At 42.4% G+C, this 144,179-nt stretch overlaps 2 protein-coding genes across 2 annotated transcripts; one reads left to right on the plus strand and one right to left on the minus strand.

Moving 5' to 3' along the window:
* Nucleotides 1–33,646: 33,646 nt before the first annotated feature.
* SGCG (sarcoglycan gamma) lies at nt 33,647–58,481 on the plus strand. The gene is made up of 7 exons (XM_065896018.1): nt 33,647–33,841; nt 34,457–34,558; nt 36,114–36,201; nt 43,164–43,283; nt 47,005–47,077; nt 55,877–56,000; nt 58,308–58,481. The coding sequence occupies exons 1-7, from the start codon at nt 33,647–33,649 to the stop codon at nt 58,479–58,481; spliced, it is 876 nt and encodes a 291-aa protein (XP_065752090.1).
* Nucleotides 58,482–64,665: 6,184 nt separating this feature from the next.
* SACS (sacsin molecular chaperone) lies at nt 64,666–102,282 on the minus strand. Its single transcript, XM_065896238.1, has 8 exons — nt 102,133–102,282; nt 96,272–96,359; nt 95,288–95,373; nt 92,491–92,602; nt 89,639–89,785; nt 86,090–87,581; nt 85,383–85,474; nt 64,666–76,223 (listed from the first exon to the last, which is right to left on the minus strand). Exons 1-8 carry the CDS (start codon nt 102,235–102,237, stop codon nt 64,666–64,668), a joined length of 13,680 nt encoding a protein of 4,559 aa, XP_065752310.1. The 5' UTR covers nt 102,238–102,282.
* Between the last annotated feature and the right edge of the window lie 41,897 nt (nt 102,283–144,179).

Genomic DNA, 144,179 nt, shown 5'->3' on the forward strand with positions numbered 1-144,179 from the left:
CATATCTGCTATAGTTTACGGGTCAAGGTAATTCATAAAACCAACCTTGATTTGAGGGGAGGAAAAATAGAGTCCACCTCTAAACAGACAGAGCCTCACGCACACAGAGAAGGGAGGAAGGAACTGGCCACGGCCGTCTTCAAAGGCTGCCCATTTATCAGTCGTGCTGCTTGCCTTTTTGTAATTGTTTTAGTTAATTTTATAGGAATTACATATTGCTCCCAAAGAATACCTCTTTAACCATTTAGGTTATTACAGAGTATCGAGCAGAGTTCCCTGTGCTCTACAGTAGGTCCCAAATGAAAACAGAATTTGAAAAGAATAGATAACATGCATATGTATCACTGAATCACTCTGCTGTACACCTAAACTAGCACAACTAACTAACAACTAACCACTGTTAATCAACGGTACTCCAGTGTAAAATAATAATAATAATAATTCTTTGTAATTTATGCATCACAAATGCCACTTCCCAGTGTGTGACTGGTCTTTTCACACTTTACAGAGTCTTTCGAACCATAGAAGTTTTTGGTTTTAATATAGTCAAATTTATTGCCTTTGTCTCATGAACTGTGATTTCTGTGTCTCTTTTAAGAAAATCTGTGCTCTCCGAAAGTCATATTCTGCTGTTCCTCCAAATGCTTTAAATTTTAGTATCTACATTTGGGTCATAAACCATTTGGTACTTATTTTAGTACATAGTTTGGGGTAAGAATAAAATCTATTTTAACTTTTTTTCATGTCACAAGCCAATTCCCCCAGCACAGTTTGTTAAAGAGTCTAGATTTCTTTATTTATTTGTAATGTCCTTCTGCCATATAATAAGTTTCCTTATATTTATGGGTCTATTTATGGCCTCTCCAGCTATAATACAAACACTATTTTAACAACTTAATAAATAAGTTAAGCCTGAATATTTGGTTTGATATACCTTCATTTTTCTTCTTCAACTTTTCTTGACTATTAATGGTTCTTTGCTTACTCATTCAAATTGCAGTCGTTTGTCAAGTTCCACTTATTAGTACCTTGATTACTATTACATCAAATTTTAAAACTTAATTACATTATATGCAATCCCAATAAAAATCTCACCAGGCATTTTTCATTTTTTTTTCTTAGAAATTGACAAGTTGATTCTAAAATTAATATGAAACCACCTAGTGTGTAGAAATCTGGTAGAGCCAAAGCAGTCTTTGAAAAGAATTCAGTTGAAGGACTTATACTATTTGATTTCAAGACTTATTATAAAGCTACAGGAATCAGGATTCGGTGATACTGGCCTGAAGATTGACAAATAAGTCAATGGAACAGAAAAGACCCCAGAAATAAACCCACATCTGTACTGACATCTGATTACCAGCAAAGTCAGCAAAGCAACGACAGAGAGGAGAACCTTTTCAATAGGGATGGCAGGAACAACTGAACACCGTCAGGAAAAACAGACCGTAACGCCCACCTCAAAACAAACACAAACACGACTCATCATGGATTACAGGCCTACATTTAAATGCCAGAACTACAAAGCTTCTAGAAGAAAATGTAACAGAATATCTTCATGACTTAAGAGGCAGGGAAAGGTTTATTTAACAGGGCACAGAAATTTAAAGCCGTAAAAGAAAAACTTTATCAAAATGAAAAACTCTACTCACGAATTTATAAATAGATACTATTGAAAATGAGTAAGAAAGTACATACTGAAAGGAAATATCTGTTTATCTGACAAAGACTCGCTATATAGAAGAATGCCTTCAACTCGACTATAAAAGCCAGTCTAACAAAACACGTGCAAGAGATTTGAATAGGTACTTCCCAGAGTACCGTATGTGAATGGCCAACAAGCACGTGCAAAATTTCTGAGCACGATTAGTCATCAGAGAAACGCTCATAAAACTATAATGAGATACAGCTACACACCCACTAGAATTAAAAAGACTGACAGCACTAAACGTTGGTGAGGATGAGGGGAATCCGAACTTTCGTGCATTATGCGTAGGAATGTAAAATGATAAACCTCTCTGGAAAAATGTAAGATGGTGTCTTAAAAAACTAAACACACACCTACCCCACGACAAGCAATTCTACTTCCGGGTATTCACCCGAGAGAAATAAAGTATGTGTCCACAGAATGATTTGTACAGAAACATTCGTAACTGCTTTATTCATAAGAGACAAAATTTGGAAAGAAGCCAGCGTCCATCAATAGGGGAATGGAAAAACAAATTGTTTCAATGAAAAATGTTATTCAAAAATAAAAAGGAACAAACTACTAAAACACGTAACAACATGCAGGAATCTCACATACATTATGCCGAGTGAAAGATGCCTTACTCAAAACAATAGACACTGTGTGATGACATTTATAGGAAGCTCTAGAATAGGCAGATCTAATCTAGAATAGAAAAACTCAGAACTGTGCTTGCCTATAAGGATTAAGGACACGAGGGCACTTTCTTAGGTGGTGGTCGTGCCCCACATCTGAACAGAGTTCTGAATTACCCAAGCGTACATGCTGTCAGAACCCATGGAATGTTCTGTAATGACCTAAACGGGAAAAGAATTGGAAAAAAATAGATACATCTCTATGTACAGCTGAATCACTTTGCTGTACACCTGAAACTAACACAACACTGTAAAGCAATTATGCTCCAATACAAAAACAAAATTTAAAAAGATTAAAAAAAAAAAAAAAAGCTCCTGGGATGATGGCATACATAAGACCTGCCTTCCGTTACCCAAAGCAATCGATGTATACTGAGAACGTCAGCCTCTACACTCCCTGGAAAAATCATCTTCCTGAGATAGGAGTTTCTCTTGTTGGGGAAATTGCCCCCCAGCAGGAAATGGGGGCACAGGGATCTGTGGAATGCGACAGGGGTCAACACAGACTAGGTGGAGCACAGCTCTGAAGCGAACCTGGACCCCGCCGTGTCCTAACCGGGTGACCCAAGTATTAGAAGTCACTACTCTTGCTGAGACTGCCTCCTTCAGAACTCAGGACAATAGTATTATTATAAATAAAGTCTGAGTATTTCATGTGGGAATTAGAACAAACTTATGTATTTCAGTCCCATTTTCCTAACCAGAGTCTGGTTTTAGGCAGGGGCTCAAGCCCAGCTCAAAATTTGGTGTAGAACCTATACGTTGACTTCACTCTATGTAGGAACTGAAGCCCCTGCCCCAGCCCCAGGGTCTGTTTCCAGAAGTGATAACCCAGGGGCCACGGCAGTGCAGCCCGCACTCAGAACCTAGCTCTGGGGTCCTCCTTCTTTCTGGCAACTGAGAATTTCCTATTTTTCATTTAGGGTTTTTGGGGGCTCTTTTTTTTTTTTTTTTTTTTTGGTCTTGGCCGTGTATTTGGAAAATCTTTATATTTCATGCAGCATTTCTTCGTATTTGCAGGGAAAGAATATTAAGGAAAGCCATTTCTCATCATGTTCGCACTTTAACTTTTGTAAGTCTGGTTTCTTCCTCTACAGGATGGTACTAGTGATGCTAATGACACTTAGTATCTATCACTAAGGTTGATGAGAAGATGAAGGGAGACTAAGCGTGCAAAGCCCTGGTGGTCTAGGTCTCTTCTAGAACCTAGTCCAGTGGCCAACCAACCTCAAAGAACAAAGTCAGAGGATTTACGTGGGTCCCTACCAAGAAAATGCTCAAGGAAAAGAAATAAGAGCTTATACACTGGAAAGGAAGAAGTCGGGGCTTCCCTGGTGGCGCAGTGGTTGAGAGTCCGCCTGCCGATGCAGCAGACACGGGTTCGTGCCCCGGTCTGGGAAGATCCCACATGCCGCGGAGCGGCTGCACCCGTGAGCCATGGCCGCTGAGCCTGCGCGTCCGGAGCCTGTGCTCCGCAGCAGGAGAGGCCACAACAGTGAGAGGCCCGCATACCGCAAAAAAAAAAAAAAAAAAAAAAAAGAAAGAAGTAAAGCCATCCTTATTTGAAGATCATAAGATTGTACATTTAGATAATCCAGTAAACTAAAGACAACATATTAGGTGCTGTAAGAGAATTTAGCAAGGCTTCTGGTATAAGATAAACACAAAAAAACAATTGTATGTATCTATATACCAGCAACAATTAATTATTTGATTTTTAAAACACTATAATTTATAACTGATACCTAGGAATAAGTCTAACAAAAAATAAGACCCATACACAGAAGAGCATACAACACACCGAGAGAAAGGAAAGATTTGAGTAATGGAGAGATATTCCACACTTATGAATTGGAAGACTTAATATTTAAGTTGATTTTTCCCAAAATGAAGTATAAATGTAATTCAATCCCAATCGAAATCTCATCAGGCGTGTGTGTACAAGTGCATGCGTAGAAATAGAAATGTAAAAATTAAGGGCGGGACAAGTCAATTTTGAAAAAGAGCAAAATTGGAAGGTTAGAGTTCCAGATACAAAGACTCGTGAGCAAGCAGTGGTCATTAAGGCAGACCAGTGCAAATTAACAGGAAGCCCAGGAACAGACGCTACCTTCACAGTCCCTTGATTATGACAGAGGGGACAGTGCCCCATAGTGGGGAAAGGGCGTTCTCTGCAATAGTGAAAGTGGATTAACTAGATATCTATTCTGGAAAAAAAAGTGCCCCACTATGTACTTCATACCATACATAAAAGGACAGATGGAACACAGATTTAAAGATATTAAACAATAAACCTCTAGGAGTTATCATAGGGGGAGTTCTCCATCGTGCTGGACGGGCAAAGATTTCTTCAACAGAACATGAATACATTAACCACGAAGAAAATCTAGTTCTTAAAATGAAGAACTTTTGTTCAACAAAATTCACTACTAAGAGAGTGAAAGGCAAAAAAAAAAAAACCCAAAAAATTCATTCGCAAAACATATATCTATTCAAGGGAATCATATGCAGAGTATAGTATATACGGAATTCCAAAAAATTGATGGAAAAAAAGATATCACCTAATTTATAAATGGGGAAACGCCTTAAGTAGTCACTCTACATGGAATAGTTTTCAAAATATTCAGTCATTAAGCAAAAACAAATTAAAAGCAAAATGAGATACCCAACCGCCAGAGTGGCTAAATAAATACATAACAACGAAAACTAAGTACTGGTAAAGATGTGGAATAATTTAGACCTCTATGCACTGCTGGCGAAGTGGTAAACCGGCAAAACCATTTTGGAAAGCACGCCCATACCCTATGACGTAGCAAATCCACTTCCAGATACATAGTTAACTGAAACGCATTCATCTGTGTACAAAGACATACAGAAGAATGTTCATAGCACAGGCAGCAAAAGCAAAGATAAGCAGATGGGACAGCTGCAGACTCTAGAACTTCTGTGAAGCAAAAGAAAGAATCAGACAGAGTGAAAAGCTACCTACAGAACTGGAGAAAATGTTTGCAACTCACGTATCTGATAAATATTTGCAACTCACATATCTGATGGTAAATACTTGCAACTCACGTATCTAGATTAATATCTAGAAAATATAAAGAACTCAACAACAACCACCAAAACAACCTGGTTAAAAAATGGGCTGAAGATTTTAATAGACATTTCTTCAAAGAAGATATACAAATGGCCAACAAGCATATGAAAAGATGCTCAGCATCGCTAATCATTAGAGGAATACACATTAAAACTACAACGAGATGTCACCTCTTACCTATTAGGATGGCCACTGTCAAAAACAAAACAAAACAAACAAAAAACAGTGTTGGCAAGGATGTGGAGAAATTGGAACCCCTGTGCACCTACCCTAACCTCATGATCCAATTAAATTGAGAATTCCATACCAGGCACTTTAAAATGTAAAGCAAACCCAATTTATTAAGTGTAAAGGGCAAAACTGGAAAAGAAGGGACTGGATTCTTTATGCCCCCAAGGACCCAGTAGACTGGCCTGAGTTTGAGGGACCTGCATCAGGATGGAGGTTGCCAACACTGGATGTGACAGCAACCATTCCCTCAGAGATTATGTGTTCATTGCTGCTAGTACCCCGTCGTTAATTATTAAGGAGAAAGTTATGGGATCCAAGTTAGGTCTCTGAATATCTGTACCGTTCCTTTAACTTACCTAACAAGACAGAGCTGAGTAATAACAAATTGTTTCACAGCCATGTTCCCATGAACAGCACAAAATTTTCTCTAAAACACTGTACACTCCAAAACCAACATACTCAACAACTGAATCTAATCATACTCCGTATGCTTCTTACTTTACTTTTTCTCAGTGCATAAAATCTTAACAAGATTCTTTTAAAAACTCCTTATGGGAAATCTGACACCACCTCATTTCCTTACACTCCAAAGTGAGTTGTTTAACTCACGCTTAAGAAATTTCCCATGTCTTTCTCTTTGTTTTTCCTCTCTTGGCTGGCACAATTTTTGATATGTAGTAGGTACTACTTTATTTGTTTAATTTTATTTAATTGAAGATATAAAATCAAAGTTTAAATGCTCATAAAATTTAAGAAGGAAAACTTTTTTAAAATCACTAAAGTTGAAGCCAATGAAATGACAGGAAAACTATAAAATACCTATTTTCTTCCATCCAAAAAGTCCTTATTATTCTATTACAGATTATTCCAAAGCACTTTAAATGATTATTTTTTTCAAAACCAACAAAGAGCAAAAGGGTAAAATTTTAAAACACGCTACAGGAGTTTGAGCAAATTCAGAGTTTTCTCATCATTAAAGTTAATGAACCTTTGAGACTATGGTTTTAATATGAAATGATGATGTTATTCTTGAAATCTGTTCATGACTATTCATGGTGAAGCAGTTTTAGGTTCACCGAATTTACATGTTGCATATTACAGAGCGTGACAGCTTGAAATCCCATAGCCAAGAAACCCTGTGACTTCCAATTCAAGTTAAGTTATGTCTTAAGTTTATAGATATGTGAGCGAGCACATGTAATCATGTTCTTATACCTCCTTAAAATATTTTAGGGCCTCTCATGTTTGTTCCAGTGTGATAAGCCACATGACTTTCTAAATTTCTAGCACAGTCCAGAGGCTGCAAAACTTTAATACGTTTTCTTGAAACTGTTTATTAGAACACAAAGGTATCTGAAGGAGAATCTGACACAGTGACCATGAAGTTTTCTTACTCAAGGAATCTTTTTGAGACTCATAAAGGTTACAGACACTGTCAAAACCAATGCACACTTACACAAAATTTTGCTTACAATTTTAGGAATTTCAAAGAATATTGAAGTCCAATTCTTAGATCCCTGGTTAAGAATCCTTACCGACTTCAGTCCCCTTACTGGGAACCAAAGCCCAGAATGGGCCAGGACTCAACACTTTAGTGGCCAAGCCAGCCTGACACCCAAGCCTGTGCTGTCTGAGTTCAATGCTTTTTTCCTGCACTGTACTCAAACTCAGAAGAGGTGACAAGAAAGAAAACGCAGAATTACAATTCAAAGTTCTCATTAGATATGGAATAAAGGCTAAACCAGACAGAAATGGTAGGTGTAATAACTCTAGCATAATACATTTAGTGGTAGAAAACAACCAAAACAAACCAGAACTTACGCAGGCCTCTCACTGCTGTGGCCTCTCCCGTTGCGGAGCACAGGCTCCGGACGCGCAGGCTCAGCGGCCATGGCTCACGGGACCAGCCGCTCCGCGGCACGTGGGATCTTCCCGGACCGGGGCACGAACCCGTGTCCCCTGCGTCGGCAGGTGGACTCTCAACCACTGCGCCACCAGGGAAGCCCTGAATGTGGATCTTGATGTTTGAATATGTTTTAACCTTGCACGATGTCTATACTAACAATGTATGGGTTGTTTAATAAATGAATATTTAAAATTAAGAAAAAGTGATAGCCTAGGCATACGAGTGGCCAAAGTAAACGTATAAAGTGAGGAAGATCATCAATATCACGTGATTGCTGGAAGTGGGGGAGGCGCAGAGAAGAGAGGGAGGTAAGGGAGGGGAGGGGGAGAAACGGGTTTACTGGCACAGAAATAAATATTGGTCTAAAAAGTCACGCTGCTGCTAAGGTTAACACAGCTTAATCTATCCAATTAAGTGAAAATGTGGAGATGATAGAAAAGTCTGCCACAGGACTCCCCTGGCGGTCCAGTGGTTAAGACTGCACGTTTCCAACGTAGGGGGTGCAGGCTCGATCCCTGGTCAGGGAACTAAGATCCCACATGCCACACGGCAACTAAGCCCGCGTGCTGCAACTACTGAGCCCGTGCACCACAAGTAAGAGCCTGTGCACTGCAACGAAAGATCCCAAGTGCCACAACTAAACCAAATAAATAAATATTTGGTATTTATTTACCAAACACAGCCATATAAGAAAATAAATATTTTTTAAAAAAAGAGAAGAGAAAGGGTGAGAAACCACCCCTGACAGTCGGGTGGTTAAGACTCCAAGCTTCCACTGCAGGGGCCACAGGTTCGATCCCCGGTCGGGGAACTAAGATCCCGCATGCTGCGAGGTGCGGCTAAAGAAATAAATATAAAAAATAAAAGTCTGCCATGAGGCAACTATAAAAGGAACAAACATTATCTCGGTTTTTTAACCGAGATCTTACTTGGAGTAAGATGGACCGTGCTCAGATGATGCTTTGCGCGGAGAAGGAGAGGTGCCAAGGTTTCAGAAACAAGCGGACGCCAATCTGCACAAGGAGGGACAAGTATTTGGAACCCTGAGTCGAGGGAGGACTGGGAGAGGGCAGGACAGAGGTGGGAGAAGAGGAGCAGGGCGGGGTGCGGGGCGGCAGGAGGACCACACTCTGCACACACAGGTACTGCAACAGGGAAGAACGACTCTGACTCCACGTGAGATCTGTTCCTTTCGCTTTAACCCTTGGGCTCTGTTGCCAGCGCTTAGTCAGGCTGGCTCTGCACCTTTTGTAAAAGAACGTTGCCTAGAGCCTGAAATACGAAGGACAGCCTATTCTCAAAGCTCTGGCCTTTAAGAGTCTATTCACGTAGAGGCACAGTTGCAGAATGTCTGGTTGGAGGTTCACAGGAACATCACGGCCTGACCTACCTGACAGCTGCAAGAACAAAGGATCCTACACCAAGAAGTCTGCAACAACTACCCACCTCCCTCCCTCACCTTGCCTTTAAAAATGCTTTGCTGAAACCCTTCAGAGAGTTAGAGGATTTGGGGGCACGAGCCACCCATCTCCTTGCATGGCCTTGCAATAAACCTTTCTCTGCTCCAAACTCCAACGTTTCAGTTTGTATGGGTTGTTTAATAAATGAATATTTATTCACCCTCACTGTGCGTTGGGCACATGAACTTGCGTTCGGTAACAGTATCTCTTCCTCAGAACCCCCAAATCTTGAGATCGGTCTAAAACTCACAGAACGTTTCACGTGAGTGGTCGCGTTATGGAAGACACTGAATGACCCAAACGCTTCCTCTAAGGTGACGTAGGAGCCAAAACAAACCTGTTAATTCTTAGAAAACTCTTTCTGACAATAGAACATATTTCCAAAGAAGACTGCAGAATCTTCTCTGGAAATGTTAAGGCTAAATTAGTTATACAAGAGATTAAGATGATGCAAGTATAAAACCAGTTGAAGTTATCAAAATCTGCTAAATGTCTTCTTTAGTATCTTTTAACTTGTTTCTTGTGATTCTATGATTCCCTTTCTTCAAAAGCCCACATATTTAAAAATATTAGACACCATTAGAAACAAGAATTTCAGGTACTGAATTTAAATGCATCTGTAAAGTTCACTTATGCACATGGATTTCATTAAGTTCAGTGAAGCAAATAAAACCTGTTGTTATGAAAAGGACCTTTGACAGCTCATAATTACATAAAAATAAATGCACCAGTTGAAGAGTAGAATAAAATTAAGATGTCAGCATTGATGAATCTCTTAACCAGAATTTTTAAGAAGCACTTTAAGACTCCATAACTTTTCCCTGTTTCGTGTGGTTATATTAAAATGGTAACAATTAATTTTGCAGCAACTTGACAGTAATTATTTAATTCTTAACACATCGTGGAAGGTAATTTTTAGAAATGATAGACCAAACTATATGTTTAAATCTGCTTAATTAAACCATGAAAGACTAAGATGGAAAATGCAATAAGAATTCAATTTAATTCTAAACCTGGACTAAATTTATAGATTAGAAGTAAATGATCGGTTCTGACACATGTACGTAAGGATTACTATACTAAAATGAATACTAGCTCCAGGTCAAGAAGCTAGTAAAAGGCATTCTTGGCAGTGGTAGCAGCAAGATTCCTTTTGGTAAATATTGGTAGCTGACAACAGGACAGATGTGTGCTGCAGGCTTCACTTAAAAGCTAGTCTCAGATTAAAATCCATCACACATGGTAGGTATTGCACTGAATCTGTACACTGCCTTGGGCAGTATGGTCATTTTAACAGCAGTAATTCTTCCAATCCATGGGCACAGTATATCCTCCCATCTGTTTGTGTCATCTTCCAGTTCTTTCATCAGCATCTCATAGTTTTCTGAGTACAGGTCTTTTACCTCCTTAGTTAGATTTATTCCTTGTTATTTTATTCATTTTTATATGACTGTAAGTGGGACAGTTTTCTTAATTTCTCTTTCTGGTAGTTCTTTGTTAGTGTATAGAAATGCAACCATTGAGTATAATATTAGCTTTGGGCTTATCATACATGCCCTTATTATGCTGAGGAATTTCCCTCTAGAGCCACTTTGTTGAGAGTTTTTATCATAAATGGATGTTGAATTTTGTCAAAAGCTTTTTGTGCATCTGTTGAAATGATCACATAGTTTTTATTCTTTAATTTGTTAACGTGGTGTGTCACATTGACTGATGTGTGGCTACTGAACCATCCTTGCATCCCTGGGATAAATCCCACTTGATCATGGTGTATGAGCTTTTGAAAGTATTGTTGAATTCGGTTTGCTAATATTAGGCTGAGGATTTTTGCATCTATGTTCACTAGTGATAGTGGCCTGTAATTTCCTCTTTTTATGATATCTTTGTCTGGTACCAAGGTGATCCTGGCCTCATAGAATGTGTTCCAAAACGTTCTGTCCTCTGCAACTTTTTGGAATAATTTGAGAACGATAGGTCTTAACTCTTCTCTAAATGTTTGGTGGAATTCACCTGTGAAGCCATCTGGTCTTGGACTTCTGTTTGTTGGGCTTTTTAAAATTATTGATTCCATTTCAGTAATGGTCACCAGAGCTATATGCTGTACGGCTTCCTCCTATGTGGGCTGCCCAGGCCCTTCTCTTGTAGCAGGCTGACTACTGTGGGCATGCTAGGAAGCTTGTCTGACCTTTGTTCCAGTCGGTTGCCAGGCCCTGCCTTGTGCAGAGGCTGCCAGCCAGCCGTGGATTGGCAGGTCCAAGTCCTGGCACGGCTGGATATAGGGCCAGGGGAGTCTTGGTCCCGGTGCCAACCTGCTGGCGGGTGGGGCTGAGTCACGAGGGGGTGACCTTCTGGTGGGCTGGGCCAGTCCTGTTGTGGTTGGCCGCAGGGTCCATGGTGTCCTGGAGCTGGTGATGGGGCCACGTCCTGAGGTCTCTAGCTGCAGGACCCTGAGGGTCCTGGAGTCGGTGTTAGCTCTCGGGTGGGCGGGACAAGGGCCCAGGGCATTCCAGGGTTGGTTCTCACCCCTTGGTGGGTAGGGCTGGGTTCTGGACCCACCTAGCTGCCTGGCCTGAGGCAGCCCAGGACCGGTGCTGACCGGCTGGTAGGTGGGGCTGGGCTCTGGCACTAGAGGGAGGATTTCAAAATGGCACTTACCAACACCAGCATCCTCGCGGTGGGATGAGCTCTGCACAATGGCCGCTGCAGAGTCCTCACCCCAGGATGAGCGCCGCTACCTCCTGCCTCTCTGCGAGGCTCTCCAAGATCAGCAAGTGGGTCTGACCCAGGCTCCCTCCAAGTTACTGCTCTGCCCTGGGTCCTGCAGCGTGTGAGATGTTGTATGTGCCCTTTAAGCACGGAGTCTCTATTTACCACAGCATTCTTCTCTCTTTATCCTTGGTTTTCTCTGTTAAATTTCTAGCTAGTCTACCACTGAGCTCTTTGCTGTCATGGAGCTACAAGCCTCTTCTCAATTGCATATTACCAAGCTCTCCATCATTTCTGAGAGTGCCCTTCCCCACCACCTCCTCCAAATAAAATCCATCTCCTCAGGGAGGGCTGTGGAACTCCCTGCTTAGCCTGCCTCTGCCCTGGGCAGAACCTCGCCCCACTGCTCCAGAGCTAGAGGCGGGCACAGTGGCCACCTCTCTCACCATGACCTCCCACCCTACGACTAGGGCACTGATTAGGGACTGCAGCCCCCAGTCTCCTCTCCTCTCCGAGTATGGAACCGCCCCCTACGAGGGAGCCAAGATGGGGACAGTAGTGGCCCCATATCCTTGGCCTGCCACACCTGGGGGAGAGGTTCCACCCTAGAGTGGTGGCTAGGTACGTGGGAAGTCCCAGACCTGTTGGCCACACCTGCCTGGAATAAAGCTTGTGCCTGCAGCTTGCGGGAGGGGGCTGAGGATGCTGGAGGCCTGCCCCTTCCAAGGAGAAGCCAGCAACGCAGACTGGGAACTGGAGGAGTGGAAGGCCGTCTTCTTGGCTGTACCCACACAGCGCATCACACTGAGCTGGGGTGGCGCAGATTCAGTCCTAGACCGAATACCCAGATTCTTGCTGTTCTTACGAAGATTTAGTAGATTCTCATGAACGAACGTTTCTCCATTCACTGTATACCCTCAGGACAATTTCCAGAGACTTTAAATAAATGTTTTTAAAATAATTTTCACCCCTCACTTTTGATTGTTTCCTGGAGAGAGGGTCTACAAAGAGCCTCACATCACCATTCCAATACTTCTTCCATTTATGTTCACTTCTATCATTCATTTAAAATTTTCCCTTTGTGTTTTACAATCTAAGTAATACATTAACTTTCTTCATGTAATATATTCATAAATATGTTTAAGATGCAAATAACTGTACATGTCCTGTGTTGATCAAAGTATCTCAGATAAGGTGCTCAATCAAAACCATTTGGAGAGTTCAGACCCTGTGCACACCCCTGGCTTTTTCCATATTCCACTTTGGATATATTTACCTTTTCCATCAGGGAAATCATGGCACGTGCTCTGGGTCCTTGACGCTGTCACCATCCCCAGCAGGAGACTATTGCCAGCTCTTTTTTCCTAAGCCAATGAGAGAGATGATGTTGGCTCTGGGGTCGTGTCAGTTTGGGCAAGTAGAATACATTAACAACTTTTACACTATTTGACACAAATATAAAAACAGCAACCTTTACTGGATAGTATGGACATTTTTAGAGCAACAATTCCCAATTCTTTTCACTATGCTGCCTGTGAAATATGTAGAAAATTATTAATCCACCTTTAACAGCACATCTGAATCTACAGCAATCTTACTTATCCCTGTGAGAGTAAATTTTTTTAAAGAATGGTTGTCACTATCACCTATGAGGTGGAGAATAATTAATGAAAATTTGCATTGGACTTTTCCGGGAAAATGGCTTTTGATTTCCACCTGTGAAAAGTCCGCTTTAAAAAAAAATGTAATCTAAGAGTTGTAAACATTTCTGCCTTGCAATTATCCACTTGGTTACGTGAAAAACATTTTTAAATACCCCAGCGTCTTTGTGTTTCCATTTGCTTCCAGATAAAACAGCGTTATCTCCATTTAAAAATTCACAGAATACACCAGTAGGACCCTTTCAGGAATGTGTTTGATAATTTACCTCCTCAGTACGTTCACCAAACATCTGCAGACACCCCGGCCATTCCCCAGACACAAAACTGCTGGAACCAAGTCACTCTCCGGTGCGGAGGTGTCAACAAGTAAACAGATGACAGACACAGAAGCACTACCAGGAAAACCCTATGCCTTATCATCATTTGAGCGAGCCGCTCCAGGCTTTAAAAAAGAAAACAAATCGTAGTACAGCTGCTATTCAAAGCAGCGGGTGGGCGCGCAGTCCCCTTGGTGCTGCGGACAGAGTTTCTGCAAACCCCGCGGGGGCCGCCCAGCTGCCAGGCCCCGGCCCTGCTCGGTGTCCGGAGCCGCAGAGGCTCGCGGGGGACAGGCCGGGGGACACACCGGAGCCCGCGAAGGGCCGGGTCCCCAGCAGGGCCGCCCTGGCGCGCGCGGAAAGGGCGGCGCCGGTTCTGGTACCTCGTGGGACGAGGGCCGAGGCGGGAACACCGGAGCTCCGACCCGCACTGCGTGACGCGACGCCGCTGCACCGGGAACGGCTGGAAGGCGCCCCCGCGGCGGCAGAGGAGACGGGCCGGGGCCCAGCGACCCACGGGGACGTGACGCGGGGTTGGCACGTGGACGCGCGCGCCGGGTGGGCGGGCGGGCCGGCGAGACGCCTCGGGGGCCCCGCGCGCCCAGCCGAGGTCTGCGGCCCCCGCCCGCCCGGCGCCGGGTCCCGGGCGCCCCGAGCCCGCGCGGGGATGTGGGCCCTCCCGCCCGGGAGCGCAGTCGCCGCGGCTGCCGCCGAGGACGCAAGACGGAGCCGCGGCCCGCGCTGTCCGGGGAGAAGACGGCGGCCCTTCCGCCTGGGACGACGGGACTTGCGGCGCCGCTCCGCGCCTCCGGACCGCGGAGAGCAGCGCAGGTAAGGAGCGCAGCCGCGGGCCACCGCTTCGCCGTCAGCTGCCCGGTTTCCAGCCCCTGAGCTGGCCCGCGCGTGGTCAGGCGCCCCCAGCCCGACCCCGCACCTGATCCTTCCGCCGCTGCGGCCCGCGGGTCCGGGGGGAAGCCACGCAGTGTAGTTGGGACCGTCCGCCTGCCTTTGCCCCAAAGAGTTTTGCCGGCCGAGCCGCCCTCGGACTGGACTTAACTTCGGGGGAGTGACTCGTGTTCCCTGAATTGGTTTTGCTCATCGCGTCGCCCTGACCGGCCCGCCCCCGGAGTTAGGCGCGAGCACACTTGGGGGCTGACCTGGGCTTCCCGGGGCGGGGCGGGGCGGGGGGTGGAGACAGAGAGCCCTGAAGTCACGTGTCTCACACCCGCTTCCCTGGGGTGGTCCCTCCAGCCTCAGCCACTACCCGCCGGAGTACCCATGGTTGGTAGGTACATATTTGCGTGTTATCACTTGGTTAAATCGGGATTAATTAGAAAGTTGATAGCAGCCGTCGCTGGATAGTTGACTGGGACAGTCACGTACGGTTTTTCTGGGAAACAGCTGCTCGTCCCGTGATACCTGCTGTCGTAGGAGCAGATGTTATAGAGATGGCACTCTGTGTAGATGCGTGGTACTGTTGTACTAGTGCCGTTGGGTGTCCCTTAAAGCGAGTAAATCTGTGTAAAACAAGGGAATTGTATTTTTTCAAGTAAGCCTTTTTCTATGGCTCTCTTGTGCTTTTCTTCCTTGAACATGAGCAGGTTATTTAAAAACTATGAAAAATAGATTTTACAGTATTTGTCAGATATTTACTTAAGCTGATCTCTTGGTTCTCGGTGATGGGCTATTTTACTGGAAGGTTCCGTGTGTCTGGTATTAAAACTTCCTCTGGAGAGAATGTGCTTCCAAACAAAATGATTGCAAAGTGGCCCCCAGTCCACGTGTGTAAAACATCCCCCAGTGAACTTTTGAGGTTGTAGAACAATCACGTTTTCAGTTATTCTACTTTCTCTGAATCTTATGTTCTTTCCATTTTCAGTGTTTGTTAGAGCTGAATCAGACATTAAACACAATATTTAGTAGATACTGCACATAAATCATTAACACGGATAGTACACTTACGCTTCAGGCTTAGAAGCATAAGAAGGTGCCCAGCATAACAATTGTAACCTATGAATAATGTTTCTTTAATCTCAGAAAAAAATGTAGTGGTGAATAATCCATTGAACAAATTAAATTCGTTAGAACTACATAGCAGACTATAAAGGGAATAAAACTCACATTTAACCAATAATTTGTTTGCTTTTTTAAACTATGAAAACACCTCTCTCTGAGATAATGAGGATAATGCTCATTTCATTTTTACAGAGGCATTTTATTCCTGTGGCTACATCATATTTTAAATATATTAAAAATATATATGTACTATTACATTTTAATCGGCACCATTTCATTTTCTTGGTTCTGATTTTTTTTTAATAAACCTGTAGATTACTTAGGGTTTTACTTTTAATTTTATTTGTTTGTTTTTGGCTGCATTGGGTCTTCGTTGCGGTGGCTTCTCTTGTCGCAGAACATCGGCTTTAGGTGCGTGGGCTTCAGTAGTTGCAGCATGCAGACTCTGTGGTTGTGGCTCGGGGGCTCTAGAGAGCCGACTCAGTAGTTGTGGTGCACGGGCTTAGTTGCTCCACGGCATGCGGGATCTTCCTGGACCAGGGATCGAACCCATGTCCCCTGCATCGGCAGGCAGATTCTTAACCACTGTGCCACGAGGGAAGTCCTGATTTTTTTTTTTTTTAATTTATCAGACCCGCGTTTAGTCTTTACTACTTAAGACTGTGCCCTGCAAGAGCTCCTGTCTTACTGTGGATAACATCTGCGAGTATCTACAGACATAGTTACAGTTAAGCAAAAAAAGGTAATTGTATTTCTTTCTCCAGAACTGTATTGTTAGAAAGTGATTTATGTGGGAATGATCATTGTAGTGTAACAACCCAAACATTTAATTTTCTAGACTTAGGAAATGGTGCTTTGTGATTTTTTTAAAAATGCCCATTTCATTGTCTTCTTAGTTAAACTTCTACGAAGTAAACACAACTGGCTATGTGCTCTCAGTGATATGAATACACTGTTCTCTGTATAGACAGCCCTCCTTCGAAGTATATTTGCATATAAATTTCTGAACATGACACCTTCCAAATTAGGAAACAAAATAACTACATATAACACCGTGTCTTTTTCGCATATCATTTTGTTAGATGTGAGGGAGATATTTGTACTGGAATAGGAGGCCGCAGGAAAAGGAGATAGTAAAGAGATGCTTCCTAAGTATTTTAAGGTCATGGACCCCTTTGAAAGTCTGGTGATAGTTATAGATGTGCTAGAAAATGCCTGGACATGCATACCTACTTTGGATTCAATTTCAAGAGGTTAACAGCTCTCTAAGCCCAGTCTTGGACTCCGACCAAGATCACTTAAATTAGATGTTTAGCATGTCAGTAGGCTTCGTTGCTGCACATACAAAACCCTAAGTCATTCCATTATATCAAAACATAACTGCATTAATAATTACCTTAATAATAAAACAATGAAAACTTAATTGGAAAAGTAACATGAACCAGGTATTAATTTATAAAAATGTGCTTATTATCTTTGTCTAATGTTGGTTGCTAAACCCTTTTTTTCAAAAATAAGGTCTCTGAATGAGAAAAGGAAGAATTTTTAAATTTGAAAAACTCAACTGAAATCATATTGCACTGAAGACAAAGACCTAAGGAGCAAACAGATATGAAAAAGCTAGGGCTGTTTACAAGTTATATTCTTACAAAGAATGCCTATATGAAGCGTGGAGCTATTTAGGTGCAATTCTGTGGGTTGTGTTGGAACTCAGCTTCCTGACCAATGGCCCCTCTTGGTAGACACGGTTTCCTCCTCTGTATCCTTCTCCTTTAAGATTCATGACTCAGTCTGTTTGTTTAAAATCTCTTAATTCAGAATGAATTGAGGGAAATATCCAATACGTTATTCTCCAGAGAATCTCCTTCTCAGATGTACCCCTAATAGCTTGCTCCTTTACCTCTGTCCTCTGGGATTTGCCTTAACAACAAAAGGGCTGTGTCCATGCCATCGATTGAGCTCCTGCTTTAACCCAGGCACTTGAGGAATTCCATTTCATCCCATCTTCACAGGCACCCCGTGATTAGGGCCCCCCTTTACACAGATGGAAACTGGGCCACAGAGGCTGTCATTGGCCCAGGTGGCTGCTGGGCAGAGCCGGGTAATAACAGAGACCTGCCCCCAAACCTGTGGTTCCCACTGCAGCACAGTGCCCAGGACAACCTTCCCACGAGCCCTGCATTTCACTTTTCTTATGGATGCAAAACAGCTCAAACAGCCAGTCCATGTGACTAGGGCTAGTGATTCCTTGAATCAAGGGGAAAGAAGACCAACGTTTAAGGTTAAAGTGACGTCATATAAAAATTAAGCACCACTAACCTTCACGCCCTTAAAACCTCACAGAATCTGTCTTTGGAAACTCTGTAGACACCTCCTTTAGGTCTTCCTCCTCTCGTTAAGTGTATTTCTTTGACTTTTTAGTAAGTCAGGTAAATATAGGAGATTGATAGAATAATATCTTATTAACACGGTATTCTATTAGCAAGTATCGAGGTGAGTTGAGTATAGTAGAAGGGTGGTTTAGCCCACTGTACTTCCTTTTTTTGAAAGATTTTAGTTTTATTAACATTTATCCTCATCCGCCTAGGACAGTTCTGTCGTCCTTTACACAGGATCATGTTTCACTACCCCATTTTTGCCTGTCTTCCTTTTTTCCTTTCCTGTCCTTTCTTGATGGGTCCTAGACCAGTTTTTCTGTACATTTCATGGGGGGATTTAGAGCACATATTTGTTGTAAATTTGGTCAAACTCAAACGCACACACGGTGCAGGCTCGTGGTTGGTACAGGCTCTGACTTTGCTGTCTTTCCGTCCACAGCCTTGAGGAGGGAGGAGCCTCTCCTTGTATTTCCTTCCATGGCAGGAGGTCTGGCCTTGCTCTTCCCAGAGGCCAGCTATCCCTGTTGGGCACAGAGATCCAGGCTGGGCCTCTGGGCCCGAGAGTGGGTCTCCTCACCTGCTGCCTCCGCGCCTGGGAAGCTTCACCTCCCGCTGTCTCTGGCTGTGACTTCCGTCCGTATTTCTAGCCCTTGAGAATTTTCCACTCTTTCCTATAAGTTCGACTGTATATACTTTTTAATTAATTAATTAAATCATTTTTTAAAAATTGAAGTATAGTTAATTTACAATGTTGTGTTAGTTTCAGGTATACAGCAAAATGATTCATTTATACATTTTATATATATATATATATTCTTTTTCAGAGTCTTTTTCATTATCATTTATTATGAGACATGGAGTAGAGTTCCCTGTGCTGTAACCGTAGGTCCTTGTTGGTTACCTATTCTATGTATAGTAGTGTGTGTGTGTTAATCCCAAACTCCTAATTTATCCCTCCCCCCAGCCTTTCCCCTTTGGTAACCGTAAGTTTGTTTTCTATATCTGTGGGTCTATTTCTGTTTTGTAAATAGGTTTATTTGTGTCATATTTTTAGATTCCACACATAAGTGATATCATACGACATCTGTCGTTCTCTTTCTGACTTACTTCACTTAGTATGATTGTCTCTAGGTCCATCCCTTTTGCTGCAAATGGCATTATTTCATTCTTTTTTATGACAGTACAGTTGATTTTAGTTTTTTGAAGGTGGAGGGGATGTAAGAATGTAATATAACTATCAGATTCACTTCTTGAATTGACAATGCTAATTAGACACAGGAAATTTATTTTTAAAATAGCAAAACCAAAGTAAAACGTGACCCACAATACAGTTTATTTCCAGTGGGTTGTATCAGGAAGTAGAAAACTTTTTCTGTAAGGAGGCATGTAATACATACTTTAGGCTTTGTGGGCATAAGGTCCCTGTCACAACTAAGTACTCAGCTGTGCAGCGTTGGCCGCCATGGGGATCCCTAAGAGAATAAGCGTGGCTGTGACCTGGTCTCACTCTACCTACAAGGACAGGTGGCAGGCCTTATTTGACACACAGGCCATTGTTTACCAAACCCTGACCCGTACTAATGAAAGCAGTCAATTATTAAGAAATATGTTTAGTTGTGAAATATTTTTCAACATAGACTGGAATATATGTAAACATTCTTTTTCTGAGAGATCGCCTCGTACAAAACACTGCTTAGCCACCCTCGAAAGATTTGGCAAAGAAGGAATTAGTCCCTTTTATCCTGACTTTGCTCTCTCTTCTCACCTCTTGCTTCAGAGAATGAGCTAATACACAACCCCTGTGCCCCCCTGCAAAAAAAAAAAAAACGTTGCTTTCCTCTCTGGAGCCAGGAATTCAAACTGAGTAAATTAATGTTTGTAAACTATGCCCAGGTTGTAAAAAATTAGTACAAATAAGCGTTTCTCTTTTTTTGAAAAATAATATTGTAGTAGCTGCATCACTGAGAACATACTCTACGTGTTGCGTTACATTAAGAATCATCCCTGAGTTCCGTCACTCTGCAAAACTGTTGCAACAATGCACAGCATAGAAAACTATATGAGTGACCCGTACTTTAAAGGGGAGATTGCATTGTACCCCTCAGTAAACCATGATCATAGTTTTGATTTTGTATTTTTATTACTTCATACAATAATCAAATGAGGTGAGCCAGATGAGTAATTGCTCTTTAAGAAAATAAGCAAGACATAAGAATTGGAAATAAGAAAAAAAAACCCTAAAAAATATTTTATAAAGTTTGCCTTTTTGGCATTTGTAAGATTTTATAATTTCATTAGACTAAATGTTCTTAGTTTCATACTGGAAAGGATTCCAGATTTTTCTATGTTGCTTAATTTAAAAAATATTAGCTACATATTGAAATGTGATGTTATCCTTTATTTACTGCACCTTAAACAGTTGGGAGATATTTTCCAACTTACAGATTTCGGTTATTTGTAGATTTTCTTTTCAAATAAAATAGATGCCCAGGGTGATGAAAGGGAAGGTATCTGTATGTACTTTGGTTAAGAATATTTTCCTGCAAATAAACTACTTTTTTTTTTTTTTTTTTTTTTTGCGGTACGCGGGCCTCTCACTGTTGTGGCCTCTCCCGTTGCGGAGCACAGGCTCCGGACGTGCAGGCTCAGCGGCCATGGCTCACGGGCCCAGCCGCTCCGCGGCATGTGGGATCTTCCCGGACCGGGTCACGAACCCGTGTCCCCTCTATCGGCAGGCAGACTCTCGACCACTGAGCCACCAGGGAAGCCCTACGCTACTTTTATTAGATTTAGAAGGTAAATGCAAGGCCTGCAGGTGTGCTTCACTAGGAGTAGGACAGGAGAAGACAGCAGAACCCAGAGAATCCCACAGGTATAGCCTATTTGTTCCAAAGGCAGATGACTTCAGTGTGGTGGCGCTCACGTGCTTCTGAGGGTTATTTCTATGTGTAAGTTAGAGTAGCAGGAGTGTCCCGTAAAACCTGAGCAGTGTGCTGGCGGGGGTGTGATGCAAGAGGAACTCCCATCCACTGCTGGTGGGAGTGCAGAATGGTGCGGCCACTTTGGACGACACTCTAGCAGTTTCTACAAAATTAAACACGCTCTTAGCATATGATCCAGCAATCGTGTTCCTTGGTATTTACCCAGAGGAGTTGAAAACCTATGTCTACACAAAAATCTGCACCCAGGAGCGTATAGCAGCCTTTTTCATAATTGTCAGAATTTGTTGACAACCAAGATGTCTTTCCATAAACGAATGGATAAACAAACTGGTACATCCAGACGATGGAATGTTATTCAGTGATAAAAAGAAGTGTGGTATCCAGCCACAAACAGACATGGAAGAACTTAAATGCATATTAGTAAGTGAAAGAAGAAATCTGAAAGAGCTACATACAGTATGATTAAACTAATATGACTTTCTGGAAGAGTCAAAACTATGGAGACAAAAGCGAGAGAGAGGCATGGACATATATACACTACCAAACGTAAAACAGATAGCTAGTGGGAAGCAGCCACATAGCACAGGGAGATCAGCTCGGTGCTTTGTGACCGCCTGGAGGGGTGGGATAGGGAGGGTGGGAGGGAGACACAAGAGGGAGGAGATATGGGGATATATGTATACGTATAGCTGATTCACTTTGTTATAAAGCAGAAACGAACACGCCATTGTAAAGCAATTCTACTCCAATAAAGATGTAAAAAAAAAAAACAAAACTATGGAGACAATGAAAAAAGAGCAGAGGTTGCCAGATGCAGGGAAGCGGTGTGAAAGAGATGAACAGACAGCACAGAGGATAATGGGGCAGGTAAAAAATATTCTCTATGAATCAATACAGGAGGAAAGCTGGACAATTCACAAATATGTAGAAGTTAAACAAAACGCTCCTGAACAACCAATCGGTCAAAGAAGAAATCAAAAGGGAAATGAAAAAATACCTTGAGGCAAATGAAAATGACAACACAACATAAAACCTTTGGGGTGCTGCAAAAGCCATGCTAAGAGGAAAGTGGAGAGCAAAAGTGCCTACATTAAGAAAAAAGAAAGGTCTCAAATAAAGAACTTCATTTTATAGCCCAAAGAACTAGAAAAGGAAATCGAAGTTAGCAGAAGGAAGGAAATAAGAAATGTCAGAACAGAAATAAATGAAATAGAAACTAAAAAGACCATAGAAAAGATCAATGAAATTTGGAGCTGGTTTTTTGAAAAGTAATTAAAATGTACAAACCGTTAGTTAGACTAAGAGAAAAAGAGAGGACTCACATAAACAAAATCAGAAGTTAAAAAGAAGTCATTACAGGGCTTCCCTGGTGGCGCAATGGTTGAGAGTCCGCCTGCCAATGCAGGGGACACGGGTTCGTGCCCCGGTCCAGGAAGATCCCACATGCCGCGGAGCGACTGGGCCCGTGAGCCATGGCCACTGAGCCTGCGTGTCCGGAGCCTGTGCTCCGCAACGGGAGAGGCCACAAAAATGAGAGGCCCGTGTACCACACACACAAAAAAAGTCATTACAAACAATAGAACAGAAATACAAAAGATCATAAGAGACTACTATGAACAATTACATTCCAACAAATTGGATAACCTGCAAGAAATGGATATATTCCCAGGAAAAATACAGCCTACCAGAACCAAATCAGTAAGAAACAGAAAGTCTGAAGAGCCCAATAACAAGTAGGGAGATTGAATCAAAATTTAAAAATCTCCCAACAAAGAAAAGCCAGAGACCAGCTCTGGCTTCACAGGTAAATTCTACCAAACGTTTAAAGAATTAATGCAATTTCTTCTCAGACTCTTCCAGAGGAGCAAAAAATGCGAACACTGTTTTTTTTGCATTTTTATATTTTGAATCCGTCTGGTCGAATTGTAGGAGGTACAGGAGATGATCATTTCAGAATGGAATGTGAATGTGATCCGTTTGATCATGTCAAAGTAGGCAGGGGAGATGCTGATGGCCTCGGTTGGAGAGCAGAAGGGTGGAGAGATGCTCTGTCATTAGGGACCAAGAAACAAATGCTTACGTAGACTGGAATTTCAGACGTGACCACGGGTAAAACAACAATAGAGAAAAGGAGAGGAAGGCTACTGGGTGATAACATATATGAACTCAACCCACAGGGTGAGTCTGGAGTTAGTAAATCAAGCTATAGCAATATAAAGTTATTTGAAGGTCAGAGGTAAGTATGGGGAGGAAGATGTAAGTAGTGCCCTCAGAGCAGTGGACGTGGAGATGGCAGGGAGAGGCGGGAGACGTCGGGGTTTATCACAAGCCCTTCTGATGGATTTCCTCTCCAGCGTGAGCCGGTTCTGCCTCGGTAATTACTCAGTGGGTTTCCTGTCATTCTGATGGGCACACACCACACTTCCATTCTCTGCCCAAAAACTCTGTACTTACTGGAGCTGCGAGATCTGTTCCCTATAATTATGCAAAGTTATATGTTCATGGAATAATACTTTTTAATGATTATGACTCACTTCAGACATTACCATCAGATAACTTTTGAAATGTCAGGTCATGCTCCATTTTCTCTTCTGACATCTAAAAGCTTTCTTTTCCTTTTCGTCTTTCCTTTTCTTATCTCTTATTTCTCCAGCATCCCGATGGTTTTATCCCCTCTGTCTTCCCTGAAAACACTGAATTAGCCCTTTATACTAAATATTGACTTGTAAATTCCCCCAGAGTACCATGAAAAACATAAAATACCTACATTCAGTAGTCTAGTAACCAGTTTCATTTTTTGTTGACACAGCAACGCTGAAGGGAATGTGAATTATCTTTGTTAAAATGCATACTCTTGGATCATCCCTATTTAAAAATAATCAGAGAAGCTGGGTGAGAATCGTCCAGGTAACTACATTAATCACATTCCAGATGAAAACGGAGTTTTCAGTTGTGTATGGAACCATTTGGTCACTTCATTTTGCTTACTTGAAAAGTCTGTGGCCACCTATTTTGAAGACGTATAGCTTCAGTTAAAGTGCAAATAAGTCATATGGTATTTTTTAAAGGTTTAAAGTTTATCACTTACAAAAGAATTTAATTTGATTTCCCATTTCATTTGCCCCGAAAGCCATCCCTTCTTGCTGTTATACTGACCTCTTCTGGATAATTCTTGTGATGTCATCCTGATTGTATATGTTAGCTCTATTTTTCTTTTTTAATGTTACTGTGTGCCCTATAGAATTGATATCATAAAAAACAGAGTCTGGTGTAACTACAGAGTTCAACTAATTGAGGGTTGACTCTAGGCGGGTGCTGAGCAGGGAGTTCATGGTCCAGTAGAGAGAACAGGTCGATAAACCAATGATGGCAATGTAAATACAAACAATTATAATACATTTAAAAATCCATATACAGGGCTGGCTCTGAAAACGTAAAAGATGGGAAAAAGTTGAGAGGTGACTCTAATCCGAGGTACAGCCTGGCAGCCGACAGCACTGTGACTCCTGTGGTTTCTTATGGCTCCCAGAGGAAGGGGACAGGTGAGATGGGCAGGGCTCCACCGCAAAGGTGCGTGTGCCTGTCCAGAACCTGGTACCATATCCTGACAGCTTGCTGAAGGGCTTGAAGCAGGGAGGTGATAAGGACAGAATTACCTGTCCTCAGCGTTTCTCTGGCAGCCCCAGGGTATAAGGTGAGCACAGCGGTGCCTAGAAGCAGGGAAGCCGGTCAGCTACACACAGACAAGGTCCCGCAGTCAGGGGGACACTGATGGGTGGAGAGGGAGGCAAGGCAGCAGGAACTGGGGAGCTTAGGGACTGGCAGGCTGGTTAGCGAGGGAGATTCCCAGATCTGTCGCCCCCGGTTTTTGTGGAGGATGGACGAAAGAGCGGGCCTGGGCAGATGATAAAAGTGTGGCCTGGTCTGGGGAGATTCTGCCATATAGGTGCTCACAGCTGCAGTTAGCGTACAAAGCCACAGGCACTGTTTAAAATGGGACTACTGTGTATTCATCAACTTCAGCTGGGCCCGGAACGTGGCCTAATAGGTCTCACTAGTAACTTTCCTGCCAACTCTTCAAGGCAACTACACCAGACTTCTGGGTTCTTTCCAAACCTTGAATTATCTTATCTGAAAGTCACTTCTCTCCACGCCCTTAGCAGCTCTAACCTTGAACAAACTACTTTACATCTAGTGGAGGGTTAGACTAGTTTTCTTTAAGGACCCTTATAAGCTTTAAGATGTTATGTTTCTGTTGAAAACAGATGAGACGTGTATGTGAGTTACAAACCCGAATTAGACCTACAGTGGAAACTTTGAAGATCTCGTTTCAATAATCTCAACTATGCTAAAAAATCAAAAGATTTTTCTTTTCTCGAAGTCATCCTCCAGCAGGACCAAAAGTAGAAGTCAATAGTGTGAAATGAATCTGTGAATGTGAGTGGAGATCCAACATACAACTTGACTAATGGCCTTACAAAGCAGCCCCCAATGCTGAAAAGTTCGTTGCTATAAACCGGTTAACTGATGGTTGAAAGGTTCCTCAGTAAGTAACCTTTCAGTGTGACATTTCAACCCGAATACTGAGTTAGGAGTTTCAAATTTTGACTTTTCAGACACACAGTAATACAGAAGTACATCTCATAACATCACTGTTAAATATAGTAGATATTTTTGTTGAGAATCGGTAGTTGTGCCATGGTTTTATGTCTAAACGAATTGCCATGATAAGAAGAATAGTAATGTGTGAAGAATTCATGGAAGATTTTTAAATGTCTTATAAATAAATGTACGATGAGTTGAAGCTGTATCAGCTTTTCCTTTAAGACCTGCAGCTGTTGGTATTAAGAAGCCTCAAATTTCAAAAGAAGTTACAGCGTAAATGAATAGAATAAGGGAAAAGGTCTCCTGAGAAGAAAATAAAAACGAACTCTATGGATTATCATTACATTCCTTCTCACGATCAAGGTTTAGTGCTAAAATGTGAATTTAAATGTATAATTTAGTCAGTTTTAATTCAGACTCCAAAAGTAATGCAAAATAAAAGATTAAGGTTATTTGAGATTTTGATATTTCTTCTGTGTTCTTTACACCTTATAAAAATTGAATGATCTACTTGTCGTTCTTTTTAAATAAAGGTAAGACAACATAACATCCCCTCGTTACATTCACATAATTTGTTAAACAAAATATAAATTCAGTTTACTTAGAAAATAACTGTGATAATTTTAACGTTCTTAGAGTTTACGTTCTGTTTATTATGATGATCTGATCATTATTTAAGGTTTTCTCAGATGTTAAAGTTTTTTCACTTAAAAAGAAGCCTAAGGAAAGTGGTTTTTAAAGAGTGACTGTTACGTGAGAGTCTGCAGTTTACCTGGAGGAGAACAGTATACATTTAATACCAATAAAGTTACAAGTTCTCAATGTTGCCTGTGAATTTGAAGTGATTTTTTTATGAGATTTTTGTCAACATTAGATTCTACTAGAAACTTGTCCCAGAAGTTTTTGCCGTTCATTTAAGGTAAAGTTCATTTTAGAAAGTTACAATTACGTAAGACTGTCCTGATTCGGGGTTTAACTGGTGGTTTCGTAGGAATTTTTTCCCTCTTGGCACACTTAGCGCTGTGTTCTGGAATTGGTGCCCGAACAATTTTAAGTGTGGTATATGAGCTGTTTGTGTCACTAATTAAAATTAGATGCGCCTGTTGCTCACGACCGGGGATGAAACTTGAGACAAGGCCAGGCCAGGGAGCCTTTTCTTCCAGGCTGGCTGGTGAACTTGAACTGCCCCCTCTCACTCAGCGAGTCGTGGGACAGCCTGAAACACTCTGTCGCAGAAGGATCTGGAGCGGTGCAGTTACTTCACAGTGTGCTTTTTACAACATCTAAGGTAAGTAATCGGTTTTTACTTGGATCTTATATAGTTATAATGTTCAATTTCAAAACCAAATAGGTATGAGGCTTCTTGATTATGTTTTACCTTCATAGGTATCGTAATAGAAAATGAATTTTAAATGTTGAATAAATGTAGCTCAAAATGATTATGTGTTACGTATCAACAAACTGTACTTAACGTCTCATTTCAAGTTTCTTTCAAGTTATTACGACCCCTGATATGCTACCTGTTTTAGCGTGATCATGCCCTTTCTAATAGTTTTAATTTGTATCAACAGAATACCATGATAGCATTTCTGTATTATCGGGCATTCAGTCGTTATACTGTAATTAATCTAGACAAAGGATAATCTTTAAGATCACCTGCTGCTAATTCCACTCTTAAACTTTTGTGGCAGAATTACGTTTGATCTACACGTTGTCCATAGTTTTGTTACAGACATTTAAAAACAGGGTAAAGTTCATGAGAACAGAAGTCCAGGTAGTTGGATACATTGAGAATAAGCAAAGCAAGAGTAAAATACCAAGTGTGGCTGCCTCAGCCCTCCTTGGATGAAAAGGGAAGAATGTATCTCTCCCTAAATCTGGAATAAATAACGTGTTGCTCAAACTATGGATGAAAAAGTAAAAAGAAGTAGAATCAAGGTAAACTGTGCTATGTTTCGGCTTGTTTAAAGTGTCTGTTGATTCTGGTGGATCCTAAGTTAATTAGGGGCCTTAGAAGACAAGTTTGTAAAGAAAGTGGTCAAGAAAGATAATGGGGAAAAAATAGCTCAACTGGCTGGAAGATGTGTCAGCAGGATGGAGTAACTCGCTAGGTACGAAACGAACTACAAAACATACTGTGTTTATTTTTTGCTTATTTTCTTGGAAACATTTTGGATCCACAGAGCCACTTACCGCCTCATGGTTCAAGTTGGTGTTAGTCTTAGAGGTTCTCGAATTTATCTGAGGTTTCTTTCAAAGCCAAAGGAAAAGTAGTATTTCAATATATTTCAATATCAAATTCCAAAGACTAACAAATCCAAGTTTCCCAAACATGCTGGCTAAGCTTGCAGCTAAAATGCTGCAAATGAAATTGTTCTATAATGTCCTTTAAAAAAATACACACTCTAGTCACTATACTAGATTGCTATTATATTGAAGATGAAACTCAAAGAATAATTGTAAATTATGAATGGGTGCCCATTTGGTTGAAGTTTGCACATTTTGTTGGACCCGGGTAGGGTCTTCTCCGTGGCTTCTTCTCAAGCCAGCCCAGCCCTGCTCACCCACCATGAATGTGGTTTCCCGGTGGGGAACCCTCAGGACCTGCTTCCCGCTTCCTTCTGTCCTTCCCACCTCCTTCTCCTCCCAGCCTCAAAAGCATCCGGTGTTGCTCTTCTCTGGACCCACTTCGGGACCAGATCTTTCTCTGGTGTTCTCATGAGCTTTGTAGAATTCCTCACCCACTGTCCTTGCCATTCCAGACTCCAAGCTCATCTCCTATTTCACAAGTTATTGTGCCTTGGGGAATTTTATGGGAAAATAGATGCAGGAGTGTTTAGCCGTCTGTGGATTTGCAAGGGTCGGTCTTGAGACTTCTCCCCAAGGCCCTCACAGTGCCCGAGTCCACTTCAGTTTGGTCCGGCTGGTGTGCTGTGCACGCTGGTGAAGGAGATGGGCTTCCCAAGGGCTGCATGTGCCCAAGGCATCTGTGCTTTGTCCTGAAGCCACTGGGATAGAATTAGTCTTGGGGAAGGTCACTCTGGTTGCCATGGAGACTGGATAAGGGGCGTGGAGGGAGGAGAGAAGAGCTGTAAAACATTGACAGATGGCCTCAGCTGAGGTCTGGAAAACAGACCCCGAGGGAGAACCAGCAGGAAGAAGTCGTTGCCATGGAGACCGTACCTAAAACCCAGCCTCACCTTTGTGACTATTTTAACTCTATTGTAAACATTCGCAGTGAGTTTTACATGTGAAACATCTCTGAAAAAGCACACTGTCAAGAAGCCTGATAGACCACTTGAGTTGGTCAATTGACCAACTGATTGTTGATGGGTGGACAGAATTGATCATATCACAGAGGTAAGAAGGCATGACTTTGGAACTCAGTCTGGTTTATATGGTAGCGAAAGGGAAATACCTAAGATAGTATGGTTGAAAAGCAAAGGTAGGAACAGTGCTTTTCTGATGCTAATTTCCTCCCAAATCCAACTCATCTATCAAGGTAGAACTTTACGTGATCTTGAACCTTAAAATACACTGTTGAAATACAGAGTGCTTATGGATGAACATTCCCAGTAGAAAATGAAGTAGTACGATGGTCACTGAGATGTGAAATGCAGGAACTGTCGGCCTATAAACTATGATCTATGCATCAGCCACATCATTATGGCAATAAAAGGGCCAGGAAAATAGCAATGTGTAAATCTATTATTTTCCCCTTTTGCTCTGTGGGTTCCGGTTATTTTCCTAGCAGTTTATGGAGTTTCTGTTAAAGCTGGTATGAGACATATATGAAGTGTGGTAAAGATGGAATGATTTCGGTTTTCAATCATAACATTGGACCTAGACGTGGAGACCTATTCCGCAAATACATCATAAATGAGAATATACTTCATTCTGCCTGCCTGCCTTTAACAAATACGTATAATTGAGTCCCTACTCAGTTCCAGGCAGTACTGTAGGTGCTGGTTATATTGTGGTGAACAAAACAGTGAACAAAACATCCTTATTTTGGCCTTATTCCCACCAACTTCAACTTCTGGACCTTGATATTACCCTTTAGTCAAATACTATATAAGGACATGGTAAAAGCTTCAGATTTCTGAGTTTCTTTAATAAAACCAAGAATAAAACACTAAGAAAATATATTTGAATTGCCCATCTCTATAAACTTAACACTGCTTTAAAATAAGCATCTATCTGAACTAAGCAAACATGACTTTTAAAACCACAGTTTTGGGCTTCCCTGGTGGCGCAGTGGTTGAGAGTCCGCCTGCCGATGCAGGGGATATGGGTTCGTGCCCCGGTCCGGGAAGATCCCACATGCCGCGGAGCGGCTGGGCCCGCGAGCCATGGCCGCTGAGCCTGCCTGTCCGGAGCCTGTGCTCCGCAACGGGAGAGGCCACAACAGTGAGAGGCCCGCGTACCACAAAAAAAAAATAAAAATAAAATATAACTGAGCTCATTTCTGAGGAGTCTGTTTAGTTCTTTTTCAAACCCACCTTTTTAAGAAATCCTTTTATATTAGTTCCTTTTGAGTACCAACCATGTATTTATCATTTCCGTGTCTCAAACTCCTGGCAATAGCCTATCCAGACCAGGCATTCAGTAAATGTCAGTTAAAATTAGCAATGTCATTTAATAACATTTATGTAGTGGACGTGGGTAGAGAGGGCTTTCCATAGTACTATACTATGTACTATGACAAGAATCAAAGAACGTAGAAGGCAGAATTTCTATCCTTAAGATGGTTTTACTTTAAATAATAAATAGGTAACCATGAATTCAAGAGCATATGAAAACTTATATTTTTGCAAAACATACTATAATGTTTCATGTCTGGAGCCTTATGCATTAAAATATTGATAACTATATTTAGAGAGAAGCATTTAAAGCTAATCAAAATTAAGGATACCATCAACATACTTTAAAGATGGTTAACAGGGAAAGGGGTGGGAAAATTTTTAGTTAATTAATTAATTTATTTTTGGCTGTGTTGGGTCTTCGTTGCTGCACGTGGTCTTTCTCTAGTTGCGGCGAGCGGGGGCTACTCTTCGTTGCGGTGCGCGGGCTTCTCATTGCGGTGGCTTCTCTTGTTGCGGAGCATGGGCTCTAGGCGTGCGGGCTTCGGTAGTTGTGGCACGTGGGCTTCGGTAGTTGTGGCTCGCGGGCTCTAGAGCGCAGGCTCAGTAGTTGTGGCGCATGGGCTTAGTTGCTCCGCAGCATGTGGGATCTTCCCGGACCAGGGCTCGAACCCGTGTGCCCTGCATTGGCAGGTGTATTCTTAACCACTGAGCCACCAGGGAAGTCCCCATAAATTGTTTTTGAAATAAAGGAGCCTACGAAAATAATTTTTGCTCAAGATGTAGTAAAACTCAAAATTATTTACCTTGGAGTATAGATTTTTAAGTTCTAACATAAAATGTTATCTTATTCATTTTTTGTAAAGGGTCTATAAGTAGATCATAAAGCATAATGCGTTGTTCCAGAGCAGTTTCTTGCCAGCATGAATACTAATACTTTACAGTTATCTGACCTCGAAGTGATAAAGAACTGGTGTCCTTTCCAATGCTAATTTTAACACATATCTGAAGGAAGCTAGCTGAACCTGATAGCCTCTGAAAGTCTCTAACAGAAAAAATTGAATAGACAGTGTCAAATAAAAATGGAAGCCACCGTGAGTCACCGTTAGAATATAAGCTAATAATTTATTAAAATAACAGCGTCAACTTTTTAGAAAAAAAAAACTGGAGTTGAGTGTTCTACCTCATCATTTTAAATCATGCCTGTCCTTGTTCAATGCGACACATCTAACACTGGTAAATGGCAGGTTAACCAAAAGAGTTAGGGGGGGCAATCACAAAACGTGGCTTTGTTACCGAAACTCAGGCCCAGGTGCCTGCCGCTCAAGCAGTCCTGTTCACACTTTGATTTTTAGCCCCGGAAGACCCATTTTCATACTTCTGACCTCCAGAACTATAAAATAATAAAATTACGTTGGGTTAAGCTAGGCTTGTGATAGCTTTACACCAGCAACAGGAAGCTCTAGATAGGAATAGAAATACGTAGCGAGTGGAAACCATACGTGTGCGTGCACACGTGTGCGTGTGTATACACACACACTTAGAAAACTGCTGTTTTTATCGATCTGTAGCAATACTGTAAAATAATGCACTTGCTTTAAATTCAGATTCTCTGGCCACCCTTCCCAATCCAATCGCAGACTCTTAGCCTATCTTTTATAGAAAGTGTGGTTTTGCCACCATTATTTAGATGACAAGTGCTTTGAAATAAATATAACAGAGTGCTGTGTTGGGAGTGAGTGGGTGTCTGGGGAAGACTTCTTTGAGAAGGTGTCATGTGAGCAGGTCTGAAGCTGAGGAGGGAGCTGGCAGAGGGTTTCAGGTGGAAGGGATGCCCAGGAGTGAGTCCTGACCTGAGGGTTCACCTGGGCTGATAAAGAGTGAACGGGGCACTGTGAGCAAAAGACCAACAGCTGCAGGTGAAGAGGTGAGCAAAGGCTCTCACGTAGGGTCTGGGAGGTGATGGAGGAGGTTGGATGTTCTCAGTGGGGAAAAATCACGGGAAGGTGTGAAACTGTAGAGTGACAGGCGCTGACTTACGTCTCACGTGTCTGCTTGTGGGTAGAGAGGGCTTTCCAGAGGGGAAGGAAGGGACGCAGGTTTGCAGTGGTGCAGTTGACAGCTCGCGGTGGCTGGCACCAGCGCGGTAGCCGTGGCAATGGAGAGAAGTAGACAGATTTGGGATGCAGGTTGAAGGCAGAGCTGATGTGGGGCTGTGTGGGTGGTGATGGACTTTCTAATCCAAAAAAAGACTGGAGGGGTCAAAGGTGAGTGAGTGAAGAATGCCCTCATGAAATTGTTAACCCCTTAGGTTTTGAATAATGCAGATTGTCAGTCCTGAGTGTTGGAAAATACTGAGTGATGAATAGCACCATTTTATACAATCAGCTAGAACACGGGGAAATGCCTGTCGTTTGGTTGGAAAGAAATTTATAGAATTACTTTGACCATAACATTTTAAATAAGGACAGCTCCAAATCATTCCTAAAAATAAATGCATAAAAAATCTCAGAGGAGAATATTTTATATGATTCATCATTTTGCTACATTTACAATCAGAAAAGTCATCATAATTTCTAATCTTAATTTAGACAGTTAAAACCATGTTCTTTTTTTCTTTGTGTAAAGGGGAAAATTGAGCAACTTTTAAAAATCTCTTCATAGAGTTGAAATTGTTACTAAAACTCTTAACCTAATTTACATAAAACAGTGAATGTTTGTAAACATTTGTACACGTACACATTTTGATCTTTCTTGAAGTAGGTCAGTACTTGGGAGCTTTATTATAGGCCAGAGTTGGTGTGGTAGGTATCTTGAAAAGAGCCTTTTTAATTCTGAATAATTTAGTAGCTGAAGGAAGATGTAATTTAATCATTTGGCATAAAATTGAGTAATTGGATTTTTTTCTTCGGAAGGCTCTTAGGTACCAGCTTGATTTTCCTCCCACTGAATCTTTTAAGAATGTGATAACTTGATTGTTGTGGGTCGATGCTTCAATTCCAAGTTTAATCTTGCAGAATTTTGAAAGCTGTATATGTATTGATTTTATTGATCAAAATCTGAAAATATAATCACTGGATATCAAATGAATTTGTCATATCTAAATACACTGCATGACAGATTATCACTGTGGTTGAAATACAGTGACATGTTTCAAAGTAATAGCCAATGCTCACTTTAAATGTCACTAATTTGGGAAATTTGTTATTGGGGTAAAAAGTATTTTGTGGGACTAATGGTCAATCAATACTGACAAACCAATTCTCTTTCTGGCCATGTGTCTCTCCCTCTCTCCCTCTACCCTCCTCTTCCCCCCTCCCCCCTCCCTTCACCCTCCCCCCTTGCCCCCCACCCGGTGGCAGATGGTACGTGAACAATACATCACGACCACGGAAGGCACCCACATAGAGCGGCCAGAGAACCAGTCTGTCTACAAAATCGGCATCTACGGCTGGAGAAAGCGTTGCCTCTACTTATTTGTTCTTCTTTTGCTCATCATCCTCCTTGTGAATCTTGCTCTTACAATTTGGATTCTTAAAGTGATGTGGTTTTCCCCGGTAAGTATTTTCTTTTCCCGATAAACAGGTTCTTGTTTTGTTTGTGCGGTCACTCCGTCCACATTGTGTCAACAGAAGCTTCCTTTCATGCAGTTAACGTTGGTTTCCTGTCTGGATCAGAATTTTCAGTAGCAAAAAATAATATAACATTCACTTTTCTTTTTTACCTTTTTAAAATAATTTCACTGCGAACTGTAGCGTGTTGGTTTTCATTGCAGTGCTGTATCCTGGTTGTGTTGGCGGCTGCCCGAATCTGTATGTATGTTAAAACTCATAGAGCTAGAAGCCTTAAGAGTCCATGTTATTGCATCTTAATTTTTAAAAAATTTTAAATAGTAATGGTAAGGTTTTTTTTTCTGACATGTTGGTGGGCTCTTGCATGTTTGTTATAAAGTGATTATTTAAATCTTATATGCATTTCCTAAACAATCCTTTGTATTTACACAAGACGTAATAAAATACTGAATATTGAATAAAAACAACTAAAGTTTTAAATAAAGTGTTTAAGAGAAATACAGTAAAGTGCCGATAGGAAATCTATGAAAATGCATACATGATTTAAGTTGATACTAAAAGAAGTGAAGAAGAAAGCAATAACAAATCTCTTTTGAACAGACAGGGATGGGCCACCTGCACGTTACAGAAGATGGACTTCGCCTGGAGGGGGATTCGGAGTTTTTATTCCCACTTTATGCCAAAGAAATACACTCCAGAGTGGTAAGCAAATGAGGACGCATTTAAATAATTTCTGTTTCATGAGAAATAAATAATGGTGAAACACAGAAAGTTTGCTTTTCTGATGAAAGGTGTGCATGCGTCGACACTGCATGTTTCCCTGGCCACGTGCCTTGGGTGGGCCCTAGCGAGTGACCGCCATGGTCACACCCAAAACCTTGCCTGGAAACCCCCAGCCCCGCCCCAGCGGATTTCTGCTTACATCTCATTGACCAGAATTGTATCACTTGGGTCTCCCTCCCTGCAGGACAGGCTGAGAAAGCATTTAGCCTTTGCAGCCCCTGCGGTGGAAGCCAGAAAAAGAATAGTGTTGGAGAGTATCCATTGGATCAGACGACCAGAGTGGTTCCTGGGACAACTTACTTTGTCCAGGCCCGGGAGTGGGCCTCACAGCTCTGACCTGGGCCATGTCCTCCCTTTCAGGGAAAATGATAAAAAAAAAAAAAAAAAAAAAAAAAAGAGCCTGGAAGTTGGCTCCTGAAGACGGTTCCGTCATGGAACTGTCACTTGCTAGCTGTTACTTTGGGAGAGCTGCCATTTAATCTCTTTGAGTTCAATTTCCTCATTTGTTATGTGAGGAGTAATGCTACCTCCTTCAAAATGTGGAGATAAAAGGAGAGGCTGGATGGTAAAAATCGTTGGTGAATTATTAGCTCTTATTATCGTGCTGGTTATTTCAAAACACAGCAAAAACAAGTAGTAAGGTCACGCCATTGGATAAAAGGTGAGACAATGGTAAATCCATCTGCTTCCACAAAGCAAGTTGGAGAATTTCTGACCTGCTAGAGTTTCAAAGCACTCCTAAAACTTCTTTCCTTCTGAAAAATCATATTATACCCCACAACTTTGGAAGATATTTGGTTCCCGCTGAGTGGCATAAACCCACCTGAATCCAGTAGCCAAATTACTGCATTCCTTTTGAAGAAAACTGTTATAGAAGAGCCAGCAATCTTCTGTGAGACAAAGCCTCCGCTCAGACTATGACCCCACTTACGTGCTCATAAAGCCACTGTATCTTCCAACAAATTGCTCTAAAAACGTAGGCATCCAACAGATTTTAAAAGCTCTTTTGAAATTGTGAGAAGCCTTTTGCGTTTTGAAAATAAGTAATATGGTATTTATTTATAGAAGAGCTAACCACTCTCTGATTTACCTTTTAAAAATATATCATGTCCTGGACATAAATTATGAGAAATGAAATTTTAATTCCTTGGAAAAGACAAAACACTGATTAAAACTTCACTGTTTCAGATCTTCACCTTGAGAACGAACTTGGTCCATTGTAACCAGTGCACACAGGCTCTGTAAACCCAGGAGGTTATTATATTTTGTGGGGGGGAAAAGAAATAATGCATTTACCCCCTTCACACAATATAATCCAAGTTTAAAAAATAGTTTTAGCCACAAATTTATAGGTTCACAGGATCTGTGACATTGGGGAAATTATTTTGTATAAATCCTCAATTTATATACAAATTCAAAGGTATAGTCATTCTAAATAGTCTATATTTGGCTAACATTGTAAATCTGTTTTTAGGACTCATCTCTGCTTCTGCAGTCCACACAGAATGTGACTGTAAATGCACGCAACCCAGAAGGAGAAGTTACAGGCAGGTTAAAAGTGGGTGAGTCCAGCTTCACAACAGTGCTTTGCATGTGTGTGGTCCATGAACAGTTGTGCTGAATGGATCCATTTGGTTTTTTTTTCTTCTAGAGAATTCAAAGTTATTTATGAGCAATCAAAGTATGAGCTTTCTAAACATCATGCTGTGTGGACCACGGAGACTAGTTCAGGTGGTGGGAGGACAGTCTGAAGTATTTCAAGTGAAGTTATTTTGGTTCCAAGAAATAAGAGGACCATTTAAGGTAGTACAAGAAACAATGATTGTTGGCAGGATACAAAATAATCTCACAGAGACTGAGGAAGGGAAACAAAGTAGCTGCCCTCAAGGAAAGAAAGACCAGGGCCGGAGAATCAAAGTATTCATCCTCTCTCTCCCTCTCTCCCCCTCCCTTTCTCCTTCTCTCTGCCATGTTCCCCTCCTTTCCATGAATCTCTGTCCATGATTTTCACTTGGTATCATGGTTGCACCAGTTCTAACTCTACAGGACTCTCTGGTTCTTCATCCGATTGGCTATAGTTCTCAACACCAGCCAACTTGGTCTTCAATGTCATGAATTCTCAATTCACAGCAAAGTACTCTAATTGGCCCAATTACTCTGTTCAAGCAACTGCCCTTGGCTGAGCCATGTACACCCATCCGATCAGCTAAGACCAAAGAATATGGTCACGTGGGAGAGAGGTCCTTTGGAATTGTGCGCAGAGAGCAAAAGGATTAGAAAGAAAGAGTATCGATGGAAGAAATAACAAAAGAGCAAACAGCTGGTGAAAGGAATATACCTTCTCTACACCATCAACACTTTATAGATTTGCTAAATCTAAGAAATTGGATGGCTCTCCAGATTATGGGGAAATAGATGACAAGTGTACTACCAACACAGGCAGGTAACCTTCCGTGTCCCCCTTTTTTAATGGCTGTTGTTACAGAACAATAATGTTCCATTGGAAGGTACAGCCGTATCTTAACTTCGTGATTCCTCTTTATTACAGTAATACATGAGTCCCATAGTCTGTGTTCTGATTCAATCTTTATAACTTTTTCTAAATGATAAATTGTATTTCTCTTTTGCTTAGAAGCTTGTTTCATCACCAAGTCCAGTGAAATTCTCAATAAATCTAGGGGTGAACCTGAGCTTACACAGCATACATGTTCATGATACTTGTCTAAACCAAATCATATTTCTTTATAAATTATGTTGTATTATGAATTGTGTCTACCATTTCTTAAATTTCTTAAAAATTTTTAACTGACTATAGCTTTTAAATGTTTGAGGGAGGGCTTCCCTGGTGGCGCAGTGGTTGAGAGTCCGCCTGCCGATGCAGGGGACACGGGTTCGTGCCCCGGTCCGGGAGGATCACACATGCTGCGGAGCGGCTGGGCCCGTGAGCCGTGGCCGCTAAACCTGCGTGTCCGGAGCCTGTGCTCCGCAACGGGAGAGGCCACAGCCGTGAGAGGCCTGTGTACCACAAAAAAAAAAAAAAAAAAAAATGTTTGAGGGATTTTTACCCATCTTTTGTCATTCATTCAACAAACATTTATTGAATGCCTATGTGCTACTTTCTATATGCTGTCAAGTAATTAATAACATTTAGAGTGTGTAATTATTTTTTAGGAGTTCCAAAAGTAAAAGATTCATTTTATATTCTTCTGAAAATGATTTAACACAAATACTCATTTTCACATTTAATTTTTTGCTAAGTGTGGATTTTCATATATAGAGGAGTTAAAGATAACATAAATCTGTCTCCACTTTCGTGGATGAAATAATGGAAGCACTGAAAAGCTAATTTTCTCAAAAACACACAGCTAGTTAGTAGAGAAGCCAAACCAGGAGTCACCTTAGGACTTGCTTCTCCAACAGGGGTGTTTCCACCACCCTCCCTCTCTACTCAGATTTCATTAAATCATGGCACACCGGGAACTGTCCTAGTTGCTGCAAATACGGTGTTGTTTTTGTCACCAAGGAATTCACTTTTAAAAAAAAGTTTCCCATCAGAACTACTTTAAACTGTTAACCTCAAATTTTGAGTCTTAACCTCAGTGTTTCATACCTGAGGTAGAGTTAAAATAAGTGATTTCTATTAAACCTTTGGTTGGAATCCTGAACTCGGAAATATTCAGCTCACCAAATCCAGGACGATTTTCAGTAAATGACTTCCCACAATCACACTCATTCCAGCCTCACGTTTCCTGGGAGAAGTTAAATTTAGCCAATCTGGATATTAAAGTGTGATTTATATGAACTAGACAAAGGAATCCCATTTAATTAAATGAATAATTGTTTATTACTAAGACCACTGAAAAAATCGGCAACCAGTACAATCAAAGCCAAAAGTCTTAAATTCCAAAAGGAATCAAACATAGGAAAGCAAGCATCAACAGCTAGCATTTCAAATCTTGGAACTAGCAGACAACAAATTGTGAACGACAGTGGAATCTTACTAGTTATAAATGCAGCTCTGGTTACTACAGTTAATGTTCTTTTGACTTCGACTAATAGAAACCAGTTCTGGTTAGCTTCAAAATAAGACTTTTTAGCTGAATGGGGTCAATTTTGGCAATTCCTATTTCCCTGAAATTTTCTGTTTCATCGAGGTTTTCAAATTTATTTGCATAGAAGTCTACATAGTACTCTCTTTTTGTTTTTTTAATTTCTTCCATTTCAATGGCATTATTTTAATGGCTACATAATAGTCCAAGAAATACATATATAATTGTAAATATAATTATAAAATTATATTATAAATATATTTATTGTAAATACAACATACAATAATATTGTTGCATATTATATATATATATACACACACACACAATAATTTGATTATGTAATACTCAAAAATCGGAGTTAGGTTTTTCCATTCAGTCAATGACACAGTTCTTAATTCAGGCCACTCATATATTTAGGAGGTTTTCAATAAATACTCGTTGAATGAATGAATGAAGGAATGAATAAAAGGCTGTGTAGGAAGGGATGGACTGGAAAGCCAGCTTAAGTGTGGGAGAGAGTTCTAGGAGATGGGGTGGGGGAAGATGGCCTGTCCAGGGTGCTCCAGAGTGGACAAGGGTTCAAGTATAAGTCTGAGCCACAGCTGTGAGGAACTTGGGGTCATGAGTGGGAAACAAACTCAAAATCTCTCAGGTAAAACAGAAAAGAGAAATTCAACAAAGAAAGTCAGGAGTAAAAATCAAGGGGTTAGCATCACTGTTCACAATAGTCAAAACATAGAAACAACCTGTGTCTATAGACAGATGGATGAATAAAGAAGATGTCGTGTACACACACACACACACACACACACACATTGTATATATATATACAGTGGAATACTACTCAGTCATGAAAAAGAAGGAAATAACGCCATTTGCAGCAACATGGATGGAGCTAGAGATTATCATACTAAGTGAAGTAAGCCAGACAGAGAAAGACAAATATATGATATCACTTATATGTGGGATCTAAGATATGACACAAATGAACTTATCTGTGAAACAGAAACAGACTCACAGGCATAGAGAACAGACTGCAGTTGCCGAGGGGGTGGGGGAGGGCTGGATTGGGAATTTGGGATTAGCAGATGCAAACTAGTATATATAGGATGGATGAACAAGTCCTACTATATAACGCAGGGAACTATACTCAATATCCTGTGATAAACCGTAATGGAAAAGAATATGAAAAGTATTTATTTGTAACTGAATCACTTTGCTATGCAGCAGAAGTTAACACAACATCGTGAATCAACTATACTTCAGTAAATAAATTTTTAAGAAACAGTGGGTTCATCCAAGGCAATTGCTGTGAACAGCACTGGAGCCCCTTCCTGGCTGTTATAGGTCCATGAACTCCTGTGCTTGGATGTAACAGACTAGCCTGAAGAATAGAGTCAAGCTATACAGATAAGAGTCGCTGACTCCAGGCTTATAAAGTTGAACCTAGTAATACAAGATGATACCAAAACATTAGTAGAATGAACTTAACCACAGCTTTATACTTCCAGTCCAGTATTTTCTCTGATACGATATTTGCAGCAGCAGAATAAATCTTTCCTTTTCTCAAAGGACTCTGTGACATTTGTTTTTTTTGTTGTTGTTGTTTGTTTGTTTGTTTTTGCCGTACGCGGGCCTCTCACCGCTGCAGCCCCTCCCGTCGCAGAGCACAGGCTCCGGACACGCAAGCCCAGCGGCCATGGCCCACGGGCCCAGCCGCTCCGCGGCATGTGGGATCTTCCCAGACCGGGGCACGAACCCGTGTCCCCCACATTGGCAGGCGGACTCTCAACCACTGCGCCACCAGGGAAGCCCTAATTCCTTTATTGATTTCCCTCGTTATTTGTACCAAAGCCTTTAATTAAAATTGTGATTTTACCAGATAGCTCCTTTTTTAATCACAAAGAAAGTATTTGAGTTTTATTTCTTCTTTTTTAAAATTAATTTATTTATTTTTGGCTGCATTGGGTCTTTGTTGCGGTGCACGGGCTTCTCATGGCGATGGCCTCTCTTGCTGCGGAGCGCAGGCTCTAGGCGCGCAGGCTTTAGTAGTTGTGGCTTGCGGGCTTAGTTGCTCTGCGGCATGTGGGATCCTCCCAGACCAGGGCTCGAACCCGTGTCCCCTGCACTGGCAGGCGAGTTCCCAACCACTGCGCCACCAGAGAAGCCCTGAGTTTTATTTCTTAAAGAACTCCACTGCACTCAGCTCTAATGCATGTCCAGCAAGGTTATAAAGACTAGTAGAATATTAATGAAAGTTAAAAGATCTAATTATAAACTCACTTACTTTAAGAGATGATTATTCCTGTGGTGGGCTTGTTATCACTTGGAGCACAGTTTCTTTTGAAGTGGAAAACATATTTAAACTGAACATTCTATGTCTATATTTTTTATAAAGTGAAGATGGAATTTTATCCACCTCTGTGCGTTTGTTTGAGTAGCCCCCTCTACCTGGAATCTCGCATTCTCCCTTCATCAGGGAAACGTGAACTCTTCCAGGTCAGCCCAGACATCCCCTTCCCTGAGGTGTCATCCCTGACCCCCCAGGAGGGACAGGAATTCCTTGTCAGGGTTCTCACTGGACACTGTCCATGGTTGTATCACGGCACTTATCAAATTGCCCTGGGACTAGATTTATATGCTTTTTTCTTCAGTGGACTGTGAAATCCTATAAGGTGTGAACTGCATCTCCTCTTTTATGTAGCCTCAATTCTTAGCACGAAACCTTGAACATAAAAGCATACAATAAATTTCTGCTGAATGGAGGAGACTCACTTTCCTGAATTTTCTTTGATCTGAGGATTTATGTAGCTTTGTTACTCATGAAAATTATGCAACTAAACTCATTTGTTGAATATTTCATCAATGTATATGAAACAATGGTTACAGAAAAAATGTCATTTAGTTTAACCACTTTCACTTGATAAATTCTCCTCGAATTGTTATATGAACCTCCAATGAGCTAAACAGGGAACTCCTATTGGATAAATTACTCCAGCTTTTTCCTCTTGATGCTAAACTCAAATAACTTCAAATTCATCACTTAATGCAAATCAGTGTTTGTGTGAGAAATATGTAAGACATATCAGTGACCCAGAAGAGGTAAATAGTGACACCGAATCACAGGGTATCTGAGTTTGGGTGAAAGCTCAGGAGAGCAAAAATACAGGCAACTATCACAAAGCCTTCCTTAAGAGAAAGGAGATAAAACAGAGAGAAAAAACTGTGTTCCGCTTTGTAACATGTGAACACATGCACATTTAAATGAAGAATCTTTGGAGGGTTCTGAGGTACAAATTAGTGAAAAAACATAAGAATATGTTGCTGACAAGATCCAAAACTGATTACTGTATTAGTTGAAAAGCTCCTATTTAATTTCTAGCAGGTACCAATCAACTTGAATGAGTACTGTGAGGGACACAGGGACACATACACGAAATCTACAAGTATCCACTTCACAATAAACTTACTTTTCTAGATAAGAAAATAGAACTAACAAAAGAATGAAGGAACACTTGTAGTTCCTTAAGCAAATGCTGAACGCTATGTTCTAGAGAGATGAATCCATTATGCGGCTAAGGTTAGAAGGACAGAGAAATCAGAAAACATAAAATGATGGATACTCAACTGTACCAATGAGAGACATTGAACAAGATCTCACACGCTGAAGGTACAGCGTCCCCCGTGCCTGGCACACAGAAGCACACATTAAACATCTGCTGAGCACAGTCTTAATTTAAAAGCCAGTGGGTCGGAGATTGGGATTGGCGTATATACACTAATATGTATAAGGTAGATAACTGGTAAGAACCTGCTGTACTGCAAAAACGAACAAACAAACAGAAAAAGTTCATGTGAAAGGAGTAAGCTTGGAGGAGAAAGGGATGCCCTGTCCCTGAAATAGAAAGAAGGGCTGGAGAAGACAGAAATGGCTGAGATGAAGGTGAAGGGCAGAAACTTGAGGGTGTGTTTCCATGGTGATGTCTGTTTGCTCCATGGAGTAGGAGGTGAGGATTAGGGCAGAGGCAAGAATCTGAGTGTGACTCATTCATTGTCTGCGTTAACTTCGGCCATTGAAGGAAGCCATTCATAAGATGATCTTTCACAAATCTCACATTTCAGAATATAAAATCCTCAGTTGGTTAATACTCAAAAGAATACCCATTTCAGTAATCTGCGTAGAAGAATCATATTATTTTTGGCAAGTTTTAAAAACCTGAAAAAATTAATTTTTATATAATTCATTCATATATATATTTGATATAGATCAACGTACATGTGACCTACATTAATTTTAATAATATAATAGATTTAGGACTTAAAATTTAATCACAGAATCAAAAAAATTACTGGTAACAAATCTTAACTGTTTAGTGATTTGGTACTACTGGGTGCCGTGGCATGTGTAAAAGTAGAGCTTTTAACACTGCAGAGACTACACACTTTATGATAAAATGTTTTAATTCATTCTTTAGGTCCCAAAATGGTAGAGGTCCAGAGTCAGCAGTTTCAGATCAGCTCCAAGGACAGCAAGCCCCTGTTTACTGTTGATGAAAAGGCAGTTGTGGTTGGTACAGATAAACTTCGAGTAACTGGTATGTAGTAGCTCTTTATTTTTAATTAAGGAATAATTGACAAACAACATTAGTTCCAGGTGTACAACATAAGGATTCAATATTTGTATATATTGTGAAACGATCCCCACAATAAGTCTAATTAACGTCCATCACCACACATACTTAACACTTTTTTCTTGTGACGAGAACTTTTAAGATCTACTTTCTTAGCAACTTGCAAATACACAATACGTGGTACCTGTAGTCGCCATGGTGTATATCACATCCCCGCGACTTATTTGTCTTATAACTGGAAGTTTGTACCTTTGACCACCTCCACCCATTTTGTCCACCTCCCAACACTCACTTCTTGGCAACCATCAGTCTGTCCTCTATGTCTGTGAGTTCAGTTTTTGTTTTGTTGTTGTTTGTTTTTTAGATTCTACGTATCAGTGAGATCATATAGTACTTATCTTTCTCTGACTTTTTTCACTGAGCATAATTCCCTCGAGGTCCATCCATGTTGTTGCAAAGGGCAGGATTTCCTTCTTTTTCTGGTTGAATAATATTCCATTGTGTATATACCACATCTTCTGTATCCATTCATCTGTAGTAACTCTTAAGAAAAACAGTATCACGTGGAGGGCACTTCTGCAAAAGCAAATTGCAGTTTTGGGAAGTTTACTGTGGAATATTTCAGGCCGATAAGAAAAAGTACTGTCGTTTGAATCTGTTGACTTTTCTTCATGGCATTTCTTTTGAAATTCTTTGACACTCTCTTAGAAGAATGAAATCTTCCTCACAAATCTTTACCCACTTTTTTTTCCCCACCATATTGTTTCCTTTTATCTCTTTCCAATTGGTGTAACCCAAAGGCTTTACACAGAAACAGAAAACTACCACAGCCATCATATAATTCCAACTGTGTTGGGAAAATTGCACCAAAAAACAAAACTTGATTTATTCTTTATGTCATACGACTCCCTAGTTGCTACAATGATGGTTAAGTTTCGTTAAATATATAAAATACGAGAAGAATATTTTTATAAACGTTAATTTTTCCAAGTAAATTCCCATTCAAGCTTTTCTCCACTACGTACTATAAAAGTTTGATCTCTGTGTTAAATGGATTGATTTCAAGTAGCCTTTGGAGTTTCCTGGATCAGCAAAAGCAGCAGCAGTTGACAGCCAAGGAAAGAGGAGTGAGAAGCGACAGAGAACCAGGTCACTCTGGGGGCAGAGAAAGAGAATTCAATGCTTGGCTATACACTCTTCCCTCTGGCCACTTGGCCTGAGCATGGGGTGTAAGGGGAGGGACTCAGTGGTCTTTCTTTAAGGTGGCCCCTCCAGATTCCTGAGTTGCAGTACATCCTGATCTGAACACACATCAAGAAGTGCTTTCTTGCCGTTGCCTTCGTCTCAAGAACTCAAAGAGTAACGTGAAATCCCTCGTCCATTCTTAAACAGCTGCCATATATACTCTAGTCAACGGGGAAACTGAAAAATCATTTTTAAATCAAATTCATGGAGGAGATTAAACAATTTCACCACCCCAGTTTGAAATTGATCTCGGTCTTCAGCAGTCTCATTTTTCCCCCTAAAAGTAGAATCGTCACCAAGTGACCGAAATCAGCACGTCTCTTTCACTAACCCCAGTCACAGAACATGTTATTGGAGCGGCATCAAAATGTCATCTTCAAAAGAATTATTTTATCCCGTTGCCAGAACCGGCTCCTGGAAGATGATGCACGGTTGGGTACTTCGGTTCCTTGGCAGTGATTCGCTGGGCGGGGTCCACTCCCCAACATTTAGGAAGGAAAACAGGGCCCTGTAAGAGTATCCAGTCTCATCACTAAGGGGAAAGACACAATCTAGCAATAAGGCAGTTCAATCCCTTCATCCTTCTCTGATTAGCTAAACGGGATTACATATGTCACAAGTGACGACGTAGAAATTCTGGAGTCACCCACAAAGCCACCCACAAAAGAGGACCTGGGAAGTAAGGTTTCAGCCACTGAAGAAGAAGTGAAGGTGGTGAGTCCATGTCCCTTACAGATGTGAAGACGGATCTCTAGCAGCTGCTTAGAGAGGACCACACCCTTCAAGCACACGCTCAACACATCCGGCTCTGGACCCAGTCATGCAGCTCTGTGGACAGTTGATGACCTGCTCCATCAGTTAACAGCCCTTCAGCTGAAAGGAACAAATTAAAACTGGCTTCAACTCTAAGGACATACATGATCCCACAGGAGGTCTCCAGGCTGATTCATTCGGTATTTTCCTCCAGTTCTGCTTCTCTCCTGACTTTCCCCTTTCAGTGGTGGTGAATGGTCCCATCAATTCCAAGGGTCACTTCCTTGTGCAGTGACTTCTCCAAACTTCCATACGAGGACCTTAATGGCCTCAGGGGGTCTGTGCCCCTTAAGTTGTCGTTCCAGCCTAAATTCTCCTCATATTAAATTGCTTGAGTTTCTCTTTTTTTTTTTTTTTTTTGTGGTACGCAGGCCTCTCACCGTTGTGGCCTCTCCCGTTGCGGAGCACAGGCTCCGGACGCGCAGGCTCAGTGGCCATGGCTCACGGGCCCAGCCGCTCCGCGGCATGTGGGATCTTCCCGGAGCGGGGCACGAACCCGTGTCCCCTGCATCGGCAGGCGGACTCTCAACCACTGCGCCACCAGGGAAGCCCTGGTTTGTAATTTTGAAAGTTCATTTTGTACTGACGGGTGGAGCCCAAGACAGGGGTGTGGTCTAGGCCAGGCAGAAGGACCTAGGTAAATCATGATGAGCACTTACCTGTGAATAACCCTGCTGTGCATAGGTTGAAAGTGTGGGCTTTGAGGTCAAATCACAGTCCGGCCACTTAGCTGTGTAACTCTAGGCAAGTTAATTAACCTTTCTGTTCCTCAGTTTCCTCTTCAGTAAAATGGGAAAATAATCATACCTGCCTTGTAGGGTTCTGAGTACTAACCATGTTAGGATATATCACCTTCGAATCTCTGCACTAACCCAACACCCACACCATGTCTTCGAATCTCTGCACTAACCCAACACCCACACCATGTCTTTGAATCTCTGCACTAACCCAACACCCACACCATGTCTTCGAATCTCTGCACTAACCCAACACCCACACCATGTCTTCGAATCTCTGCACTAACCCAATACCCACACCATGTCTTCGAATCTCTGCACTAACCCAACACCCACACCATGTCTTCGAATCTCTGCACTAACCCAATACCCACACCATGTCTTGCACATAATTAGGTTCTCAGACTAACCAGACAACTGGGAACATTCGTACAAATTAGAAAGTCAATTTTAAATATTCAAAATTTGGATTTTTCTATAAATTTCCTGATGTGCCTTAAGAAACAGATGACACAAGATACAATTTTTACACGTAAAATCTAGAGAATGAATCAAATTACTATTACTGAAAATATATGGACTTAATGCAATTTTCAACTGAAATTTCTTTCAATTTGAGGGCTAATATTGCTTTCTGGTTTTAAAATAAGCCTGGGTATTTGTAACTGCTTTAAAAATCATATTTTGTTTATAGACATCTAATGAAATCGTGGTATCCTTGGAAAAGCAGGAAAGCAGTTATACCTATTTTTTTCCTGCAACTCAAACATCTGTACGAATTCAGCAACGATCAGAACCTACGTGTCCTGTAATATGCAGTATAAATGCTCGATTTGTGGGCTGCTGTTTATTTTACTTTTGTAAAAGCTTCATCTTTGGTTTGTGTTTAGGGCCTGAAGGGGCTCTTTTTGAACATTCAGTGGAGACGCCCCTCATAAAACCGGACCCAATCCAGGACCTTAGGTAAGAATTTTGTTCAAATATAAACAAACTCTCTTACAGAAGATACCTGGTTATGTGCTAGAATAACATGTTAGCAGATATGACCAGGTTGTTTCTTATTCCATTAGTTGTCTTTATTCTGATGAACTTCCGCCCATAACAAGTCATTTCTTACAAAAATCCAAAGGAGGTTAGAAGTCCTACTCTATGTGCCGTCCTTTTGTCTCTGAGCTCTTTACTAGCCCTGCCCCTGCCCCAGTGCAGCCTGTACTGTTCCAATAGCTATTCCTGCCTCCAGAAAATCTGAGGGACTTGGCTAAATGCAGCTATTTTATTTATTTTTTTCGATTTTTTAAAATTGTGGTAAAATACACGTATAAAATTTATCATCTTAACCATTTTTAAGTGTACAGTTCAGAACATATTTATACTTTACGCACTTTAAAAGAATTTTTTTTCTTTTCCATTTTGGTTTATCACAGGATATTGAAAACGGTTCCCTGTGCTCTACAGTAGGACCTTATTGTCTATTCATTCTATATATAATAGTTTGCATCTGCTAATCCCAACCTCCTAATCCATCCCTCCCCCACCCTACCTGCCCCTTGGCAACCACAAGTCTGTTCTCTATGTCTGTGAGTCTGTTTCAGTTTCGTAGATAAGTTCATTTGTGTCTATTTTAGATTCCAAATATAAGTGATATTATATGGTATTTGTCTTTCTCTTTCTGACTTACTTCACTTAGTATGATAATCTCTGTGTCCATCCAAGTAGCAGCAAATGGCATTATTTCATTCTTTTTTATGGCTGAGTAATATTCCATTGTCTACAGGTACCACATCGTCTTTATCTGTTCCTCTGTTGATGGACATTTAGGTTGCTTCCATGTCTTGGCTATTGGAAATAGTGCTGCTATGAACATGGGGGTGTAAATGCAGCTAATTGAAATGTTTCATTGATTCCACATCAGCCAGAGTAAAGTCCAGAATGCTACTGGGGCACTTGGCTCGTGACCTAGACTCCTTGGGGCTCTCTAGGTTGGCACCCTGGGGCCTCCTGCCTCACCCGTCCTGAGACTGAGCCACTGCCGGGCCCGGACTCCACACTTCCACACATGCTGTCCCACCTGACTGGGGTGCCCTCCTTCCCTTGGAGACCCCACGAATATCTACTTGTCCTCACGCTTCAGGTCACATGCCACGCATGGGGCTATGGTTCATGTGGTCCACAGACCCTTCGTTTTTCCCTGAAGAGCATCAGCTGAGGCAAACACTGCACGTTTTAGTGAAAGAGGACGGTGTCTTATATGGGCTTGAAATTTGCAAAAGGCATTCTTAAAAATCTCAGTTTACATTACATTTTTTAAATATGTGCACTGTTAGTAGAGACAAGAATGTTATAAAACCGAGAGCTTGACGGATTCATATACACAAAGGAGTTGTATATCTTTTTCTCAATTGTGGCAAAATGCACATAATATAAAATTTACCATCTTAACCACTTTCAAGTGTACCGTTCAAAAGTCTAAGGTACGTTTATTGTTCTGCAGCCGTCCCCCGCCTCCATCTCCAGCATTCTTTACATTTTGCAAAACTGAAACTCTGTGCCCGTTAAACGCTAACTCCCCATTTCCCCGCAACCCCCGCAAACCACCATCCGAGTCTCTGTCTCTATGAATTTGAGGACTCTGGGTACCTCATTTAAGTGGAATCAAACAGTATTTGTCCTTCTGTGACTGGATTATTTCACTTAGCACAATACCCTCAACCTTTGGTATATCTTTACATCATAGCCGAATATATAAAATCACCCAGTTCCATATATAAGTTTATTCTTTATACAGAGTCTCTGTGTGACTGTGTGTATTTCACCTTATTACTAGGCTACTGAATGTTCTTTGCTGCTGTAACTGTTTATTCCAATAGTATATTTGTATTTTATAACAAAAACAAATAATATTTTTAAAAACAAATGTCTTAAAGTCTACAATGTCACTTAAAATCACGCTTAGAATTTGAACTTGAAAAATATTCAGGAGACAATTAACATGTTAACATATTATGTATAATAGGGAATAATGTACAGTAGGAATCCCAGCTTTACAGACAAGCCTGGTGACCTTGGCCAAACTAACCTTTTGAGGCTATTTTTTCTCATATATAAAACGTTGATAGGGACTTCGCTGGCAGTCCAGTGGTTAAGACTTCGCCTTCCAATGCTGGGAGTGTGGGTTTGATCCCTGGTCAGGGAGCTAAGATCCCCACGGATCTCTCATAGCCAAAAAACCAAAACATAAAACAGAAGCAATATTGCAACAAATTCAATAAAAGACTTTAAAAATGGTCCACATCAAAAAAAAATCTTTAAAAAAAGTTGTTAGTAATGCACATCTCAGAGTGTTCTAGGAAAGATTTAATAAGCTATTAAGTTAAAAATATTTTTCTAAACTGAAAGTGGAATACAAATAATCATTTTTATTATCAAGTAGATAGTCACACAAAATGGAATTGGGGTTAGGAAATTCAGCATTTCTCTTAATTTTAATGTCTAATTAAATATTCATCAAAAGCAAATGAGAGTTCAATTCATCTTACCCACTTAGAGAACATTGGCAGCATAAAAATACATTGTGACAATTAAATTATAACAATTTCATTGATTTTGATAAAGGACCATAAGATTAATATTACAGAACTATTATAGTTAGGGGAAAAGAACATTTTATTTTCCTAGGAGAGGAAAATGATTCAATATCTTTAAAAAATAATCCCATTAAAACCATTTTAGAATTATAAAATAATGTAAATTGTAGAGATGCCAAGCCACTCTTTGAAATAAATGTCACTATTTTAAAATTATAGGTCTCAAAATTAAACAATTCATCATACATTTTCCCATTAGGAGATAAATCTGCTGGCTTCTACAGCAGTCCCTTACTAAAAAAGAAATGGCAGAAGGGTATTATTCTCTGGCTTTCTAAAGGATGATACTAAGCGAGGATTACATAACCCAAATGTTACAACAAAAGTGATTGAGAATGTAACGAAATTGTAAGGAATTGCTTACAATAAGGAATGAGGTTTGGATGGAAGACGTGAACTAATACGTACTGAATGCCTTCCACGGTCAGGAAAGGTGCGGTCACATAATTTATCTCGTTTACTCATCAATTCGACCTGAAAAGTATCAACTCGATCCCCATCTTATAAAAGAGAACACTGAGCTCTAGATAGTAGTGTGTTCTAAGGCACAAAGGAAAAACATGTAACCAACTCATGACTTAACTTCAGCTCTGACCCCAAAGCCCATCCATATACACTCTGTTCCCTCTTTCTACCATGCAAGTGAACCCTTCACTGATTTATTCTTTGATTTACTACCAGGCTCCACTGATTGAGTACACGAGAGTCGTATTTTCTTCTGTAAGTTCTTGCCGTAAACTGTCTTTCCCTTTTTATTTCTGTCCAGTAGCATTACTGTTGCTGGCCTGAGTAAAGTAAAAAGATATTCCTGGAATATCATAACTGACCCATGAAAACTTTGAATGTGGATTTTGTTGGGTTAAGATCGTGATGCATTTATAAAAAGATCTCTGAAATATACACGTTTAAATATCACAATTCAGATTTTGGTATTTGCTCAAATTGTAGTCATGAAAGGGTAACAATTATTATGTTAGTTAAGACAAAAATATAATTAACTTGTATTTAAGCTAGATTTACATTTCTTACGGCAAAATCGTCCTCAAAAAAAGTGTGAACTCTGACATACTGTTTTAAAGCTACTTCTCATTCACACATGATATAATTCCATCTTTTTTTTTAATTTAGTGAAAATGTATTAAGTGTATTTATATGCCAGAGGCTATGATAGATGTTGGTTCTACAGCGATAAAAGGCATGGTCCCTGACCTTAGTGAGTTTAAAGTCTATTGAGAAAAGAAACATGCCAACAAGTTAAAACAACATAATTCTTTGCTATGATGAAGGTACAAATTACAGTGAGAGCATAAGAAAGAGAGCACGAATTCTTCAGGGTGATCTGAGATGAAATCACAGACAAGGAGGCACGTGAACTGAAACTTAAGCAATCAGTAGATGTGGATACGGTAGGGGAAATTGCAAAGCCTCCGCAACCCAATAGGGATGTGACGTGATTAAATATGTTATTATTTGTAAATCTGTGGAAACAATGCCTAGCACATAGTCAGTAATATATATGTGTCCTCATTAGTTAAGTAAAATGAGCAGACATGGAAATATCTGTTCCTGTTTCAAACACTTGTAAATATTGGTTTGCTTAATAAGAGTTTATAAATATTGCTCAACTAGAAACCAAGGAAAGCTAGTTCCCAGGTCCCAGTAATAAAGAGGAAATTCATGGTCAGAGCACAGTAGAAGCTAAGTCAAGGGTACTCAGGGAGAAATCAGGATCCCATAGAGATCAGGAGCTGGGACTTTAATATTTTATGGGGACTGAGATTCTAAGGTATAGCCTAGTGTATATGAAATGCCCAAACTGAGATATCTCATAAATCTCGGCCTCTGTGAAACAGGTATTTCAATTTACCTACTAGCCCAAGGATGCTGCAAGAAAGTTGCTATCTTGGGCTATGGGTTGAAAAAGTTACCCAGGAGAAATCACGGGTTGCAAGCATTAGGAGGACTAAATCCACACTACCTCATTGTGCAGGAGCTCTAAGCTGGAAAATTAACATTAAAAACTGCACCAAGGGCTTCGCTGGTGGCGCAGTGGTTGAGAGTGTGCCTGCCGATGCAGGGGACACGGGTTCGTGCCCCGGTCTGGGAAGATCCCACGTGCCGTAGAGCGGTTGGGCCCGTGAGCCATGGCCGCTGAGCCTGCGCGTCCAGAGCCTGTGCTCCGCAACGGGAGAGGCCACAGCAGTGAGAGGCCCGCGTACCGCAAAAAAAAAAAAAAAAATTGCACCAAGTCTATAAACCAATAGTGATAAAAAAAAAAAAAGAGAGAGAGAGAGAGAGAGAAACTACATTGAAGATATTAATGGCATAAAAACACTCATGGAAAAAAAAAATCTTGCTGAAGATGAGCTTACTAAAAGAAGAAGAAAAAGGCAAATGAATAAGGAATTGAACTACCGTGGGGAAGAATTAGCAGCCACTTCAGGTTACCCCTGAAACTCCAAGTAGTAGAGCAAAACAAAGAGATTTTAAAACAGGTATGAATAAAAGGCTCAAAGAGAAAGAAAAAAAAAACTTGAATACAAAGGTAAGGCAAAGACAAGATGAAAACAGAATATTTGGAAAATAACAAAAAGAAGTTCTAGGAATGAGAGATTGAGTAATTAAAATCAGTGGCAGCCAGAACTTGGTTTCTCATACCATTCTCCAACAAAAGGAATCAGGATTCTTTGGAGAAATCCTTGGCTAATTCTAGGACTGGGAATGTAGATGAATTTAGAGCATCTTCTAGCCAATAAGTAAGAAGTGCTCAAAAACCCAAACAATGAGGGTATGTCAGAAGGAACACAGGAGTCAACTGAAGGTTGGCAGGTATCAAATCTCCATGATTTTTAGATTCATTTAAAAAAAAACAATGTTTATAATATGGAAGAAATTACATCTTTTGCAGATACTTAAGTGTATGATAAAGCATTTAGATGTTATCTTAAAATATGTAATGGGTGCCTCGTTTTTCAAAATTCTTTTAGGACAGCCATGACGCGCACTGCTTGGCTTTCTGTTCTACCAAGCTTTGGAATGTGTGGGTTTCGGGGATGAACACACTCAGTTTTACCAAACTTGGCCAACGTACACCTCAGAGTGCTTGCAATGATGTCTAATTCAGGAGCAGTAAGAGTTGGTCTTTCCTCACCTTTTTACCAATATTCGGCACTGTCAGAGTTTATGATAGTTTTCATCTGATGTGTGTTATATTGTGTTATTTTACTGTTTGTTTCCCTGATGACTAGTGTGGTTAAGCATCTTTCATATTTTTATTTTGTTATTAAGGTTGCTTCTTCTGTGAATTGACTCTTCATCTCTTTGCTTCTTTAATTACTTTTCAAAATGGATTTGTAGGGATTAAAATATATACATATTCAGAATATGAGCCTTTTTCCTATTATATTTCTATTAATTTTTAATGTTTATATACTGAAATTTATTAATCATTTCTTTTATTACTTCTGGATTTTAAGCCACAATTAAAAGACTTTCCCTACAGGAAGAGAAACTCGCCAGCCACATTTCTTGTATGGCTTTCTCTCTTACATTTGGATCGCTGATCCACTTGGAGTTTATTCTTGTATGAGGTACAGATACAAGAATCTGGGTCTAATTTTCTCTCTTCCAGCTGGCCAACCAGGTGCCAGCAATTGCATTATTATGTAACTGCCACCACAATTTGAAATGTAACCTTTATCATATATAAGATTTCCCTGTGCATCTGGGTCTGTTTCTACAGTTTCTACTCTATCCTGCTCAGCTGTCTATTCAGGTCCAAGTACGAACTTTGTTACTTAAATAAACTTTAAAAGATATTTCAGTGTCTGGTAGGGCTAGCCACACAAAGACACACATACGCACACACACGTACACATACACAATACATATATATACACACATGTACACATACGTACACATATACATATACACACATACACATACATACACACAGATGTACACATACACAATACAAACACACAACACACACACACAACACACACATACACACACTCTTGCAGCTTTTCCCTTTCACCCTTTCTGTCTGCTGTTGCTTATTTTCCCACATGAACGTGAGGTCTTTGATATCCGGCCACTGTTGAATGCGTTCACAGAGAGGTGCACTTCAGAGCATTCTAATCTCAGCCGTTTGGGTAAAATGTGTCTACACCTGTGCGCCACTGAAACGTTTCATCTTCAAGGATAGAAATGACGCAAGGGGGACGAAGGTTGCTCTCCCAGGAGGATCGCAGTATAATGCCATTAACAGCTCTCCCAGGAGTATCGCAGTATAATGCCGTTAACAGCTAGTCACAGGGCCTGTTGAGGTCGTTTGCGGTTTGAGAACTGGTCTTTGAAGCAGACTCACCCTCACCACGGTCCCTGGAACAGGCCCGACCTGTGCAGTTGCTCACCCATCCACCTCCCTCCCCTGCCTTCCCTCCCCTCCCCTTCCTTTCTCTCTGGCTGGAGAAATGCAGGCAGTTAGCAAAGTCAGAAGGGGCCCGCGATCAGCAGACCAGGCTCATGGAGATACAGCGTGTTTCCCCAACACCTAAACCCAACAGAATTTGACTGATAAATTCTAGGAATGTCTCTGTATCCTCGCACTCAAAGTAATATTTTAAAATGTGTAACAGATCAGGTCTTACATACTGAGATGTACATAAGGAAGCTTTGTTTTCCATAACAAATAGTGGTAGACAAGAAACTTGCTGATCAAAGGGAACAATCCACCTGATTTAGAAGTCGATCAATAGTACTCAGCCATAAAAAAGGAATGAAATGATGCCATTTGCAGCAACATGGATGCAACTAGAGATTATCATACTAAGTGAAGGAAGTCAGACAAAGAAAGACAAAAACCATATGATAGCACTTGTATGTGGAATCTAAACTATGACACAAATGAACTTATCTACAAAACAGAAACAGCCTCACAGACATAGAGAAGAGACTGGCGGTTGCCAAGGGGGATGGGGGGTGGGGGAGGGGGGATTGGGAGTTTGAGATTAGCAGGTGCAAACTTATAAAAATAGAATGGATAAAAACAAGGCCCTACTGTATAGCACAGGGAACTATATTCAATATCCTATGATAAACCATAATGGAAAGGAATATTAAAAATAATATATGTGTGTATAACTGAGTCACTTTGCTGTACAGCAGAAATAACACGGCATTGTACATCAACTCGACTTCAATTTTAAAGAACTGTAAAAGTCGATCACTCAGTCAGTTCAGCAAATTCATTACCAGGCCCTTCTCTCCTCTTAAACGTCACCCTTTCTGTCTCCTGCCCCCCTCCACCTTGTGTTCTCCTTCTTGTGGATCTTTGCACATTTCAAGGAAGTCGCCCTTTCAGCTTTTGCTTGAGTCAGGTTGGCACAGCTGAAAGACCTGCCCAGTGATCACGTTGTGCCATCTGGTGGAAACTCAGTCTTTTCCAGGCGGAGGCAGATAAGAGAATTTTTGTGCTCCTGTGTTCCTGGTTCTGTATCTGTGTTTGACTACATCACAAGGAGATGCTGATACGTTTTACAAAAACAACGCCAGCGGAGGCCAGTCTCCACCCTGTCAACTCCATTAATTCAGTATTTTTCCAAAAGAAATCTTTGCATCTGCCCTGTAATCTTCCTAAATGAAAAAAAAAAAAAAGCAAACAACACCTAGAGTCCAGATTTACATCCTGTTTTGTGAACGTGTTAGCAAATGTACGCGTTGCCCTTAAATTTCTCTTTTTCCCGAAGAAGTTTGTATTTTGGCTAAAATATAGTTTTCCAGAGATATTCACCAATAGCACTTTCTTCCGCTGTGGTGTGCCAGAGTGCTAACCACGACGTCAAAGCTACTGCACAGGGCTAGGACTGTCTAATGTTTGCATCTATTTTCAGAGGATGCTAATTTCATGTACTCCATTGACGGGAAGTTAAAATTCTTTACTGCACTTTATTTCTGGATTTATCCATGAGTAACGTGCCCTATGTTAGCATTCAAGAATCAGCGAAAATACCATATACCTTACTGATTATATTTTCTATGCTAAGCCCTTGGTTGGGGGATTCCTGGGGTGGCTGCTTTTTATGCTCTTTCTCCTGGTTTCTCTCCCTCATTTCAGACTAGAATCCCCGACACGGAGTCTCAGCATGGACGCCCCGAAAGGCGTTCATATTCAAGCTGCTGCAGGGAAAATCGAGGCCCTTTCCCAGATGGACATCGTTCTTCACAGCAGTGATGGGACAGTGAGTCCAACAGATGGGGGCGGGGTGGGCCTCCCGTTGTACAAGCCTCACGTCCCCTGAGCACTGATGACACGCTTGTCCATTAAGGCATCGGCATAGTAAATTTATGGTAGTTTGTAAAGAAACGTCATGAAAGGCATAGCGCAGAAAATGTGAAAGGAAGGAGAAGACAATTTAGCACTGAAAGAAGGGCCAAGAGAGGTTAAAATAATTCTGTGTTGGATCCAGACTGCTTTGTCTGGCATTTGTGCCGTCAAGTCTCTTGTTATCTTCAGCTTTGTAAAAGTACTAGACTCTCAGAGCTTACAGAGAACATGAGTACCGTCACTTCCTGGTGATCCAGCTTCCCTCAGTAGGGCTGTCACTAGGAGTTACCTGTGACAACCGTCATCCGTTACTGCCAGGGGTGCTCGCTCGCACCAAGTTCTGGGTAAGCGAGAATTAAATATGAAAAGTAAGAGCTACAGGAAGAAAAAACCCGGAACCTCAGGTCCAGAAACAAAACATCGCTGATACGAACTGTGGCTATAACGGGCAGCAGGGTACAGGCTCCCCACTATTGACCTTTCTAGTGCGAGATCAGTTTGCCAATTACTGTGTGAATTCAGGGACGTTAACAGGCCCCTCTGGGCCTACCCCCTCAATGGTCAAGTACGGGAACTAGTATTTACATCACAGTGTCACAGGGTTATGAGACCCCAGTGCGGTAAGATAGCTTTGAAATGATACTAATTTAATAGTAAGAGGGAGCTGTTGTTAAGGCAGCTCCCGAGTACACAGGACCCTCAAGGGCAGCCCCTGCGAAGCCCCTGCAGGTTGTAACTTACAAAGTTTCGATGCATGGAGCAGATAAATGCAAAAGTGGAAGCCAGGAATTTTGGAATCTTATTACTAAGTCATAACGTCCCTACGTACTGAAAACGTGTTACCTTGAAAAAAATCTATAGTGGTCTTAGTTTTGAAATAATACTACTTATTTTCATGAATCGGGTGTCGACTCAGCCCGACCCGTACTTGAAGTTGATACCCCTTATTACTGGGGGCTAGTTCAAAGTGAAGAGATATCTGGCCTCCCAGAAAATATTCTCCCAAAAAGGCAAATGAAGATGAACAACAAAGCAGTATATGGACCATCAGTGACCAGAGTTTGCTGGAAGGACAGGAAAAAAAAAATAACTAGAAAAAAATTAACCAGGAAAAAGGAGAGAGGAGAAGCCAACAAGTTAGGGAAAAGCAAAGAACTGGGCAGAACCCAAAGCATTAGACAATAATCTAAATAGGTTCTGCTCTAAAAAAATAAGACCCACTTGACTTCCTCCTCTGACAGTGACCCAGACCCCAGGGCAAAGCCTGCCTATCACGCATGTGTACTGTCACCCGCCGCTTCCATGAAGAGGTCAGCGTCCCAAGAGGGGACACAGACGCAAACGCCAGTTTATTAAGAGCTTGGAGTATACAGGATGAGAGCCACGTGCAACAGGAGGGGTCCGACCTTGTTGGCGAGGGATAACATGGAACCTTCCCAAACATGGTTTAATTCCTTCCGCTAAGTGATCGCCCTGGCCAGGCTTGGCTGCTCTGTGTGGCCACACTTATTTCCTTAAGCTGTCAGATCACCAGATCTCAATAAATGGCCATTTGTTTGTATTTCAGGTCAACTAAACCTCGATAGGAACAAAAAAATCCAGTGGCTTTCATCTTGTTTTAGTCGTCTGTGTGTCTACTGCTTTCCTGCATTTCATAGAAGGCAGTAGAGTTTCAAATCATCTTTTAAAAGCTGGGGAAATGGTTGACAGCTATTACGATGAATTTAATTGCCTCTCACAGGAAAATAAAATCAGGAGAAATTCCAACAATCACAGGTTAAAATGACTAAGACGAATCTACTTCTGTGGCTTGTATCAATACTTTATCCTAATAGGGAGGAGAAGCTGAAGGTCAAAGTGGAACACAAGGTAAACGTGAATCAGGCAAAGAATTGTATTATTTTGGTCAAACAATTCTGAAAGGTCTGCATAAAAGTGTCGCATCATACATTTTTCTAGCTCGCCTAGCACAATGAGTAAAAGAAAAAAATGACTTCCCCCCAGTTCCTAAGGACTGTTTATCCCTTGCCTGGATGTAAACTAGAAATAGGCTTGTAAGGAATTAGATTAATTGTAATAGGATTTCGGTCAAGCCAGGTGCCTACTTCATTTTCTCTGCAGAGCAACAGCGAATTTGTTTGGAACGATTTGAGCATTTAATTTCGTGCCTGTTGCGTCCATCCCTCCTTGACCACTTCATCTCTCGTTCTCTCCCAAGCAGCTTGTGCTCGATGCTGAAACCATGTGTTTACCCAAGTTGGCTCAGGGGACTCAGGGTCCCGCAAGCAGCTTGCAGGGACTCTACGAAATCTGTGCGTGTCCAGATGGGAAGCTTTACCTGTCTGTGGCTGGCGTGGGTACCACGTGCCACGAGAACAGTCACATCTGCCTCTGAACCAGGGCCGTCTTCCACGGAGCTACCTGCCTCGTTTCGGTGAGCTTTGGAGTGCTGACCTCAAGCCTTCACACCTGGAGCAACTCGACAAAGTAAAGCTGAGTTGGCACGTGGGAAGGAAGTAGGACCTGCTTTCGAAAGGAGCTCAGAAAGAGAAACGTACCGGTTCAAGTGTTCCCGTGAAACCCCATGATCTCAAAGTGGCGGCTGGACCTTAGACACAAAAGTCAAAGACTATCAGGAGAATGTGCTGATTCCACTAGACTGATTCACTTCCATCAGCACCATCGTGACTTTCCCTTTCTTGTTCGCGTCGATCTACGGTGAAATACTTAACTGCTGTGTGGATATCAGCTGTGGGTCTCTGACTCCCCATGACAGTAGCCGTGGTCCTGCTGAGGTGCCGTGAGAGTTCCATGAGGTTTTCCTCTGTAAAACCTGTAAGTGCTCTCTTCATTTTAATGCAACGTGTGTCAGGTTTCACAGGAAAATCTTCAAGTTTTGAAGGGACGTTAAGGCTGATTTGATTTTCAATATGTAGTCAGAGGAATAAATGATACAAAACCATGCTTTCTTTATATAGTCAATGAGCGATGAAAATCAATCTACATTTTTCACAGACTTCACAGTTTGTCTTACTTTCTTTAATCCTCATAACTCTTTGAGGTAGGTACTACTTTTCCCCCAGTTACTGGTGATAAAAAAGGTTCCGATGAGACAAGTCACAAGGTCACACAGTATCTGTTAAAATTAAACTAAACTGTGACCCTGCATTTTCACATCGGTTTTCACTTCAGACAACTTTGACCTGTGTCTCATTCCATCCGCGGCACCAGTCTACCTGATACCTGCGCAGATGGGCTGGTGCTCGCTTGACAAGTGGAGAAACTAAAGTCCAAAGGGGTTTGTCACCCACCAGAACCGCACCGCGAGTAGGCAGGGGTCCCAGGTGCCCAGCAGGCATGCTCACCTGACGGGACAGGTGAGGGACCAGGTGGGACCTCACGGAGTCAGCCTCTTACACTCACCGTCGGCTGTGTGATGTGTATTTGCATCCGGTGGGCACACTGAACCCATGAGCACGTTGGTCTTGTAGAGGCCACTCACTCACTCTGTAAAATGCCCTTTGGCACGCAGAGCCATGGGTGTCGGTTTTGGTTTGTGGTTTACCAGTTGTTAGCATTAGAATCCCCACGTGGCACAAGACATGGTGGGACCAACAGCACTGCAACTTTGGGGGTTTTTGTAATTTATTTATTTATTATTTATTTTTGGCCGCGTTGGGTCTTTGTTGCTGCACGTGGACTTTCTCTAGTTGCGGCGAGCGGGGGCTACTCTTCCTCGCGGTGCACGGGCTTCTCATTGCGGTGGCTTCTCTTGTTGCGGAGCACGGGCTCTAGGCGTGTGGGCTTCAGTAGTTGTGGCTCACGGGCTCAGTAGTTGTGACTCACGGGCCCCAGAGCGCAGGCTCAGTAGTTGTGGCGCACGGGCTCAGTTGCTCCGCGGCACGTGGGATCTTCCCGGACCAGGGCTCGAACCCGTGTCCCCTGCATTGGCAGGGGGATTCTTAACCACTGCGCCACCAGGGAAGCCCAGCACTGCAACTTTCTAATTAAAGGATTTATAACTATAAACACAACTTCAGTTTCACTTTCCGCAGCCTCAGAACTGAGAGAAAAGTGAGTCTTTATTTCCAGTGCTGTTTTGACAAGGTGTCAACAGTGCAGCCCACTTCCCACAACCCCGCGACTTTTAAATTACTAGTGTCACAAACACTTGAGATTGCAAAACAAAAGTACAGTGTTTCCTAAGCAGTTAAGGGCAAACTCAACTCTGAACATAATGCTCCTAGTTTCTGGGGGCGGGGGAGGGCTTTAGACTATAAATTGGTATTTGCCTTTTCCATTTAGTTGAGTCCCGATTTTTAAAATTAATGTCTGCTCTCTTGCTCTGACATTCCCATTGTCATAGTAAATAATGTTGCCGTTTTTGTGTCATATGTACTTTCCTGTACCATGTCTGTGCAAAAGAAAAATGTCTTCCAGCCCAGTTGATGTAGATGGAACACAGGATCACCATGGAACATTTCTAAACTAGTTTGGTTCTCACAGAACGTGTGTACATGTCCAAAAAAATGACGCCGATGATAAAGTGAGGTCGAGAAGAACAATCAAAGAGAAAGTATGGGGAATAGAACCTCTTTAACAAAAGGTGTAAATCAGATCTTTTTGCTCCTCTGCTATAACGGAATCATCACTAACGTTGTTTCTAGCTTCATTCTACAGAGTGATCAGGCATTTCTCCTTGCTTAGAATAAGAACTTTTAGATGGGCTGTATTCTAAGATGTATTACATAAACCTGTCTTCTTAAGTACATTATACAGTGTAACTTAAATTTCCATTAAAGGTGCAAGGCCATGCTTATGAATGTACCCAATGAGGCATACACACGGACAGCCCAGCCCTACACACTAAGCGCTTACCGACCGTCCAGTGCTCATAATTTTAGTGACCTCGCAAAACAGCCCCTTGTTTCTTTTCCAATTTCCGAACCGACTGAGAAGCAGACACAAGTGAAAAAGATGAAGATCAAAATATCAGCTTTAATGGTAAAGTTGGATTTGCAGCAAAATGGACTTGCTAAGACCTTTTAGCAGAACAACCCAGAACCTCTCCCACCCCTGCAGGCTCCGACTCCGCAGCCCCTACACGAGTTCAGGTCCCCCCCACCCTCCCGGGCACCCCCAGGTCAATCTCCACTCGTGCGCGGACAGGGAAGCAGGGTGGGAGCTCCCGCGAGGCTGGGTCGATTTGTATTGGTTCTCGTCCCCTCCCTTCCCTGATCCAACACGCCTCTTCTCCCTTGGCTTTAGCTGGCTTCTCCGTATCGTAAATGCCCCTGCAAATTGGCTGTGGTTTAATAACCGAACAAACTTCGGGTCACGTATAAGCAAGCCGGTGGAACGAGCGGGTCTAAGGGCACCGAGGACAAAAGGTGGATTCTGAGCCGAACAGTCAGGGCAGCTTCACCTTTCGTCCTGGGCTTTGTATCCAGAATAAATGAGGGCACTTCCCGGGCCACTTAGCAGCTACAGGAGAAACAAGCCCAAACTTTAAACACATAGCTCTTATTTTTCAGTAAAATGTACCTCGCGTTGGCTTTGGTATCCAAGTCTTCCCCAGTCTCGCCCACACCTGACAGCACGGGGGGCCCGGGACCGGCTTCCAGACCGATGAAGGAGTGATGACACTTTAGGCCAAACTTGTCAAAACAAGATAAATGGAGGAGAAGCGTCAGAAGCCAGAGTTTTAGGAAATTCCACCTGCCGACTGCAGCTCCTGCCTGTGGGGTGCGCGCCCTGCGGGACGCGGACCTGCCGGCCCCCGCGATGGCGAGTCAGCTCCTGGAAGGAGAGCTCTTCCCAGGTCTGTGTCCGTGTGTCTCCTGCTGGTTCTGTCTCTGGTAGAAGCCGGAGTCATACATGACTCATTAAAATCTCATCTAACTGCTGTTTTCTACTAGCTTTTATCCTCGAGGTCTGCAAAATATTGGAAGGACAGAAGATGTCAGCTAGCGCTAATGAAAGACAACCCCACCAGTCCCCAAAGCAGACCTGTTCTCTTTATTTGACTGAACGCTATTTGAACATTTTCCCACCATCATTCTCAGGCTCGTCACTGGTCTCCCCCCGGAGGCTGTGGAGCATTCCGCCCTTCCGCTCACGGGGAAGCACAGAACCCGCTCCCGGGTGCAGAAGGCCTGTTCCAGCCCCTTTCTCAGGAGCAGCTACGCCCACACCGGCTGGTAGTTTCCACCTTCTTTTTAATTAAAAATGCAAAATAGGGGAGCCTGATACAAAAAATAGTCCAGGTCCAAAATTCCTTACCCCGAATTTCAAAATCTAAAAAGTTCCAAAAAATGAAAACTTTCCAAATACATCTACTGCAAACTATGGGTGGCAAAACCTGACCTAAACTTAGATGAGGCTACTTCTCATGTCTGTGGAGTTTACTGTGGGTGGGTATTCATGGTCTCACTGCAGAAATACTAATGTGTTTGATTAAAGGGAGCTGCCCAACTCTGATGGAAAAGCCTCATTAAACCCAGTTTATATGCACTGGTATTAATGTTCTAATATCCAAATTCTGAAAAACATTTGGATGCAAGGGTTTCATATAAGGGACTGTGGACCTGTATTTTTTCTTTTAAAGGAAGTCTAGAAAAAAACACAAAACTCCACCTAGATCAACTACCACGAAAGCCAGACAGGGTGTTCTGTGTACATTTTAATATCCAAAAGCAATGAAACATATTCCAAGTGTCGAATCTGAGTTTTAAAGTAGCAAGAACTTAAGAAAGTCCCAGACAGCTGGAGACCCAGCGTTTGGGTCGCCCCGGAAGAGAGAATTCCAAGCCTGGTCTGCCGGATTTAGAAGACTTGTGCCTGAGGTGTAAAGATGAACACGTCCTACCTGTTAGGGCTCAAGTGTGAATTGGCCCCCGGCACACAGCCCTCCCCTGAGGCAAGGTCGGTATCAATCCAGCCTCTACCTAGGGAAGAACCATATTTAACGTATTTCCAAATACATACGTATACCACATATGTCAACTAATTTTATTCCCTAGAAAGGCGAAATAAAATCAACAAAATCCGTGAGCACCTAATAAACCTAGTAGATGTCAAGTACTTTATATTCAATCATAAGAAAAGGAACCTATTAAAATTCCACTATAAAATATATAGGAAAGTTCTATCCTAATATTTCCAATAAACGCACAAATAGATACACACAGGTCAGAACTTCATATAGGAAGATATTAAGTTTGATTTTCAAGGAACTGTTTCTCAGGAAATACCAGCTACAATGATTTCATGTGTACATTTGCTTTATTAAAATTGTGGCACTTAATATAATAGCAGAAATTATCACATGGCTTCACATCCAGAAGCAATACAACAGTGGAGGCGCAAACATTCCTTATTACCAGTGAAAGTAAAAAAGTTGTAATATGTTCCATAAGCCCTTAATTGCATAAAATATTATACTTAGCATCATTTTTGACAGCCAGCACACTTATAGAAACTAATTATCATCACCTTTCTTTTACATTCTGCAAAAGAAGTATGTTCGTAGGACATTCAAACATGATAAAAATTAAATGTCAGTTCTGAATTGTTCATGGGGAAAACACAAGCTGATAATTCCTATTTTATAACTTATTGTCACATGATTTTACAATTTTTTAATGCCTTCAAAGTGAAATCCAAAAAACTCCACTAAGTGCCACGTTGAAGGACAAAAAATGTTTACTGCAGCACCTTTAGACAACAAAAGGTCACATCCTGTTCAACCACACTATATAAATTATGACGTTTGTGGAAAATATGTACAAACAAACATAAAGCAAACGTTCTAACAGGTGACAGATGTCGCTTTGGCAGGCGGTTCTTGGAAGCAGTGTTCACATCCAGAGGCCAGAACGGCCACCACTGGGGTCTCCCACGTGCTACCTTCACGAACCAGGAAGCCTGTAAACCCAGGGCGGGAGGACATCCAGAACAAGGATGTAAAGTGTACTCAGTGCGTCCCAGCAGTACCGTCTGCAGAGTCTCAATCAGGTAATATTCAGGAGTACAGTACTGTACCATGTTATACATGTACTGAGGGTCTAATAGGTAAAATTGCAAAAAATTCATAATCGGATCCAGCTGATAAGAAAATAACACACCCAAGAGGATCCACTTAAAGAGATAATAAGCTCCAAAGACTCAGTTCCCCTTATCTGTTTAAACCAATGATATGTCCAGTGTTTCATTAGCTCCTTCAAAAAATACTACGTGGAAGACATAAAACTAACTTCACCCTAACCAGAGCCAGAGAGACTCTTACCTAACAAACTGCTGAGCTTTGGTTGTATAAAGTGCAGTCCAACGAGCCGCCACCCCAGCCGGCCAGCTGCCTCCAGCAATTCCACAGTTCACCACCAGCCTCAAGATAGTTCTTAGATCCAGTTAACGTCTTCTGTTGAAATTCATGTTAATAACAACTCCAAAATTCTCCCCAAACAGTCTGCAGTGTGCTTCGCAATTCCTAAATAACTGGCAAGGAAGCTTAAGGACAGCAATTCATACTTGTGCTACAACACATTCAAGACCTAGCTCTGCTTTTTCTTTAACTGCGTTCACACCTTTTGTTGTATAAAATTTTCAAGTTTTATGATGATACAGGCAGTACATTCCATCACTCTCATGGCAACCTCAGAAGTGAACCTGTCATTCGGGATCTGTGGGAAAGGCAGCAGATCGGGGTACCTTGTTTTTAAACTGTCTACACCGTAAGCTTCCAAGGTATGGACGTCATTCGTCAGGCCTTCCAGATGCTCACTGTATTCCTCTATTTTCTGCGCGAGCGCAGTCGGCTTCACGTCTTTGTCGGACTTGCCCCGCACAGCATAGTCGGCGGCGATCAGAGCCAGCTTGGTAGAGAGGAAACATTTGAAGCACACCCATTCGTTGGCGTTTTTGTGGAGGTCATTCCTGGCGGCTGAGAAATTGGCTCTGGCTTGTCGCAGCCATCTGCGTGCTTCGACTGGGTTACCAACTGACTTGAAGGTGGGGGGAACAAAGAACCTCGGAGAGTAAGTCTGTCCGGCTGAAGGTGGGCATTTTTCCTTATTTTGTTGTTGCCTTTCAGATTTATGGCTCGTTGCTTCTTGATTCCATGAAGTGTAAAATCTCTGAAATGAGTACTTCTCTGACTGAAATCGGGATGCTGAGGTTGAAAACGTTCGCCTCGAGGCTCTGTCTGCATTTTGATCTAGAAAAGCCTGTTTCTCTAATCTGTTAATTTCATTCTGCAGATGTTTAAAAACTTCATTAGCAATGTCATGATTCTCTGGGTTTTTGTCAGGGTGCCATTTCAAATACAACCGCCTAATAATCTTTTTTCTTTCAGATTCTGGAAGCTTCCAAGCTTGCTCCACCACTGATGTCACTTCTTTTAAAATTTCTGGTAAAGAATTCACCTTAAGCTTCTTGGGGGAATGATGCTTCGAAGATGAGGTCTTGTGGCTCTCCCTACCAAAGAAAAGAGGAGGGATGCTTCGTAGACCAGGGGCCAGGAACTCTGTAGGGCTGGTGGGTGTGGAAGGGGCACTGTCTCTGCTCTGAGAGCTTTCCTCTGGCCTTGAAAACTTATACAGATCAAGAGAGCTAACTATTTTATATTCACTGTAACCAATATCAATCTGATATATCTTTCCGAGAAAACTAGAGTTGTCAGCATCTTCTCTTTCAACTTCCTGTACGATAATGGCGTATGTATACGTCGGCTGGTACGACCCATAGATCTCCCCACCTTCAGCATCAACAAGGTACCCGACGTATTCCCCGGGGTAAAAGACATTCATTGGGTCCATAAGCAGAGTGTAATGAATCTCAGCAGGTATCGGAGTGCCGGGCATTGGAAGTTCAAGTTTCGATGGTTCTGAAGAGTCGTATTTCACTCCTAAACTGTCGAGTTTCTCACTGATCCTGTAAATATCATTGCATCCTAGCATAGCAATTAGATATGAAGTGTCGGAAATCAAATTGTCGGTCGCTGATTTAAGCGTCATTGCCAAGGCTAACAGGAAGTTAATGTCTTTACTGTCTGAATGCTGTATGTAGAGCAGGATGACTGCATTCCCAAACCTCTTCAGGAAAGCAAAAGTTTCGCTTCTGCTCTGAGGAATAGGATTGAAACCTTTAACTCTTAATGTTGTCTGAAGCTTCTCAAAACAGGACACTTTCAAGCCTTCCCTTAGAGCTTTGCAGAGTCGCACGGCTTTCTCCTCGTTGGCCAGAAAAGCGTTATCGTTTTCGTGCTTCATGATTCTGATCAGGCCTGTGATGAACTGTTCAGAGGACAAGAGTAACTGCAGCCTGCCCTGAAGAGAGCACAGCGCTCCAAACTGGCAGACTCTGGGAGTCTCCTCATCTAACTGCTCCTCGAGGATGCTGCTCAGCAGACGAGGCCTGAGTTTCTGAGGAAAGAGCATAGTCAGCTTAGTATGGAACCCGTGGTCTTTCCCTAAGTAGCACTGGCTGAGATCCACCAACATCTGCACACCGATATTGCCCTGGATCCTGCTCTTGTAATGCGGGGCGTCATCAAACACCAGGATGTTGGACTTCACCAGCCTCCCATCCTGGCTTGGCAGGTAGAGTGCGAGGTCCCGGATGTTCTCGAGATCGCCCCGCACCTTCACCGAGTCATTCTGTAGACTCTTGAACAAGCCAGAAACGACTCTCTTAACGGTGCGCATTTCATTAGGATCTAACTGTTTTCCTTCAGAATTTTTGAATATGCGGCTCAGCACTTCAACATACTGCTTGGTTGAAATGATATCTTCAGTGCCTAAGTGTTTGAACAGCTGGTGAAAGGTGCCCAGTTCTAAAGGCAGCTTGTACAGATACGGTTTAAAATCAGACTCGTACTCAAGATTGATCACCACCTCCTCCGGCTTCAGAAGCTTCCAGCCATCTTCCACCATCACAAAAGCAATGCCCCGCAGTTGAAAACGGAACTCCCTTTTCTCTGCGCTGAGAAACTCGTATATGCTCCTTAAGACCTTTGCTCTAGTCTTGACCATGTCTTCATCCAGAGTTGTGATGTTGCATATGTTCCTGCAGTTATTGATGACCTTATCCAGAGGAGGGTCCAGGTTCACATTCAGCATACTTAAAACCTGCTCCAGCTGTTCTTGTGGACCAAGGTCACTCCCTTCTTGTTCTTTGATGCTCAAGGGGGTGGCTTTCTCTGGAAGAATAGGGCATGACGTCCATAACAGCTGGAGCACGTCGCACTGCTTGAATTTTGGATTCACCTGTGCTCCGTTGAACTTTATAAGAGGAAGCGTTCCATTTACCTCTTGATACTGAGGATGAAATCGAATGAATTCGGCAGGGGCCCGCTCGGGACATAAGAATGGTATTAAAGACAGTTCTTTCAAAAAATTTCCAGATAACAAATCCATTCGTTCTTGGAATATATGGTGGAGAAGGATATTGACTGTATTTTGCAGTGTTTCTTTAGACCAGTTTTCTGTATTAGCCCTCACACTGATCTCCTTAGCAAACTGTAACAACTGCTGCTGAGACAGGATGTGTTTTAGTCCGATATTTCTTAAGAATTCTACCCAGGATGTCATAAATGCAACTTGATTTTTGGGTTTTATAAGTTGTTCCAATTTTTTAAAGAAGTCCTTAGGAATAAACAATTTTTCAGGAAGCATAACTTCAAAAACTCTCACAGTTCTATCATAGAAATGTTTGGCTTGCTTTAGTCGACTGTTAGCGTCATGGATTATCAATAAACTTTCCAGTTTTTCGAAAAGTTGTTCCTTGATCTCTGACAATTCTTCAATACTTGAGAGTCTATTCTTAAGATAGATCAAATGCTCTAATTTTGCATCATAAGAGAGATTTTCAATTTTTGGTAAGAGGTGTTTCAAATAGACCTCAAGATCATCTACAGGTACACAACCAAGCACCTCATACAGTTCTTTTAAGTGTATTTTTTCTTCAAGAAATGCAGAGGACGATGATTGTGTCCATTTTTCCACTTCAGCAGAAGGAATACTTTTTGTAAGCACATAGCATGTTCCAAATTTTGCAATGCTCATATAGCGACCACTGATGGATTTGTAGCATGGAAGTGACTTTAAAATTTTTATGTCATCTTGGGACATCAAGTGATTCAAATTGCAGTTGAAATACATCAGAAGTGCTTCAAAGTCACTTTCCACTAATTTTTCAGTTCTAAAAGTTGAGGTTTGGACCATATAATGCACAGCCTTCAAAATGCTTGTGGGGCTCTCTATGTTTGCTGTGTAACATGACAACAGAGGAACAAATGCACTGTCTTTGGAGCAGATTTTGTTCAAAGCAAGCTGAATACAGCCAGCTTTCATGAGAGCATGAAACACCTTATCACTCTGGCCATTTGGAAAGACTGCAATGTGCATGAGACTTAGAGGAAGCAGAACGTCACCTTCGGGAACTACAAGCTGATTGGCTGACACAGTAAACTTTGTTCCAGGGAGCAATGCCCAGTCTTTTAGGGTGTCAACAACAGTGTCAAAGGTTGCTTTTGTCTCTTCTTGATCCTCTTTCACATTTACGGATTCGCTGATAAAATGCCATGCACTCTTAAGCCAAGACTCACTTGTAAAACTGTCTTTCCACTTTGTGCAACTTTTGGTCTTATATTCACGGGGCAACACAGAGGATAACAAGTCAGCAAAGCTGGAAATGTCAAACACTTTTGCAACTTTACAGTTCAGTAAAATATTATTGTACTTCAGGTACAATGTATTCATGAACAAGTCTTTGCGGGATGGAATCAATTCATGGTATGTTGTCAGAAACTTGGGTCGTTTTGCATCAAAAGTTTGCAAAACACTGTCTAATGTAATGAGAAGGGGCAGTCCCTCCACTTCAATCCCGTTTTCTTCTGCATCCTTAAAACAGTAATCAACTAAGAGTTTTAAACTGTGAAAAAGTTTCAGGTTAGTCTGCTGGAGACGACAAGGCAGCTTCCCAATATGGCAATTAGTATCGGGAGAGGAAAACGTCATTAAAAAAGATCGCACATCAGCAGGGGTGACATAACTAACAGGAATATCGGCGTCTATCAGACAGTGGTACAGATTAGCAGTTTCATCACAGTTATAAACCAAGTTGAAGCCAATTTCCAAAAGCAGGTGTTTCAGCCTATAGACATTCTCTGCCACTGTTTTGCGTGTGGTGATGTTATAGTCTGCATTTTTAAGGTGGTGTAATTCATCCTGCAGCAAATTGTCAAAAAATGGTCTCGTTTTGTTTGAAGTCGACATATTAATCCAGGTGATTATAACTGCAGAGTGCAGGTCGGAGCCATCAATGTTCGGAGCCCGCACAACGGGTAAAAGGCGCTTCATGTCCTCGTGGATGCAGCTGTAAAGTGCTTTCACCAGACAGTATAAATCTGGCTGTAGATCAAGCCTGTTGACTGGGAAGAATGACAAAAACTTCTTTAAGGTGTCCTTTACAACATGAATAGGCGTGTTCTGTAAGACCGATAACGTCGGGTCAGAACCAGGGAAATAGCGCTTTTTTAAGTGGATTAATAACTCGACGTACGCGGGAGCGATCAGGGCCGTCATTAAGCTGTTGTTCCAGTCACTCCGAACGCCCACCCCATTGTCATCCCGCCACAGGTTCCTCCTGGCTGAATCGAGAGCAAAGTGGCCGTTCACGTGAAACGGTAACCCCGTCTCTAAAGAGAGGGGCAGAAAGCAGAAGGCCCTGTGGGGCTTTTTGTAGTTGTGGGTGATGCAGGCAGCTACTCCACCACGTGGGAAGAGAGTGATATCTTGGTTCTTGTGAGCTGATATAACGCTCTTAGATACTTTCTCCATACTTGAAAAACCTGATCTATTACAGATTAGCCAGGTGGTAAGGTTTCCCTCAGAGTCCTCCGTATCCATAGTGTAGGTGATCTGCTGAACCGGTATGTCCTTGAGCGGCCTCTTTTTAGTGACACTGTCAATTACAAATGCGTGAAACTGCTTCCTTTTCAGCCTGTCTCCATCGGTGATGTTGCCCTTCACAGAATACAGCACGTTTAGGGCTCCCGTAGCTTTATCTATTTCACAAATAGAAATTTTTTCCATGTGATTAAGAAACATTAAAAGTTCAGCCCCATCTGACCGCAGTTTGTCCAAAAGATTCTGGACCATTCTGTCTGATGATGGAACTGAAGAAATTTCTGAAACTTTTGCCATTTCTGCATTACGAAGAGGAAATCGAAACATTGTGCAATTATCCAGTTTAAAGTGGGTTCCCAGATAAAGATCCAGAACATCTGAGAACTGTGTCCTAAAATCTGCATCCAAATCTCTAAACATGCGTCCAGGACTAACAGATGTGGCTCCCGGTGCGTATCTGGCATGAGGATCAAAAATACACAGGATGTCATTGCCGGAAATAAAAGAAGGGCAGTCTGTAATGTGATACACAGAATTGAATCCTATTCCGTATTGTCCAGTTTTACACGGATTTCCTTCCTTGGTGCCTTTCCCGAGGTTCTGAATCCCTCTGACATCGTCTTCTGTGAAAGGCTGGTTGTTGTACACACACAGTGCTGGCCCCTGCAAGGGGGCCCACTTGTCGTCAAATATCCTATCAACTGGATGCTGTCGAGGGTCAAACACAAAACAGATTTCTGTAGCCTTTGCATCATCAGCATTCTGAAGAAGTTCTTTCAGCATTTCCTTTTCTGAAGGATAGGCATTAAGGATACTCTTAATTCTGCTGGTCAGTTTTTCCTTCTGTCCAAATTCAGTGCCCAGTGTCGTAAAGCAGATGTTGGACGCATACCTTTCTAAGGCTTTATGCCGCTTTGGTACTGCTCCTAGTTTCACAGCCACTTCCCTGGGTATATCTGCATGACAGTATTTTACAGTGCTATCCTTTACTTTTATCCAGGGACAATCATTGTAGCATAAAGATTTTGCAGGGAGAAGCTTAAGATTAGTATCTGGCAATAATATTTGGCCATAATTTTTCTCACAAAATTCTTGTTTCTTTTCTCTAATGAGACTCCATATTCCTTCACTGATTATTCGCCGGCAAAGCTGAAAATTCTCTTCTGTTATTTGTTTTGTTTCTTTTTCTTGAGCAATAGATTCCAAAACAAGGGCAAAATCTTCAACAGTAAAAGACTGCCTCACACCCACACTTTCAAAAAGTTCACGGAAACTATTTTTATATTTATTAGGCAACTGATAAAGGTATGGGGCTGCTTCAAAATTCAAATGAAAAGCAATTTTTTCTGAGTCAACATATGCACTCTCAACTAGAATGAAGCTAAACGTTTTTAACTTTTCAATAATTGATATCTTAGTGATGTCACTTTGCATCATTGCTTCATGAAGGTATTTGTAGCAAGCATTGGTGATGTTCTCCTGGTACAATGTGATTCCATCATCAACTGATTTTGCAACTTCTTTCAATTGGTTTATGACCAGGTCAACTGTGGGCTTCCGCAGTAACCCCAAAAACTCTTTAACAGCCAGTGGCACTGAACCGCAGCCTCTGAAGGAATGTGAATTTTCGTTTAGAACTGGCTGCAAAAGACAAACTATATCCTGATGCTCAGCTGTATAAAGGTCGGTTGCTGCAAACATGGTTTCAGGCTTAAAACTGTTACCTTTCCAGTCCAAAGAAAAACCCGCTGGTTTTGTGAGAAATGGGAGGAAGGGGATTGTTTGATATTTTGCAGCAAAATCCTTTGCTCTAGGATCCCTTATTTTTAGTTTTTCATCAATGAGACTTAACAGGATGCTACTTCTTAGACAAGCAGCACCGTGATCACTTTTATTAATTTCAGCTACTGACTCGGCACGTTCTAGCATGTCATCCCATAAAATATCATCTTTTGCCATACCTAACTGGACGAGTTTAATCAGAATAATAGGATTTAGGTAGTCCTGAGTAGACCCGTAAGGAAATCGTCCGTCTTTAGTATCAAATAACTTTGCAACCCGTCCTTCAGGGTGGATTAATCTTGATGGTAACACCAGAGGATGCCCCTCCAGAGAGCAAGGGATACATGGAGTAACACGAAGAATTCCTGAGAACTCATCAACTTTCTCATTCAGAACAAAATTCATTAAAGGATCTCTGAGTTCTGCTTCAATTTCCTGAATATTTGGAAAAAACACTTCTGAAAAAAACTGTTTCTCTGAAAATGTATTTTCAAGCAGTATCTGTTTGCAGCCAGCTTCTTCAAATCCTAATTTTACTGAAGAAGGAAGTTCAACAGCACAGAGGTTTTTCGACCCAGTCTTCTTGAGGTATTTCAAAAATATCTTGAAGGCTGCTGGACCAACATCTCTTCTCTTAAGTATACAGTCATCTAGAAATCTCACATTCTTCATGGAAACCCACGTGGATCCATCAGAGAAGACTCTTGTCAATTCCTTCCCTTTCCCGTGAGCTATATCTTCATAAAACCCTTGACAAATTACAGAGAAGTCATCATGAACCAGATCAGGGTCAGGCCACACTGCATGGTAAGTATAGTCCATCAGCTCCCCACTCATGGCCAGGTCACGCAGGATGCTGAGTGCCTCTAGGTAAGCTTTCACAACCACGTGTCTCATGAAGGTGGTGTTCCAGCGTCCTTTCGTGTCTGTCTTCCAGATCTCTTTCCTGTTTGAAGTAACTGCAAAGCACCCGTTGATGTGAACCGGCAATCCTGTTTTGATTCGTAGGGGCAAATAGCAGAACACCTCTCCAGCCTGTGGTCTCACAGCCCACTTCCGGTCCTGGATCTCAGCCAGAAAAACTCCCACAGCCCCACAAGGAACCACTCCCAGCCTTCTCCCGCTCTCACTCAGGGAAAACTTGAGAGCCTCTCCTGTATCCATGCAGGTACATATAAGCCACATGGTACACTCCATTGTTTTTTGTGGTAACTCATCCGATGGCTTTTTGGATTGGCCGGACTTAGCCATTTCAAAGAGAGCAGCTGGGTCGTCATCTGGACCTCTAAAAAGTGGCGACTGTAAATCAGCAATCCTTCTGAACACGTGGTGAAATTCCTCCACTGTGATCTGAAGGATGCAAGCTGACTTGGGTGCATCAGCAGGGAGCTTCTTGTTACTGCTGTCGCAAGTCTTCATGAGCTTAGCAGCTTCTTTTAAAACACTGATGACAGGTGCAATCAATGCTTTGGAAGAGCACAATTTTTTTTTAATTATGACTGTATCTTGAGCTAAGCTGGGATTGGTTTCCTCAATTTTCAAGTACTTCAGATACATTGAGGTTACACTCTGAGTGAAAATGATAAGCCTGTGTCCACAGAGACTGAATTCATCCACAAGAGAGTAAATATCTGCTGTGTTGTAGCAGGTGCTGCTAACTTCACTCACTTTGGCTTCCTGCTGAGTTCTAAAGGACAGTCGGAACAGAGTCCCACTGTAGCTGTAAGGTGCTTCCACGGTCAGAGGTAACTGACAGCCAAATACGTCTATGAACGGTTTGAACTGATTAGGAAATTTCCTAAGTCTTTTCTGCTGTTTACTCCAATTAATTTTGATCCCGGGATTGGACCTGTCTTTAATGTGTTTACTGATGTGGTTTATGTTGGGGTCAAACATTATCATGAATTCTCGACTCATGATGATGGGAATGTCGGTGATGTGGTACACGGAATTAAACCCAAGACCAAACTTCCCAACTTTGTCAACCTCTGCCCTCTTTAAAGATTCCCCTAGCCTGGTTATGTTCACAAAGTCCGAATCTGAGAATTGAGAGTTGTTGAATGACCACAGAGCTGGCCCGTGACACGCTGCCATCCCCGGGTCCAGGAGATTCTCTCGAATGTCCATGTTTCTTCTCATGTCAATCATGAAGCTGCATTCTGTTGCATTTGCGTCATCAGCATTTTGAAGAAGTTCTTTAAAGATATCTGACACTGAAGGGTATTCTTCCAGAATATTTTTAATTCTTACAGTCAGTGGTTCTCTTTGTCCTGACTGCTCAAAGCCCATGTTTTCGGGGTTGATCAGTCTTGTACTGAGGCACGGGACTTTCAGCCACTCTGCAGTTTTCATGGGTATGTCCTCATGCACCAAAATGATTGGTTCCACGGAATCTTCCAGTAAGTCATTCAGGTCATCAACTTTGATGTCACAGTAACAGCATTCATGAATTGGCTTCATGATAAGCTTGGAAGGATCTCTGCTATGATGTATAGGAACTGGTGTGTTGAGGCTTGCTGGAATCTGATTGCTATAAAGCCATCGGATAATATTCAACATAAGATGAAGATTCTGTTTGCTTTCTTGGTCACTGAGGTCTTGGCCGCTTTTGAGGTACACCTTCTGAATGACCATGGAAATGTGATCTGGCGTCAGCTCCTCTACTGAACCGCAGGCCTTGAACAGCTGGTGGAACTTCGCCATGGTCTTGGGCACACTGTGCAAATAAGGCTGAAGGTCAAGATCATAAAACGGTTTTATCACAGCTTGGGCGAGAGGACAGAACTTTTTGCCAGTCCAAACCCATGGAAATTTTAAGGCTCTAAAAGCATCCTTCCCTTCATTTAAATGATCATGCATGAATCCATAAATTTCGAGCAAAATGTGCTGGAACTGATAGTAGTCTTCATCACTAAAGGTGTTCGAAGTATACCAATCGACAACAATTTTAAAGTGCTTTAAGACAGCATTGATATCAGGTTTTGTGAAGATACCTAAAGCTTCTTCCAAGTTCACATGGACACTCTCAACAAGAGGAAGTGATGAGCCGACCAGAATGGCATGGGCCGCGTCGCACATGTCCGCGGGTGCACAGAGATCCCAGAGATCCCCTTTCCAGACTAAGGATCCTGGGTAGTTTGGAGGCCTTTGCTTGCAAGCTGGAGCCCATTTTATTTTCTTCAGGGCCATCTTCCCTTCAGGTGACTGCAGCAGGGCGTGGTTCTTATTTAAGACCAGTAAGAGTGTTCTGGCTTTCTTCAGGAGAATTTCCTGATTTGGACAAGAGCTGGCCTGTAAAGCTTCAATTTTTTTAGCCACTTGCACAACATCTTTCTCTTTGAGACTGGCTTCGTTTTTTAAACCAATCTGTCTTAAAGAGTGAAGAATATCTGGTGAGGTAAAAGCTGAGGGTGGGAAACAAGTTTCTTCTTCATCATAGAAGAGGTCCTTTAATACTTCCACATCAGGGTCAAAGAGCTCACTGGCCGACACCAGCCGCTCCTGTGAGATCTGAATGAATTTTAATGGCATTAGCCAATCAAGCACATTTGGATTCTCATTTTTAAGCGAGGATAGATTCTCGAGGACCCACAGCATAAGGTGTGTCATCTCCTCGTGTGAATAAAATGCATTTTCGATGTCTTTTAGGATAAGCTTTAGGCAGCTGGTGGTCTTTACCTTCTCCACCTTGAGCAGGTTTGCCAGGCGGATGGTGGCCTCGTCACTGCTGTCCACGACTGAGATGGAGAGCCGCAGGCCAGCCGGGAGCCTGGATGTGTGGTGCAGGACCCTGCAGCCCTTCAGCTTGGTGTAGGAGGAGATCCCCTGACTGGATGAATAGTTAATGCGCTTGAATATTGTCAGTTCCTGAATTACTCTTTTCTCCTTTTCACTGCTATCAGTTAAGTTAGCTAAGAACTTCCTTAGGGCATCTTTGTGCGTTGGAAGGAGCGACGCAACCTGGTTGCACAGCTTCTGCAGAGGCATCTTCTCCATCATCTGCAGAACAGCACTTGGGGATGGCGAATGAATGTATTTTTTAATAAGTGGATGTTGTATGGAGGCATCTAATTGCTTAAGGACAATCCCTCCAAGTTTTTGTACAACGTCAGCTAAAAATTCTGGAAGCTGTGCTTCAGATTCATCATCTAAAATGACTAATGAGGGGATCCTGAGTCTGATGAGTTCCACGCACGTCTGACCTTCTTCTAGTGCGGTTCTAGGGATTAGTGGCATCTCATCAAATAAAGTCAAATCCTCTGAAAAATGTATATAGAGATTCTTCCACACCATTTTAAGCCATGAAATAGATGGGTGCTTTTTGTCTTCATCACATGGATACCACTGAACAATCAACTCCCTGCCAGGCCAGAATGTGTTCACTACTTCTTTGATAAGACGTGCAAAACGTTCTGGGTTTAGAAGCTGTAGCTGGGTACACGGTCTTCCTGTAAATCACATAAAGAAATGTTATGAATACATACAATTCTACTGTAACTTATTTAACTTTCTATTCTCATAGATTAGACAGATTAAATAGTACTAGAAAGTCATTTTGAGAGTTTTAAGTACGCTGTGAAAATGCAAAAATAGGGCATAACTGGGCTGATCACACATAAATCCATATTTATAATAGCCTGTGGGAGTGATAATTCTCTCTGGAGAAAGTGCTTATTTTAAATAAATATCTAAAATGCATTTAGATGTGTTTTAAAAATTATCCTATAATGCCCTACAAATAGAATCAACATGGAAAATAATTTTTAGTGGTGATTTGTTCACAAATAAAAGCACCAAAGAAAACGTGGATAAAGTTTAAATAAATACCCTTTTATTTAAGGGTAAGTAATTTATAAGGAGGCCCAGTTTCCAGGAGCCGGGTGGCCACAGGATAAAGCAAGGCCCAAGTGAGCGCACAGGGGCTAGCACCCTGTCCCAGCTGACCAAGGCTGCCAGGAGCTGAGGCCGCCAGGACACTGGAGTTTCCTCTCCACCAGTAATTAGATGTGTGAGGAGTTAGGGGTCACGCAGCCTCTCTGGGACTGGAAGTCTCTCATCTGGAGAAAGGATGAGGCTGAGGTTCTAGCTCTAAGACCGCTCTGTGCACGTGTCCGGGTACAGAGCACAGTCACAACCCTCCGAGGCAGTGCTTACTTGGTACTTAGCACAAAGTAAAGTGTGTTCTTCTGGGATCTGGGCTTTGCAGAAGTGCTTCAGGGACAAGCAACAGGGGAAGCGGGCCCTGCTGTGAAGGCAGGGTTACCCCCAACAAGGCAGCTCCACTCCCAGATGTTTTATAAACGAGGAGACTAATAAGGTTTTCTCTGGGGAAGAAAAGATTTTTGCTGACTTTTAATCAGTGGTCTAGAAAATAACATTTTATTTCTAAGTGCATGTTGTGTTTCAGAGTATTTTATCTGCAATACCAGGAGTAACAAAAATTTTAAAATAACACTAGCTACCTATAGGTATGTTATTTGCCCATATAGAGAAATAAAAAGCACCTCAAATTCAATCTTATGGAAAACTAATATTCCATTTTCTCCCTAGGTACACGTAATTTCTAGACTCTTAAAAGACTAATTTTGGAAAAAGTTATAAAAGGGGGCACACCTCAAGCCCCTTGAAATTTTTCTGTATCAGCATTTGTTAACCAAGGAAGGACACCCTTGTTCCACAGACTCACACATCAGGAAGTTGACCTTACTTTCTACCAAGAAAATTATCTTTCATGTTACAATAAGACATTTTAAATTACTGCCATAGAAGTTTAAGCGAGGGCATACTTTTGCAACTTTTGAAGACATCAATACCCACATTCTGAATATTATCAGTTTCTACATTGTGTGACTTAGGGTAAGTCAAGTAGTAATATTTAAGAAGTCATAAAATCTTGTCAATAGTCTGACTAGCATAGCCTCCTCCGTCTATGTGTCCTATTAAGATATAATTGTTTTAATTAATTTGTTTAATGTTCTAAAAAATGCTTACTGAATTGAATTAACTATAATAGAATTTCCAAATCACAAGTAAGGCAAGGATACAATACCAAAGGTACAAAAAAAGGGTTAGAAGTTAAAAATCAGAACACTCAACAAAAAAATCAAATACGCACCACACTGTGTCCTACGTTAATAATTGGCACATGACGTGCATTTTGTAGATAATCCTATCCAATATCCTTGCATGAACTTTGGAACTTATAAAACATGCCTACCTTCAGGAAAGTTATCTAATATCAATGTATAAATAACATGCCAATAAAACCTGCACACCACACGTAGCATGCGATTAACACCAGTCATGCTCAAATGAAAAAAAACAGCAGGGAAAACAAAGGAGAGAGAAAATGTAGTAGGACACAATTCTAAGTACAAAAGTCAATTCAATCTGAAGTCCCAGTTTCTGTTTATTTCATATTTAAGCCTTTAGCTTTTACCCTAAAATATAAATGTTAACACAGAAAGAAGTCTCCCTGCCCTGGATTAGAAAGTCACTGAAACTGTAAAGCATCTCCAACAGTATCAGTAAAATAATTTCACAGTGTTTTAATAAATGACTTGTGTTTCTGTGGCCTAGCCTTTAAAATCGTCAGCACTGTCGAAAGAGGTTAAGTAGTACTGTTAGGGGTCCCTGGAGACAGAAAGTGCTTATCTAAGCTCTCAGCAGATGTGTCTGTTTAGAAATAGCTCTTCTCGGGGTAGTCTGTGCTTTCCTATAGATCAGTTCAAGATAACCACATCGACATGCTAAATCACTATTCAAGGACTGCACTACGTTTTTTGCTTATTTATGTGTTTATGTTCAGTCCTAACTTTGAGAAAGATTTTCATCATGAATGGAAATAGGATATTACGGTCTACTTCAAAATAAGGTGAGGGGCCAATTAAATGGTATGCCATCAGTCAGGCAAACCTTCAAAGGAAAAGGAAAAAAGGGAAAGAAAATGAGCACAGAGGGAAGGCGAGGACAGCCCACCGGCAGGCTCAGCATTCCCTCGGGCTCTCTGCAAGCCTGGCGGCGGCACCTGACACCCCAAGGGGGCTGGCGCAAACTTCATTCTACCTCGGAAGGCACAGCGCCATTCAGAACAGCACTCGTGATCAGCTTCTCTCCAGAAGTCATCACTGACACTGCTTCGGCTTCCTAGTTTCCATCCCTAATAGGAGACCGACAACAAGCGGGGAGATGGCTGACACAACCCCGAGTCCCCAGGGCAGGCGCTAACTGTGCAGCCTGCTGACATCAAGATCCTGTCTTCTTCTTTGCTCACACCTTAAAAATATAAGAATATATAGTCATAGCAGGTGTGGATGATCAGCCGCTTTTAACACAAGCTAGAAACCAAAGTTAATATTTATATGAATTATCACTATAACAATGACTTGGTTTCTAAATTTATTTCAGCTTCAAGGAAGAGACTGACTCAAAAACTAATGTTTACTATAAAAACAATTTCTGTAAAGCAAATCTTACATCCTCTGATCTTCCAAGTGAAACATGAACTGGGGGGAAATAATACAAGTTGAGTCAAAACTTGTTATTTAAAAAAAAAAAGACAGTCAATAACTGACACTCAGCATTGTGCGAACAGTCAGCGGCCGTCCCTAATGGGAGCTGGCGGCCACTCTACCTTTGCTCGTTCCCCGGGGGCACTAGGCACACTGGACCACGCTCCTCTGTGGCCAGTCCACGCAGGGCCTCTCACTTCATCGGCACAGATCCCAGAATGGATCCCCCTCTGACCTTTTTAATCTCAATATTTACGTGCATCGTATAATAGGTGTGTGCACTCTCACACCTACCCATTAAATACCACAGCTTAAAATACCAATTTCAACATAATTATTTCATTTGAGACTAAACGTCCTATGAAATGAATGTTCCCAAGTCATTTGAATATGGTTTTATTGTGGTATGTGTAACAACCGCCTATATACTCCACTAGTATAGTTTCCTGTCTCCTTTAATAATTACCACCAGAAAAAAAATACTGATATAACTTCTAGCTACTTAGGTAAATGAAAAACCAGGATTCAAAGAATCAAATGAACAAAAACATCAGGCTACAAATGAACACATTTAGTCATCATACCTGAATATCCCCAGAGAAGTTGTTGTGCTAGAATATAATTAAATCCGTTCTTAGAAAAAGCCAGAATTGTCACAATTTTCACATGATGGCTACAGGAATTATTCTGTATCTTAAGATAACACAGTTTGCAGAATCTTACACATCATTATGTAAAAGAAAAGCCATAAACAAAACTCCAAACGTAGCAGAATATACATTTAAGATTTAAAGATGTATTTCAATACGAACTAAAACCAAACTATTAGCCATTCCTACCATTTGTCTGACTCAACTCTTTTTCTATTTATTTCCTCCAAAACCCATTGACCGGCTCCTCTAACTTCTGACTGTCACCCGTTTGCTCAGGTAACCTAACACAGAAATAATCTCGACCTGTAATAGGAAAAACGAAACAAAACAGAATCATCGTTCCAACTCTGCAGCTCTAGCAGGTCACGTAAACCCTTCAAATTCTTTCGGCTTCAATGTCCCCAGCCCTCAAAGGAGGGTGACGCTTATCTCAGGGTTGTGGAGAGCAAAGGAGATACTGAAGACACAAGAAATCCTGACTCACAGGCACAGTGGAGGGTCTGCCTTTTCGTCCTTGTCCGTGCAACACCATCCCACCTGGCCCAGCCGCGGGGGCTTAGCATTAGCTTGTCACCCAGGCACTGGGAGTACAAAAGAAGTAACAGACGGCCCCTGCTCTCAAGGATTCGTAGTCTGGCACAGTGAAAACGTGCCTGTGACCAGGCAAAGGGGAGCACATGGACTGCGACAGGGTCTGGGCTTGAACCAGAGACGGCCCCTCAGGTCTGCGGTGCCGGGCAGGGTCAGAGGCTCGAGAGTGGGAAAGGGAGCCGCTTGGACGAGGTGCGTGGGCTGAGGGTTAGAAGGTGAAGGAAAGTCACAGGGCCAAGTGGAGGAGGGAGCCAGTAGTCTAAGCAAAAGGAACACCGTGTGCAAAACACAGGTATGAGAAAACCTTAATTCGGGTAAAAAACCTTGAAGTGGGCGCTGTGCTGCATGGCGGTGACAAATCCCACAGGGTGCTGGTCCCACAGGGTGCGGGGAACTCAAGTTTGTGCACCTGCAAGCGCCTGTGGTGACGAGAACAGAAGAGGGACACCGAGGGGCCAACCACGGGACGCCCCGCAGGCCACACGAACAAGACCGCGCCTGTCCCGCGTCAGGATCTGCTCGAAACCCGCCAGTGGGGCAGGCGGCGATGAGACGAGGGATGTGGGCACAGTGACGGCGTGTCCCCGAGACAGAGGGCCTGCAGCACAGCCAGAGAAAATGCAATCCCCAGACCCCGGAGACTGGAGAACAAGGATGGCGAGCGAGGGCTTCATTCCTGGGCATGGTAACAGGTGCCTTTCTCAGGAGGAAGGACCGGGCAAGAGGAGAGACAGACGCAGAGAGAGGATGAGGACCCCAGCTGGGAGAATGCCGGCCTTGAGACTCCTAAGGAACTCCAAGGGCAGAATGATAGCAGCTGCCATTTCATCACCATTTCTTATGAGCAGGTAGCGTGTTAAACTGTACATGTTCTGTACACATCATCCGATCTTCAGAGAAACGCCTACCACAACTAAAATATTACAATTGAGGTTATCAATAAGCTGCCCCGCTGCGATAATGCAAACTGGATAAAACTCAGTTGGTAAGTTGTGACTGCCTGCCATCCTCCACTCAACCCTTTTTCTCATTTCATTCCACTTGTAAGAAAGCAATCTTGCATTTCATGTAATTGAATCTTGAGGGCCCCAGATATACTCTTTTTTTTACATCTTTATTGGAGTATAATTGCCTTACAATGGTGTGTTCGTTTCTGCTTTATAACAAAGTGAATCAGTTATACATATACATATATCCCTATATCTCCTCCCTCTTGCATCTCCCCCCTCTAGGTGGTCACAAAGCACTGAGCTGATCTCCCTGATATACTCTTAATGGAAGGATGTTCCTGTACTGCCATGATACTGATGAGGAAAGAGAGGCTCAGACAGGTCGGGTAATTTGTTCAAAGTCACACGATGGAGGAGTCGAGTCTGAGCCCAGATCTGTGCGGCCACAGAGCCCAGGCTTGTAACCACTACACTGCACTACACTGCCCCTCTTGAGACTGGGGTGATAACTGAAGGTATGGAGACCATGACATATGCGTGACAGTGGATGCCTGGGGGTGAATGAGTATACTCGAAGAAAGTAAGGAACAAAATGAGAGCTGAGCAAGGAGTTCCTGAACTAATCCCATTTAGGGGGTAAGCTGAGGGACGGGAATTCACAAATAATTCTCAGAAGCAGGCAAAGAAGTATAAGGACACCGAGAGAGTGGTATCATCAAAGCCAGGGAGTTCAAAGAGGGAGTGACCAATAATACCAAAGCTGCAGGGAGATCAGGTAAAAGGAACAGAACTTTCCACTAGATTTTATAATTTCTGAAAAGTCATTAACTGGCGACCTCAGTCAGGCAACTTTATTGGAATGATGTAGAAGCAAAAGTCCATGTGCTCTGATAACGGATGATGAGAAAGTACAGACAACAAACACACACCACTCCTTCCAGAAGCTGGACTATGTCGGGATGCGAGAACGTGAATCAAAGTCAAGGTCTGTTTTGTTTTCCCCCAAACGGAAAAGACAGAAGCATGTAATTGCCAATGGGAAAGAGGCAACAGAGGTAAACGGTGAAAGTACAAGTAGTAACTTAATACTTAGCTCAGGATTTTAAATGTGAAGCAAGTGAAAGGTAAAACTACCACACAATGAGACAGATTTTGCTTGGGCTACAGAATTAGAGAAATACCCACTGCAGAGGAAAAAAACTTCATACTTCAATTGTATGCAGCAGTACTTTCAAAACTGGCCAATCAGATTTTACTGATAATTGGTAAACAGAAGTCCACAGTGCTTTGTGTCAGCAAAACAATCAGTCATTATTTAGAGCAAAAAAGATCCAGTGCTGTTAGACATCTGGGACGTTCCCTACCATAGGAAGGGAGCTACACAGACGTAATACTCTCGGCCTCTCCCCTCCCCACTCGTAATTCCCCACCTGCCCCACACACCAGAAAGAGGAATGACTTATCAACCAGTCAGGGTGAAGAGGCTCTGCCCCTGCGCAGGGAGACTCGTGGGGCAGGGTGTACCTGGGAAGGAAGCCCGAGGTCTCCCAGGGCCCCTGCAACTGGCCTGGCGAGCTCACCCGCCTCTGGAGGGGTCACAGCACAAGTCCACCATGCGCCGCAAGCCAGGAGCCCCACTACCAGGATTATCAGTAACACGGGGAGACTGGCGATGTCTACCTGCTGGATCCCTCTCTGTGCATCTCTTCACTGACGCGGCTCTCAGGAAAGCAGAGGTGTCATTTATTGGGTCCCCATCAGCCCCTACACATGTTTCATGTTTAATGTTCCCAAAACATGGCAATAAAGTAGTATCAAAAACAAATTTTTGCCTGGAACCAATGGTATAAAAGCAATAGAGAAGATACCCAGGAAGCAGTTACCCATCACCCATATATGGCCAGATAAAAATACCGGAAAGGCTAGAGATCAGGATTATTAAATAATCACCAGGGTGGCAGGCCAATACTTTAATCCAGATAGGAAAAGTGACCACGAAGACAACTTCTGGGGTAAGTGAGCCACAGGTTACGGGCAACAAACACAGTGAAGACATCTCTTCTAGTTTAACAGTCAAAAAAAATTAACCAGGAGCCAGAGATAAAACATGGTATTGGTATGATCCTACAATAACAAATCAGAATCCACAGTAGGGGAGAAAATGAAAAGACATACAGAGTGGGAAGACTTAGCGTTATAACAATGTCAAATTACCAAAGTTAAGAGTATATGAATTTAATTTGTCCCTAAAAATATTACAGTAGGTACCCCATCCATCTAAGGCCCGAGGAGCAAGTTGTGGCCATGTTCTGTGCTACAGGGTACTTGAACATTTTGAGTAAAAGCAGTATGATTCTGCTGGTTCTCTACCCCTTTCACCTGATTTGATTCTGAATAACTTCTGACTGATTTCCAAACCCCTATCTACCTCAGAAACTACTGGCCATTAACAAAAAAATCTGTCTTCAGAAGAAAGTGAAACCACACAATGAAATAGCGCAGCCATGAGAAAGGATGATCTACAACTGCGTGCACCAACCTGGACGGATCTCACAAACTCGGAGTAAGTGAGAGCAGCGGACAGAGTGCACACTGTGATCCCCCCACAGGGGGTACAATAACTCGCTGAATCAATCGGTGCTATTAAGAGTCAGGGTCACGGTTACCCTTGAGTGGACAGGACGGTCACAGAAAAGGCAGCCAGGAGTCCCTGGGTGTTGGCAGTCTTCTGGTTTTGATCTGGGCATGTTCAGTTTATAAGACTTCATTAGGCCTACATTTAAGATATGTATACTTTTCTGTACGTACATTATATTTCAACGTAACATTTTTATGTAAGAATGTAATAGAGAATTTGAAAAGTATGGATTTCTAAAACTTTGGAGCAAAGAATGGCAAAGTAATAGGAATCCACGTTTAGACTCCCAAAAAGGCTACTCTGAAGATGACAACTCCCAGTTAAGGAAGGGATCTCGATATTGGGAACAGCAGTGTCCCAGGGACACCCTCCCAGTTCACACCCGCACTCCCTTCAGCGTCACTCTGCTCCATCCTGAACTCGCCTCCCCCATTCCAGCTCCTTTCCCTTCTGTTTACATGAATGATGCACAGTCATCACCTTTGAAAAGAAAACAGCATATAGTATAAAAGACACATAACAAAGAATATGCTTTACAACCTCAACGAGTAGGACAAATCTAGAATTTTTCAGGCCAATATCTAACTTAGAAAAAGATCAGGCAACAGTCTTACAAGAGAAAGGATGCTCACAAAAGTTGAAAGATAATACTAAACAGAACCATGGTGATTTTTTTCCCAAAAAGGATTCCCAATAAAGGACACCCAGCCTTCGCTACGACCCCAGGAGTGCCCTCTCCTGGCCCCGCGGCAGAGGTCATTTTGTCAGCCTGCATCTCCTCGACGCTGCCTCAGGACAGCCACACAGAACTGAGGAGGCAGGTGGTGTGAGGACAGAGCAAGGCTGACGACCTTCTCTCCGCGCATGCGCCCTCTAACCCACGAGAGCGCCCTCACCACCGGATAGGCTACAAGGGATGAGGCTGGGGGCACAAATGGAAAAGAAACGGGGAGCACTGAAACCTGCAAAGCACTGCGCACGTGCCAGGGACCACATGCATAAAGGCACCCCGCCAGACCATGACAAGAGACTTTTAAATACAGTATCACGTTCGGATTCTTCTGGATGTCAGAATCCAGCACTGACACATCTTAAACTACAACAAGTGCGTGAAGTTGAACCACATGGGACTGCTGAGTGATAACGTCTAAAATGGGTAACTAATAATTTCGTAACGGTTCGACTTAATAGGAAACTTACATAAACTGTCATTTTAATCAATACATATATTAAAAAAACAACAACAACTAAACAGCTATAATACCTCGGGTTTGGGCAGCTTCCTTTAAAGCAGCCAGAAGGTGAGGCTTCAAGTTATCCAAAATAAATTTTCCTTCGAGACCTGGGAAAAGGGACCTAAAGGGTGAAAGAAACACAGCAATTTCAATCGTCTAACAATTCTAAGATACAGAAATTCAATCATATAATTTCAAGCCAGTTAAATGTAATTACTATATTACATCAATTATAAGGCACACATCTAATCACACTGCAACACTTTTTGATCAAGTATCATCCAGGCTTCACTTAAAACATGAGGACATCGTGGACCATATCTAAATCCAGAAATTGTCTAAACTTCTTAGAACAAAATTCATTTTATTTTCTGAAATGTCAATACACACCCTGAGTTATAAAGAATTATTTAGTGTGGTATTTTAATTAATTTAAATTAACTTCATCAAAATAATTCACTTTTGACTAACTGTAGTTACTATTAGCTCTTTATAACCATTCTTTTCTGTGTTCTGTTATTGGAATTTCCAAGAAAAACAACTGCTCGGACCCGCTCTTTAACTGGTAAACATCTGGATGCCTTTCACCTTAGAATGTAAAAATGTATCCTTTCCTATTTTAACAAAGCAGCTCTGCAAAAGTCACCCTAAGGTAACATCCACACTGACAGCTGACGAATTTCACAGCAGCCGACTGGAAGTGCGGGCAGGGGCAGAAGGTGGGGTCCGCGCATACCTGGGATAGTTTTCTGAGCTTATATAGATCACATCTTGATCAGACACAGACGAGGAGAAAGGGATGAAACTTCCGTTCTGTAGGGGCAGCAGCTCCAGCCCCAGCAGCTCGCCGTAGGCCTGGTCGGAGAGCACGAACTCTAGCAGATGCAGCTTCTCAGCGGCGCTGGTACCGCCCAGGTGCGCTGCCTTCCGCAGCACCTGCCGGGTCCACGCGGGCGTCACCTTCCTCACGGGCCTCACGCTGGACACCGCGAGCTGAACGGCGGCGGCCACGTGGGCCGGGACCCTGACGACCTGCTTCCCTGAGCTCTGGAGATAGTTGAGCACGGACCTGGTGCATTCCAGACTCTCGTCCAGTTCCGAGAAGCACGCTTGCTCCAAGGGGACCCAGTGGCCGCTGAGGGAATACAGGACTGCGTGCTGGAACAGCTCGTGAAACAGAGGCTCCAACACGGGCTGCCAGTGCGCCGTGGCCCGCTTGACGTCGGGCCACAGCTTGTAGATGACGTCCACCGACAGGGGCAGGTCGGGGCTCCTTCCCGCTTGCAGACGTTCTATGGAGTCTAAGATCAGAGTGGCGTAGGCTCTAGGGACGACGTTCAGGACGAGAAACTCATTCCACAAGGCGGCCGGGTCCCTCCACTGGTCCAGCTCTCTCCATTTGATGCTCCTGCGATTGTCCGTCAGGCCAAAGAAGCCACTGATGTGAGCCGGGAGGCCAGTTTTGCTTTCCTCGCCAGGCGGTAAAGGAAGGAAGCAGAAGGCTTTCCCGGAGAACTCAGACGCTGCTCCTCCCTCCTGCTCATCTCCACTTGACAGCAGCATGGCTATTCCAATGACGGGGACGAACTTCAACTCATCAGCCAACGCATCAAGCCTACTACTAATCCCTCGCCCACCCACGCTGTTACACACCAGCCAAGACGTTTTCTGTGCACCCCTGGCACTCTCATCTTCTAAAACTATATTTATAGGGTACGTGACACAGGTTATGCTGTTGCTGGGAATCTTCTCACAATAGTTACTGATGGCGGCCCCCAGGATCTTTATAGAATCCGGCCGCTCCTGTGTCAGGGCCGCGCTCTCACTAGCAGTCACTCTGAAGACCAGCTTCTCCGTCCCATCGGCCTCGCGGACGTGTAAGGAGATGTCCTGCACACTTTTCAGAAAGAGCAGCACCGTGTCTGCATCTGCCCTGAAAGACTCAAACAACTCGAGAACCTTCTGCTTATTGTAGAGGTTACTACTAAGCTGGGAGGGCTGTAGCCGAAGGGGGAAACGGAAAAATGTTCCTGGAAAACTGCCATTTATAAACGTCTCCTTGGTGCTTCCAAAGATGCCAATAAATGGTGCAAACTGGTCTGAAAGTTCGCTAATTTCTCTGCTGTCCTCTCTGAGATTCCAACATTGGCCTGATTCATGTGGACCAAAAAGTGTCTGATGAGGATCTAACATCCCAATCTGATCACCACTAAAGATACAAGGAACATCTGTAAAGGAAAATTCAAGTCATGATCAACTCTGAAATTTAAAGGACAATTGTAAGTACAACTACAATACATAGTTACTATCATATATTACACACGAAAAAGCATGAGCCACAAGATGACTCTACACAGATTTATCTAAAAACAAACTAAGTCTAGCTTTGGAAATATAATTCTTTGAGCACAAAAAATGATTTCTCTTTTGATTCAAAAAGTACCAGGCATTGAGAGACTTTACATGATTGTTGTGAAAACCTAAGATACATCTTCAAACACTTATTAAACAATTAAAATACGTAAAGAGAATTTGGATATTTACACTCTCCCCATAGCCAAGTGAACCCAATTAAACAGAACAGAGTTGCAGCCTATGCTCAAAATAAAACTTCAACCACAGATTCTCTGAGAAAACAGGGAAGGGAAAGAACACAGATGATCAGCAAGCACCGTGCCCTGGAGCGAGTGAGAAATGGGCAGTGACTTGAGGGCCTAACCCTCACACAAGACACAACTCCGTGAGGTCCACCTGTAATACGCATGGTCACTGACCACAGCCTCAGGTGTCACAACCGCCGACTCCTAAGCTCTCGGGTATTTTAAGTAGGAAATGTTACATCCACTGGCCCAGCCACCATGTCCACCAGCAACGCCGGTCCACGGCCCCCTCATCCACACTCCCTGTTCCACTCCCACTATTGAAACTCCGTCAGGGAGGCTCCTGATGGTTGTAAAGCAGGACTCAAGAACTTCGTGAATCCTCGGATTAGAGAACAGCACCCCGGGTAACACTGTCCCACATAAATGTGATCGTTCTCCGATAGCGAACAAATCCACAGTGAGAGCAGGTGCTGGCCATCAGGGGAATCTCTAAACAATTCACTCCTGTACAACTGGCTCCATGCTTATGCAACTCACGTGTGTGCCCCCATAAAATTTAAAAACCACTACATGACACAGATGTGAGGAGTAACTCACAAATACTTGAACACATGAATATTAATATTCATACAATTGTTATATAATGATTTCATCACTGTTATTACATAACACATAACTAATATTACTTAACACAATATCATACAATATATCATAATAATGTAAATGCAATTTAACAAATAGGCTTACTAAAAGTGGGCCATAGTGATGGTGACCCTATATCCCACTTGCCCAGGGCAGTCCCAATTCAGGCCAGTGTCTGAGAATACTACCACCTCTTTCACTCTCAGCAGTGTCCCAGTTTGGGCAATAAATTATGTGCCACTCTAGCTACAGCTCCAGCTCTGCCAGCTCAACCCTCCTTCTCCTGCAAGTTCAAAATGCACAAACGGTTTCAAACTAAACGATAACAAGTGCTAATTTCATAAAAAAGTTTTATCACAAAACTATAGTAAATACTAAGAGCTCTGATTCTGGAAGAACAGCCATATACCCTTAGAGGTGTCTACCCTAAGAGTTTCAAGTAATTCCTACTATAACTATGAATCAGAAACCTCATATTCTTTCTAGATTACAAGCATGATTTCAAAGTAATGGTTAAAATACTCGTAAGTTTAAAGAGAGTAAAATTTTTATGAGGAAAGTGAGAAACCAGAGCCATTTCAAAGGTCCTCCCCTTGTCAGTTATTCAATACCACTGGATATTATACTTTCTTCTTCCTGTTATTTAAACCTATGTACAAGAAAATCTGTGAAAATCAGTTTGCCTGACTCTTAAAGATTTGCAGTGTAAAAGTTTTTAGAGTAACAATTTTGTGTAGGCTTTCAACAGCTCACGTAAAATCTCAAACCTCACATAAAATGACTTAATATACTACACTGATTCCACCAGAAATGATGGCATTAACTTTTGCATCACATGATGACGATTTGGCATAGTTACCATGGTAACTTGAGAAAACACAAGATGCACTGATATTTCATTGATATACTTCTTGCCACTGACAGAGAATTTGGGAAAAATGCCTTTTAAAACAGTATCATCTCTGAAGTTAACCCAATAAAGTATAAAATATAGGCTAAAATAATTTTCAGTCTCAAGACTGAAAAGCCAAACACCATACCTGTTATATGATAGACAGAATTGAACCCAATTCCAAATCTCCCGACCTTCAGAGGGTCGTCCTTTTTCCGGCTCCGTGCTATCTCCTGAATGCCGTGCCAGTCCTCCGGGGTGAAAACCGCATTGTTGTACACGTAGAGAGCTGGCCCTGGGCATCGAGAGGCACATGCAGGTGTTGAGAAAGAAGGGAGCCTGGGTGTTCACTTCTCTTACGATAACTTCCTCTACATAACACTGCTTATTTGATGGGAAGATGGAAAGAAATGAATGGAGTGACTGATTGAGCATTACAGTTTGGTTGTTGTTTTCACATTAAAAACAGAAATTACGGGGCTTCCCTGGTGGCGCAGTGGTTGAGAGTCCGCCTGCCGATGCAGGGGACACGGGTTCGTGCCCCAGTCCGGGAAGATCCCACATGCCGCGGAGCGGCTGGGCCCGTGAGCCATGGCCACTGAGCCTGCGCATCCGGAGCCTGTGCTCCGCAACGGGAGAGGCCACAACAGTGAGAGGCCCACGTACCGCAAAAAAAAAAAAAACAGAAATTACAAATTAATGGTAAAAATTACCAGCAGAAGAAATATAGTATTGTTGACCAAAAATCCAAAAAGGAAAAATTATGGACTTAGATACTCAAAACACAGGGCAAAGAAGAAAATTAATCACAGCGTACTACTTTTAAATTTGTTCCTAAATAGAATATTTATTTATTTTTGTGAATGGAATTACCCGTAAATGTATAAGAAGACTAAAGAAACCCTGTTAATATATTATTTCATAGGGTGAAAAATAACCCTTCCACGTGCCTATGAATTCAAGCACAGATATGGGGATGCTGGCCACAGTTTGCTTTACAAAAATGGCGTGGCTGCTACTTGGAAAATAGTCAAAGTGGGGATATGAAAAGGCCAAGACCGCGAGGCTTTTGTAGGAAGGACAAGCACGTGGAGGCTGCCTCTACTAAACCCAGGCCACAGGGTGTCCTCAGACACAGCAGGAAAGGGCCTGGGGGAGCCCCAGATTTCGCCACACTCCTTCACTTGTACCTCTTAATTAACCACATCCTTGAAATCCTTAGTAAAGTGAGAAACTGGGGAAGATCTCTGAGTTTTCTGCATCGGATCTGACATTCTGAGTCTTTTGTAATCTCATTACATAACAAACAAGTTGAACTCAAGAGTTCTCGTGTACAACACTAAGTGTCAGTAAAGGGAAAAAACTGTGACCCAAGAAGATGACACCAGCCAAGATACCGCTCATGTCTGAATGCGAGAGAAAGACCCTCAAACACCACAAGCATGGAGGGCCCTCAACAAACATTTGTTAATTAAAGAGATCAAAGATCATGTCCACTTCCTTCTGTATGTGCAAGTTTTAAAAAATTGTCTAATCTGACGTCACTTTAAAGAGCCTCTAAGTATGCTTATGCATAAAGTCAGCTAAATAATCTTGTTTCATAATTTTTTCTTTTAATGAGGTGAAGTCAGGGCTGGAAGGAAAAACTCCTAGACATGAGAGAATTGTGAAGCAGAATACTTCCAGGATCTCTTCCCGATCTCTTCCCGTATACAGTTCTACAGGACACTCCCCAAATCAGGATGACACCAGACAGAAAGCATTGTGACACACACAATCCCGTTGAACCCTCAAAGTGACTGGGGGCGGGGGGACTATGTTCTCGCCGCTCCACAGGGGAGAAGGCTGACAGGCAGCCAGCCTCAGGGCCCCGCCCAGGCACAGGGAGGAAACACGAGGGGCGGGCCCGACTGACACTCCACACATCAGCACCCCACGGACGTGGGCCACGGGGAGCCCCGTGCAGGATCAGGGTTCAGACAAAAGTCCCTCATATCTACGCGGGGTATCTTTCAACAATGACTACATTAAATCACAGACTCTCAGAGCCAGGAAACCTGACTGGTTTCACCCTCTCACCGAACAAATGAACAATGGGGGTGAGCTGACTTGCCCAAGATCATGAAGGGGGCAGGAGTCAGCGCTAGAATGAAAACCTCCTGCCATACTACGTCTCATCCCATCTCCTTATAGAATTTTAAAAATGCAACTTCCATATCACAAATATGACCTAAGAATAAATATATGTATTTATTTACATAATAAATATATCATAAATGCTAAATATTTAGTATTTAGATGTTTAACAGTAATGTTGATTACCCTCCTAAATCATGAAACCTCTTAAAAAATATATGACTTAATCTCCTTAAAAATATGTCCAGGGAAGTCTGAACTGACCCTCCCTTTTCTCGATAACTTTCTACCACACACAGTCATTCAATCACCCTACTGACTTTAAAGCTGCACTAAAAGTTGCAAATGTTCTTTTCAACACAGCACTTCAAGGCGCAGGACTTCAGCAGTCTTTACGTTCGTTATCGCTTCTTACTGTCTTTACTTTCATTTTCCTTACTCACTTCTCTCCTTCAATCTTTCTTCTCACCCTACTTCAAAATAATTCAAGGGCACTCTCAAAGCACGAAGTAATACACAAAGCCACAGCCTCTAACTTCTTTCCAAATGCACAGAAGTGTTCTATTTGTCTCGCTAATGATATAAATGCTCACAAGTTGACTGAACAGAATAAGAGATTTATGTATTTACATTGCTTATGACTCTGAGTTTCAAGATTTTTATTCTTCGCTCTGTAAAAATACCAACTAGCAGAGACATCTGCCCACAAAAAGCAGAGAAAAACATCTCTTGGAGTTAAATACGCCAAGAAGTGAAGGACAGGCGGTAACTTGACTGTTCATTAAACACTCAATTGTAAATCACTAAAACTCACCTGTTAGTACATAAAATAAAACTTGTCCATAACTAATTATTGATTCTTACCCTGATATTGTGCCATATCTTTTGACCAAAGAGTCTCTGTTCCATACTGAGTTTCATCATATAAAAATTTAACTTCTGTGGCCCCAGCATCTTCTGCATTCTGAATTAATTCCTAGTCAAGAAATACACCAAAAAATAATATTTAATAAAACAGTAATCTACTGCCCATCTTTGTATTCACCTATAATATTTAAAAAGTAATTACACATAAGTAAAGGAAACCCACTATTTGCATCGTGAGCGAGGTCTTTGTACATTCTTACAGTTAGCAAGTGCTGATGTGTAGTCCTTCCACATTGCTTATTGTGTAGATCTGTGCGCCAGCCAACTCAGTATAATTTTTCTCCCTTGGATATTTTAGTAGAATTCGACCTAGTTTAGTCTAACGTAAAGAACAGGTGACAGCGCTTCCCTGGTGGCGCAGTGGTTGAGAGTCCACCTGCCGATTCAGGGGATGTGGGTTCGTGCCCCGGTCCGGGAAGATCCCACATGCCGCGGAGCAGCTGGGCCCGTGAGCCATGGCCGCTGAGCCTGCGTGTCCGGAGCCTGTGCTCCACAGCGGGAGAGGCCACAACAGTGAGAGGCCCGCGTACAGCAAAAAAAAAAAAAAAAAAAAAAAAAAAAACAGGTGACAATTTCCTGGATGAGCTCTGAATTAGACCAAACCAAATCAAGGGGTTATATTTTAAATGGATGGGTCTTTAGACACAGAATAATCCACCCTGTATGAGCACACTCGTGAACCTCTAACTTTGGGGGGCACTATTTTTTACTTTCCCAGCACCCTGGAGTCACTAACAGGGGTGGGGGGTGGCAGGGATGGGCAGGAACCGCAGAGGGCGTACACTGATACTACAGCCATGCCGACAGCAAAGCCTTCATCAGAGCGGGTGACACAGCACACTGCCTGCATGCAACAAGACAAGCATCAGACTGAGTGCGGGAGCAGTGTGCAAATGAGAGCTGGTTGTGACATCAGGTGGGTGGTGAGTTCACCCCGTGCACACCAGAAGGCTGGGGACAGTTATCCCACATGCCGTTCAACCCCAAACACGAACACGTGACCACGCTTTTATCTACCTCCTCATCAGCTGCAAAGTCTTCCTGTTTACACAACTTCCCATTTCTCATGGGATTTTTAAGACTCACTCCCACCCTATTTAGTCTAGTAGAATCCCTAAAAATTAGCAATCTTATTTACATTAGGGTATAATATAAAAGAATATTAAAGGTAGAAATAAAAATTAAATAGGTAGCAAAATGCAAGTTTAACTTACAGGATGATAGCACTTTAGAGGCTGGATCTTGCTTTCATCTGGATAGCTACTTGAGACTTATGTGTATTTTAGGCAACAGAGATGAAGAAAACAAGATAACATCCCAAGTCCCAGATTCCAACTATCAGTCTCAAGTTGAACAAAAAATACGATGGGGCCCTTCTTCTCAGGGGATCTCTTTCAAACTGACTCTGAGAAGAAGAGGCAATAAATGTGCCAATTTGCATAAGATCTTGAGCTAGTCACTAAAATTTCTCTGGATCTGTTTCAGCAAACATCACACAAGGTGGTGGCCTAAGTCTAGGTAATTCTAAGATTCCTATTACATCTAAAGCGGTAGAATTCTACTAAAATATCCAAGGGACAAAAATCATACTGAGTTGGCTGGTACACATATCTACACAATAAGCAAAGTGGAAGGACTACACATCAGCGCTTGCTGAGCCTAAGAATGTACAAAGACCTTGTCACGACCACTGCCTTGTTTGCCAACAGGATCTCTATCACTCATTTTCGAATTGATGAGGCCCTACTAAATCCTATCTTAAATTTATTCTGTTCACCTCTCTCTACCCCCATAACCCAATAATGACACTCTTCCCACCTTCACTTTCCTAATATCTCAATATAAAAATGGCTTTCAAATTAGCCTTCTGTGAGCCACCGATGCCTGTTCTCAGAGACAGACTTAAACTGCCCCAGTGCCTCATCATTATTAAACTCCCTAGGGTACAGCACTCCTCAGTCAGCGCCTGCCTGAGTATGACTAACACTAAGGTAAGCTAAACTGACCTAGCGCTTAGTCTCTAAAATGTTACCATCTAAACTAGAAAATATAATAAGAGCTAAGATATTGAACATAATAAACACTAACTAATTAGAGGAAAATGCATAATAATTGATCTACTTTTACACTTAATTAAGGAAGTTTCTCATGAAGCTTAAATACAAAATCTAACTTTTGCAGTGTCTTCCATTTGCATTCTTTTATGATTGTTCAGTTTGTTTTTTTAATGAGTGTATTCAAACTAAAAGAATATACTGTAAATAGAAATACTTAACTAAAACAATTATCCTTTTAAATAAACTCTCCCAAAAAGCAAACTTCTAAATCTAGGGGAGTCAAACAGGCATGGGTTCATGGCCCCTGAATGTGGGTTTTGTCTTATTTTATTTGGTCGGCTGGTTGGTTTGCAATGCCCCTGCACAATGTTTTACATAAAATTACATTACAGAATTACATAAAATTACCAAATAAATGTTCCTAGAGCAACACTGCATGACTACAGCACACTGCGGCTTAGGGGGCTCCTTTGCCTCTGAAACCTCACATATTTACATGGACTGCATCTCAAGCCATCCCATCCAGCGTACGCACTGCAGGTGCAGAGGGAAACAGACACAGCCATTCAAATCTAGACAAAATTCTAACATGTAAATACTAACAGGCCTTGTAAGTAATACTACTCTGTCTCATTTTTATCAATGTAAATGCACACATGCACACACCCACACCTCACCTTAAGAATCTGTCCTCCTTCTGGATATCTTCTTAAAATGTCCTTGAGGAAATCAACAAGTGGGGGAGTTGTTTGACCAAATCGACCTGAGAACACAGGTAAAACAACTTAGAAGAAAGTCCAGTCCTCTGGCCTATTATCAACATGTTATTTGGTTCTGAGACACAACGAAGGTGTGCAAGTTCTGACTTCACACACTTCACTGCAGCCCTCTGGTACGAGGGCTACCTGACTAAACAGATTCAGTACAAAGTAAAGCAAATTCAATTTTATCAAATCTCAAGATTTTTAATTAAACTACAAATTAGGTTTTTAAAAACTGTTCAAACATATACCAAATGTCACATAAGATTATTAATTCAAAAATAAAGAGCATGGCGGGGTGTTGCTATTTTCCGAAGCAAATGAAATAAATGGCGCTATTTTGTGGCTGCTTTGCCACTAAGTAATAAGCCAGAGATTCTGGTGCCTGTTATGACATCCTTAATGGTCGCAAACTCAGCCAATGTTCTGAGTGTTTTGAAACACGGCACAATGTCTCAACGGCTGCCCAGTTCAAATACCCTAAAGTCTCTCCTAAACTGGAGATTCTCAGAACTGACCAACCAGGTCACCTTCAGACAGGTGACAGCAAAGCGTAGGGAGCATGGGGGAAGGGAAATAATTTCTCAGATGCACAGAATAAAAATACATCTGTTTATAAGTAAAAAAGAAATCTGTGCTTAAGACAAAATCATCACTATGAATTTATCTGCATCATTTTGGTACAACTACCCGCCACGACCAAGCATCCACAGGACCCTGCCCGCAGACTACTCCACCCAATGCATCCTTACAGCTCACTGGCTCCACCCACACCTGTGTTCCTCTGGCCCTGACATCCGCTCATCACATCCAAATGTTATGTACATTCATTTTATTTTTAAAACATAATCTTCATGCGACTAAAAATGGAATTTACTCCTGGTAAAGTCAATGTTATACCTCCCCCTTTTAAGCCTCTTGATTGAAGGTTTACAAAAAGATGACAATTTTGGGAAGTCAGATCTCCAATCCTGATCCAGTCAGATAACTGAAAAAAGAAAATAAAATTATGAAAAGCAATATAGTTCCTAATTCTGTAAGTTCAAAACTTTACCTCATTTCTTTTTTACCTAAGAAATGTTTGTTTTACAAAACAGTAATAGAGTCACAGATGTAGAAAACAAACCTATGATTACCAGGGGGGAAATGGGGGAGGGATAAATTGGGAGATTGGGATTGACATGTACACACTACTATATATGAAATAGATAATTAATAAAGACCTACTGTATAGCACAGGGAACTCTACTCAATACTCTGTAATGGCCTATATGGGAAAAGAATCTAAAAAAGAGTGGATTTATGTATATGCATAACAACAAAAAAGAAATATTGTTTGCTAAGTGTTCGTATAAGGAAATAAGTTGTTCTGGAGAAGTGAATATTCCAGAGAACAAAAATTTAGTCATAAATTTTATTTTAAAATGTAAATGCTTTTTCCTTAAATAATTACAAATAGATAAAGATATATAGATTCTGCTTTAGAATAATTTTTAAAATTTTATGGTGAATCAGGAGTATCAACATAAACAAAATCATTCTTTTGATCGGCATTTCCAGAGAGTATTACTCAGAACAGAGCTCCATGGGATTCGACAGATATTAGAGGACCAAAAAAAAAAAAGCTTTAATTTGTTGGAATAATTTGGTTTTTAGGGCACTCAACATATTAATATTATGGTAACCTTCTTTAAAAGGATTATACTATGTGGTATTTCACAAATTTTAGCAGTAATTCTTTTTTCATTTATTTTGAAGAGCATCTTGTAAGATACTGTTCCTAGAAATACACTTTGGTAAACTGCTTATAGACGTTGTTATAAAAAAGCTATGATGTGAAAGGAAGAGATAAGTGAGGACTCCAACCTCTGAAGCTGCTTGGGTCTATGATTTCCCCAACTGGCTTTCCTGAAAAATGCCTCAATATACGTTTTCCTTTCGGTGACTGCTCTGCTTCCCACAAAGGCAGGGTACAGTGTGTGATCATGACCCACAGGAGCAGGTAATGGACTGCTTTTCTGAAAAAAAAGCCAGATCCACTTCTCCCCAGCAGCGCACTCATGCTACTGAGGAGTGACTTTCAGGCAACAGTCCGCAATCGCTACCCCAGCTCTCGCCTCTGGTAGAAGAGGTGAGAACTGCCTCTGCAACTGACCCTTCCTTGACAGGGAGGACAGGGTTCTGAAGGACACTGCTCTCCATATCACGACTCCACCATCTCCATCGTCCACCCCCCACCTCACACGGCTGCCCTCCAGGCTCCCAAAGCTCGGCCTACCAAAAGGCGGCTTCAGCGGCCCTCCTCCACGGACAGTGGCACCAGCGTGTCCATTCCCAGTTCCCCTCACATCTAACTCGGTCTTCTCCACTTCCAATTGTTCAGACTCTCAACTTCTGTTGGATTTTTATAACCATCTCCCATCTGGTCTCCTTACTTTCTGTACATCATCTTCATTCTAGTCCCCATTTCTAAAATACAAATCTGGACATGGTGTTAACGGTTGTTACAGCTCCCAGTTTATAAACACTTTCACATATGTGCTCCCACTGAATCTTAAGGCAAGCCTGTAAAAAAAACCTCTGTGCACAGGAAATACGGACAAAGATAATCACAACAGTACTGTTGCTAACAACAAAAATCCAGAAACAACCCAAATCCTATGACATATTCATACAGTGGAATATTATACAGCAATGAAAATGACTAAACTGTACATAAATTGGGGTGAATATTCATAACATAATATTAAGTGAAAAAAGCTAAATCCAAGTTGCTACATATAGCATAATAAGCTTCTTGTTAAGTTCATAAACAACTAAAAGTAAACAGTATATTGTTTAGCTTATACACACACATCCATACAAACACAGGTATCCACACACACACACACACACACACACACACACACACACACACACTTACGATAAAACTATTGAAACAACTATAAAAAGGCAACCGAATAGAACACACGAAGAGGTAAGGCAAAAGAGATAGGCATACAGGCTGGGGAAGAAAAGAACAGAGGGAAAGGAAACCGGCAACAGCATTGTAGTGCTCCAGTTGGATGATGTCATCAAGGTTGTTCATTCTATTATTAATTAACTAATTAACTGATTACTAAAAGAGAGCTATGCATAAGCCAAGGACTAGTAGTCCAATTCAGTTAGCGAAGGTACTTTTAAAGAAGAACAGCAAGAAGGGAGGAAGGAAGGAAATCTGTAACACAGGAAGATGTCTCCAGGTGTTAAAGAGGGCTTGAAAATGAAGAATACACGGAGTAGAACCCTGTTGGTGACAACACACCCAACTGCTGTGTGAGCCTGACACTGAACGCTTTTGGTAGATTGTGATCAGTGGCCCATAGCAAGGCAGTGATTCTCCCAAAGAGAAATCAAGCAGCAGAGATAACCTCAACAGCGCTACCTGCTTTCTCCCCCTGAGCCTGCCAAGACTTGGGAGTTCTGCTTGGGCCTCTCTCCTTGGACCCTAAATCATTCAACCAAGCAAAGTGACACTGGTCGTGTTCATCTCCAGAGGCAACGAAACCTTAAACGTTGCCCATTTCAGTCTTCATATTTTGTTTCAAACAGAATGATGACAAAATACTTTGAACGCCGGGTCTCTGTTCAGGCCAGCCTAAGCCTCCCTTAAGGACCTCAGAGACGCTCACTTTCATTTACTAGGAAACAATAACTCTCTCCAAATTGTGAAGCAAATAGTGTAATATTAACTGCAGTCTGGATTTCCCAACACTTCTTCCTCTGTTCAGCTGTCAAGAACACAAGGAGGTTCTCAAGATTCAAGAGCTGATAGGCAGGACATTGCTGATCAACTAAAAGACAGGATAGGTAAGCAATACTTCAAACCTCCGGGTTTGAGGCTCAAACACATTTGGCTCGAGGAGAAAGTGTCAGGAAGATACGCAGCTCTAATGAACAGCTTCACTCTCTTCACAGGACAGGAAGAAGAACTTACAGATTCCTCTTCCAGACCAGGAAAAGCAAGAGAGACAAGGAGAAGAAGGATGGTAGGTGACCTGGAAAGACTGAGGACCAAGTAAGTGCCCAATGCTAAGTCCAAAACCAACCAGAGCCAGCGAGTGACACCGAGGTGTCAGCAGCTTTTGTTTCTTTTTACCCTGAAACATGCAGAAGTCTCACCAATGATTCAAATCTAAGAGGTTCTGAGCGGCACTGAATAAAAACGGAAAGAAACCACCTCTGTGAAAGATTCGCTTATAAAAAGGAGACCCTTCTTGATGACACGCGTTAGCATCACTAAGTTAACCAGTTCAGCAGAAGTCACAGCCCGTCCTCTGCATCAGGAGAGAACTGTGCCCTCTGACTGTTTTCTAGGAGACCTCCATCCTTGAGTTCAAAGTTCACTTTTAATGGTTTAAGCTCTTCTTTGTTTTAAAGAACTTTACATTTAACTTTTATTTATTCGCAATAGGCAGCCTGACAGGTGCTCTCTGATGTGGAATAGTCAGAAGTCCATAGACTTTGGAATCCGACAGACGTGGGTTCAAATCCTGACTTGATACTTTATCTCTCTGAATCTTAGCTTTGCTCTTCTACAAAAGGGACTAGTCACAACCATGAGGCTGGCTGTTCTGAGTAGTAAATGAGATGATACATGGAGAGTCCCCAGCAGAACAGTGTGTGGAACATGGTTAAGTGCTCAGCAAATGTTAATCATATTCCCAGTGAGTTTACCAAGGTGCAGAAGGAGAAACGCACTAAGCAAGTTGCTTCCCAAAATCATGTCCCCAGCCCTGACCGCTATCCCTTGAGCTTCAGTGCCAGAGCCATAGCTGGCTGTTGACGATCACGCCCTAGACTCTTACACAGCAGAGACCTCAGAACTGGTTAGAATTCCTTTTATCCCATTCCTACCAGAAACAGGAAAACAGATTCTAACATGTTACTTAACTTGGCCTGTTACCCGCTGGTAATACAGGAACAGGATCTAGGTCATTTACCTCTTCACGCATTTTCCTAGATGCTTTATACTCTGCCACCAGCTCAAACATATGCAAAAGCGAACTGAAACTTGGATCCCCCGGAACTTGTTCATCTCTGCTAACTGAGCATTCTTTTCCTGGTCTGACTCAAGGCCTGTGAACATCCTTGGCCGGGCCTTCTCCCTTATTCTACATCCAACACCGCCACCACCCCTCCCTCGGTCTGCACAAATACACACCCCCGTCCGGTACCAAACCACCATAATTTTGTCTTTTACAAAGCCCGCTGTGCATCCTTTCCTCTCAGTTTCAGCTCCACGATCGAAGGCTGGAAGCTCACCCCTCTCTCTAGCACAAGCTTCCTAACTAGACTCCCCGCCGCGCACCCACTCAATCTGAAACACACTGCACACCACGCCCGCGTCCACCATCCCACAGCAGTGCTTTGCAGAGACACTTCCAGAAACCTTTCCAATAGCAAGACAGAGCCCCAACTGACTCTTTGGCTCTGACCACATCTAGGGAATAAGATGACAAAGGAGGACCAGAGGAACAACCAAAGAAGTAGGTAGAGGACCCGGGTGGGTACACAGGAAGGTCAAGAGTATGGGGCAGACACAGATAAAGAGGTAAGAATGAGAAGCTTTCCTCTTCAGTCCTGCCCAAAGCCCTCAATCAAGCCACTGTCTCACACCAAAGACCCTGGGGAACCAAGGAGTAAGGAGAACTGATCCCTGGAGGAACACAAGAATCTGTCTAAGAGGGCAAGAGACCAGAGGGTGCACCCAGGCACACAGAAGGCCAAGATTACACTGAGAGGTTACAAATCACGGGTACCAAGCATGTCCCCAATATTTGTACTGTGTAGTTAGGAAATCCAATACTTGAAATGCCATCCTGGGTGGTTCAAGCAGTCCTTGTGTATCTGGTTCAACTCTTTTTTACCTCTTTATCACTTAAAAAGTGAAGATATTTACTAGGATAAAATAATAAGTTAATTTCTAGTAAAACGTCTCCATTTAACACCTCCTTTAAGAAAACTGTAGTATTTCCACCAGTCTTAAATGTTATATATAACATGAAATACTCCAATTTTCCAAAGTTTTGATCTGTTAAATCATTCATTTGCACCTTACAAGTTTTACTATAAATTTCCTCCTCAAAATAACAGCTTCCATGTTAAAGTATGCCTGAAGAGCCTCTCAGTCCTAAATTTCTGTGATTCAGAGATGGGTAGAAACATCTAAGACATAAAAGGTGAAAAAGTACTGACCAGGATTCCAGTTAAATGCATAACAAAGTCAGAAATATATGAGTAATGATGAAGTCACTTCAGTGGTTATGGCTCCGAAGAAGCAAACCAAAAAAGCAAACAAAAAAAACCCCTCTTGCTAAAACGCCCATCAAAAAAGTATCTTAATTTCAGGAAGTGAAGATTCAGACAAAAGGGGGGAGGGGGAAACAATGCTGAAACGGCAAATCGACAGAAATCACAGCAGTGACAGGCACACAGCCCCGTCATTCGATCGGTATCCACCAGGCATGATCATTCCCAGGCGAGCGGGAGCCCGGCCACCCGTCCCGGCCGCCCCATCCCCGGCCTCTCCCCCCAGACCCCGTCCCCGGTACACCCCGTCCTCCGCCCCCGTCCCCGGGTCCCCGTCCCCGGTCCCCAGGCCCCATCCCCGGGCCCAGTCCCCGGTCCTGCCGTCCCCAGGCTCCGTCCCCAAGCCCCTCGCCCCAGCCGCCCCATCCCCAGACCCCACCCCCGTCCCCAGGACCCCGTCCCCGCCCTACCTGTCGGCCTCCGAGCCACAGACGCTGCTCCGACGCGGGGAAGCCCGTCTCGGCCGCGAGGCGCCGCTTCACGTCGCGCACCGTCCAGGTCGCGGGCACCGCCATCGTCCTGCAGCCCACGCAGCCGGGAAGCACGGTCACCCGGAGCCACCTGTGTGAAGGCAAAGGCCTCAGCGGGCGCCACGTGGGGCCGTGCCCTGGGCCGACCCGCGCTCACCTGTCGCCCATGACTTGTCCTCACCGCCGGCGCTGCCGCGCCCGCACCATGCTCCCGCCGCAGCCCGCGCCTCCCGGCCCGGCCCGCCGACTGGGAGCCGCTGGAGGAAGCCTCGGCCGAGCAGGGGCCGGCAGAGGCGGCGGCGCGCTCCCGGCCGCAAGGGCCCCGGAGGCGCCGCCCGCGGGCACGCGCCCGCCAGGACCGTTAGCTGAGGAGACGCCTGGCCTGCGCGTAAGGCCCACCCGCAGGCTCTGCCCCAGGCCCCAGGCCCCGCCCAAGGCCCCGCCCCTCATGGACCGTTCCGGAGGAGATGCCCCTCCCGTCAAGCCCCGCGTCTCCCTCACCTTTCCTTGAGGAGACCCTAGACCCACCAGGCCCCGCCCCTCCCTCAGGCCCCTCCCCGCCCATCAGGACTCGACCCGCCTACAGGCTCCACCCCACCCGGATCTGTAGTTGAGAAGCTGCCTGGCCCCGCCCCTCCCTCACGCCCCGCCCCCGCCCCCCCTCCATCCGTCTGCGACAATGCAAGGCAGGGACCGCCTGCAACACTCCGCTGGAAACGCGGGACTCAGGTTTACAGAAGACTTGTGTTTTCCTTGACCGAGTTCAAAAGTGCCAGGACATGCAGAACTAGACCTGCAGGGCCTACGTCTCCTTCAACCGTAGTGATTTGAGTCTCTGGAAGCATCTCCAAATGAGGTTGACGGTGGCCTCTCGGGCACCAGCGGGGAACGAGGCGGCTGCAGAACAGTGTCCCCGCGGATTCGTTTCCTCTTTGTTTTTAAGGTACAAAAGGAGGATCGATGATTCGGTTTCCTGATGGAGTAAGGACTGCCAGCAGGAAAGTGATAGATGAGAATGCACGCGAGCGTATCCTATGACGCGTTAAAACATATGCAACTTATTTTGGCAATATTGTCTTCTGTTGTTGTGGCCCGTTTCCCATCACACCTGCAAGCTCCTTGAAATCAGAAGCACGAGTCTCAGAGTTGATGGAATCGCCCCAGAGTGACTAACGTTGCCTTGTAATTTGAAAGTGTATGTGGCTTGTTGACGCTTCAGAACACGTCAGTCCTTTCTTCCGGCTAAGTCTCTCGTAGGTGTGGAAGAGACACATTGCAAAAAAAAAAAAGGCAACGTCTACTCAGACAACTCAAAGGCTCTGTCGTGAACAGGTAAACTTGTGTGCTTCTTGTTTAAATACCCTTAATAGAATTAAATTTTAGTGTTGACCCCAAAAATGGTATTAAATACTGTTTTTCAATTTTACCCCCTCCTCCACAGAAAATATTACTCAGAACTCACTATCAGTCATAAAGATACAAAACACCCTTACAGCTGTTCCATCCCTTCCTTCCAACCGTATTTAAAAGTGAAGTTGCTCTAAGTCATGCAGGTTTTTCCCTACTTGGAACAAGTAAGCATGTTCAATCAATTACAGGAGAACATGCAAACTCAATATAAAGATCAGGCCAGAAAACCCTAACGGATGAACGTTCACGTTCACTTCTTCAATCAGACGAGGCCATACAAGCAAGTGCATTGGAATATCAACAAGTGGAAAAACTGTGAGCGCTCAGCCCTCTGCTAAAGTGCCAGGACAAATCTTTCACACCTCAATCCTTTGATAACCCTCAGATCTCTGATTTCCTTAAGGAGCCAGGCAAACAGGGTGTAGTGGAAAAGGAACAAAGGTGCAGAGTGAAGACTCGAGAGACAAGAAATGACCTGAAGGCAGAGGATTTCACAAGAAGTGAAGCAGATTTGGCTAGGGAAGGAGGCTGATCACAAAAAGCTTTGAACACCTGGAGTTCAAAGTACACTCAGGATATCCTTTAAAGGGTTGGTCAGCATGGGGAATGCAAATCTGGAACTCAGGCAAGGGGTCAAAGCTAAGGATATAGATTAGGGAATCATTCTTTTAATCACTCTGTTGATATTTGTTAAACCTCTCCTGTGTTCTAGAGGCACGCACTTCTAACTTGCAGGAATACAGCAATGAACAAAACAGAGTCCCTATGTCATGCTTACATTTTGAGGAAGAAGACAATAATAAACAAGTGGACAAATGATACATAAATTCACGCTATGAGGTCAGCCAGTTCTGTTTAAGTGAGGGGAGGGGGTTGGGGCAGTGCAAGATGGGACAGGAAAGGCACTCGGATGGTCGCAGAACTTCTTCCTAAGAAGTGACAGCAGAGGCCTGGGTGAAACACAAGAAGATGAGCTTATCCAAAGAGAACTTACAAAGGGGGCAGAGAACTGGTACAGCTCACACTCCCCTCCTCTTTCACCTGCACTTGGTGTCGCTGCCTAATTCTTCCCCCTCTTCCAGTTCTCTCTCTGATCCATGCCCAACCCCACACAAACTCAGATTTGGAATTAGTGTCTCCTGTTACTGGTGGCTTCCCGGGGCCTGGAAGAGGTCCTAACACAGAACAGGTGCTCAGTAAATATATACAAAGAAAGGAAGGAAGGACTGAGGGAGGGAGGGAGGAAAAGAGGGAGAGAGGGAAAAGAAGGAATGAATAAATATCTGGAAAATACAGCAAAGTGTAAACTCAAACATTATTCATAATTCTAACACCAACCTTAATACAAACAACAATTTTATACATGGCCATAAATTTAAGGGTTTTTAATATGATGGTAATTATACACCATGAACACATAGTAGTTTTCAATGTTTTTATCACTGTGTAAATCTCATTTCTATTAACTGCCTATAACTTTCCATTGAGAAGAAATGTCTTAGGCTACTTAACCCGATGAATAATTATGGTAGTTTAATTTTTAATAAGTATGGGTATTTTAATTTTTCAAAAGTGCACAGACTTCGTAACTGTTGAATATCTGTTCATGAAACGTCACCATTACGTATGATAAGAAGGAAATCTGCAAAATGTATTCTAAGAAGTGTTAAGCTGGGCCTTATATTCATTCTGTAGGAACCTATTATCAAATGCAGAACAGCAAGAAGCCGAAGCTTTAGTCCTTTCCTTTAGAACGAGTCCAAATCAGTAAGATAGGAGGGGGTCATGGGACCACCCTCTGAGCCTGTTTCAGTTATAGAGACGGGCAAATGAAGCTGTTTTATTGGACAAGCTGGAGTCAGCAGGACGCAGAGAACAATGTTATTCCTTCTCGTGACCCCTGTTTTAACTTGCCCTGGTGCTTTCTCTCTCTTTCCCTGGATGACGTAATCTGGCATTGCATGGGCCCCAGCTTCCCCATCACTCTTAGATGATGAAAATCTTCCAGTCCCTAATATGGACACATTTTAGTAACTGCAAAATCCTATCCAGGGTAATCATCAAAATGCCAGTCCAATGCAGTGTAAAAACTCTTAAATTTTTATTCTGGTCCATGTGCAATCTCACACTGCAGTTTAGAAGCATAGCTCCAGGCTCAGGTTAACTTCCCCTGAAACAATGCTTTGTGATTTTACAAACTGGTATGCGCCTGATAGCATATCTTTGATCAGAGGGAAACAATTAATTAGCCCCTTCTGGAAAATGTTCTCCACTTACACAAAGACAAAAGTATAACAAATCATTGTTCCTTTGTTTCATGAGTCAGCACAAGGCTGGTTAGCTTGGAAATAAAAAGATGAGGGCCTTGCAGGCATGCCAGTCAGTGAAGTCCTTAAGAATAAGTCAAACCATAAACGAAACAGGGAGAGGAAAAAGATCTCTAAGGGAAAGAAAACAGCACCCGCAAATCACGGAGTCAAAAATAGCAATAAAGCTGAGGAACTCCTAATAGTTCCCTACGAAAAGGTCAGAGGGCAAAATTCGTGCTGGGGCATAAAAAATATGACCACGCGGTCATGAAGTCTCTATGCCACATATGGAGTGACTGGAGGGGATGGGGAACCCCTTTCAGATTTTAATCAGGTTAGGCGATCATAGCTACATTTTACAAAGATTCCTCAGGCAGCAGAACTGAGGGTGACTTAAGGAGACAAGACTTAAACTAGGAACAAAACCAAGGAAAAAACTGTATCCATTAGATTAAGTAAAAAGCTTCAAAAAGGGCGTCAGCAATGCCAAGTAGCTGAAGTGCCCATAGGACCCGACACCAGGGAGGCCACTGTTGACTTAGTTCTTTGCTCCAAAACCTACAAGAATTTGTAGGATCCAGGGTCAAGTTATTCAGCGTGGCATACAAGGCTCATCACAGCTGAGCACCAATCAACCTTCTCAGAGTCTTCTCAGGCCACCCTGCCAACCATAATATAGCCTGTGTCTGAGACCAGCTGATGCTAATATGTAACATTCATGGAATACTCACTGCGTGCCAGGCACCTACTAAAATCCTTCTGTGATCCAGCTCATTTGATCTTCCCAACTATGCCGTGAAGTACATGAAAACCTCAACTGGCAGGTAAGGAAAATTAAACTAAATATCTTACTTACAGATCTACAGCTATAAATGGGAGAGCCAGAATTTGAACCCAGGTCATGCAACTCCAAAGCCCCAGCACTGTTCAGTGTTAAACTACAAGATTTATAAAATGCAGTCACTTCACTCTGCCTGGCTCTCCTCGTGGGCTCCACCTGCGTTGTCCCACCTGCCTGCATCCTCTACCCACCCCTCTCCATCTGAGAAGTCCCTAAGTCATAGTCCTAGAATCACCACTTCTCAAAGCTTTCCTCAACCCTTCCAGGCTGCTTCCTTCTGTATAATCTGAACATTGTACATTCACATTGGTGCTATAGCACTGATCCCATTTTTATTAATCATATTTCATTTCTGTTCACTGCAATGCATTTTTCCTTGAATCTTAAGGGCCAGAGCACAGAATTATTCAACAAATGTTACTCAGGCGTTTAGGGTTAAATGAATGACTGCATATAGGTGGATATTGACTCCACTCCTAAGATCAGTCAATAAGGTTTTATTTTGGTTTTTACTTCTGTTCAAAATGCTTTTGGCTGCAAGTAACTGACTACCTGACTAGCAGTAGCTAAACTGATAAGGGTTTGTTTTTCTCTCACATGCAGAGGAAGACTCCTCTTCTGCAGTGTCAGGACCAGCACCCCAGTGACGTGGGGACCTTCTCTCCTTCTCATAAAATGGCTAATACAGATCCAATATGTCCATATTCAGTGTAGGAAGAAGGAAAAGGGAAGACACCTGTCCTGTTTTATGGGAAAAGAAGAATTTTCCCAGCAGACTTCTATTTCTCTCCCATTAGCCAGAACTTTATCACATGGCCACCCCATAGCTGCCAGGAAGGAAGAAAAGCGAACACAGTTGTCTCTCGGTATAAGGAGCAGGAGGGAGGGGGGATTGGCTCCACAACCCCATGGTTTCCAAAATCCTTAGATGCTCAAGTCCCTTATATAAAACGCCATAATATCTGCGTATAACCTACACACATCTGCGTACTTTGAATCACCTACAGGTTACGTATAATACCTACTACAATGTAAATGCTCTGTAAGTAGTTGCCGGCTCATGGCAAATTCACGTTTTGCTTTTTGGAACTTTCTGGATATGGAGTTTCCACAGGTTTATTTAGCTTTTCAAGCCTCCATAGTAGGTTCCAGCAAGATCGTAGGGATTTGTGAGTGATCACTGGATCAGCCCACAGCACTGCTCTAATCTACATGGCAAAATTATGTTTAAATAATCTGCAGAAATATCAGAAAACAGTGCAACTGATAAGATTTTAAAAGATGTCGTGTAGTAACATATCAAGGTACATTTTTCTGAAGGATGGGGGAGGGGTGATATTGCATGCAAGTAATCTTTCTTGGCCTGGGGATGGGAATTTGGGCAGATCCTATGATTTTTTTGCTCACTCTAATATAATGGCAGTCCTGAGGTCACTTTAAGTTATTTCAATTCTATGATTGGAATAAGTTCAGCCAAAATCATTACATAAAAATTCAACCTTCAATCCTCATTCGAAGGTCAGTTTTCTCCTCACTGAAGCCATCACCACCCCACCCTAAGGCGGGTGGTCAGAGCCTTCCTAGAGGGAAGGGGTGGGGGTGGGGGCAGTTCTCCTCTCTCCTCGTTCCCCCAAATAGTCAGCTGTGATTGAGCCCACACAGGCCAAAGCCCTGAGACAGGAAAGGAAAGAGGGTGGTCTGTTCCTACTTGGCCGGGTGGACCTGAGCCCTGTGGGCCTGGCAGGTGATTGCGGTCACCCTTTCTCTTCCTTACCCCCGTGTTACTGAGCCTCTGTGTTTGATAAACTTCCCCCTGTTTCTGCTTTCCATCAGATCGCCTGACCTTGAAGGAGCATGGGAGGTCCACCGTCCTGAGTCAGACTTGCTGGTTTCCACTCGTTTTGTCTCCATGCTTTCCTGGGGCATCCAGCACCTGCCCTCTGCCTGCCACAGCCTCCACTGCCAGTGAATATCCTAAAAACACTGAGTTGGACCCTTTGAAAGGTAAATTTTATGGTATGCAAATTATATCTAAAAATAATAACATTGTAGTTGATGCAAAGGCAAAGGCATTCCCTGTACCACAGTGTGTAGAGTCCCTCTGGGCACAAACGTTTGTGAATGTGGCTACTTTGACTTTTCTGGTGAGTCCAGTGGTTTGTCTATTTAACCATCTTCTTAAGATGCTCTGAGTCTTTTTCCAGAATGTTCGGAACTGACATCTTTGCCCTCAGATACATACAGGAACAGAATGAAATACAAACTCCTTAGAAGGACATTCAAGTTCTACTTTGTCACGCTCATCTCTCACTCCCCGCCCTCGCCCCAATTTACTCTCCCCCACCCCTCCCACCTACCCTTCTGGGCTCTGCTACAGCCTCAAGAAATTAACTCCCCAGCTCTCTCACGTGGTCTCTGCCTGTATTCCCCTTCCTTCCCCGATGTCCATTCCTCCTTCAGATGCACCCCAAGTATCCTTCGCTGGGAAGCCTGGTGCTCACCTTCTAGATGACTCCCCCCGTGGACCCCACAACTCCACCATCAAGGTCTTACGCACAGTGATCCTTTGCACGGAGGATCTGGGCTTCAACCAGTGAGGCAGAGCTTATCCGGCAAGCCACGTTCAATACAACAAGCGAGACAAGTGACAGAACTTCCCTTCTCTTTGTGCCAATGGAGACACGGTGCCTTAACTTTTTTTTTTTTTGAAATAACTTTGATTTTATTTGTAATTGTATATATTTGCTTATAACTTTGACAAAGAACATCAAAGAATTTGGCACTGAAATCTCATATTGCTGTGATTAAAAGGAACCTGAGAGCTTGGATAAGGGCAGGGTTAATAATAATAATTTGACTCTGATATCTTATCCCTGAATGCTTTTGACATATTTTATAGTGTTCTTTAAAAGTTCAGTAAATATAGTATGGTATCCTGGATTGGTCCTGGAATGGAAAATGATACTAGTGGATAACTAGTGATTACAAATAAAGTCTGGAATTTAGTTAATGATAATGTCCTAATGCTGTATCAGCTAGAACTCTTGTGATTGAAAGTAACTGAGGTTCAGCTCAGTGTACAAGGAAAATGGAACATTCGTGAGTTTATCTCAAATTAGACTTGGTATGGTACAAACTTCTTTCTCTCTATTCTGCTTCTCTCTCTGTCTCTCTCTCCTCTGGATCCCTCTATGTTGCTCTAAAAGAAAACCTGTGTACTTCACTAAGATGCCATTGTTAGCCCCAACTAGTTATCTACTTAACATTCCAAGTGGAGGAAATGTATGCGTCCCTCTCCAATATCTATGTATTAAAAGTGCTAAAGAGCTAAAATCTATTTTAGTTATTTATTCACCCTTGAAATGATTACTAAGCCTGTTCATCTTGGCCATCCAAACTCATGTGATCAAATAAGAAACAATCAACTACAGGGAAGAAAACTGTCTTCGGAAAAGTGAATCTATGCAGTCATGTCACCAACATGTATGATCTCAAACAGGATAGGGCTTCTTTGCTACGTGATCCCATAGCATCCTGCATATTCCTCAGTGAAATTATTCTAAATCATCGCAAGTTCGCCTTCCTCATAAGATCATCTTTGGTGACTTGAGTAATGAAATATTGCCTTACTCATCTTTCTATCTCCATGTTTATCTGATGGTAGTAACTACAAAATATTTGATGAAAGGAGACAGAAAGTAAATCAATCTGATGCAGGTAAGAAAAATAACTGGAGTTAGCACAAAATATGTTAATATTCGTTTTTGTTTTTTGGCATTTAAGCAAAATTAATTTTGTTTGATGGAGGCATTAGATTTTAGTCCATGCCTCTGTTCGTTTCTCTGAGGTATAAGTGACGTGTAATATTAGTTTCAGGTGTACAACATAAGGATCGGCTATTTGTATATATTGCAAAATGATCACCGCAATAAGTCTAGTTAACATCTATCACTACACATAGTTACAACTTTTTTCTTGTGATGAGAACTTTTAAGATCTACTCTTAGCAACTTTCAAATATACAATACAGTATTATTAACTGTAGTCACCATGCTGTACCTTAAATCCCCATGGCTTATGTATTTTATAAAGATGCTCATTTTTAACATAGCTCCTAGATGCTAGCTTTTCCCATCTTCTTCTTTTTTTTTTTTTTTAAATGTATTATCCATTTAACTTGAAGGTGAGGTTCTAGACTCAGCATTTTAGCATAATGAATGAGAATCCACTGGAGCGTATGGTTTCTAGCCAACAGGTGAAAGAAATCCAGCAAGGCTCTTTAAACCCCATTCAGGATGGGAGTAAGGGTGGCCCAGGAAGCCGGAATGATCATCTCAGATTCTCACTTATTCTTCCCTTCTACACAGGGAAGGAAAATGGAGATAGAGGAGACGGTGCCTTAACTTTTATTTTTAGTTCCATTAAACATGCTTTGGGAAATGACGTCATGTTTCCGAATGAACATTCCTCCCTTTGCTCCTTCCAAAGAGGGACTACGAATTCCCCAAACTGCTGTAAAAGTTTTGAGAAAATAGGATTGTATAGACTTTACATGACGCTTTTGAATCTATTGTTAATATGAATGCGAGGTAGTTGTTTGGTTGCCAAAAATCCTAGATTATTCAAAGATAGCTTTGCCAAAGCGAAATTAACCAGGAAGGGCCTTAAGTGTAGTCATGGTTATATACAGCAATGGGGTAATCCGAAAGAACTTTGCATTAGAAAGGAAAACAGTGACTCAGGCCCTCAGATTTTGTAGCGGCCCTCAGATACCGCTAAAAAAAAAAAAAAAAAAAAATGAAAGGGCAAGTTCTAATATAAAGGAAAGCCCCTGAGCGTCACGGTGTTGTCTTCCATTAAAGGTTTTCTTGGATGAGCACTGCAGCCTCAAGTCCCCGTCAGGAAAGAGACTGCCCTCCTGGTTGATTCTGTGTCTGGACTGAGTTCTGGTTCTTCCTTTTCCTCTTTCATTGTCTTTACTCCCAAGCGTGTGTCAAGATGTGTCAAGATGTGACACATCTTGAGCCATATTAGCCATTTCAGGGGATAATAAAACCACATATGGTTTCTGAATTCCTCTTCCATTTATGACAACCTTGATTAAATATCCTCTTGGAATGCTTTATAGAAAATATGGAGATAGAGTGAGCTAGCTATAGCAGTATGTTCATTAAGATAAATGTACTGTATGCTAATTAGAGTGTTTTAATGGAGTCTCGGCCCTAGACACAACGGTAGGAAACTTATGACATAAACCTATAAAACACTCCATCATAAAATTGATTAAATTGAACATAAAAAACAGAAATGGTATGAGCAACGAATACCATAATACATTCTAATACACTTCTTCCTTTCTTCTGTTTCTTCCAGCTATCGATATTGTGCTTTTCTTTTAGGAAGTTAGTAATTTTCCTTCTGTTTTGTCCTTTATTTACACAAGTTGCTTTTCTTCACTTTCCACCTGTCTCCATCCTCCACCCCTTGTGTGGAGGTGAACTGATGGTCAGACCCAACCCCCCCTGCAGTCCCGCTCTCACGCCCTTCCATGGGAGCGATGTCACCGCTCCGAGCTCACTTCCTCACCTGTACGACCCTTCTTCAGGGTTACGGTGAGGTGAAAAGGGCTGTCGCTGACCTGGGAGGGTCGCATTTATTCATACAATAAAAATGCGTGACAGGGCTTCCCTGGTGGCATAGTGGTTGAGAGTCCGCCTGCCGATGCAGGGGACGCAGGTTGGTGGCCCGGTGCGGGAAGATCCCACGTGCCACGGAGCGGCTGGGGCCGTGAGCCGCGGCCGCTGAGCCTGTGCGTCCGGAGCCCGTGCTGCGCAACGGGAGAGGCCACAGCAGTGAGAGGCCTGCGCACCGCTAAAAAAAAAAAAAAAAAAAAAAATGAAAGGGCAAGTTCTAATATAAAGGAAAGCCCCTGAGCGTCACGGGGTTGTCTTCCATTAAAGGTTTTCTTGGATGAGCACTGCAGCCTCAAGTCCCCGTCAGGAAAGAGACTGCCCTCCTGGTTGATTCTGTGTCTGGACTGAGTTCTGGTTCTTCCTTTTCCTCTTTCATTGTCTTTACTCCCAAGCGTGCCCAAGGTCAGCTCCCATCAGCTCCATTCCCCACGCCGTCGTGGATCTGCTTCCCTGCCAGGCACATCCCTCCTGCTCACGAGGAGTCCCACTCCAGAGTGCCCTGGGATTCCCTTCAGGTGCGTTTCCCTGTGTCTGTGTGTGTTTAGAAATAGAATTTATTTTTCTTTCGTCTCTTTAAACCTTCTTCGGAGAAGACCACACACACGGGCTAACTCTCAACAAGACGTATCCCTCTCGATGCCACGGCACAGACTCCTCTGATCCCCATTTGCTTCTTCCAGCAGGAAGGCAGTGCAGCCTATTCCTGTCTCTCAAGAATATTTCTGTTGCTGTGTGGGCACTAGGTTCAGAGTTTGGGAAGGTGAGTCACCTAACTGCCTCTGAGATCGCACCACAGAGACCACTGCTCACTTAAAGCAGTCATTGGGATGGTGAGAAATTCAAAACCACCCATAATAATAATACCTGCCATAATGAAACACTTACTGGGCACCAAACACTTCTAATTTAATCTTCCCTAAAATCCTATGAGGCATTTTTATTTCTATTTTACAGATTTTTTTAAAAAAGAGATTCAGAAAGGTAATAACTTCCCCAGACCACACACAGGGCCCAGATCTAACCCCACTCCGTGCAAACCCATACCCTGTCCATACCCCCATATGGGGTTGTTATTGGTGCTAATAGAGATGTTTATATCCTGGGGAAAACGTGACTCCAGGGTACATGTTATACTGTTCAAATAAGAGAATGGTTTTCATGTATAAAAATTGCTGTGGCTCCAGTGACAGATTTGGGGTTCACTCTAAGGAAAAATACTCCACCAATTAGAACAATACACATTTGTATTCATTTATCACCAACCACATGCTGAATCTTTCACACCCACTGTCATATTTCATTCCCAGATAAATCTACAAAGAAGACATTATCAACCACATTGATAAACCAGGATTCAGGACCCAGAGATGGCAAGTAATTTGTCTAAGATTTCCTTGCAAATGCCAAGTGTCAAGACTGGAACCCAGGTTTCCATTCAACTTCCTTATTCTATGCTGCTCCCCAGAATTGAAGTAAAGGGGAAACACTTTGCTTGAGATTCTAAAAATCTCACACAGTCAGCATGCTTTAGGGATAAAAGTGCCCTAAAATCTCTCCTAAGAGCTAATTACAATCTTGTATTTTCAAGCACATGGCAATTTTATAGTCTGGCTGGATGTAGGCGGCACAAAAGCCCTCACACACGTGCTGGAAAACACTTTTGAATGAATATGGTAAGTCAGACAAAGACAAATGTCATACGATACCACTTATATGTGGAATCTAAAAAAATGGTACAAATGAACTTATTTACAAGACAGACATAGAGTCACAGATGTGGAAAACAAACCTATGGTTACCGGGGGGGGGAAGTGGGGGGAGAAATAAACTGGGAGATTGGGATTGACATATACACACTGCTATATATAAAATAGATAACTAATAAGGACATACTGTATAGCACAGGGAACTCTACTCAGTATTCTGTAATGGCCTATATGGGAAAAGAATCTAAAAAAGGGTGGATATATGTATATACATAACTGATTCACTTTGCTGTACATCTGAAACTAACACAACATTGTAAATCAACTACAGTTCAATAAAAATTAAAGATAAATAAGTAAATAAATGTGATAAATATATAAGCATGAATTACAGAATAGAGATATAGACATATCTATATGTCTATATAGATACAGACAGCAAACAGGGTGAGATTTTACAATTCCCTAGCTCTGTTCAGTTAATTATAGCCAATTGAGTTACTTGTGTAAAAATACACTCCCCTATGTTTAGTTGTTAAGCAACGTCTCAGATAGAATCCCTAGACCATAATTTGATTAAACTAACATCCTTTGGATCAGAAGTATTTGAGAAATGAATTTATGAAAAATGGAATCTTTTTTATTTTGTCGTATTTTATTTTTAATATTTCTTGCTTACATTCATTAAAGATTTTTAAAAATAAAAAAACATGTTCTTATTTATCTAATGTCTAAATATTTGGACTTGGAATAATAATGTCAATGAATGATCACTTCAAAAGCTGACCATTGTTTTATCTCTGTGCAGAGTCAGCGCCACAGTAACTTGAAAATATGAATCACAGAAACTGTGTCCACAAAATTACAGATCTGTGAAGTTGTGAAAAGCAATGTTCTGTTTTTTCCCTTTGCTTTATATAAAACGAGGAGCATGCTACAGCCTTCCTCACACGGAAGGGTTTATGAGCAGCTTCATGCATTTGCTGTTTGAAGAACAATGATAGTAGTTGGCAGGCAACCACTACTGGAGGGGACACAAAGGAAATGCTAGTTAAAAATAGGTCAAGAGAGCTTTTTAAGGAAAATTGGGAATGAATCCATAAAAAAACAAAATGACTGAATTTTACATGATTACTGCAATTGAACAGACGCTTCATCGTTAAAATCCTACATTTTTGCTCATTTCCCGAACCATTTCAAATTTTCTCTTGATAGGATTTTATTGGATAAACTAGATATAAAATGGAAAAAGAAGATGTCTATTTACTTACTGCTTCTAAAAATGAATATTTCTGAAGCACCAGGGACAAAATTTTTAAATAGAGAAAGGGTAGAATAATATTCAAATGTACAGTTTTTCTTTCAGAATTCACCCAAATCTAAATCTAAACAAACCGTATGATTGTTCACTATTTCCATAATCTTTACAACTATAATGGCTAAGTAATTTACATTAAAAACTCATCAATGGAAAACTATTAAGAGCAACTGAATGTAGCTCAGAAAACACATAATGTCCTTAGCAAAGAAAGTTATATGTGTATGTGTCTTGTAAGCCTTTGGTCACTTTCTTGTTTTCTAAATATTTTCCCTTTTTGGTTAAATAATCTAAAGATATTATAGATGCAAAACAAATATTCCAAGAAAGAAATGCTGGTCATTCTCTGCAAACCCTCTCCTTACACATCCAGTTGGCCACTGTGTCGAAGTGCTCAGTCCCGATCAACACCTTTTGAGTCTGGCGCCTTAGACCACTCGGCCATCCTGACACGACTGATCAACACCTTTTGAATCCATTCCCTCCATCTGTTCCTGTTGGTTCAGGCCCTTACCCTCTTTTACTCAGACCACTAGGTCAGGGTCCCAGCTCTTCTCACTGCCCCAAATCGTTTCCCCTCCAACTAATGCTTCCTGTTGCCACCAAGCTGACCTATAATGAAGCCTTTCCCCAGCATAATAACACTCAGTGCTTCAAGTTCAAAGGCTTCAGAGACAGGCTCACCTTTCCTGCCTTGTCCCGCCCTCCTTCCTGAGCATCCTCCCAGAGCCCTGCAGCCATGCTCATATCGGGGTACCTCTTTTGCACATTTCCCTGGACATTCTGTTTTAAAGATGTTAAAGTGGGGGGAAAAAGAGCACCAACAGCTAGGCACGGCTTAACCAGTCCACTGAGTGGACACAGAAGGTTGAGACAACTCAATCCAGGGAGAATCCATGCTATGAATTGAAAGAATAGGCTAATCCCAACCTAACCCTTTGAGCAGCCCTCACTAAATAATTGTAAGTAAATTGGGTAACATTCATGGTATTTACTCTAAAAATGTATGGTCAAAATTTCCTGTTCCAGAATAGGGAACAAGGGTTCTTAATCATCTCTTATTGTAACATGACCTATGGATCCAAAGAATATGATGATGAGCTACTATTAGTAAAGTGCAGACGTAGAGATGGCCGTCCCAGTGTTTGCCTTTTTTCAGTGGCTGTGAGCAGTGGACAGAGAAGCCATCAGTTGCCTCCTCTGTACTTAACACGGTATCTGCAAGACACGCGTCCTCCTTGCAAACCTTCTCTCCTCTCCTTCTGGGGCTCGACTGAAGCTTTAAGCTAAGCCCTCCCTAGTTAAAAATAAAGGTATGGTAAACGTGTGTGACGGGTCTGTAGACCATCACTGTCTTTTAAAAAACACATTTGCCTTCACCTTTCTCCATGCAGGTGAAAGGAACAAATTAAATACTGCCTGAAATCCGTTCATTCGGGACTCTGCACTCCGCCACCACTTCCTTGCAACGTCAGAACGGTCAACTCCTTTCTGTTTTTTTTCCCTTCTGTGGGCAGTGGGGAGCAGGTAGCAATTTAACTTTACGTCAAAATGTCAAATGGTTTAGCTGTGCCTTCAGAGGCGAGATGTCACAACCATATGCAATCACTTATACAGCTTTTCTGTCTTTTACATTTTCTACGATTGTTCTAGGGATTTTGTATTTTCCTGTTCACTCTTTGAGGGCTTTTTCTACAGAACCTACTTACTTGGTCTAGGAGGTGCTGTAGCTTTCAGATTGAGTTTGCCTCTGAAAAGAATTAGCGTTTTGTTTCTGTACTGTTTTTCGATGGCTACTGCTTTCAATCATAACAGACTAGAAACGAGAACCATTTATATTAAAGTTTCACGTATAAATGGTTTTGCCACTCTATGCTATCACTTCTCTATGAGATTCCTTCCCCCAGCACCCCTCCCCAGGAGATTCAGTAAATGAGATAATTTAAAATCCTGTTTCATGCTGGGTAATAAGTTAACTTTCTATTATTCTGAAGAAAAAGCTATAGTTGATTTTTCAGCGAAGGGGACCTTCCTAAGCAGTGTGTAAAGGGCCATGATTCCAACTGCCATGAATGGTAAATAACACACGTGTTTCTATGGCTGTGCCTGTTCATCTTCTCCCATCTGTGCCTTCCGGTGACTGCACCGAACTTGCCGCGGCTCCGCACACGAGTCCCTCCTTCCCCCAGAGGAACCTGCCCGGAGCGGAGCAGCCCTTGGAGCTCCTCGGAGGACCACCCTGCCGTTTAAGAAGTGCCCCCCCGACACAGCTGTACACCCAGGGCCCTGCCACGAAGACCAGGGAAAAATAAGACGTCTAAGGGTTTGCTTTAACACACTGACGCAAAGAAAAAGAGGGTCATGAACAAATGTGGTGGATTTCAATCATCACTGAATCTGCCCATTGGCTATATGGATGTTCATTGTAATAGTTCCCCCTACTTCTGTGGATGCCTGAAATTTCTCATGGTAAAATTTTTATCACAAGGTAGAGGGGTACAAAGGGCAAGCACAGGATTTCTGTCAATTCCAGGTAAGGAGGGTGAAAGCCCAAGCACCCCTCCACATACACCAATACTTTCCCTTTGCCCCATGGGCCCACTCTCCACCCTGCTCTGGGCCCCTGGCCAGAAATCCCCACCACCAACCAAGAAGGACAAGAAAGACGGGTTTGCAACTGCTCATTAGGCTGGGATGGTGGTGGCAGCACCGTTCCTGGGGCGCCTGCATGATGACAGATGCTCTGGACTGTGGGTGAGCCATCAGGGCTGGTTTCTGGAGGATGGAGGGATGAGAGCAATGGTGCCCTTTTCCACATCAGGTACTACACAAGTGTCTTACATTCACAGTCTCTGATCTAACATTATTATAGGCATTATCTTCCCCATATTATGAAAAGAAGTGACTTACTCAAGGCTCCGTGACTAGTAAACGGGATTCAAACCAAGTTATGTCTGGCTCAAAAGTTTATACTCTTCCCATTACAGAATTTGTTTTCTCCTAAAGGAGCTGTGAGGGTGCTTGTTGAGTTGGTCTTGTTGTGTTTGGATGCAGAGGTAGGTGTCTAAGGAAGAGAGGAAAGAGAAGACACAGAAGGGACAGGATGGGAACCATCCTCCCCTCTCTGGCCACACACGAAGGACCGGTTGGGAGCCTATGAGGACAGAAGGTGAAGGACCAGTGCCCCGAAATACTGAATGGGAATAAGTCCATGCAGCACTGCCTCTTTCCTAGGAAACAAAATCAGCACGGGCTTGAGGAGAAGCCACTCCTCTTCCCGACCTACCATCCACAGGTGGCAGTCACTTTGGTCCCAAGGGTTCCACTGGGATAAAGTCTTACTGAGGCACCAGCTGCAGGGGTCATGACAAGTGCCCTTGACCAAGAGGAGGCTCAAGTGGAAAGAATGTGGGCAAATTCGTTCCTGGGCCCATAGGAGATGTCACCGCCCGGAGGACACCCAGAAGTAGCTGGGGAGGAATTTAAGCCAACAAGAAGAGCATGGAGGTTAAGGTCTTACCAACAGGTGAAGATCTGGAGCCATGGAGACATGGGTGTAAATATTAATTGACCTTATTTATACTCACAAGCTATTGGAACCTAGGAGGTGCGGAATAATTGCTAATCCACTGTTCTTTCTTTGGACTCTACCTCCCTGGCTCTATTCCGGGGTTACTGCCACCAAATCCATGACTCCATCAGAAGCCAGGGCTGGCAGGGTTGCTTCGCCCTCTACTGCTCACCTGCTCTTCCCCGTCTGGGCTTAGTTTTCATACAATTGGACTCAGCTTATCTGCCTGCTCTCCTGAAGAGTGGCCTCTGCTCTCTCATCTGAATCTTTGTTACTTCGATTATGGGATAGTAGGAAATAAATATTTGGTCTTTGCCTCTGGGTCCTGGCACAGAGCTCCTAAAACTCTGGGAATTTCCTGAGTGATAAGAGTGTTTTCTGTATGCTGATGGCAGGGCCCCCTAATAGCCTCAGATGGGGGTGGAGAGGGGAGTTGGTCACCCCAGGAACCAACCACACGATTAGAGGGTAGGAACTTTCTGACCCATTCTGATTCCAGGGAGGGGAGATAGACTAGAGATCGACTTCAACCACCAACGGCCAATGATTTAATCAATCGTGCCAACATGATGACACTTAGCTGGGAACTCTGGAACGACCACCAAGCTGCAGGAGTTTCCAGGCTGGTAAGCACATGGAGGTGCTGGGATGGGACGTGCACCTGGAGAGGGCCCGGGAGCTCTGCACACCCGCTGCCCCCAAATCTTGACCTATGCATCTCTGCCATGAGCTGTTCCTGAGTTGTATTCTTTATAATAAACTGTAGTCATAAGTAAAGAGCTTTCTGGGTTCTGAGTCAGTCTAGTGAATTATTGAACCTGAGGGCAGGGGTCCTGGAAATCCCTGAATTTGTAGTGGGGGTAGCCCGGGGATCCCGTCCCTGCTGGCACCTCAAGTGAAGGCAATCCCGCAGGACTGAACCTGTAACCGTGGGGTCTGTGCTAACTCTGGGTCGTTAGTGTTGGAATCAACTTGAATTGCTGGACACCCAGGAGGTACTGGAGAATTAGGGAACCGATGGCTGTTGGAAAGATCCTCATCAGGTTGTCGACATTCATCTTAAATGACATCCCGACACTGCCAGGTGGTCAGGACATTCTCCCAGCCTCCCTGGACAGACTGACACATGAACCAGCATAGAGCCGTCAGGTAAGGGCCTCCTACACACAGCCCTCCTGGCCAGAACTGCCATCATCTCTCACCTGGGTTGTGACAGCAAACTACAATGGGTTTCCCCACCTCTACCCCTGCCCTCCACACAGCAGCTAGAGGGACCCTTTTACAAAGTAAGTCAGACCGTGTCACCCCCTGCAGTGGGTTCCCATCTCCTTCATGGCTTCCTCTTCAACCATGACTTCGACTCCCTGGCCCTCAGTCCCTCCCCACCAGCACACCAGTCTCCTCCCTGTTCTTGGAACATGCCAAGTAGCGCCCACCTACGGGATCTGCACGTGCTCCCCTGTCTGGAACATTCTTCCCCTAAATAGCTTATGACTAATTCACTCACCTCCTTCAAGTGTTTGCTCAAATTTCATCTCCAAGAGGTCTTTCTGGAGCATATTATTTAAAACTGTGACACACGTTCCTACGACACCCCATGGACTCCCACCTCCCTTTCCTGCCCACTGTTCCTTTTGTTCCATTGTATGAGGTACCATATAATTTAGTTATGTATTATGTTTACTGTGTACTGTCTTCCTCTGTTAGAAAGGAAAAGTCACAAAAGTCGGTATCTACATCCATTTCATCCCCTTACATATTCTAAAGACCAGGCATAATAAATGCCCAACACGTGTTAGTTGAATGAATGACTTTAAGGACAGAGCTTCTGTAGCGAGCAGAACTCTGTGGGGTCTTCCCGGAACAGACCACCCCCACCAAGTCCTCTGCCTGCCTCTTGTCTGTAGAAAAACTATAGCCTCCTAGGCCTTCCCTGAGTTCCAAAGAGTAAATTTAATCAGAGAAGTGAGAAAACGCAGAAAGAAAGGAAAACAGTCAAGCAAGACAAAATAATAATAGTTTAGCCATTAAACAAAGTCAAGGACCTTTAGTTCCTCCTCCAGGGCTACAGATGATATTCTGAGCCATGTCCTTTAAGCTGTTCTGCTGATACTTAAATCCCCACCAGTTAACTGCATGCTGCCCACAAGCACGGAGACCACAGACCAGTTGGAACCAGAAGGTTGATGATGTTGACTCCCAATCACTTCACCACCAACCAATCAGAAGCACGTCTACAAGCTGATCACGCCCTCCACGAGCCCCCTCCCTCCCCCGTCTTTATAAACCTTTCCCTGAAAGCCTTCGGGGAGTTCAGGCCTTTTGAGCACTAGCTGCCTGGACTCCTTGTTTGGCACCTGCAACAGGCGCTGCGCTTTTCCTTCACCACAACTGCGGGGTCAGTACGCTGGCTTTACGACGTGTGGGCGAGCGGACCCAAGTTTGGATCGGTAACAGTTTGTCTGGAGGATCCTAATTGAAAGGGCTGCACTGCCATCCCCTGGTTAGATGGACACTCAACACCTTGGATGGACCCTGCAGGAAGATAGCACTGGTCCAGTTGTGGCCAGGCTTGAACCTGACAAGGGCTCTCCACTTGGCCAAACTTTAGAAGGCTCCTCTGAGCCCTCTTTTCAGCTAGGCCTTGTCCTCAGGCTCTGTCTTTGAACTGCATAGCCCAGTTTTAGCAAGAATCCTGCTGTCAGTTTAGCAAGAATCTCCTCACCCTTGAGATCTGATTAACCCCCCCCCACCCCCGCAGCTAACCAAAGTCCTCCTCCCGAGCCTTGATATCTTATCACCCTGGCCTGCCTTCAGCAAGTATCCTGTCAAGCCAGTTTAGCTGGAATTCCCCACCCTGGATGCCTCCTCTTATTAATTTGCCATCCACTGGCCCCCTCTCTCGGCTCACTGGCTATAACTACCTAGATGTCTTTGCTGTATTATGAGTTAAGCCAGATCTCCTCCACAATTGCAATCGGTGTCAAGTCCTAAATAAAATCTTCCTTACTATTTTAACAAGTATCAGGATACTTTTTTCTTTAACCAACCTTATGAGTTTGAACAAGTCACATAACTTCAGTCTTCTCATCCATCAAATGAGACACTAAGACAGGATCTCTTAGACATTGTCACCAGGCTGAATCAACCCCAAATGGACCAAGCTCTTTAGCACCCTGTACCTAGAACTGTTTCCTTAGCATCCTGGGGGGCAGTTTCCCCAAATCTCGTCCACCCCTCCATATCCTGGAATCTGCTCTTTGCACTGTCACATACTGACACTTCAGAGTTCCCCTGAAGGCAATGGAAGGGAACCAATTCCAAAGCAGCCTTCAACAAGTGAGACTAACTCAATCTTTAGTTTAATGTTCAGATGGTATAGTCAATAATACCTTCAACAAGTGAGAGTAACTCAATCTTTAGTTTAATGTTCAGATGGTATAGTCAATAATACCTTCAACAAGTGAGAGTAACTCAATCTTTAGTTTAATGTTCAGATGGTATAGTCAATAATACCTTCAACAAGTGAGAGTAACTCAATCTTTAGTTTAATGTTCAGATGGTATAGTCAATAATACATCTGCTTTTACCTTAGCGTAACATTTTACATTGCTTATCACATAGATAATCTAACTTCTTTTCCCCAAAAAACTTGCCTAGAGCCAGTTCCCTGGGAAAGCTGTGTGCGTTAATGCAGTGGCTCAGAGCAAGGCCCACGGCCCACACATGCCCCTGAGAACTCGGGATACAGTGCTCCAGAGATCAAGCCCACCCTGCATCCCTTTTAGCTTTAAAACTTAGTATCTTGCCCCAGGGACAAAAAGACCAGACAATCAAGTTTTACATAGTTATGGTCTTAATAAGACAGGTTTTAAGTGTCTTAATAAAATTGTGTTTATAGGCTGATGCTTTATCAACCAATATACTCTGCTCTATGTATTCATAAATGTTGCTGTAACCAGTCACTGACATTTTCACTTTAAGTAAATTATAAGTTCTGCGGAAATTCTAAAGTACCCAAAGCCTATAGGATGTAAATCTCTGCAAAGATATTCTCAAAGTTAGTTTACACTTTGTTCTAGCTGTAAATAGACTTTATCACCTAGTGACTGCAAAGATCATCTAATCTGTTGGGTTTTTTCACTATATGTTAGACGCTTCAAATCAATCCTGATTGTTGAAAATGTATACTTAGTGTCAGCATCAATGAGTGTATGTTATCACTGCTGTTTAAAATAAATTTATAAATGAAATTATTTCTAACAAGTCAGCCAACTGATAAGTTGAATGAAAATGAGGTCACCTTTAACTTGAAAAAAACATCTACTTTCAAAACTACGTGGAGAAAAGCACTACATGGAAGCAGCTTAGAAGGTAAAAAAAGAAAAACTCCAAAGAAATACTGTGATATAACACATATGATGCTACATGAGGGTTCTTCTTTCAAGCTTAAACAATTTAGCATCAGAAATAGTGAGAAAATTAATCTCAGGTGACTTCTTATAATATTAGAAATAATCAAATATTGCAATTGGTCAATAAAAGTCAGACCCATTAAGTAGTCTCTATAGCTGTGTGAACCACACATTTGAATGACAAATCAGTCACAAAATGAATCCCGATTTAAGTTCTTTTGAAAAAGTTACACTTATTTCCTCTGTCTAATGAATAAAAATTTTCAAAAGGTAAAGAAAAAAACCAAATGTTGGGTTTTTTCAATATTTCAAATTTGGAAAGGCAAATTTTTAAAATCTTTTTATTCATTGACATCATTGGGTTACAAGATGTGAAGCCCTACCTGGTTTCTGTGGCCCTAAATTTTGAATTACTGAACACACTATTTGAATACAGCCATCAAAAATCAATGAAAGAGTATTTTGTTATATGCTTAAGAAAAAAGAAGAGCACAGAGAAATTTAAGGGGTAATTATAAATATACACCGATACTATATTTTTGCATAAAACCTGAAGCTTATAAAATATGTTCTCATAAAAGAGCAACTAAATTTGAGGAAAGGAGCAAATATTATCTTTTATCGTCATAGTTTATAAAGGAAAAGCAGAGAGCTATCTCTCTCTCTTCTCTCAGCTTATTTGATACAACTCCAAGTACTTCACAGTTATTTAATATTTTCTAAATAATCATATGGCCAGTGAAAGGCACCAATGTATACATTTTACGAAAGAGAAAATAGGATACATCTAGTCAACTGTCCATCGTAAGAGCCACACCAGGAAACAAAATCCAAAACCGTATAGAGAAATGTAAGGAGTGATTGTCAACCACAGCTTGAGGTGTTATCTCCACAATTCCCATTAGAACCAGTGTATCTATGGTTGATTCACTTTTACCTCTAAAGAGCTTTCCTTTGTTTTTGCCAACATAGGTTTCATATGGCAAAACCCAATAAGCCTTAAAATCACAGCGAAAAGTGTTGTAAGTTAAAACATTAACTCATTTACCTATTATCCTTGGTCTCCATTATCACTTGGCCTGGAATATCTGTCTGGGAAAACCATGAAAATATTTTTCTTTCTTCCAAGTCTTTCCTTTGTTTCCTGTAAGCGTGTACTCCGGTTCAGCTCTGCCTGGCCAGTGAAAAGGCTGTTTTCCCCTCAGCATCCACTCATCATCTGACGTCCGAAAGCGTTGCTGTGTTTTGTGTTTGTGTTCCTTAAAGTATGACTCTCCAGTCTCAAAGTGTTGCCTCCTTGCGTTACGCCTTCTGATCCAACAACCCACAGATGTTCTTAAGGTAAAATGGTATTGATTAGCTAATGGGTTTTGGCTTTTCCCCAAAGCAAAGATAAGCTATTTTCATCTGAGAATCTTCCGTATTTCTTTTTGAAGGAGTTGGGGAAGATATGTAGACGTTCTCGGGCTCCGTGTTCCTCACCCTTATCTCAGCAGACGTGCAGTACTCCTTGGAGAGCACCTTTCTTCTTGCTCCTGTGATACCTGCATCTTGGCATCACTTTTGGGCTCCTGAAAGAAAAATCAAGGAAGCGTAAAGGAAGGGGTAGGGGAAAGTACTCAAAGTAAAGGCACTGACAATGCAGTTCCTCGTGGAAGACTGCCATGGTTCTGAGCTCCAGGGACTTTCTAATTATAAACTGCTGGTTGCACCACAGCCCTGCCAAGTAGCATGGCACTTAGCCTTCCCCTCACCACTGGCAGACACAGGTCGTAACCACACAAGGCCGTCTCTATAAACAAAGACATGTCCATTTAATTTAGTTTCATGTTCTCACTACCTGCGCATTTCTACTCATCCCTCTAGGTCCCCGGCTTCTTCCAAGTGGAATATGTGCTTCCCACAATGTGCCTTTTTTCAGGGACAATACCCCTAGATCCAAGCCTATGACTTTACACATTCTAGCTCACGTTTGAAAATGAAACATCTACGTTTTAAAAAGAAGAAATTTTACTAGTAATATGCTTAATAACCATTGTTGCCTGCAACAGTCTAACATTTTAAGAAATAAACTAGAAGAAAAAGATGACAAGCTGAAACAATGGTAAGCCAGAGGGATGAATGAAACTGAATTTTCTACCCACTCCTACAAGTATCATGGTTACACAGTCTTTATAATTTCCGAGGCGCCCTCTTAGACATTATCGCAGTTCTTTGACAGAGACAGAAGTGCGAGTCTGGAAGGTGGGTCACTGTGCTTCAGTACCCTCGACTAGAAAGTGAGGGACTGAAAATGGGAAAACCAGTTCCTGACTTCTTATTCTGTTTTTGCTACCCAGCAATGTTTCCCTTTGGACAAAAGTAATGTAGAGATAATAATCTAAGCTATATTTAGAACACTACAGATTCTTGGATTCATTAAAACCCAGGGAAGAAACTCAAAACTCACTGCAAATCCTTCCCCAAACACTTCCCTATTGACTTGCTAAAATAAAAATATTCCTAGGCACCATGAGTGAGACTAACAGAAACAAACCAATCCGAAATCTTATTATTCTTTTATAGGAAATCATATATCAAAACATTTGACTGCCTCCTGTCAAGAATTAGAATAATTCTAGATTTTAAATTAAAATTTAAGAATTAAAATTAAACTAAGGAATTGTAGTAGCAAGAGAATGGCAACCTTTGGTATGATAATGGATTTTAAAAATTGGACTCTGGGGCTTCCCTGGTGGCGCAGTGGTTGAGAGTCCGCCTGCCGATGCAGGGGACGCGGGTTCGTGCCCCGGTCCGGGAAGATCCCACATGCCGCGGAGCAGCTGGGCCCGTGAGCCATGGCCACTGAGCCTGCGCGTCTAGAGCCTGTGCTCCGCAACGGGAGAGGCCACAGCGGTGAGAGGCCCGCGTACCGCAAAAAAATAAAAATAAAAATTGGACTCCTCAATTTGAAATGCTCAGATTCAGAGACATTATGTATAATAAAGTGGAAGAACAGGATTGATTTCTTTATCTGTAGAATGAGAGAATTAGCATGTGTTCTAAGTTATCAACGCCTCTAAAATTCTATGAATCTAGACAAGTATATGTACTTTTAACTCATCAACAATTGTAAGAATAGGAATTAATCCAAATATGCTTTTTTTTATTAATTTTTATTGGAGTATAGTTGCTTTACAATGTTGTGTTAGTTTCTACTGTACAGCAAAGTGAATCAGCTATAATTCACTTTGGTCTAATAATCTTGTCAAAGGGAGAAATGCATTATATAGATGTGCCTTTCATGAACCCGTGCTGGGTCCCCAGGATCACCGTGTCCTAACAGCTCATGACCTCTCGCTAGTAATCCAATCTTCAATTTTAATATCGCTTCTATTATGAACATCTTCCTTTTTTAGACACTGGATCGTTTGTGTGTGTGCATCTCCCCAGGACCTGTCTTATCCTCTAACTATATGCCAATGACCACACACGTGGATGAGAGAAGGCAGTGTGTTGACTGGAACATCAGTTTCCCAAACAACAGTCCCAACTTATAGTCATTTCATAATATTTCTCATATTTGAGATGCAACATACCACTTTGAAGATCTTTGGCCTATTGTGTACCACCTGTTTGATTATTTACTTAATTTTTTTTTCTTTAAATGACTCTCTACTTAAATAAATGTATTATAAAAGGAAACCCAGTACCATGTTCCACAAATAGAAGGTAACTCTAAAAATAAACAAAAGGAATACAAAAGGAATCTTATTAAATTCTGGTTGAAAACACAAGTGTCCATGAAAAACACTGCATCTTTGACTTGCTCTTTCCTCATTATAAATGGGGATTAGTAAATTTATGGGGCATTCATTGCCTTCAATGATTTTATTCAGAAAGAAGAAAGGCTAAAAATTAAGTATCCATTTCAAGAATTTCGAAAAAAAGGTAATGGGGATAAGCTCAAAGAAAATAAGGTTGAGAGTAGATAAGAGTAGAATTAATGAAATAGAAAACAGAGATACGATGGAAAAGTTAGTTCTTTAAAAAGACTAATAATATTGGCCAACTTGTGGCAAGACTGATCAAGATTAAAGCAAAGAAGAAGAAAAAACGTTGGAATGCATCAGAAATGAAAAAGATAAGAGAACATTATTTTTTTTTGGCCGTGCTGTGTGGCTTGTGGGATCTTACTTCCCCGACGAGGGACTGAACCCCGGCCCTGGCAGTGAAAGAGCCAAGTCCTAACCATAGGACCACCAGGGAATTCCCTAAAAAAAAAACTTTAAGGTAATGCATTTTCAAATTTTGAAAATGGACATATTCTTAGAAAAATATAAAGTACCAAACTAATTCAAGAAATAAGTCAAGCGTATTAAATAGTTTCAATCACTGATATTTAAAATCTCCCCTTGGGGAAAACATCAGGTTAGATGGCTTTACTGGTAAGATGTACCAAATATTCAATAAACAAGCAACTCTAAAAGCTACAGATTCTACCAGAGAACATAAAAACAGACAATATGCCCCAATAATGTCATGAGACTGAGAATATTCCCAAATCCAATTATCTAAACTAGACTGGGACAGCCTGAAAAAGGAAAATTACTGGCCAATTTTACTCATGGACATAGGTGCAAAAATTCCAAATACGTATTAGGACGTTGAACGGAGCATGTGTAGTATAATAAAGATAATACTTTATGCCCAATTTATTGGACTTATCAGAGGATAAAACTCAATATCCATTAATGAACCCCCCTCTCAAAAAAAGGAAAGAAAACAAAAAACTTTTAGTAAATAGGAAGTAGATGGGAACTTCCTTAATGGGCAAACCTCACACTGGGCTATCTCCACTTCTAGGAAACATTTCACTGCAGGCACTGCCAGGACAAGACAAAAAAAAAAAAAAATGAGAGGGGCAGGAGGAGGGGGGAGGAAGAGGGGACAAAACAATCACCATTCACAGATGGGACAGTCGAAAAGAATTTCAGACAAATTAACAGAATTAATGATAGAATTTATCAAGATTCCTGATAAAGTTCAATTGCACTTCTACACACCAGCAAAAGTTCTTTTAAAAAAGGAAGTCTTTAAGACAACCATTCATAATAGCAAGAAAAAATAAGTTACCTTGGAATAATTATAACAAAAGAACTTGTATAAAAATTTTAGATAGAAAATCTATAAACTTGAACAAAAGACACCCTTTTAAAAATGGAGAGGTGTATATGATGGGCAGGAAGGCTCAATATCACTGAAATGTCCACTCTCCTCAGATTGATCTTTTAATTCAAAGGAATTCCAATCAAAATCACAACAACCATTTTTTTTTTAAGATTCCATATATATGTGTTAGCATATGGTATTTGTTTTTCTCTTTCTGACTTACTGCACTCTGTATGACAGACTCTATCTAGGTCCATCCACGCAGACGTAGAGAATGGACTTGAGGACACGGGGAGGGGGGAGGGTAAGCTGGGACAAAGTGAGAGACTGGCATGGACATATATACACTACCAGATGTAAAACAGATAGCTAGTGAGAAGCAGCCGCAGAGCTCAAGGAGATCAGCTCGGTGCTTTGTGACCACCTAGAGGGGTGGGATAGGGAGGGCGGGAGGAAGGCTCAAGAGGGAGGGGAAATAGGGATATATGTATATGTATAGCTGATTCGCTTTGTCGTACAGCAGCAACTAACACAACAATGTAAAGCAATTACACTCCAATAAAGATGTTTAAAAAAAAAATCCCAACAACCTTTTAAAATGAAACTTGAAATTCTAAAGGTTTTATGGAAGAACAAGGGGATAAGAATAAAGAAAGACACTCCTTCAGAAGCAGGAGGGGAAAGACTTGCTTTATAAATAGCAAACTGTAATATAAAACAATAACTAAGTTAGTATGGCATTCACACAGGAACAGTCAAACAGCAGAAAGCTTAGAAACAGATCCATGCATTAATGGAAACTTGATACATGACAGAGGTGTCTGTCAGTTCAGTGGGGAAAGCTGGACCCTTCAAAAATGTTACCCGGACAAGCGCTTATCCACCTGGAAACATAAATGTATCTGTACCTCACACTGCATACAAGTATCAGTTCCAGATGATTAAGGGCATAAGTGAGAAAATCAAACCTTAAAGTTTCTGGAAAGAAATATAACCCAATATCTCTATGACCTCAGGGTACAGAAGAACTCCTTAAACAACAAATAGAAAGCCCTAACCGTAGAAGAAAAGATGGCTACATTCAAACCACATTAAAATTTAGAACTTCTGTTCACCTAAAGCAAGCTACATAAATCAGGAGAACATATTTGTAACACAATCAAAAAAAAAAAAAACAAAAAAACTTGAAAGTAAAAAAAGATACAACCTCAAAGAAAAGTGGGCCAAAGACTCCAATTTATATATACTCTTTCCTATGCATCGCATTTCCGTTTTAAAATGATAAAATTTAAATTTGTACTATATTGTGTCTTCTACATGGGATAATGTTGAAAGTGTTTATAACATGATGAAGAGTATATAATGACAGCTCTGTCTGAAGTAGTATTTTTAATATCTTTCATTTATTATCATAATAGCTGTTCATTAAAAATGAGGCACAGATGGAATAACAGAGCCTACGTAATAAGATTTTAAAAGAAGAGGAAAGGAAGGGAGGGGAGGCAAGGAGAGAAAAGGGATTTGCAGACAGGGTCGCCCCTCACAGTATGGCTTCATTTTTTGGTGCCTACTTGAGTAGCACCCACTCCTTCCCTAAATACATCTCTGTTATCAGGGCATGAGTCCAGCCCCTTGTGAAACCTCCCTGAGAACTTATTCCCCAAGCATTCAAAGTATTCTTTGGGGTTCCCAAGATCCACTTGGTGCCAATAAATCCTTCTTCATTAGTATGAAATTCTGCACGTGGTATTTAAATAATAGTACTGCAGGGGAGCAAATTTTGCCATTTATCATACTAAGTGAAGTAAGTCAGAAAGAGAAAGACAAATACCACATGATATCACTTACATGTGGAATCTAAAATATGACACAATGAACTTATTTATGTAACAGACTCACAGACGTAGAGAACAGACTTGTGGTTGACAAGGGGGAGGGGTGGTGCCAGAGGGATGGATCTGGAGTTTGAGATTAGCAGATGCAAACTAGTATATATAGGATGGATAAACAAGGTCCTACTGTAGAGCACAGGGAACTATATTTAATATCCTGTGATAAACCATCATGGAAAAGAATATATGTGTGTATAACTGAATCACTTTGCTGTGAAGCGGAAATTAACACAACATCGTAAATAGACGATACTTCAATAAAATAAATTTTTTAAAAACTTAGGCTGGGGCTTCCCTGGTGGCGCAGTGGTTGAGAGTCTGCCTGCCGATGCAGGGGACGCGGGTTCGTTCCCCGGACCGGGAAGATCCCGCATGCCGCGGAGCGGCTGGGCCCGTGAGCCATGGCCGCTGAGCCTGCGCGTCCGGAGCCTGTGCTCCGCAACGGGAGAGGCCACAGCAGTGAGAGGCCCGCGTACCACAAAAAAAGAATACAACTTAGGCTGATTATGTTTAAGGCCCCAAAGCCTTAGGGAGAACCTCTGACCTTCCCACGAACTGCCTAAAAGAACACAGAGCACGTGTTCCAGGAAGGGAGAATCACCATACCTAACTGTATGTCTGTTCCCATTCTTCTCTGTGTCCCATTGTCTCTGCCTGGCCCAGCAAACGGTTGTTCACCAAACGCTTGCTTTTCCATCTTCATGTCAATTGCCTTCCTCCACTTTCAAGTCCCAAAGCCCTATTCCCAACCTCCTCTCACGGCTCTAGCTGAGGATGGTATTGAAGGTGAGGGCTTCGGCCACTTCGGCGAGTGACTCAGTTCCTGGGTCTCTCCATGTATACACGTTAATAAAATTTTGTCTGATTTTCTCATCTTAATCTGTCTCATGTCAATTTCATCCTTAGACCAGCCAGCAGAACTTAGAAGGGAAGAGGAAAATTTCTTCTTCCCCAGCAGTACCTTACCTATGTGTAGCCCTTTACAATTACATGCATTGTTTCATGGGATCCTCAAAACAACTTTATAAAAGAGGTAGACCAGATAGCTTCCTCATTTTACAGGTTAAATAAGAGTCCGAAGCTGTAAGAGGTTAGAGGATGTGCCCACACCCTATACAGGCATAGAGAAGGGGACAAGATGACAGAAGTCCTCAGGACCTGTCGGTGTTAGTTTACAGAGCTGTTAGCTCTGCCGGTGGAGTGTGAAGGAGCGAGGTTGTACGCACCATCACAGAGCCTCCTAGGGCACTAGGAAGTGACAGAGCCCCAGCAGACCTCTTGACCCCCGGGGAAGGGATTTCAACCATAAACCAGGCTGCTTTCATATAATAATAGTGAAATGTGTGGAGCGCATCAACATTCACAAATAATTATGTATTGTTTATTATATACATAATAACCTTTATTATATATTGTTTTACTTATTCTCACGATTATATATTGTTATGTATATTGTTTTATTTATTGTATATTGTTTATTATATTTATAATGAACAAGCCTTTATTATATATTGTTTTACTTATTCTCATGATTACTTTGTACTAATTTAAGATCAAAATATGTAGACAAAGAAATATTAAAATGTCTTTCTTGATTCTCAGTACATGCTTTCACACACACGTTCATTCAGTTCAACAAACATCCATTTCTTGGTGTGCTGGGGCCATTCTACCTGTGCAGATATATGAACACATGTCTGCCTATAATGAAGCATATATTTAGTTCTATTTCATTTTTATTGTATTAAACTCCAGGAATGTTTTGTTCCTTACTGATTATATGACTACCACTATATAGATTTTTATACTTCTGTGTTCAATGCTTCTCTTGTGTATAAATCTTCATCTGATAATGAAATGCATCCATTTTTGACTGCTTCAGTGTATCACACATTTACTTTTATAAATCCTTTACAATAACAATGCATGGAAGATAAAAGCTAGTAGCCTTTTTATGGCATCTAATATGATTGAACAGCAGTCTAATTTAAAAAAATAAGAAATGTGAACATTCAAACTACGATACTGATAAATTGACAATTCCTCAACAAGACAATCAAATTAATCAGGATCTGATAAAACTGGGATTTTTTTTACTGCTTTCATGATAATTTTGTGCTTACCTATTTCATTAACACAGCCAAGAAAATTAGTATATCCTAAATTTTGTACCCAGTTGCATTGCTATTGACAGTAAAACTGTAATGCAGTATGGTAAGGTTGTCTTGTAGAGGTATGGTATCTTTAATTCGTTAAAGTGATTTCATAGATATTATCTTATTTCAGTTTCATAACAGCCTCATGATTTGGTAGGAAATTATTAATTCCATTTGACAGATAAGGAAACTGGTGTCCAGAAAAGTCAAGCACCACCTCATGCTGGGACTTAAACTAAGGTCTTTACTCCATCTCTTACCTTAATCCCACTATTGAGTACCTAACACAAAACAGACACTCAAATATTATTTTCTTCTCTGCCCATAGGGTCCCCAAGGGGGAAGGAAGCTGCTCCCGTCATATCACTTTGGGGTAGAGTAATTCAATCGAGGTCACGACCCGGGAGTCACATAACCTCTCTGTGCCCAGCCTTCCTCACTGTGACACAGGACAGCTTGCCCCATCTACACACAGAGTCATCATGAACACCAGCCTGAACGGTGTCTAAAAGCACTTAATGAACGACAGGCCGGTCCTGCACATACGGGATACCAGTCTTTTTGCTCATGGACTGTCCTCTAACCCACAAAGGGACAGGAAATGTTCATGCTCTTCTCGCCCACTGATCCCTGTTCTCTCATGCATCAGGGGCTAAACAGTCAGTGCCCTATGATGGCTATGAGGGAACAGGCCTGGCCGTCCACCCTGACCAGCTGTGAAATCCCCGCGTTCGGCTTTGACTCCTGAAGCCACTGCCCACGGCTAATACAAGCACAGTGTGTCCCTCCAGTGATTTCTTCACCTTCCCAGCAAAAACACCCTATTGTGGCAACCTGGGCTTCCCTCAGAGAAGTCGGATTTGACACCATATATGATCTCATTTAAGGAGCAGGAAAGAAACACGCTTGCTCCACTTACTCACTGGGGTGAATATTTTTTTGAGCTGCTCTACTTGAAATGGAAACTGGCCGGACACCCAGGGCTTAACTCACGGCCACTGTGCCCAAGGGCCCTGTCTTAAGGAAGCAGGGACGTCCAGGGTGCCCCGCCCCCTTCACAGTTCACATGGACCCCTAGCTCTACCTGTCACGAAAGCTTCAGTTTCCCTAGAAGCAGTCTTTTCACCTATATATAGCAAAGACTAGAGCCAGAGTTGCCTTCAGCGATCTCCTGCCAACAGGATACACATTCCTCTAAAGCTGGGAATTAAAAATCAACATTACTCTTCATCATGTTTGATCAGACGTATTCACAGGCAGCTAAATCCTCTGTGACGTGCTGAAAATTCACCCTTGAAAGCCCCTGACGTTACAGAAACAAGGAACCAATATAGACAGACTGCGGGCCCACAGAAAGCCTCCACTGGAATTACCCTCAGAATAATGGTCGTGCTCTGCTTGCTGTCAGAACAAAACATGAGTCAGCACAGACTTGAAAATGGCATCTTTGCAAAACAGAGAAGTCAGATTAATTCACCCTATAAATCAATAGACCAAAATGTAAGGCAGAGCAAGAATGGCGCTGTCATTAATTAACAGAACTGTATGGGCACAATCTACTGTAGAAAAGGTCATGGTCACTATAGCCTTATTTGACCTCAAGTAAACATCCCTGACATGGAAGATATACAAAAATGCACTTTACAGAGCTGAGAAGTGAAGTTAAAGGTAAGGGAGGGCTTCCCTGGTGGCGCAGTGGTTGAGAGTCCGTCTGCCGATGCAGGGGACACGGGTTGCCGCGGAGCGGCTGGGCCCGTGAGCCATGGCCGCTGAGCCTGCGTGTCCGGAGCCTGTGCTCCGCAGCGGTGAGAGGCCTGCGGACCGCAAAAAAAAAAAAGGTAAGGGATACTTATCAGTGGGGTGTGTGTGTGTGTGTGTGTGTGTGTGTGTGTAATTGAAGATTTCCAGTAGAATGTACAGCAGAAAAAATACTGTCTCAAATTTAATAAGAAAAATGTATAAATTATTCCCTTACTGTCCCAAATCCGCTCTATGTTGTACAAATCTTCCTCGTGCACTTTGCAAAAAGTTCCTCAAGAACGTCTTACTCATCTTTGCCCTGCTACTTGGTCAGATGCAGGGCCATGGATACAGAAGGTATTCAATAAAGAATGAATAGTTTAGTCACTTTGGCCCATTTCCAGGTAATAAAAGACACATATACTGTCATAGCATATCTTGAATTGAGTTGAGCTAGCCTCAACTTTTGGTCCGTCGACAGGCAGAGCTAATTTGTTGGAGGCATGGGTTTGGAAGGGCTACCACTGGAATAAACTCCTCGGAGTCTCAGGTTTACCTTTAAAAGCTCAATTATCTTCAAAGATAAATTTTACATAAAAGTACTATGCCATATGGGTGAACTGTATAGTATGTGAATGGTAACTCAATAAAGCTTTTAAAAATAATATATTAAAAATAGATTATATGATTGAAATACATCTCTCTTGATATTATCTGACTAATATTATTATTATCTAGCTTTTTGAAGGGAAAAATAACATTCGCTCATTCACTTGAAAACCAATGCTTCTCTGGGAGCCTGCCAGGGACTTTGTTCACCAGCCATCTGATCCCAGAGGTGGGGAGGGGAGAGGGTCACTGAGCTATTCTCAGGCCCAGTTAAGGAGAAACTGAGGCTCCAAGAGATGAAGCATCAGAGCTAGTCTGATGTAGAGCCCGTTTTCAAAACCGCGTTTACCTGGCTCCTAATAAATGTATTTAAAGTCTTGGGTATTTTTTTTCAGTCACTAGCCGGGCCTCTTGGGAAAATGAAGGTACATAATACATTCTTCAGGATCAGAATTTTCTTAGGATAATCATTGAACTTAAACATTTAATAAACAAAAGTATCAATAAATAAACCCAGGGAAATGTTTGGCATGTTATAGAAAATTGATAAAGATTAGATATAACTTATATTTTAAGTTTAAAAACCTAACAAATTAATATCTTTACGCTCAAAGTAACTATTATTTCATTTATCAGTTAAGATTCTGTTTATATAAGGTTGCCAGACTTGGCAAATAAAAATATGCCCAGTTAAGTTTGAATTTCAAACAAATAACAAATATTTTTTGTAGGTTATGTTTATCTTATGCAATAGTTTCTGTAATTTATCTGGTAACCCTATTAGGACTTTTTTAAATGGTTAAATGTATCATTGCATTAAAAACAAGGAGAGGGGTGGGATGAATTGGGAGATTGGGATTGACTTATATACACTACTATGTGTAAAACAGATAACTAATGAGGACCTACTGCATAGCACAGGGAACTCTACTCAGTGCTCTGTGGTGACCTAAATGGGAAGGAAAGCCGAAAAAGAGGGGATATACGTATATGACTCACTTTGCTGTACGGCAGAAACTAACACATACATACATCCCCACATCTCCTAAATGTTTATTTAAAAAAAAAAAGACTAAACCTCTATTAATATGGTGAAATAGTGCACAAATTCCAGATGCCCCCAAAGTTCAAATACAAACTCCTCTCTAGCACTTAATACTTTAATGAAATAAGGAGATCTATGAAGTTTAAATGACCACCCATAAAAATATTCAGGCGGCTTTGACTTATTTTAAAATGTTGTCGTTTCAGAACATGTGAAAAGGATATGTGAACTGCAGAGCCCGTATTTTCTTGACTAGAGGATAGACTCGTGGTCTCATCCAGAGCAGAATATTGAAGACGAATGCTTGTCTGGATGGCATGTTGCTGTAAGTGGACCATAGATCTCCCCTTACAAAACCGAGAAGCCCCATGGCATCCTGGGCTTCACACCGCCAATGACCTCTTAGTGCCCTGAGAGGGCACACAGGGTGCAGGGGTCACCGCTCAGGGTTGGCAATCTGAGCGCTCACTGATATCCAGCAAGAAAAGCGAATTTAGATACCGCCCCGTCAACCCCCTCTTTCTACAAATAAGAAATGGTCGGGGCTCCATTCTCTTTCAATTTTACATTCTATAATCTGCAAAATGGGTGGCCTGTTTCACAAGGCTGTTGTGAAAATGAAGAGAGACAACATACGTGAAAGCGTGCTATTTGATCGATAATTGTGATAAACTGGAGTATACCAGGCCTTGAAGGAAGTTTAAAGACTGTCTACACCATACCTCTTATCTCAGAGCTGAGGTTAACAGACTTTCCCATTAGCACAAAGAGAAGCCACAGCCAAGGCAGAGCCACGCCTCTGATTCCCAGGCCTGTGTTTCTTCCAACTTCCTTATGTCTCCTGGCACAATGGCGCCACTCTCGACTTAAATCTGACACTACGTGCTAAGTGCAGAGTTTAAGGAAAGCAAAGGTGGCCGGGAGAAAGGCACGCAAAATAGAAACTAAAACAGTAAGGGGATTGGCAGTATGAAAAGCCAGTTGCCACCCAGGTTGTCCAAGATCAGAACCGCCACGGGAATTGTTCCAATTTCAAATCGCGCCTTTTGCACCGCCCACTTGGACTCAGGGCCGGACAGTCAATATCATCCTCAATTCTGCCATCATACAGGATTTGATGGGAGCCAGAAAAAGGAAAGTGGCCTTTCCTCTTCCAGTAGAACATGCCTGCGGCAACATGGAAACACCAGCATCGCTTTTATAAGAGATCCTTAGCAAGTACTGAATATATTTTTTGTACTTAGAGCTGATGAAGAAGCATTTGGTCAAAAGATCATTTCAAAATTCATACCTTTAGGGAAATGGTATGAGAAACCTCTATTTTTTTTTGATTTTTTAAAATAAAAATTTATTAAAGAATTAATGACAAAAAATAATAAGCATAAATAGTAAAACAGCGAACATAGAATTACCGAGAACCCAGTCCCTGTATAACACTATGTACATTCTTACTGTTAAACATGGTCTTATCCAGTGTGAACAGCAATTTATGCTTTACTTATTTTTGCTTGTCAAAAAAACGAAGGATGTTCTTCTTTGCTTAATGAATAAATCTTTTGTTATTTTACCTAGGCTCTCCGTTTGGGAAAGAAAATCTTGAAAGTATGCTAATCGTAATTGAAATTGTATTATCGTTGAAAGTCAGCTGTGTTGTCATCAGCTTGCATTGTTCTGTTGGAAAGAATTGTGAAAGCCTGAGCTCCATCAGGGATCATCCAGGATGATTATTTAGTCAACAAGCACTCTTTATTGCCATTTTTATCAAGGTGGTTTATTAATGTCTAGTCTTAGAAAAAGATAATTTAAAATTTTGACAACACTTTTTTTGGCTCCTACGTACCTATTCATTAAGGAATCATTCACCTAATGACATAAGCAAAATGCCTTTTCTTTCTCCTATCGAAATGCTTCCTATTTCTTCCATCCACCTGGCTCTGGGATGTCAGCAGTCACAGTGAATCAACAGAAGGAAAGAAGACGGGGGCCCTTAAAAGAAGAAAAATAATCCACATTTCATCGTGCCCAAAGACAATTCAGATCACTAGATTTACAAGAATGTTTGAGAAACCTCTTTAGCCTGCTTCCTCACGGAGGGGTGGATTGAATGAGAAAATGACAGAACACCCGCGAAGTAGCTACATTTGTGCCAAGTACCGTGCTGGGTGCCTTCAGATGCACTGGCTCATTTCAACCCTAGAAAATTGTGTGAACAACTGCCATCATCTCTGACACAGGAAGGAACTGAGGCTCGCAGAAGTTGAGTGGGTTTTCAGGGGTTGCAGAGCTGAGATCTGAACCCAAGGCTTCTGAGAGCAAATCCAGTGTAAAGCAGCAATACACAAGACGCTGCTGATGTAAGCCAAAAGTCTTAAAATAAGGCTGTCTGTCAGGTTTTCCTTCCTATTATGTGAAGAATAGAAAACACCATATCCAGCATGGAAAAGATCTTACAAACCAGGCCAGGAACAAGGAAAATATGGGAATATGGTTTGTTTGAAAGGGAGAACGAAGGAGCCTTGACCTCCACAGAAAAGGAGGCAATTGGCCAGCTGAAAAGCCAGGAAGGTAAAGAAAGGATGAAGGGACGGCCATGGAGGAAGGAGGAAAAGGAACTGGGTATCATTTGTCCACGATGTGAAGAAGACTGCAGCAAGATTAGGGAAAGACGGCTGGTTAGTCATAAGTAAAACCACTGGCTTATGACAACCATGCAGTAACCTAATATGTGTCTGGTTATCAAGGAATAACTTCCGAAAACAATGGGAGAGATTTGCTTTTCAAGTGACAAATAAAATGGGATGAAGTGTCAGTCGTTTATCTGCAGTGGAGGAAAGGTAAGAGCTCCCCTCAGTATAACTTCAGGGCAGCTCTCCTCAGCTGCGGAGGCGTATGGGCTTGACCTGCATTCTGCCTTTTACTCAAATGAACAGGCTTTCTTCACACAGTGAGAACAAAACCTACATAAAAATTAAAGTCCAAGCTATCGACGTGTTAGAAGCAAACCCGACACTCTTCGCCGAGGTATCAACCTTGTTTTAAGAAAAAGAGTGAGAGATTTTCGTTGCTGCTGTTAAAACTGGGATACTCTAAGAATTTAATGATCGCTTATTAAGATAAAATTTAATAACTAAGTACAATGTTTTCAACTAAAAGCAGGATTTTCAGATAGTACTACTTAAGATAACTGCAATAAGTGGCATCATTTACGAGCACGCGGTTTAAAGGAGAACGATTCCTATAAATTAGCCTAGAAGGCACTTGGGGAGTCCCGCTTTATTATTCAGAAGCACTCTGCACTCCGCACTCTGCATTACAGCAGCAGACCCTTTGTGAGCAAACCCACAGGACGGGGTGGGAATTAAAATGACAAAGCCGGGAGCTCCGAGCATCTCGGCCGCGGGGATCTCTCTAGCAAGGCTGCAGCCGGAGCCTCTCCCGCAAACCGCAGGCTGCGGCCCAAAGTGGGAATCGCCCAAAGAACCCCTAACTTACAGCAGCACAGAGCTTTAAAGAAGCGTCTCTGTCCTCTCACAAGGGCGTTTCCCAAGGCGACCGCAGGGCCCGGGCGCCCCGGTCCCAGCCCCGCTCTCAGAGGACCTGGTGACCCATCCCCCGCGGAGCCCGCATTCCCGTGGGCCCCGGCCCGCTCCCGTGACATCCGGCCGGCCCCTCGCATACTCACCGGTGGCTGCCAGCATCGCGTCCCCGGCCTTTGTGGTCCTTGTGTCCCATCAGCAGGTTCCAGTGTGACTGCCACCGCAGCCGCACTGGTCCAGGCCACCGGACGCCGTGCCGCAGTCAGCAGCTACCCGCCCACACCCCGCGCGCCTTTTTTTTTCTTTTTAAAGAGACAGGACCATCACCAACCTTCGGTTTCAATAATGCTGCAAAATGCGGCTTGGTCGCTCCAACTGGTGGTACAGAAGACAGTAAGTGCATTATCTCTTCTGTTCACATTACGAAGTTGCACTTAGGAGGAAGGCATGGCTACCAGGAGATCATCTCTCTTGGACACTGGTATACCTAAGGCTGTGTGACCTTAGACAAGTCGGTTGTGGGTTGCACTTTCCCCGTGGAAAACAGAGACTGTGACCGGCCACATCCAGTCTGGAAATCCTATAATCTACTAGAATTAAAGAGCAGCCACACACTTGCTGCTAAAACACGATAATATGCTATGTTTGCCTTGCAGGTTCTAGCTCACAAGGAATTTTTTGTGTTTTATTTGGATTTGGAGTTTTTATTTATTTGGATTTATTTTTATTTGGATTTGGATTTGGATTAGGAGTTTCCGAAGGTTTAAAAGAGCATTCACTCGAAAGGCTTTGTAAACTGTGAAATGCTATACAGCTGTCAAACGCTCTAAGTTTTCATTGTTACTGTCTATTTCATAATAAAACGATAGGAAAGATAGATCAGATACTATCTATCTCCTTGCTTCCTACAAGAGGAGGATATGAAATACCGGGAGAGTCTGTTTTCACAGACAGCCCTACCTCCCCTCCCCCTTCGGTGCGCTGTCCTCCTCATCCAGGCTCCCAGTGGACGAGTCTGGTTCACCAGTGTGGATCTGGACTGCAGGCTTATCTGGGAACGGCTGAAGCTCCGGCTTGCTTTACCTTTGAGGAGAATTTCTAACTCAGCTCAGCAAACTCCAGAACTCTCCCCTGGGGAGACAAACCAGGCCCCCAGTGTCAGAATCACTCCAGATTCAAAGCCACCCGCCTCTGCAGAATGGGCCTGTGCGGGCTGCACTCAGGACACTAAACTGCCTGGTGTCACCCTGGCATCGTAGCCTCACAGAGTTAGATGTATAAATATAATGCCCTAGGAGATGGTAAGGAAGTGTTTTGTTCTAGCAAAATCACTATGTAACGACAGGTTTCCATCAGGGAGAAATCGTGCTGGAGAGCCCTTTTCCCTGATTCTCACATGGTGCCGCGTGGGCCCTTGGAGGCAGGTGGAGGCCAACCTGTCCCCTCAGTTCTAACAGCACCATTTCGATGGTCCCTAGGTGAATGAAACCCATGTCGACCGAGACGCGGGCTCCGTAGACCCTGGGGAAATCTTCAATTTCTTGTTCACCTAGTGCAGTTATCTTCTTGTAACTCTGAACTATTAGGTAAGTTCTAAGTTTCTAACTCCCCACTCCCCAACCTGTCAAGGAAAGTGGGTCCCTAAGAATATCCCGGGTAGGGGGTGTGGGGATGCAAGTAGCAGAAGCCCAGAGAACAGCCTGGTCGTGCTGACCTAGCTGGAAAGTCCTCCAGGTGTCAGGAATCCTAGGAGAGGGAACGCTGCCGGGTTGAGAGGCCCCAGAGAGCTGGAGGAGGGGCGGGGGAGGGGAGGGGAGAGGAAAGGTTTCTATGATGAGTGAAATTTGGGGGAGAGACTTAGAGAGTGAATTTCCAGGAAGCCGTGCTGCAGCTTGTGCGGTGTCATTCTGTCCTGTGTCCCCTCATCAGGAGCAAGCTTTAGTAAGTTTGTTCCCACTTCTCCCTGATACTCTGCTGCTGGGTTTGGGATCCCTCCGAACCTGCCACAGTGCTGAGTCACGGCAGCCCGGGAACAAGAAGACATTTGGGGAGGGACGCGGAGTCTGCCTCGGGTGGAGACCCCCTGGGTGAGGACTGCCGCGTGGCGTGGCCTCTTCCTCGGGGCCCCTGCCCCTAAGCGAGAGCCTCCGTGCCCTCTGACTTCTGTCCCTCCTTCTGGGTCAGTGATGCCATCACCCAGGTCTACCAGCCCAGGCCTACGTGCTCCAATTGCTTCTTTGGTATCTCTCGGATACATTCATCAAAACTGGCTCTTCAGGGACTTCCCTGGTGGCGCAGTGGTTAAGAATCCGCCTGCCAATACAGGGGACACAGGTTCGAGCCCTGTTCCGGGAGGATCCCACATGCTGCGGAGCAACTGAGCCCGTGCACCACAACTACTGAGCCCGCGTGCCACAACTGCTGAAGCCCCCGTGCCTAGAGCCCGTGCTACGCAACAAGAGAAGCCACTGCAAAGAGTAGCCCCTGATCTCTGCATATATATATATATATATATATATATTATGTATAATATATATTATAATATAATATATATATTATATTATAATGCTATATATAATATTATATATATCATACTATATATATTATGTATATTATACTATATATAATATTATATATAGTATAATACTATATATATAATATTATATATATTTTTTAAAAAGTGGTCTTCAGGGCCGTGTAGACAGGAAGAAGGGTCATGGGCTTGCCTGCCACCTGTGTCCACACAAATGCAGCCAGTTACACCGAATCCCATGGTCTTATGCTGTCACTCATTCGGTGACATTTTTGCAATTAAATGACAAAACCTAGAATTTTTTTTCTTAAATAGCAGTTATTGCCTTACAATAATTAGAAAGATAATGCGGGTTTCTTTGAGAAAATATGACAAGCATAGCCCATAATCCTACCATCTGATGTAACTGCTCTTCATCTTTTGATACATATCTATTTATATATTTATATATGCATCAATTTTGTTTCTGGTTTTCCCACTTAAATTATACTGAGAATATTTTCCTCTTTTATTCTTTGAGAACATACTCTTTAATGCCTGCATACTAACCCTTCTTACAGCTATGCCATAATTTATTCAACCAATTCCCTGTTGTTGGACTTTAGGTTGACATACATGGTTTTCAGAAAGGTTAATCCATTTTCCCCACCTACTCACGCTGCAAGGAAGCACCCAGTGAAATACTGGTTACGCAGAAGTCACCCAGCGAAGTTTCAGCGCCTTCACAAGCTTGCACAAGACAAGCCTTTCCACGGTCGTGACACTCGCACGTGACTCCCCGTGGCTTTACACTCGTTCTGCAGGTTCCTGTACCCCCGTGACCCCCGCCTGCACTGTCCAGGTGCACCAGCACCGCAGGTAACTGCACACGTTCAGTTAAATTCCTGGTACCGTTCATGGTATTTGAATGTTGTTGTCAAAAGATTTCGACTTCGTCCCAACAGTGTTAGGAAGTCAAAGGCTTCTGGATAGTTAGTGAATCACAGATCTTCTGTGTTCCGGTCCGTGATTGGCTGTTGATGCACACGGGTTAGAGGTCAACATATCTCCACCTCACCTCAAGCTGACCCTAGGAAATAGCATAATAAACTGTCATCTGGAGCCACCCTTGCCCAGAACGACAAAGGCTCAGCCGGAGGAGAAGCCTTTGCCACTTGTCTGGGGCTTTTAAGGAGCTGGCACCACCAGGCCTCTGGCTTCTTCTCCTGGAAGACTCCCAGCCATGGCTTTCACCACGGCCCACTCTTCCTTTCCAGCCACGTCTTGGGGCCTCACCCCGCTGCCCACGTGACCTGCATCGTCCAACTCGTACAAAGTTGTATGAGTGTCAGATTTTTATCAACTCAGAGATGGCCATTCAACCTGAGAGACATCAGCTCCATCTCAGCACCTACTCATAATTCTGGAGTCTTAGCTTTCGTGCCTTTTCCCCAGTCTCTGTTAGCTCACCTGTGTACAGGGCTCTCTCCATCCCAATAGCTGCTTTCAGCAGCTTAGCAAGCAAACATGGCTTCAACCCCTGTACACCAGTCAGGGTCTAGGCAAGTCACCTATGACTTTCAGTTTTTTCATCTGTGAAATGGGAATATTACCTTCCGATGTGGGAGTACACGGTGCTCGGCATATAATCAGTAATTTCTAGGTGTTCAAATCGTAGAAGTTATTAGTTTTGTATATTTCCTGCTTTAAGACACTTTCCCAAGTTGAGAAGTATAACTTTAGACCTGGGGGCGAGACACTTGCCCTTAATAACTACCTATGTTACTTCAGGTCAATCTTCAGAAAATCCCATTACATTTCTAACAACAGCAGAAAAATGATCCCATGACAAGACCTAAGAAGGACATGGAGTCCCTGAATTGTGAGAACATGAGGGCCATCGGAAAAAACTAACAGACCTACGTTCCCATAAGCACGTGGCCCTCAGTACAACTGGGCCGGCAGGGAAGAGGCACCAGCCACGTTGTGGGTTTCCTGTAAGTCCGCACAGCCTCTGGACCCGGTGGACATCTAGGTGTGTGGCCAATGTTAGCTGAACAGAGGGGTTTGGGGCAGAGCACGC

This window comes from Phocoena phocoena, chromosome 18, assembly GCF_963924675.1.
Source record: "Phocoena phocoena chromosome 18, mPhoPho1.1, whole genome shotgun sequence".
NCBI lineage: Eukaryota > Metazoa > Chordata > Mammalia > Artiodactyla > Phocoenidae > Phocoena > Phocoena phocoena.

Excerpts from the sequence above, each read along its gene's own strand:
- SGCG (XM_065896018.1), top strand. The coding sequence starts at position 33,647 with ATGGTACGTGAACAATACATCACGACCACGGAAGGCACCCACATAGAG. Across the intron at positions 47,078-55,876 it reads GACCCAATCCAGGACCTTAG|ACTAGAATCCCCGACACGGA; the intron begins GTAAGAATTTTG and ends CCCTCATTTCAG. Across the intron at positions 56,001-58,307 it reads TTCACAGCAGTGATGGGACA|CTTGTGCTCGATGCTGAAAC; the intron begins GTGAGTCCAACA and ends TCTCCCAAGCAG.
- SACS (XM_065896238.1), bottom strand. The coding sequence starts at position 102,237 with ATGGCGGTGCCCGCGACCTGGACGGTGCGCGACGTGAAGCGGCGCCTC. Across the intron at positions 92,603-95,287 it reads AAGGAGGACAGATTCTTAAG|GAATTAATTCAGAATGCAGA; the intron begins GTGAGGTGTGGG and ends TTTCTTGACTAG. Across the intron at positions 76,224-85,382 it reads GGAAGCTGCCCAAACCCGAG|GAAGACCGTGTACCCAGCTA; the intron begins GTATTATAGCTG and ends TGTGATTTACAG.